The 108,422-nt window shown below is 38.0% G+C and overlaps 1 protein-coding gene across 3 annotated transcripts; it reads left to right on the plus strand.

Annotated features, from left to right (window-relative positions):
- The first annotated feature begins 13,483 nt into the window (after positions 1-13,483).
- On the plus strand, positions 13,484-96,596 carry MBP (myelin basic protein). Of its 3 annotated transcripts, none has more exons than XM_053468304.1 (9): positions 13,492-13,707; positions 26,026-26,102; positions 47,549-47,636; positions 72,305-72,729; positions 85,620-85,751; positions 86,026-86,061; positions 87,033-87,062; positions 89,817-89,945; positions 95,185-96,596. In XM_053468304.1, exons 2-9 carry the CDS (start codon positions 26,052-26,054, stop codon positions 95,227-95,229), a joined length of 936 nt encoding a protein of 311 aa, XP_053324279.1. In that variant the 5' UTR covers positions 13,492-13,707; positions 26,026-26,051; the 3' UTR covers positions 95,230-96,596. The 3 variants fall into 3 exon arrangements, with proteins under 3 accessions (XP_053324281.1, XP_053324279.1, XP_053324280.1); XM_053468305.1 differs by having other exon boundaries at positions 72,308-72,729; XM_053468306.1 differs by lacking the exon at positions 87,033-87,062 and having other exon boundaries at positions 13,484-13,707.
- The last annotated feature ends 11,826 nt before the right edge of the window (positions 96,597-108,422 follow it).

A 108,422-nucleotide genomic window follows, 5' to 3' on the forward strand; every position in this document is an offset into this window, starting at 1 on the left:
TATGTGCTCATCCGCATTTATCAGACCCTACGTTGCATGGAGTATTAATGTCCAAGCAGTGAACAGAAGCCGAGGTGTCAGTCTAATATACAATTATGTCTATGTAAAAGCATATAATGCGATGGGTCAGCGGTGCACTTCTATTTTATCACACATTTAATCCAATTTTGTTAGTGCTTTTTTTATGGTATTTGCATGCAATTTAAACATTTGATAGTGTGAAACCAGTGAATTTATAAACAACATTACAGTAACTTAACACTTCCCCTAGAATAAATCTGATACATTACTTAATTGAACTATTGTAAAAGGAGTAGTTAATTGGTAGGGGGTAGGTACATCTATTTATATAATGCTCTGTAATGCCCAAAAAGAGGGTTATCATAGATTACATTTTTTATGGAATATAACAATTAGTTTACAGGCAATTTATATGTCAAGAGTATAAGTGAAAGACGCAGAAAATGAAGTAGAAATATATACACAAAGACAATGGGCTAGATTATAATATGTATTTTAAGATAAGTGACTACCGGTAATCTTAAAATGGATCTCATCTCAATTAAGCTGATTTCCATGAAAGCCTTTTATATGGTACATGTCATGAAAGCCTACTATAGTTCAGAACAAGGTTATGCCACTTAACATGAATTACAATTGTCTAAAGTAACATAACTTTTAGCTTCTGTGTCGATCCCAGAATAGTGTCCTAGGTCATACTGAACTGTCATGAATATCACACAAAAAAGCTGAAAAGTCACTCACTCGTTACATTAAGCTAAAAAGAAAAATATGTTTGTTTGCTGTTTTGTTTTGTTTTGTTTATGTTTGATACAGCATGTGACCCAGCTGGGCCTCTGCAACAAGATGTAACCAGGTCTCCAAATAATATTTTTGTAAAGGTGCTATTTAGACAAAACAGCAACTGTGCATTTTGGGGGCATGCTAAGCAAAAAAAAACCTTAGCAGACCTGCCATTTTATTATGTCCTCCAAAAACAGCAAAAACCAATGGTAATGATTTGAGTCGTGTGACAATAAGGTATTCTTGTCAAATATTATGAATGATACAACTTTTTAAATGATTAAATAATTATTTCTGTGAAGAGTTTGGGGCTAGCAACAGTACTGGGAGCTATGTGTCTAATGTTCATTTTTATAATAGTAACCTTTAATATTATGACTATTCTGAGTATGCTTCTCATCCAGCCTCTAGCTATTATTGTAAAGTGTGTGAAACTGTCAAATAGTTCAATAGTTATGCGTGCCATCCCAACTGAACAATGCCAATCTACAGCTGCCCTTGCAAGTTGCTCTCCACAAAAACATCAGAACAAGCAGAACACATTTTATACAGTATTTGGGAGGGTGTAATTATGGCTGTAGTCTGGATGCCGTCAGGTGGCAAGGAGTACGGATACTGACAGCAGACTGGAGACTGGCAGTCGGCAGGAGTCTGGGTACTGGCAGACCACAGCACTCTGGCTACTGGCAAATGTAAACAAGGTCAGGCTAGCAGAGGTCATACATAACAAAGTGCAGTGCCCAGACTGCATGAGACAGATGCTCTCTCTGCTGTTCGTTACAGGAGGGAAGAAAAGGAAAGCCAAGAGTTAGCGCTACTATGGGTGAATACACGCCGCTCGGGACCCCAAGTAAATGTTTATTACATAAAATAAAAGTAATAAAAGTACATTACTACAAACTAATACATCTTAGGTATAATAATATTCAAATAGCAATTAACCATTTCAATGCCTATTAGGAAAGCTTTACCTCTACAGACACGCAAGGATTATAATATAAGGACAGCTTCTATCACAGGCATTGTGTATACTACACCCCCCCTTCCCTGTAATTTTATCTGGAGATTTATGAGGGGTCTTAACCTGGCATCTTTCTTTTTACCAGAAATAAAGGAGCAAATATAGGAATCTAATTATCTAAACAATAGCTGAATAGATTATAATTCTCAATCCTCTATGTTCATCAATTTGCTGCCACTCTAGTAAAAAGTGAAGAGGATGAGGAGGACTTTCCTGAATCAGACAATTGTAATACCTATACAATTCTCTGTCTGGTGCTTTAATTAATTTTTGTTGAGGAATAGTGCACGTTAAAGTACTTACAGAGTACTAATTAATGTTCGAATGTTCAAATTGAGCCCAATAAAGGTAAATATATGTTGTTGTTTTTTTAATTCATCCCATGTTTATGTTTTATTTAGATCAAATGATTGATTACATATACACATATAGTATGAAGACCTACTCCTGTTTGTCCTGAAGCCTTGAAGAACATGCATCACAGTACCAGGAATTAGAAAGCCGCAAGTTATACTTGAACAAGATCATGGAAAACATGCCAGAAAAAGTCTTTGGGTACAAAATAGTTATGGAAGACCTGGTCATGATGAGAATAAATTACCTCAGTAACTATTATCTAAGTAAAGCAAAATGGTTTAATGACTCAGAAATCACTTTATTCCAGTCTGGGCACAATTATTGGCTGATGATTTCTAGTTGGAGAGACAGAGAGAGAGATAAGCAATTCAAAGTAACTGATTAAAGTCTAATTATTTTCCAGTCCATCCAGTAGGCCTCATTTAAAACATTTAAAAACATCATGTACCTGACATAATACAATTCCATAATGCTGCCAAAATCCCCATTTTTTGTAAAATGCATTATACTAACAATTATTGTTCTATGCATTTGTCTTTGAAAATGAAAAAAAACTGTAAAATTAAATAACACATTTTCCTAACTTTGATCTATTTTTTTTAAGTACAAAGCAGACATTTTTTTAAATGACATACAAACTAGTTTGAGAACAACTCAACCTAAAATAGATATGTGTTTAATGGCCTGTCCTAGAGTGCATTCCCACCTCGGAGCATCTCAAGTTTTAGCTCACATGTGCCATTGCATAGAGAATGTACATTTCAGCCTTTATGAGCCTTCTCAATGGATTGTAAGTGAAATCACATACAAGAAAGTTTGAGAACAATTCAAGAACAGAAAGATGGGAGCATCTTAAATTTTAGCTCACTTGTGTCATTATAAGAAAAATCTTAGAGAACATACACTGTATGACCAAAAGTATGTCGACACCCTTTCTAATTACCAAGTTTAGGTGTCTCAAGCACATAGGCATGCCATCTTCATAGACAAACATCAGCAGTAGAATGGGTCATACTATAGAGCTCAGTGACACTTGTGGCACTGGGCATAGGATGCCACATTTACCTCAAGTAAGTTTATGAAATGTCTGCCCTGGTCCACTGTTATTCATAATTATTGTGAAGTGGAAGTGTGTAGGAGTAACAACAGCTCAGCTATGAACAAGAAGACCACAACCACTCACAGAGTAGGGCTGTTGAGGGCTGACGCATTTAAAAATCACCTGTCCTCTGTAGCCAGACATAATACATAGTTCCAAACTGCCTCTGGAAGCAACATCAGCACAAACACTGTGCGTCAGGATATCAATGGCTGAGTAGTTAAATCAAAGCGCAAGATCACTATACACAATGACATAGTTTGGCTGGAGTGGTGTAAAGCACACAGTCACTGAACTCTGGAGCTGTGAAAATGTGTTCCCTGGAGTGCTAAATCAGGCTACCTGAAAGTATAATGGACAAACCAAACTATGCTACCTACTGGAATGCGTAGTGCCTACTGTAAAGTTTAGTGGAGGAGGGACAAAGGTCTGGGCTGTTTTTCAGGATTTGAGGTGTAGACCCCTTAGTTTCAGTGAAAGGCAATGTTAATGCTGGCCAATGTTATGTTGGTAATGTTAATGAATGAGCAAAAAAATTCATGTCCATAAGTTTTTATGATGGTCTGGTGTCCATATACTTTTGGTCATATAGTGTATCAGTCTAAAACCAGGTCATTATTGTCATCAATAACATTGTCAATCGCCATATCCTTTTCCAGTTGGGCACAAGATAGAGTAAGGCCCACTTCCCCTGCAAGAGTAGACCTTTCCTCTTCTTCCTCACTATCTTCTAGGCCAACAATAGATCTGCTGCTATCACCTGAAAGTGCCTGCCTATCTTTGCTCTGGAGAGTGCTGGCAGTTGTGGTGCCACTGGCAGTGGTTTCATTAGGTGCCTCACCAGCTTACAAGCAATCTTTGTCCTGGATCCCATCAAGGCACCTGCACTTGAACCCTTTTTTGCACAAATATTTATCAACAAATTATTGTTTTGTGTTGTCCACCAACTAGATGTTTTGCAGGTTTTGCTTTACTCAGGAAAAATACACTGTGTGTAAGCACAATCAAATACCTAATTGTCACCACTATTTATCAAAGATTAATTGTTTTGTGTTATCTGCAAACTAGAGGTTTTGCCTAAATTTATTTTTAAAGTGAAAAAACAGCCCTTAAATAAATAAATTATTATATAAAAATATCTGCTGCAGTCCTTGTATATCAATAATGAACTAATATACACTACAGAGTCTCCATTCCAACCCACCCTAGTAAATATTTTGCCCTACACTATTGCAATGACATTTGCAGTATGGTACACAAGCATCAGTCTTAGTCTCAACACTGAACTATAACTAATATAAAAAAATCAAATAATTAACAATAAGTGTAAAGTAAAGTGCAACTTATAACACACCTCGTGAAAAAACCACTTTAAATTTCCACTAAAATAATACAAATAACAATATATATATATATATATATATATATATATATATATATATATATATATACTTGCATAAAATGTGGTTTAGACCTCTCTTTTATCCCTGTAAATTGAGACACAGAGAGGGTTACATTATACTCAGTCTGTTATACAAGATTACTATATGGATGCAACACATATTTTATCAATTCGTATATATATATATATATATATATATATATATATATATATATATATATATATATAGTTTTGGATTTGGAAGCATAGTATTGGCCAAAATGTCTTGTTATGTCCCCTTCAGCATACCAAGAAATTTTGGACAAAGCAAATGGTGCAAGCTCCTGTGCTACTGCAGGGGGTTCACAAGTCGCATTACATGGCCCAGCTTAGCCCTGCATCCAGGCTGGTCTAAACTGGACCTCAGGCCAGTCCTGTCTAGCTAGCCTACACCTGAGGACTGTACAAGAAGCTTTAAAATAATATTAATACAGTTATATGCTTTAATCTGTCCACATTTGTACATCCAGTTTAGTTAAACTGACACATAATAGGATTTTTATTGCTCACCAGTATGTATAACTGAGTAACTGGTTCCTTCTCATGAGTTTATACCTCTGCTGATCAACAATGTGTAAAAATGATATGTGTCCTGGAAACTATGGCTGATTTGGTCACCAAGCTATCCATACTTGCTGGAAACAACCCATCATATATATGTAAACCGCATAAAATTGTATTCCGCTGCTCCAGTTTTAAACATTTTGCTTTGGAAAGACATTAGAGCATGAAATGTTAATACGCGTGGAAGAGTATCATAGATTGAAAGAATCAAATATTATTTTATGTATATTTTAGAGTTATAAACTGAATGGTAAATTAAGTCCTTTTTGGTTTATTGTACATCATTTAATTGATAAAGATCTGTCACTGCTTTGTCTAAATGTTGTCTCATCATGTTCCTAAGTCATTTCGTTTTATAGATATTTTGCAGGAGCAAGAGATCAATTGAAAAATAGAAACATGTTCATATTAATTTGCAAAGAATGAAAAGGTGAGGCTCATATGTCTTATTATTATATAAAAAAAATTCACATAAAAACTCTTGTTGATGGAGCACTTCTGCTGATCTATGTCAGACATTTTTAACATTAGCAAATATAGTTGCATAAAGGGAATACTACACTTTTTAACACTCCAGCCTTGCATGCACTTAAATGCACATGATAGCTGAAAGTTCTTTTTACATTTCCATGGCTTCTCCCTTGCAAGTGCATGGGGATTCTGCAAAATGATCCCATATGCATTTTCTCTTCCTAATCCAGCTATTTCTTATGCAGGAGAACACATCTCATATAACACATGCATGTTATATACTCACCATTGGTAAGCTCTGGTACTGACTCAACGGTAACTGAAGGCTGTGGTCTAATGAGAAAGAATATGATGGTGCTTTAAAAATCAAGACTGATCATAAGATGACCCCCCCCAAAATTTTTATATTACTTTAGAAAAAAAGAAAAGCCTAAATATAAGACTACCCTATAAGAAAACGTTTCATTAATAAATATTAATTCACATGTAAACTGTTTTTTTTAATGTTTAATAAAAACTATGATTGCCAACCTGCCCTCAGTTATGCACATCTGCCCCATGGCTTGCTACTCTGCCCCCCCCAGATATGCCACTCTGCCCCCCCTGATATGCCTTATATCCCTATATGCCACTCTGCTCCCCCTGATATGTCACTCTCCCCCCAGATATACCGTATACCTCCTATATGCCATTCTGCTCCCCTGATATGCCTTATAGCCCCTATTTGCCACTCTGCCTCCCTAATATGCCTTATACCCCTATTTACCACTCTGCCCCCCCCGATATGCCTTATACCCCCTATATGCCCCCCCAGCTTACAGATACATTCCTAGACTTCTCCCTCTGTGCTCCAGACTCCCTGTTGTCAAGTGGGGGCAGCCAGTGGAAGTCTGCGCAATGCACGCACAAACCTCCACTATTCCCTGGGACTTCTGCAGGGACTTCTATGATGGAGCACTGGTGTCACATGACCTACAGGTGCTTCACCATAACAGCCCCGGCGAAAGTGTGGGGTAGCAGCGGAGTTGTCTGCGCGATTCACGTAGACAACCTCCGCTGCTGCCGGTACTTCCGCTGGAGCTTATATGGTGGAGCACCTGAAGGTCATGTGACACCGGTGCTCCATCATAGAAGCCCAGGCAGAAGTGCAGGCAGCAGCAGAGGTAGTCTGCCCGCATTGTGCAGACATCCACTGGCTACCAGACAGGAGGATCCAGGTCCCCTGCAGCACTGCGAGGGGTATGGATCTTAGTCTTGTAGTCAGACCTATATTTGAGGTCTGATAAGAAGACGACCTTTAATATAAAATGATGGGTATTTTTCTGGTAAAAAATCTCGTCTTATAATTAAGCAAATGCGGTAATTATAACCCCATGCTCCTACTGTTTGGCAGCTTCTAGCAGTTTGTGAGAGTCCAGAGTATAACATTGCTTCAGTTCATTGAGGTTTGAGGCATTTGTATATGCACAGCTCTCTTAAGGGCCCGCCACAGTATTTCAATCGGGTTGATGTCTGGACTTTTGACAGGGTCATTGCAACACCTTGATTCATTTCTTTTCCAGCCATCTGTTGTAGAATGCTCCCAGCCAGCTGCTGAAACTTTGGCTTTTATAGAGATGGTCAGACTTACTTGCTGATCTACACCTTACTAATTATAATCAGTAAGGGTGTACAGTGTACTTAGTTTTTGGGTTATTTTTTTGTTGAATAAATCATGACACAGTATTTACCTTGTATTTACCTAACTTTTAGACATGTTAAGGAACAGATGATTGTTATTATGCTCTGATAAGTAAAAACATAGAATTCAAATATATATATATATACATATAATTATATTATTATTATCATTATTATTATTAAGAATGCATATTAAAGTACTCATCTACATTGATCTTTAGTGGGCTGTAAACTGTCCCTTTAATGGTGGTTTATCCTCAAACTAAAGTTTCCTTTAACACATAACCTAAATCTAGGCAAGTTTGCACACTAGTGAAAAAAATCTAACTATGATAAACAATTATAATAATAATAGATCATGCTTTACTTAGAATAAAACACTTCAAATCACAAACACTAGTCTTTACCCCTAAATTACCAGGTACTTATTAGGTAATTGTATAAACAGGAATAACAGAGTAATTTGGTAAATAGGACCGCAAGAAAGGAGTCATGACAACAATGTTATGAAGTTCAAACTCATTGACTAGAATGAAAATTGAAATAAATTATCCAGCTTGATCAGGCATTCAGGGCTATAACTTCAATTTGTATAAGCAGCACAGAATATTAAACAGTTAATCAACGTGCATGGAAAACAAATACTGTATCATGGTAAATTACAAATGGAAGTATGAGTTTCTATAACAAATCCTTCTGCCATTAGGACATAGAGCAGGAACTTGATGCCATTACTTATACATGTATAGGCATAAATTATCTGGCTGAATACAGTGGCTTGTGTGATGCACGGGTCCTTGCTGTAACCAGTGGAATAATGTTCAACTCTTTACAATGCTGATAAGTCTCCAAAGTTATGGACAGAAATTGACATGCGCAGTAATTATATGCTGCATTCTGCGTAAATAACAAAAACAGTCAATCTTAAATTGACTATAACAGTACCTATGTACATTTTGTATATTCTAACATATTTCACCTCAACACAAAGCATCAAATCTCCATTTATTGAAATTCCGCTAACATCTGAAACAGCCTAGGGGTTGAAATGTAACACTCTATTTCACCCATCTGACACAGTCATATTTGAGTTTCTGTTCTTTTGGCTCCACTCATGCTGCACCATTATCCCTCTAGACTGACAGCTACAGCACACGGTTTGACAGTTATTATGAAAAGTAATATTAACTACAGTCATATGAAGCAAACTTGGCTCTCTCTCCGAGCCTGAGGACAAACAGTTAACAATAAACTCTTCACTGCATATATTGCATATAAGAAAGCACAGCAATTTATAAACGTGTATAATTAGGTGTTATAGAAAGAGCAATTCTGATGGAAGATGGTGCTGCCAACATGGAAAATAATTAGCTATTTCAGCAAATTGGTCCACTTTTTCCCAAACCATATAAGGGCCTCGAAGACAAAATCTTGATAGCTGGCAATTATGATCCAAGTACCAAAGATAAAATGTCCATCCAAAATACAGAGGTATGTCAACACATGAAATGTTAAAATGGTGCTATTATGATGTAGTTCACATGTATGTGTACATTTATGTAGTGCATTAGTCTTAGCACCAGCTGGACCCCTACCTGATATTACATAACTTCCATTAGAGTGACTCAATTGTTTATGTAAATACATTCTATAAAAAGAATGGGGATACTTGTGCTTTGTCCTCACCTCCCACTCCCTGCTGATTTTTACCGTATTTAAAAAAGTGAGTTATAGAGGCAAGATCACATTTTCTGTACAATATGTGAACAGTGACCTTTATTTAAAAAGCCCTTATAAAAGATCTATCCACTTGTGTAATGGTTTTATTATAGATCTAGGAAATAACTTACCTAAGCACAGATATGCTATCTCCACTGATGGAAGCTCCATCTTTATAGAGTATAACTTCAATTTGCTGCCTTTTTACAAAAAATACATATAACAGGTTTCTGGGGTAAAATGAAAGAATATTTCTAAAGTTTATTATTAAATTTCATATGTGTATGTACCATACAAAATAGATACTCTGTTTCTATATACTTGATGATTAAAGTAGATGTCACATTTCACAAACCTGTTGTTTTAGAGGTTTAAAACAATTTGAATTATATGGTTTTACCATATAATAATTTATCAGGAGATAACAATCATCTGTTCCGTAGCAGAGCTTAAAATTAGTTAAATACAACTTCAGATGAACGACAACACATGCCATATTACACTGTGTCAAGGTTTAGTCAACAAAAATAAAGACAAAATGGAGAAGCCATGTGTGAAAAAGTAAGTACACCCTTAATTAAAAGGGCTGGGGAGGCTCGCTACAGGAGCTATGGGGTACATTATATATGCTGAGGGGAACAAAGGGGATGTCTATATAATGGTTCTACTTCCAGACAAGAATGGTTCTGTTAAAGTAACACTAAAGGCAAACTTGTTGTATAGTATAAATTTTACAAGGTTGGACCCGCAGTCAACAAATCAGTAACTCAGATAAGCACCTCCCATAGCTGAAAGATGGTTTTTTTTCATTCCATTGCCAGGGAATAAAGCACTAGTTTCAGTAGCGTACCTGGGGGGGGGGGCGAGGGGTCAGTCTGTGTGGCTTAAGAGAACAAGCTGTTGGCTGTAAAACACATCTGGCTAGGTTAACCTTTCCAATGCTAAACCCCTACGTCAGCCCAACACAGGCTCTGTATGACAGGGTCCTTATGAGACACACACCCAGGCACAGAAAGAACTCCTCATACACTCTCCAGAGAGGAAATACCAATTAAAGATAAGACTTGGGCAAGGGAGCAGTTGGAGCTTATTCTCTTCAGTCTTACTTGAATTTCCCAGTGATGCCTTCCTCTAATCACAGCCAGGAAACTGAAAGACAATTAGTGGGGAAACGGGTTGCTGTGTAACAGCCAATGAGGATGTTTGGATCCTGGCCAGTTGATGAATGAACTGTTTAAAAACCTATGTATACCAGCATACCTGGGAATTCTCCAGGTTTGTTTAGTAGTCAGCAGAAAAAGTGCTTAAATGGCTGCTTAGATTGTGTATTTACAAAATAAACTCTGAATTAGAAATGCACCCCTAAATTCTTAGAGTTTAAATGGTTTAATAACAGCTGTTATAAAATCTTTTGCTAAAAATGGTTTGACAATTGCAAGGAGACAACATGCAAATTGTAACTGTTTATATTTTGTAGCTAACATTTATACATGTATTAATAATTTTCTGATTGTAAAATCATTTATGAGAAAAGCAAAATGTATCTTCCAGTAATTGATCGTCTTTCCAACAGCCTTACACCAGACAGCACATCAAGGACATGCGTGCATGCTTACATGGGTGCACATGCTTTGGAAGTGTTCATATATCCCAAAGCATTTTCGCATAGTGGCTTGACACATGATTGGACCCTATGGTGTGCTATCCTTGTCATATGGAAAGGGAGTTGGCTAGGCTGCCCCATTGAATTTTACATACAAAACTTCACTGAAACTGATTTAAACGTTGATTTAAATCAGGGCTTATTTTAGAAGTTGTTTTTGTATAAGAGATGTTCTGGGATCTGAAGAACCAAAATATCAAGCAAATGTTCTACCTTTAAAACCAATGCTGAATAATTAACCTTACCATCTCAGCCAGCTTGATCTTTAATGAACTAAATCTCATATTTTTTATATTTTCCTGTGTGGAGTGAACCAAAATCTTCTGGATACGAAGCTGAACTTTTGGAGAAGAACATAAGAGTTTATGTATGAAAAGTGATTCTGGTTTCAAATGTCAGCCTTTCACTATACCAACCAAACGAAAATATTAAACAAATTTTCAACATCCATGAGTAATGATAAAAAATCATGGACTGTGGGTCCTATCTTTTTATTTTAACTGCGTAAAGGAGCTTAATCATTGCTGCGGACCCATGAACAAAGAAACTTTAGCTATGCACAACCAACACTTGGCACTAAAATACCAATTCACCACACCTCCTATTCAGACCCAAAGGGCAAGACAAAATATTTCTTGTGGTATAAACAAAATAATAAGATAAGGATGATTTCAGCATTCTTTGACCGGGCAAATTTAAAAAATAACAAAAAAACAAAAACTATAACAAAATGATATTTGTTCATTATACTTTATTTTGCATATCATGGATGCGTGACACTTAGACGATGTCTAACCTCCTATAGGGATTGTGGCACAGCTATGAGAGTTTGATCTACATCACTTTCCATGGTTTGCTGGACCTCTTCTCCTGTGAATTAGAGTTCTTGTGTATTTTCTCCGGTGCACATGAGTATGCATGTCATTTATGCATGTATTTCCTGGCTCTTTGCCTGCTGTCACAGTCTAATGAACCATACTGTTCAAGCAAGGAGTTCCTTCTCACTCTGGGTTTCCTGATTCCTGACCATTGTGTATAGACTATGCTATTCCTAGACTACAAGCTTTGCTTTATCCCATGAACCACACTTTGGCTTTGATTACCATTAACCTGACCACTGCTTGTATAGTATAGTAGTAGTATAGAATAGTATAGTAGGTAGAAAAAAAGACTTCAGTACATCAAGTTCAACCTTTTACACATACCTACCTCTAAAGTTCTAAAGTTGATTGAAAATATTGCAAAAAAAACACTACTTGAGGCAGTTACCAATTGTGCCACAATAGGGTAAAAAATTCCTTCCTAATTCAAAAATATTGTGTTTTTCCTAAAATATTTAATACTTGTCTTGTACGTCTGCTTGTCTGACGATCTACTGTCGCTGACTCTGCTTTGCTCTTTACCTTGTCTGCAAAGAGGTCCAGTCCATGACATATAGTACGGTTACAGATGAAAACTCATGTAATTATTGGTAATCGTTTTTTCGCTTGGTAACCAAGTATCCCTTAATTGAGACCCTGGCACTGATAAGCAAAAATTATGCCCCAACCACTTTTGCCATTGGTAATTATTTTACAGTCCTGCAAAGCATGCCCTGGGCCTGGAATAGTAGACATAACTACTGATGTTATATAGTTAAAAGTCATATAAAGCTATATTTATGGGATTCACTACTTCACCCACAGAACAATACATTTCCTACAAAGATTCTTGAAAATGTTTCTCATAAAATATATTCTTAGGTCTCGTGTTCTCAAACTCCGTTTGGAATATAGGATCGCAGAAGCAGGCCAATCGTTAATTTTTATTGCGGGTTATATTAACTATATACTAAAGTGCTCATAAATAATAATAATACCTCATAAATAGTTGCCTTGTCCCTTGATCCAGCACCCAATTTAAATGATATTCAAAGCACTAATATCCGCCTATGCTACTGTAACACTATAGAATATTGTTGCCTAGTTTTTATCTGTACCATCATATGACCTCAGACTGTTCAGCCACCATTGATGAATTGGCAAGTCTTCCTTACGATATTTTTTTGTATCAGGGCTATAGTTTAAATAATTAAAAATAGATCTAATTTGAAAAACATTGACGATATGTCACAGGTATACGTATGTCAAAAAAAGCTCATGAAAATGTGTTTTTACACCACAAACAACATAAAAATGAAATAGCCCTGATTTATTTAAAAAAATGTATAAAACACAAATGAATTATACACAATTTTTCATTTAGAGAAGAATTAGGTTTACCATTTAAAACCATAGCCAACATTAAGCAGCTTATTATCATATATTTTCTGAACTAGCTCTATTCTCTCTCTCTTTCTCTCTCCATATATATATATAGGAGGATTCTTATACTAACAGGATAGATAGATAGATAGATAGATAGATAGATAGATAGATAGATAGATAGATAGATAGATAGATAGTATAAGTATCTTCATCATCAGTAATGCACGCTCATACACACAGTACTGAGAATTAACAGCAGGTGGCGTGCTAAACCCCTCCATGCTTATTAGAAATCAGCACTCAGACGGAAGGAAAGCAATCTCGCCTGGTTCTGCACCTCTGCTGAGCAGGAAGGAGCCCCAGCAGCCACATCCCCATACTAACCTGTGCACACAGCTGGAGGTGGGACAGCCTCGGCTGAGGGAGGAGTCTGCACCTTGCAACCGTAAAGACATTTCCAACAGACAAGAAGATTTGGGTCTCCTGTCCAGTTCCATTTAACCTCTTATCTGCTAAATCGGTACAGCCCTCACCTCTGAGATCAGCTGGTGTCATCACATAGTGTCCCCCCCTCCCCTCCACATTACCAATCGCTGCTGTTTCCAACCTTTGGACCCACGGAGGCGACTTTATGTGTAAACGGTGGGTGCATCTACATCCCTTCCCTTCTTAACTGGTATGAGTGTTTAAGGGTTGTGTGTGTGTGGGTGTGGTGGGTGGCAAGGTGGTGTAAAGGGGGCTGGTGGTGAGTATATGGGCTAGGAGGCAGGTAGGTGGGGCAATGCTCATACAGATCAGTAGCCTTCAATCTACATGGTGTACCTTGTCATGCTTTAATCCCACTGTGTGGGGAGGAGGACTAAGCAGGGATAGGTTGGCAATAACATGATGTGGGTGGCATGTTTTTTTTTGCAGAGAGCACCCACGATTCAGTGTGCTGTCAATGCTGACATTAATCAGAGTCGCAGCATGCACCCCTCACACTATATTATTTAAACACGACAAGTACAAAGATTACCTCTGGGATTCTGCGATCGCTCAGTGATATTCACAATTCATAGATTTAAAAAAAAAATAAACCCTTAATGCATCGTGAGTGCCCGATATCATTGGAAGGAAAGCAGACACAATGACCGCGATTTATGCTGTGACATTGAAAGGGTTAACGAAAGTCCACGCAAATACAACATCTGCAATGAGCAGCACGCGTGGCATTTGCAAAACCTACAGGGGGAACAAAACAACTTAATACATCTGGAGCCTGCTTGGTTACTGAAGCTTCCGGTTTGAAATCATGGCGTGGCTATATGCTGTTTAAAAAAAAAAAAAAGAAAACAAAAAAAAAATACTTCTTCATTTCCACGCCCACGGTACAGGAAGCAAGGCTGTCAGTGTAGGAGACCGCAGGCTATTCGTGTTTTTTCTGTTGTTTTTCACACCTGTGATCTATAGCCAGAAGCAGTCAAAGAGTTAACCCCCCCATAAACATTCAGCTTGTATTTGTCAACAAAAGCATTTATTCATTTATTTTCCAAGCTTTATTATAAAACATAAGTATTATTGAATTTGTCATATGATCTGGAGGGAAACCACAAGGTCTTGAGACATGGAAGATATTCCATTGTGACATGAAGGCTTGGCATTTACCCCAGAATGACATCTCACTATGCTGTGCTAGAGTGCATATAGGAAGTATGTATAGAGTGCTGACTTGGGTGTTGGATGCATTACTTGGTTATGATTGTTACTGTAGTCCGGCTATACTTAATATATATTATATTTAAGAACACACTTTTTCAGGTTCTCACCCTGTTGAGAGTGTGCCTTGACGTGGCGGGTGAGCTTAATTATGCTTTGGCCAATTCATATAACCAAAACCTCTCATTTATATTATGTTTATATATTTGTTGCCAACTTTATTAGGGTGAGAAGCACAGACAGTTTTTGTTTCTTGTACACTTTTTCAGCTGCCTAATGTGTGTGCCACAGAGGACAATATTGTTTGTTGCTGAAGTACCCTTGACGGTGCCTTTGCTCCATTGAATGGATCTTTAAGTTAAGGTTTCGAGGACATCTTATATATTAATATATTAATTTCTGTTAATATATTCCACGAGTTGCTACATAGAATCTGTATGACTGGCCATTAAAAGGTTAATATTTAAAGAGGCTCAGGGTCAGGTTATTTAGAAAGTTCCCAAGTAGGAGGATGATGTTAAAAAAATATATTCTGTACTGATATTGCTGTTAAAAGGAAGGTTTATTAAAAATGTATTTTTATTAGTGTAAATGGCTTTTAGTAAACTAAAATAAAAAGTTAATTATCTATTTATTCTCAAGATTTCACAAATTCCTGCGATCTAAGCAGAATTTCCAGGAGAGTCGGAAGAGTGTCTTCATTGTTATCCTGCTTTTATTCAAACAATGGAATTTTAAGTGAAAATGATCCTGCGCCATACCTCCCAATGCTTTAAGCGGAGGAGGGACTATTATTTAATGAAACCATTAATCAAGAGTTTTCCTGTTACTTGTTGGTAGCTATTTATTTAGTTATGACATTTAGAAGAAGACTTATTTATTTTTATGCAATTAAACTATTAAACACATTTTAGGGGGCTGTTTGTGACTGTATTATGACTTTTAGGCACGTGGAACACTTAAATACCTTATTCTTACCAAATATTGTGTATTTATAGAAAAGTGGTACAGAAAAATGTGGGTGTCCCGGAGGGAGACATATTACTAGTTCTACAGATTTAATTTGTGGATATTATGATTTGATTATACCATACTTGCATAAATGTGTAAGGATCCTGGGAGAGAGGCTAACATTAGCCTTTTTTTCATTTAAAAAAATCGCTGCTGTTGTTGACTACTCTTCCAATGATGCTCAGCCAGCATTATGGTGGACACCTGGCTGGCTGAGAATCATGGGAATTTTAGTTCACAGCATCTGCATCTAGCATCTGCAGCTTTACTGTTGCTGCGCTTCCTATGACGCTCAGCCAGCATCATGGAAGTAGTATGTCTGGCTGAGCCTCATGGGAATTCAATTCAAGGTGTTGGTTATTTTTAATATGCATGACTGTGCTGACAAAAACGAAGTGTGTGTTAAGTTGCGATGCAAGCGCTACATTGTAAAGTGCAATTGCTTGTATCGGTTCCGCAAGATTTAAAAAAATAGTGTCCCTCTTTCACATTTTTAAATGTTGGGGGGTATGCATTCTGCATTTCTGATTGTACCTTAAGTATTTCCGTCTCCAGTAACACTTCCCCTCCCCTCCCCTCTCAGTCCGGGTTCTCCAAGGCTCAGTTCTAGGACCCCTTCTGTCCTCTCTTTACACTAGCTCACTTGGCAAACTAATCTCATCCTTTATCTTTCAATACCACCTGTGTCTGATGACACCCAGATCTACCTATCTTCTCCTGATCTCTCTCTTTTTGTCTTAGATCGTGTAACTAACTGCCTCGCATCTGTCTCTACCTGGATGTCTGCGCAAGTTTCCTAAAACTCAATCTCCTTGACTTTTGCAACCCTCTCTTAGCTGGTCTTCCTCTTAACTGTCTCGCTCCTCTACAATCCACCATGAACACTGCTGCAAGACTTATCTTCTTCTCCCATTGCTTTAATAACACCTCTCCTCTCTCAGTCTCTTCATTGGCTGCCTGTGCGCTTCAGGATTCATTTCAAAATCCTAACACTAACTTTCAAAGCTATTCATAGCGTCTCCCCTACTTACATCTCATCACTCATCTCTAAATACACTCCTAACCGGTCTTTTTGCTTATCCAATGATCTCCTTCTGTCCTCTGATTTCTAGCTCTCATGCACGCTTGCAAGATTTCTTAAGGGCTGCCGCTATCCTCTGGAATGCTCTCCCCTGGCCTTTCCGTCTTCCCCCACTTCTTTAAGGACGCCTACAACATAGCACATTAACGCCCTCCCATATTCCTTTAGCTCACCTTTCCTAGTCCCTCTCCTGCAATACTTTTACTAGTGTGGCTGGTCTATCATTAACAACGGCACTTTTACCTTTTACCTATTGTATAATGCACCCTAACTCCAGAGTGTAAGCTCATTTGAGCAGGGCCCTCCTCACCTGTTGTTCTGTAAGTCAAATTATTATGTTCTATAGTACTTGGTATGTCCTGTCTATCCAATGGACAGCACTATGGAATATGATGGCTTTACATAAAACAATTAATACTAATAATAATCACCCTGCAGCCACTCTGGCTTTTCCACCAGACCACATCTGTTTAAGCCCTTTGCGTGAGAAACACATAACGTGTGAGCTGGTTTTGTCCTGTATTTGTGTCTTTTGAACAATCCTACAGGAAAAGTCTACCACAGGTTGTTCTGGAAATTGTGCAGTATATCTCACAATATTTTCTATTCTAGTCTGAGATCTGAGTGTTGTTTTTACATTATTCTGTGTATGAGCACAAATACCCTTTTCTTTTGAAGATGTGTAACGTTTCAGTTGGTGAAATACAGGGAGTAGTATTTGAAGGGAGTGGATAGGTTGCAGACTGTTATACTTCATGGCCTATTGTGGTTTATCTAATTAGGTAAGTCAGGTGGAGCAAGAACCATACAATTACGTATGACAAGGATTCTATACAATTTCAAAGGCAACCAATGAAACGTTGCAGTTAACAGGACCATTGCATTAAATGCAATTTTTCATACTTTCATCACTTTTAACCCCTTAAAGTATTTTATTTGTGTAAGAATATTTATTCCTAGTACTTTTTTGTTGCTGTAGAGGGTTGTGATGCACTCATACAAGCGGCACATTTAGAACTTTAAGAGGGGTACCAGTGTAGGAATGAGGTATATAAGATCAACCATCATTCAGGAGGATGTACTCATGTTAGGTATGTATGTGTGTTATGAATGTATGCTTACAGTACCATTCACTTAAAGGCTAATATGGAATTAGATGACACAGTGTTTTTAACATAGTCGAAAGTAACATGCAGCTTAATACCTTTCTTTACATAATTTGACTGAATGTGAATAATTGCAATTGCTTCTCATTTCCTTGTAAGTAAACAGAAATAATTGGTTGTTCTTAATAGTGAAAAGTATGGGTCTCTGGGGAATGTGGATTTAATGGAATTAAAAAGCTTGATCTAAGTCTCTGTGTTTCAGAGTAACTGACTAAAAATATATCCTTATTAAAACACAGATAATAATATTGATTGGATAGGTGACATTAGACATAGGAAATATCTGATTTACTGAAAAAAGTCCCGGATCACCATAGGGACAACAAATTGCTTCATGGACCCTAGGGGTTAAAACTGCCAGAATTACCTTGTATTCTGTATACAGGGCATGCTCCAGGGCCTGGCATTGTGTAGGATCTCTCCCCTAAATATCTGAGAGGACAAATGCTGAGGGAGTCAGGTAAGTTGACTTCACATGGTCATACACTAGTACAGCTGGAGCTTTCACTAGGTGCAAGAGGGTGTTGAGTCAATTGTGTAATCAGTCTTTGATAACCTACATTAAAGCACATTGTTCTCTTTTGCTTCTTCTAATTGTCCCAATTAATAGAAGAGAAAATGGGGTATTTATGATAAAAGTACAAGTATTGGCTCTATATACATACCATCATTGGATATACCATAGATAACATCAGAATGGACTGTAGTAGAAAACCAAGGAGACTAGATTATATGCCATATTCAAAAAATATGAATAATAGACTTCTGCAAATGGACCAAAAACGATTTGGGCAAATTTTTAGTGTCTGCATGGACTTACTTCTGTGTCCACAGGGATTCCTAAGTTGTCAGTCTCCTTCTTTGGCGTTGGGGACAATATTTATCAGTAGCAGAAGCCTCCTGCTCTGGATCCGGGATACGTGTTTGTCGAGAGAATATGAATTATGTTATTTGGCAAGTGTACTAGACATTGGATTTTGGTTACAACTTTGATTTGTGGCTTCATTATTCTGTTTATTTTCTCTAATTAGGTAGCTTTACACGAGGCCGGTTGTGATATGGTGGCTTTCAGAAGCAAAGCTTAGTTGCTGTGAGTCTGTAAATTGATATTCAGTAATCTGAATTACTGAAGCAGTGTAATCTAAATGATTAATGCTGGACTATAGGACCCTGCTTTCTTTATATATATACTAAAAACTTAGAGACACTTCAGACAGTGTATGCACTTTTCTTTTTCATGGTGTTGGTTTTGTCAATGATTAGGGGGGTACTGTAGAATCACTCTTCTTCTCCCCACTCCCAGTTACTTTGTGTTCAGGAGATCTACCTGCATATGATGTACTTACTGCCAATCAGCTCCAGCGCCGGCTTGGTGAATGTTGGGTATTAAGGGTCTATTTAAACTCCCATGCTTGGCATTGAAGTTTTACAGCAGCGTTTATTCTGTGGTCAGGGAGTAGAGTCTGATTGCTAGTCTGATTGCTTTCTGAATTATGTAAGAATCATTTTTATTAAGATATTTACCACCCATGTTTAATAAAAATATATCTTTTGTATCCTTGGAGAACCCAAATGACTGAAAGCCTTCACAGCAATCACTAACGACCTACTCACTGCTAAATCCAAGGGCCACTACTATATGCTAATCCTACTGGACCTGCTGCTTTCGACACTGTGGACCACCCTCTTCTCTTTTAAAACCCCAATGCTGCAACTTACCCGGCACATCCCACTGGTCTCCCTCCCTGTTCAATTAGTTAGTATGCGCCGGGTTAAATGTCCGTACGAGCGACCAATAAAGTCGCTCGTACGGACATTTAACTAATTGAACAGGGAGGAAGACCAGTGGCATCGGCAGGGTAAGTTGCAGCATTGGGGTTTTAAAACCCCAATGCTGCAACTTACCCTGCAGATGCCACTGGTCTCCCTCCCTGTTCAATTAGTTAAAGACCAGTGGCATCTGCAGGGCAAGTTGCAGCATTGGGGTTTTAAAACCTCAATGCTGCAACTTACCCTGCCGATGCCACTGATCTCCCTCCCTGTTCAATTAGTTAAATGTCCGTACGAGCGACTTTATTGGTCGCTCGTACGGACATTTAACCCGGCGCATACTAACTAATTGAACAGGGAGGGAGACCAGTGGCATCGGCAGGGTAAGTTGCAGCATTGGGGTTTTAAAACCCCAATGCTGCAACTTACCCTGCCGATGCCACTGATCTCCCTCCCTGTTCAATTAGTTAAATGTCCGTACGAGCGACTTTATTGGTCGCTCGTACGGACATTTAACCCGGCGCATACTAACTAATTGAACAGGGAGGGAGACCAGTGGGATCTGCCGGGTAAGTTGCAGCATTGGGGTTTTAAAACTCCAATGCTGCAACTTACCCTGCAGATGCCACTGGTCTCCCTCCCTGTTCAATTAGTTAAAGAGCAGTGGCATCTGCAGGGCAAGTTGCAGCATTGGGATTTTAAAACCTCAATGCTGCAACTTACCCTGCCGATGCCACTGGTCTCCCTCCCTGTTCAATTAGTTACATGTCCATACGAGCGACTTTATTGTTCGCTCGTACGGACATTTAATTAATTGAACAGGGAGGGAGACCAGTGGGATGTGCCGGGTAAGTTGCAGCATTGGGGTTTTAAAAGTCTGCACGAGCGACCAATAGAGTCGCTCGTGCAGACTTTTAAAACCCCAATGCTGCAACTTACCCGGCACATCCCACTGGTCTCCCTGTTCTATCAGTTAAATGTCCGTACGAACGACTTTATTGGTTGCTCGTACGGACATTTAACTGATAGAACAGGGAGACCAGTGGGATGTGCCGGGTAAGTTACAGCACCAGGAGCCTAAATGCTGCAACTTACCCGGCAGATCCCACTGGTCTCCCTGTTCTATCAGTTAATAAATGATAGAACAGGGAGACCAGCGGGATCTGCCGGACAATTACGGCACCAGGAGTTTAACAGTCTGTACGAGCGACCCTATTGGTCGCCAGCAGGGCCTGCTGACGACCAATAGAGTTGCTCATACGGACATTTAAACTCCTGGCGCCAGAGCGGCTTTAACCCCGTTTTAACCCCTTAACCGAGGAAAACGAAGAAAACCCGAACACTAAGAATGTCCGCGAATATTCGCCCGAAGAGAAGACAGGACGAGGCGAATATTCGCGGAATACGAAGTTTTTTTTTTTGCCGAAGACGAACACGAAGAGCCCCCTGGTGCCCAAGTCTACTTCCTAACTTGGCAAACTAATCTCATCCTTTGTCTTTCAATACCACCTGTGTCTGATGACACCCAGATCTACTTATCCTCTCCTGATCTCTCCTCCCATGTCTCAGAGGAGTCTCCTCTTGTAACTAATTGTCTACACTTATGAATTTAAATGAATATTTTTATATTCTATTTTTTTAGTGGCATCTACTCCATAAACATTTTTTACCTAATTTCCACCCATTCCTGTCATGCTTAAGAATATAACTGAATAATGACATTGTTTTAACCTTTTAGGCAGTTTATCTAGCAATAATACTTTTCAATTTCCTTGGTGTCTAGGGTCTAACACTGGGAAATTCGAATCAGCAATAATATACATAATTAAACAATCTATGCTACTGACTTTTACAGGACAAGCCTATAGCCCCATACCATTATGCACCCACATGTCTCCTTAAATTTGCTTTAGAAATGTATTTTGTTTCCCAACTTTAGAGCTCCAAGGTGTTTATCAGACAGAGGTAGGTTTCTGATCGCCCCGAATAACCAGCTACATTGTTCCTCTGAAGAGCGTCTAAGAGACGAAGCTTTTATTAGAGCATGAGCAAATTATGGCTGACAAGCCATTTGTGGTACAAAGTGGTTTGCCAGTCTCCCCTACTGGGAAAAAACATTAATGCTGTGTCCATAGTAACAGTCAATATGAATTGATCTTTCCAGGCTGCCATGGAAACAGCCTGTTTTATCCTGAAGCCTGAGGGTATGTCCGTCATACACATTTGTCATTCATTGTGTCACCACAAGATTTACCACGTATAGCCTGCTTTAGAAGAAGGCCAGTGTTTTACCAGCCACGTGTCTCTCTTGATTTAAAAAGAACAGAACATAAACTTTTCTAACTATTTGTTTCCTGGGGACGATTTATGATGTTTTAGCCAATCTGTTTATTCGGCAAATAATTCAATCATTCTGTTAATTCTATTCTGCCATGCATTGAATAGAAGAGCACAATAGACCCTATATTATATATTAAATAATAAAAAAAATAAGATGTCCTGTCTGAATAAAGCAAGCTAAAGTATCCCATATAGATTTTCATGGATTGTCGTACGAGATAAAGGGATTTGTGGGTCTGGAGCTGAATGTTTTGATGGCACCAAAAAAAAGAGGATGGTGGGTATCTTATATAAAAAAAAAGGTGGACAAGGGCATAAAACAATTATGAATTGAATGGCTCACACATTGAATTATGCATTATAAAGGGCCAGTTCAGCCCTTCACGCTGTGTAAGCTATATTTAATTGAACACTAGGCAGTCCTGTACATTAAACATATATGTAGTTCTGTGAAAAAAATATTTTCACCCTTCCTGATAAGTTTTTACTTATTTGTCGCATTCAAATATTTCAGATTTTACCACTAATTATAAGACATAGAACACGTGCGCTAACACAAAATGCAGCTTTTAAATGCTGATTTCCTTTATTGAAGGTAAAGAGTTAATGAAACCACATATTTGAAAAATGTAATTGCCCCCTAAACCTAATAACTGGTTGTGTACCCTTGGAGGCAACAACTGCAATCAAACGTTTGTGATAACTGGCAATTGAAATGGCTGTGGAGGAATGTTGGCCAGCTCTTTCTTGGCAGGATTGTTTTAATGCAGCCACATTGGAGGGTTTTCGTGCATAAACTACCTTTCTAAGATCATGTTACAGCATCTCAATCTATTTTAAGTCGGGACTTTGACTTGGGCATTCCAAAACCTTCATTTTGTTTCTTTTGAGCCATTCAGAGATGGACTTCCTTGTGTGCTTTGGTTGATTATCATAGATAGCTTATTTCCTTATATACATAAAGTCATCATTTAGTGTTTACTCTGGTTATCTTTGTCTAATGTTAAAATCAGTTCGATGAAAAAATATGCAAAATAGATGACATCGGGAAGGGGCAAATACTTTTTTCACAGCACTGTATAAGCAGGTGTGATGCCTTTTTGGAAGCTGTAACCCTCATGAATGTTGTTTGGATTATGGCTGACGTTCATGTGAGTTGTAGTTCATAGGAAGCTGCCTTTTAGCTACCCTGCTCCATAAAACTGAACATTTCTGGCACACTGCTTTATGTCTGTGCAACCTGAACTGTTAAGGGGACATACCAAGTCATTTTGAACATTGTTACGCTTTCAAATTTGTGGAAACAGTTTGGGGAAGGCCCTTTTCTATTCCAGCATAACTGTACCCCAGTGCACGAAGCAAAGTCCATAAAGACACGGTTGGATGAGTTTGGTGCGGCCCGCACCCAAAAAAAATTGCCCCGGGCCCCCAACTTGTGCCACACAACTGGTCTGTGCCCCCTTCCAACATACAATATATTTAAACACACACAAATTACAAACACTTACTCATACTCACTAACACACACTCCCTCTCACGCCACTTACACAATTACACACCCATGCTCACACACATAAGTGCACATGCATGCTCACACACACACACACAGGTACACATGAATGCTCACACACACACAAGTACACATGCATGCTCACATGTACACAAGTACACATGCAGGCTCTCTCACACACAAGCACACATGCATGCTCACACACACAAGTAGACATGCATGGTCACACATACAAGTACACTTGCATGCTCCCACACACTCAAGTACACTTGCATGCTCACACACACACACACACAAGTATATATATATATATATATATATATTCATACATACATACATACATATATCCAACCTCCCGCCCACAAGTACAAGTACACATGCATGCTCTCACACACACACAAGCAAATGAGCACTGGCAAATAAAAAAAAATGTTTTAAAAAGAGAAACAATAGGCTATTCTTATAAACAACTTTAAATTAAATTGAACAAAATGTCCACTGGAGCCTGCAGCTGGGAAGATAACCTGAACTCAGGGAACAAGTTTGTGGACTTGTGCCTTTTGTGCATTCTTTAGAGTCTATAATTACTTGTACTGAGTAATGTAACCTAAATTTGAGAACAGAAAAAATCATAATATCCTTAATTTCAACTCCCTTCACTTGAGGACTGATATTAGGAAAGAAACTGGAACGCATATTACTATTGTGCAGTTATGTTATAAATCATGTAATTTGTCCTAAAAAGGAGGAAATAAGATTAAATCCTGACATGCCTCCTATGCATTGCACTCATAAGTGTGTTTTAGCAGTTCACAAGTTAATTTAGCAGTTGTTATGGTAGTTACTGGTGTGGAAAGAACTGGATCTCAGCCAAAATGTCATCAGTTAGGGATTAGCATTTAACAATCTGAAATAACTTGGAAATGACATTGACAATTATGTCATCAAGCAAGTCATTTCTGGAACAAAACAAATGACTTCTTGCTGGAGCAGCCACCACTATTACTGCATTACAAAACATGGTGCAAAAGAATAGAATTGTAGTTATAATACATATAAGTAAAAGACAATCCATGCTTATGTGATTTTTATGCAACTACAGCATCAAGATAACTGAACACATCTTTGTTTTTTTGGCTTACATCAAGTGAGCACCTGTAAGAGAGGGAAAGCTTGGTCCTCGGGCCTTAAGCCCCGTAGGTCTTGGAGCCAGAGGTCCTCTTGGACCCTTCTGGTTTGGTCTAGCAGGGAGCTCAGCACATGGATGTTTGTTGTGCAGGGACACTATTACACTTTCACTGCTGGGCTGGAAGAACACTTAGAAGTACCTTGGACTCTCCTATGTTTCTTTTATTTTTATCCATCAGTTAAAAATGTTGTAGCCTATGGCTGGTGGGTGAAGAGAATTTTTTTTATATCATAAAATTATGGGCCAGTATGCATGTTTTGGGTTGGAATTTTATAATTTATTTGTACATTTTTTTAGGGATTGACATTTTCAGGAGGGGGGGTTGTGACTTTTAGCCACCACCCCTCCTTCATGGGACTTTAGTGGGGCTGCTGTAGAAGATGCAGCCTTCTTTAGACTTCAGCCAAGGTGGGAATGAAGGGGCCGTGTATCCCCACATGGGGATTGCAGCCCCAGAAGAGGAATAATAGGGATCTGGCCTCTACTATGACTCTACCACTTTTAGAGCACATTTTTCACACGGTACCTTGGACTTCTCAGGTTAAAAAGCAAGATTACTGTGCCTGACAAAAGCTACAAAGTGTTTACTGCTTGAGAGCAAAACTGATGTGAGTGACCACTATGAGTGACAAAAAGAGAGGTTTGCTGGAGGCAGATTTCTCATTTCATCCTAATGTTATATATTTAGTAAAGTGGGAGGAGAGAGTACACCATTTTTTGTGCAATGAATAACAGAATGACCAATATTTAGAAATACAATGGGTGTTCGTGATGTTTAATGTCATACATTATTTTACTGGCAGATTATTTTTTTGTAACGATCAAAGGATTAACTCCACAGCAGAATCCTGGTATAATCCAAATTGTTACATTTGTTTGAAGCGGACAATCTGTCAAATTGGTTTCCAGTGTTCATCTTTTAGGGTAATATTGTTACTGTTTTGTAGCATGGGAATCAAAATATAGGCTAGGGAGACCAGGAGAACTGTGAGAAAATGCATGCTGCATTCTAGTCGCTGTCTAAATTGGAAGACGCAGTTTGAAAAGTCCTTGCTGAATGGAACCATCAAGTTACCCAGTTTGAAGCTGCATACCTTTGGCGATCTTGATATACCTATTCTTAGTAAAAGCATATGATGTTTATAGGATGATGTAGTGATGGTACTTATATTGTTTGCTGTTTTGCTTTGTTTAGGTTTTGAATTTTGTTGCTCGAGCACCATGGGGAACCATGTTGGCAAGAAAGAAAATTCTAATGAGAATTCCGCAAAGGTAAGCAATAATGCAAGTTCTACATAGATTGTTGTAGGCTTGCTCTCTGTTTGAATGCCCATTTTTTGCATATTAGCTTATATTAAAGTGAATAATGTGAATTCATAGAAATGAATAAGGTTTTATGTAACCACAAACTGAAGGGGAATATGAGTATCAGTTGATGTATATCAACTGGAACAAAAAGAACCAATATATATATATATGTTTAACAAGCATTAACAATGTTGTATATAGTAGGAAAAGCATACTACTAAATGCCTTTAGCCTCATCCATATAATTATGATGCGAACAAATGTATGTACGTATGGGTTGCTTAAATCTAGCTCTGGTACATTTTGGAAGTTTCTATAAAGTAAACTTGTTGGAGGATTGGTTTGGAACCTACTCATTACATTCAGTTCTCCTAAAATACAACAGGTCTTTTTCCATAAAAGAAAATTGCAGTTACATATTTCATTTTGATGTGACAGCTGTTATTTAACACTGTGTTGCCTGTATGCATGAAGGTGATGGACCAGTAATGAATAGATGTTACTAGACATGCTGTCGGTCTGCTTCTGGAATTCTTTGAGTTCAGAGAAGGACATCCTTAAGCAAGAATGTTCCTCTCACCTAAATAATAACCAAAGCAGCAACAAATAGTCACCTCACACCTGCCTGGCTTTGTCGCTTACCATTTTCTCTATTGTACAAGCCTCCTCTGCGCAAATCTTAGCCCGCAGCACAGACACAATCCTAGAACTGCTCCACACTATATCAGTAGCTTGTTATGTCTCCATTTTTCTATCACTGGAGCCAACACAAAGTCAGATAACAATGTGCTCTCTGTTATCACATTTAATTTTAAGAGAATGAGCTCAGAACTATTTTGTAGTATCATCATTTATAACCATTTCAGAATTACAGCCACCCTAGTGCTATAATCATCTTACAAGACAAGTAACACAAAAAGTACAAATAAAGAATAGGAATCAGATTATTCAAGTTGTGTGCAGAAATAAAGATGCCTTGCAATAGGTTACTGCAGGTTCCGCTCCTCTTTAAGTGCTTAAAAAGCCATGACAAAACATGAGTTTGCAGGGGAATTGAGATGTGAGGGATGGTTTCAGATCACTGACTACGCCATGGATTATGAAGGGCAACCTAAGTGAGCTTCTTCTGCAAGAAATTAATCATGCATAATGCATATTTAAATTAAGGAGGCATATTGAACATCGTCTCACCACCTTGAATGTACATTGAATTTGTCCTTAAGTAGTCTAAGCTGTTGCTATACTGCAATATTTGTAAGGCGATCTGCAATTGCACATGCTGGGGCTGATGCTTTGTGCCTGTGACACTTTCAATCTGATGTATAAGCTAATGTTAGATTTATATTAGACAATGCTCTCCCAAATAAGACTGTATTATTAGCCAAGGACTTCTAACACTTGGCACTAGTAATCTCTTTTTTTTCTTTGAGATTACTGGTAGTGGGTGTGAAATTACTGTTTTCACACACATTGGTTGTATCTTGCATTACCTAGTCCTAGTACATCAAAAATAGGCACCATGATCAGTTTCAGTAACATTTATTACGTAAAAGAACAAATAACACCAGGCAGAGGCATTTGTAAAATCTGGCATATCATTGCCTATCGAGGAACAAGATGTTTTATATCTTAGTACTTTCTGTATGTTTTTCACTTTCTATAAAGCAAGCAATCGTATTCTCAGTTGCTGTGTTAGCCCACTTGACCAGGGGCTGTAAGTAGATAACTAGATATTACAAATAGTATTTATTCTACCTATCTAGAAGCAGCAATATATATTAGAATGAGTTCATGGTGATGTGGCTGATTTCGCTAAACTCTTTTCATGTTGTTCTTCTTAGCTCTGAATCAGGCCCAAAACATTCGTCATTGGTTTATGTTGATTTGAAACGTTCTAAAAGGGTTGACACTCGATGTGTGCATTTGCATTCATCCGAATTTTAATTTTAACAACATTTGCTAATTTCAGCAATTCGTACAAATGTCTGAAAACGAGGAGGCACCCCAACTCTTTTGTGGTTAGCAGCATGTATCACATTAATGTTTTTCTAATTTTGACAATATGCATTTTTTTGTCTAAATTGGGTTTTTATATATTTTAAGTAGTTATAACTTCTATTATTCAGGTGCCGATTTGGTTAATTCCAAGAGCGTGCACTAAAAATGCTTTGAGTCCCACTGGGCACTATATGAATAATAGTTATTATTTTTACAGGGTGTAACTGAATCCTCATGAAGTATTTGTAATCCCTAAACAGAACATAGAGGGGGCAATGAGTAACTTTTCAGATCGTGGGGTGAATATGCCTGTGTTAAAGTGCAGTTGCCCTGGGCCCTGCAGGGAGAATAACTAGTGAGCCAGAGGGTCGGTTTTCTGTAAATCCTTCCATGCCTACTCCCCCAACATCACAGTAGGGGTAGCTGATGATAGCCATTCTTCTGTGACATGGTTGTTGAGGGGGTCCAAGAAACAGCTGCTGTGGACCCTGAAGGTAAGCCTGGGCCCATGACAGCCGTCCCCTTTGCACCACATTAAAAAAGGCCATGAAACTAAGGAATTAAGCACATCCATTTTGTTTTAGCTTTTTAATGTCATATACATTTTAGAGAGTCTCCCTGCAGCCACGAATGTTTGGTGCTCCCGTTGATTTCAATGGACGCTCAGTGATTTGCTGCTAAGAAGCCCTGGTTTCATGGTCCAGTCTTTCAGTTCTATATTCTCATTATTGTATTATGCACTTTTTGATTATTCAACTAACTTCTGTACTTCTGTACATTCTTTGAGAATTCAGAGTTGCAGTGGGGACATAATCCTTGCTGATCCCAGAAAACTGTCACCAGCTCCTGTCAGTGGTGTCATTGGAGTATGCAAACCTGACAAGAAGCTAAAAAGAGAATAAATATTAAGTTGTACATAGTGTACCTCATATTTATTTATATGTACTATTTTTGCAACAGTATACAGTGTACTCTTTCATTTGTTTAACGTAAGCCTGCATAGCAGCTGGCAGCGCATGCGGCCCACTGCTGTACGCTCTGAATGAGCACTACTGAGCTGGCAGTCATTTGATTTGCCGGATATTCAAATGGCAGTGGACGTAGCCCTAACAGGGTTAAACTTTAACTTTTTAGGTAAATCACTCCACTTACCCCATTGAACTTCCCCTTGCTACATTTCATCCTCAGGATCTCTGACCTCTGCTTTTTCTGTGTGGAAGGCCAGGGTAGTAGTAGAGTAGTAGTGCCTAGTGTAGGAACTGAGTAAACAGAAAGGAGGGTCTACATATACGGTACTTATATAAAATCTTATGTTGAATGCTCTGATTTTTAATTATGTTGGGAACCCGGTATTATGCTCATGTACCAGGAGCATAACTAGAAACCACAGATCTTCACCAAGCAACATGTCCCACAGTACCATCTTTGTCCCCAAACAGCTTATCAGTGCCATATGTGTCCTCAAACAACTTGTCTGTTCCTTCGTTGCCCCAAACAGCTTGTCTGTTCCATCTTTGCCCCCCAAAAGCTTGTCTGTGCCACCTTTGCTCCAAACAGCTTGTCAGTGCCCCCAAACAGCTGGTGTGTGCTATATTTGCCCCCACACAGCCTACATGTGCCTGGTGTGTCTCTCTTCCTCAGTGCTGTGTGCAAACTGATCCAGCATGCAGGAAGTGAATGTGATGTAACTTCCTGCACACTGGATCAATCAGACACAGCGTGTAGGGAGAGACTGTTAGAGATTATGGGGTCGGATGATCTCTACACTGTCCCTGCCACTAGCTGCGGGTATAACCTGCACCTAGTGGCTCGTAAGGGGGTAGACAAGTGATTGCAGTCACGACCCCTGTGACTACAATTGTTACACCATTGTCATAAATAATATGTGTATCAACTTGGAGTATAAGTTCTATTTGCTTATTATACTTAGCCTTTGATCAAAAGGTTGACAATGAAAACATAATCATCCTACCACCATTAGCCTTAGGGTAAAATGCACGTTTCTGAATTTGTGCAGGCCTGGAATGACAGGTAATGACGTTAACAGTATTTTCAAATTTCATTTGTGACCAATTATTTTTATGATCGTATACAACCATTCAATGGCTTTTGCAACCACACAAACAGGTTTTTATATATACATATGTGCAGTGTTACACATAACGCATAGGGATACTTATGTATACATAACCATAAATGTGGGTGACTTTTTTACTCCTGTGTTACAGGTCACGGAATAATACACCTTAACATAAAATAAGTAAACTGTGTTCAAAAAAAACTATTCCTGTGCTAATTTATTTGACTGTTGAGTCATACTGGCCCAGATGAAAACAACATTCTTAGCCATTTTTCTGATGTTGTTATTGCCTCATTACATTGAAATGTCCAAAACACACACGTCTGTACTCGATTTAAAGAGTTTCTCTTCTTCAAACAGCCACAACAGGGCCATTGCATACTTTGGTATTCTTAACAAGATCGGCCACAGTAGTTCAGGGAGTTTCAGTGTGCCCCCAAGGGCACAAACCTTTAAATGGCGCTGGTCTGGACACATTTTCCCCGTGGGAGGCCAGATACATTTTTGTAGTGGGTATGATGACTTATAAAGGTTGGACAGTTTTGGTGTTAAAGGTGCTGTTCCAGACCACGTTAAATATCGAGCAAACATCACTATGATTTTCTTCCTGTTGTCAAGAAGCAATTTTATTTAGGCTGGGTTTTTTGCCTTGTTTTTTAATAAACTCCCTTTGGTGAACACATAAGTCAATCGAAATGCTCAATAAAAAAATATATGAAATATATTAATGAAATGGTATTCCTTCAAAATATACCTTAATTTGAATCATAATTATTAATAGCAGAATAATGTTTATAATTTTCATGGTGTCTTGAAACTGTAGCTGATTTTTGTACACATCTTAAAAAAATGTTACTTATAATGTAACTGACATCACAATAATTAATGATATCTAATTTGCATATGGGAACTGACATCATATATCAGGCAAAGTAGTTTAATTTTATCGTAATGATATTCATGCTGTGCATAATTTAATTACTTTAACAAAGCTTTATCATATACAGCAATGGAAAATTTAAGGTGCTTATAGGGTGTAAAACTTAATTTCAGGCCCACAATGGGTTTCCCTTCAACTCTCTGATTTAGTAGCTGTGTTTTTAGAGGTTCCATAGGGGGTTGCATGTACGTCTTTAATTACATTATAATGTTTCCAAAGAAAATAAATAATTATAGTAGATGGGATCTCCTTTACATTTATTTGCAAAAACATTGTGTACACTGTAAATTAATTATAGAAAGGTTATTATTAGTCAAAATTACATTTGGCGAGCAGATTAGCAATTAAATGGATAAATGATCCAGAGGACAGCAGTTTTGGAAGAAAGTTGCGGGTTTTTTTAAAAATGTTTTGGATGTTCGCTTTGCAACCAATACAACAAAATATAATTTTTCAGTAAATATATTTGACTATTGGGTTTTATAACTGGGTTAAATTGGATCTGCCAAAATGAACAGCATAAAGGTTATAATGCACCATAAATCCATGCAATGAAATTGATGGATTAACATAATAGACACAAAATTGAGTCTGCTAGCCTTCAATATATATCGGAAACTCACCTTTATGTATACTATGGAAGATACAACCTTGGTATCCTGTTATTTAAATGATTATACTTGCCAAGTTATTGTAACGTTATTGGGATGATCTCGCCATAATATGCACTTTAATGCATATGATAGATATGTGGTCCCTTAAATTTTTATGTGGCCAATTTTGCAGAATCCCCACAAATGCATTTGCCTCCTTCCATACATTTCAGCTAAATGCTGTGCAGGAGAATGTGTTCGGCCAAACTCACCTCCAGTCAGCTCCAGTGTTGTGTTGGGGAAAGCTGGGGCAGGGGTCTGTTCGGACCCCATTGCACATCTGTGGAAAGTGTTGCCGTTAATTTCAATGGGAGCAGATTCCTGCCACTGATTGGCTGCATCAAGAAACCAATCAGTGGCACGAATAGTCAGACCATGGAGGAGGAGGGCAGCTCCTGCAGCAGGACAGCCTTTTCTGTGTCAGTGCTTTTTTTTTATTATTGTATTTTTGTTTTGGAAAATGCATATTAAGTACCCACAGAGTACTTTGATATGTCATGAACATCATACTGTCCCTTTCTCCATTTCTCCATTTACTACTACAGAAATAGATTTGTCTGTGTACATATACAAGCTGATGGAAATTGTGCCCCCCCCCCAAAAGATGTTATTTACTTCTATTAAACAGGTGTAGTCCTTCCTGGCAGGGTTTATTTTGTACGTCGTTGTAGTTGTCTTACATAAAATGTAAACATAACCAAGATAATTTAACTTAAACCAACAATCTTACTTCTGCAATGGACTCTGTATTAGTAGTGGTAATTGTAACATGATTCATGATGGACGACAGTATGATGTAATATGTTTTTTGTACAACTGAGTGCAAGCGGTGGAATAAATTTGTGGGGGGGGGCGGTTGTGCAAAAGTTGAGATTGATCCCCCAATTTGGAATCAAGAGACAGTACGTGGTCCGTAACATTTTGTGTTCCAGTTGCTTGCATAGGATTGTCTCATTCTATTTCCTTCGCTGTATGCTATGAAATAGATTTCTTCAGTAACCCTGGTTTATTTTGACAGCACTGATACTCTCAATAGTTAGGAAGCAAAGACAAATAATGTCCTCTTGGTACAGCAAGAACTGGGCAATTCTTTCTTTTTGGAATACTTCCAATGTAGACCATCGTGTTATGTAAAATCCACTTGTTATATTGACAGAATCTGACTCCAGAACCAGGATATTGCATATTTCTTTCAGCAATGTTATGGTCCAATACCCATCATGGGAGCAGATCTGTTTTATTTTATGTAAAGCAGTTTGTGTTAGTCACCAGAGATGTTAGGCGTATTTATAGCCACACATCCCCTGTATGAGCTCAATAAATTAGTGTGCAGTTAAAAGATGCATCATAGGTAAATGGCCTATAAATATTTACATCACTTGTTGTGGAGCCATCACTGTCATTGCAGCTATGACCTCGAGCAATGAGTAAACGCCGCTTTCATGAACGTCTAGGTTTGTGAGCAGTGAGATCCACCACGGCAGACAGGAGTAAGTGACATGGATCTGTATTCATCTGTGCTGGAGCTTCAGCTAATATTAGAAAATGCCCATGGACTTGTTCCATATTATTGTGTGGTTGCTTGAAAGGGGAGTACAGGGATTTTGGCCAGGGTGGTGGGACTGTAGATGCAAGAGTGATTATGCCGTTAACCACTACTTTTGTGGTTGTCCTTTCTACTTTCTGAGTCTTCTAGAACATGGTTTTGCAGGCAGAGCTTGCCGTATGGCTATTACCACTAACTTGCGCATTCATCCCAGGACTTTCAAGGACTTTGACCCTAATTTTGTATAAAAGACCACATGTGTAAAGTTGTACTGTGAGATAATAGCATGACGCTCTTGTTCAACTGTGAGGTTTTATAGGTGCTATAGATATAATTCATATGTTTTTTTCTTGTTGACTTAACCGTGAAGTGTACAATTTTTCATGTGTCAAGAGTGGTGATGATATTTTGCTCTCAATTTAATAAACCTCTACAGTTTTTAAACTGTTGGATGCCAATCCACACACACGTTGAATGAACTCCAAAAAAAATGGAACACCCACACGTTTTACACAATTATTACAAAATTTATAAGACACACAGATAGATATTTCAGTCTGTCAATGTATATTCATAAAATAATACACATGTACTGCCTCCGAGGGTTAATGGCAGGATGTTTGTGCTTTCCACTGTAGAAGATAATCACAGAATCACGGATCCTTAGCTGTAGCGACAGGCTTAAGCTGTAGCAGCCTGGCTTAGCAGGGCAGACGTTAAGCAGTAATACACATCTCTCATCCACGGTCTGTCTTTCATCCCAAAATCACAATATTATATCAGGGTATGAGAAAGAGAGAGAGGTCAGCTGGGGCCTCTCAGGATTTCATTTCGTTAACTGCAATCTCAGTATATACCTCCATATTCAGATATTCTGTCTCATAACAACTCATATTATGCTGCGTTATCTACAGCATTAAGATGGAACAACATACAATATAACATTTTCTATATGGTCCTAATTTATTTAATATGTTATGGAATACCAACCCGACCAGCAACTTGTGACAATCATACGTATCTAGTTTTGCGTAACCCATAACAAAGAGCTTTAATAAATGGGCTGTTTTTATTTGTTTCTTTATTTATTTTAGTCTCGCGGTAAATGCTTATGTTTTGCCCTGAAGCAAAATGATTCGATTTCTCAAGGTGCTATGTGAAGAAAGACTAATGCTGTCAGTACTCAGCGTCCTTTAGACAGGAGAAGCAAGTGACACAGTGTATGAACAAAGCATCTTCTTGCTCTCGATGGAGTACACAAGTTTTTTTTTAATCTTGATTATCTGCCGAATCCTGTCAAGCACCTTGCCAATATGGTCTTAGCAATCCTGACTTGAGCATTCTCTGTCTACTTTTCTTCCAGACATTGACTTGACAGTTGACATAAAAACAATGGTTTCACGGAATTGTTTCTCTTTACTTTTATAAAAGTGGTACATTGTGCTCAAAGGAGTGTATCACAACATAAATATCCGCACAGACGTACCGTCTGAACAACCTCCAGTGTGTATATATATATATATACCGTATTTGCTCGATTATAAGACGACCCCGATTATAAGACGACCCCCCAAAATCAAAATATTAATTTAGGAAAAAAACAAAAAGCCTGAATATAAGACGACCCTATAGGAAAAAAAGTTTTACCAGTAAATATTAATTCATGTAAATATATTTTTTTAAATTTCCTTTTATTTGCCAACCTGCCCCCCCCAGTTATGCCACTCTGCCCCCAGAAATGCTTTATACCCCCCCTATTTGCCACTCTGCCCCATGATATGCCTTATACCCCTATATGCCACTCTGGCATATAGGGGGTTAAAAGGCATTTCATGGGGCATAGTGGCATATAGGGGGTTAAAATGCATTTCTGGAGGTATATATGCATATCATGGGGCTGAGTGGCATATAGGGGGTTAAAATGCATTTCTGGAGGTCCAGAAATGCATTTTAACCCCCTATATGCCACTCAGCCCCATGATATGCCTTTTAACCCAGCATGTACTGGCTGCCTTGGCTTGATAGGAGTGTGATTGCTGCTAACAGCAATCACACTCCTATCAAGCCAAGGCAGCCAGTACATGCTGGAACCTGGGGATGATAGTAGTGGGATTACAGCCTCCCTATGCCATGCTACAACCCCCACCCCCCTTACACATCCATGCTATCACACACAAACACACATTCACAAACATTTAAATACTCATTCATTCCATTAATCACACATACTTCACACATTAATCACACATACTTACCCAAAAACCTTCCCCCACCCCCTTACCTGAACTGCAGATCTCTCACTCGAAGACTTCTGCAGGGGACCGGCTGTACCAGCAACTTCTCTGGCCCCGCCCCCAGAGGAGGGAGGGGGAGATAGAGTTCTGTGAGGAAGCTACAAGCTTCCTGTCCTCCTGCTTCTAACAGAAGAGACGCTGCTCGCGACCGGTAAGCAGCATGGCCCCAGCCATTTTTTTGGGGTCTGATTAGAAGACGACCCCGATTATAAGACGAGGGGTATTTTTCAGAGCATTTGCTCTGGAAAAAACCTCGTCTTATAATCGAGCAAATACGGTATATATATATATATATATATATAGTATATATATTTAATATATATTGTTAATATATAGGAAATCTCTGCATAAAAAGTCCTTCTGAGAACATTGGTATGATATCATATCTCTCCCAAAAAAGTTCTTGATGCCGTATGTTGGCTCTTCCTGTTTTGCAGCATACAGACGTACAAAGGAATGATGATAGCGCCCTATTAGGCAATAATTACAGTATTAAAAATACATGACCCATTAATTAGTGCCATAAGAAATCTTAATCCGATTGTCCTAAAAAATATACAATCCCGAAATATTTTCTTAAAATGAAAACCTAAATCTACTGTTTCAATATCTATAGTTTATTTCCCCTAGCATTCATACAATCACCTTTCAAACCATGGCACGTTTCAGCATTATAGTACATATACCGTATTGGCTCGGATATAGGCCGCCCCCGTATATAGGCCGCACCCTAAAAGTTTGGTGCTTTTTTAAAGAAAAAGTTTTTTTCTTTAAAAAAGCACCAAAAAACATGCTGCCACTCTGTCCTCTCCCCCCCCGAGATATGCTGCCACTCTGTCCTCCCTCTCCGAGATATGCTGCCACTCTGTCCTCTCCCCCTCCCCGAGATATGCTGCCACTCTGTCCTCCCCCCCCTCGAGATACGCTGCCACTCTGTCCTCCCCCCCCTCGAGATACGCTGCCACTCTGTCCTCCCCCCCCTCGAGATACGCTGCCACTCTGTCCTCCCCCCCCCCCGACTTACCAGAGCAGACTCCCGGGTGTCTTACGGGGCCGGAGGGGGACATCTATGCACATCGTGTATACAACTCCCGGTGCCGGCACTCAGCGGAAGTGCCGGCACCGGAAGTTGTATACGCGTATTGTGTAGATGTCTTCCGCCTGCCCTGCAAGACACCCGGGAGTCTGCCCTGGTAAGTCGGGGGGGTTAGAATGCATCGTGCGCACGTTCACCGGCAACGGCGCATCGCCGCTGCCGGTGAACGTCCGTGCGATGCGCTTAGACAACCTCCCGTGCCGGTACTCCCCCCCGTGGGAAGTGCTGGCACGGGAGGCTGTCTGAGCGTATCAGAGAGTAGGATACAGGTCCCCTGCACCGCTGCGGGGGATCTGTATCCTAACCCCGCTGCCTGCCCGGCGCCCGGGCGCTAGACCGCGAATATAGGCCGCACCCCCACTTTAAAGACTTAAAGTGGGGGAAAAAAGTGCAGCCTATATTCGGGCCAATACGGTATGTTTTATTGTCAGCTTCACTGTATACAGATAAGTTTGCACGATAAGTATACATATTTTGAACGCATAAAAATAATTGTGGTTCATTCTGTTGTCCAGCAACAGTGTCAACATTTTTATTGTTCCCTTGATTAACTCTTGGCATTATGACATTATTACATTTTATTTATAGAGCACCAGAAAATTCCATAGTGCTGTAGCTAAGAGAGATTTGAAGTATAGCAACTGAAAAGAGGTTGCGTGTGTAGCATGTTATGTCAATATCCATATTGTTCTTTTTTTTTTTTTAAATAAAAATGATCCAGCACGCTGCTTTGTTTGAAATAAAGATGTTTGAAATAACAGACACTGTACCCTTTCATCTCCTGAGCTTTGTATAGGTCAGAATTCATCAGCCTCTCCTAAACCTCCCCGTGCCGTGTTTAAATGTGATGTGCTCCACGTTGATCATCAAGGCAGCTCATGTTGTCACTAAGCAAGCACTGCATGGGTGCTGAAGGTTACTTTGCTGGGCAGATGCCGCATGACATCACAAGCCTTTCTACATCCATAAACAAGACAGGTCTAAGACGGTATAAGCTGCAAGGCATTGAGAACTTAAGTGTATTGTGAACCTGCAGTAGACACACAGGGTAGAGCTAACTTGCCTTTAGGCAGGATTAAAACGGCCCCTTCCCTAAGGTTGTAAAGAGCAACATCTAAAGAGAAAAGCATTGAGGGGAAACATTGAGCCAAACATTTTCAGTGTTGATTAAAGGAAAACAAGTTATGCGAGAAGTTTAAATTCAGTAGGTGTTGAGAATTGCTTCTCTTCTTTCCGTTACATAGATGCCATTTAGGAAAGAGGCATGGAGTGGTAATATTGTGCCTCTAGTACAAAAATAGAAGATTAAAAGATTACATGAAATGGTATGTCTTTCTTTTAAATAAATAGTAATTTAACTAAGGGTATTTTAATCCAGTGCCATTAAAAAGCACTTAGCGGTTGCTTGGTGACAACAGGATCTGCCATGATGATCTGCGCGGAGCACATCACATTAGCTTAATTTATGTGTACAATATAAAGTCACTTTATGCATTTAAGAGGGCCGTTTTCGCAGAATGTTAGAATACAGTTACTGCTAGTGTAAAATAAAAGCCCCTGTGGAAAATATTCTACAGGGTGTCAACGTGGTGTAATATTTTGGTAGAAGGCTCCCATGGCCAATTGACTCCAAATGTTATTCAGTAAAGGGGAGAATCCATTCAGAGTAACGTGAAATTGCACTCTTAATTCTTGTTGCATCCACATGCGGAGGACACAGTGGTCCCCACTGGCAGAACAGCGTTTTCCGCTCAAATGGCGTCTCTTGAGTTTCACAGAAGCATCTCTTGAGTTTGCGTATTTGATCATAAAAAAACTTGCCTTGTTGTCCCTTAAATAGTTTTTTTTTCTGTCATGGTCGTAAAAGCTTCAGTGATATAACTAACATTTTAAATAGTGAATACTAATGTTGTTAAACGAATATTATTGAAAATTAAATCTAAGTTTCAATGATCACGGGGGGCGTGGCCGGACTCCAACCAGCATAGACGTGTGAGTGTTGAGCTCCTGAGCACCCTGCCCGAAATAAGCTTCGGTACTGCTGCAAACCGCCGACATGGGCAAACACAATAAGGTTCCTGCTACCCCTAAAGCTGCGGGTTCGAAAGAAAAGACCCTTACCTCGGTCCGAGCGTTTTTTCAGCCATCTTCGGACCAGGACTCCCGCGACTCCTTTCCTAGGCCTGCCTCTGCTCCGGCCAGTCCGGGTAGTGATGTGACAGGAGAACTCCCTTTGGTCTCGACTGACTCTGACCCGGTGCCTTCGAGTCACGTGTGACAGTCGAAATTGGAGTCCTTACCTACAAAGAAAGACATTTCTGCCATTATCGAGCGTGCTACACACGGCATTCGTGCGACCCTCTCGGCTATTCAGGTGGACATCCGCCATATTGGCGACCGCGTGGCTGCCCTGGAGGACGAGCAACCGAAAATTTGCCAATCTGTGGATGCTCTTACGGCTCAATTGCGTGACCACTCGACTATTATCACCCATCTCTCACGGAAACTGGAAGATCTCGATAATAGGGGCAGACGAAACAACTTACGGATCCGAGGCCTTCCGGAGTCCGTTTCCCATGCGGATCTTGTGCCGGTTCTGCGAGAAATTTTTAACAACCTCCTACAGCGGCCGGTGGACTCTGCTGTCGAATTTGACAGGGCCCATAGGGCCTTACGTCAGAAGCCGTCGGGTACTGCTCCGCCACGGGATGTGGTGTGCTGTCTGAGGAGCTACCCCTTGAAGGAGGAGATCATCAGGCGCGCCAGGGATGCTTCGGCGCTCCGTTGGGATACCCATACCCTCGCTATCTACCAGGATCTCTCCCCTGCGACCTTGCGGGCTCGGCGCTTTTTACGGCCGGTTACACAGGCACTCCGCGACGCCAACATCCCATATCAATGGGGCTTTCCGTTCGCGCTCATAGTGCGACGGGGCCCGGACTCTTTTGTGATTCGGCACCCCGGAGATGTGCGGCCCTTTGTGGATGCCTTGGGCCTCCCGTCCTGCGAGGTAGATGATTGGGAACCATCTTTCCTGGTGCCTCCTTCAGTGGCTGAATCCTCGGATGACTGGTCGTCGAAGACGCGACGGAGGAAGAGACATCGTCCGGTGGAGGACACTCGCACTTGAACTTGTCCGGCCCTCGGGAACAGTCCGTCAGCCTTATGATTTCGACGCGTTCGTTTTTGTTTTGCATCCGTACGTATCCTTATCTGCGACGTTTTGATTTACTTTTGTTCGTTTCCGTCCGGCGATTTTATTTTTGTTGTCAGACTTTTCACCATGGCTGGACAGTTCGAGCTGCTTTCATCGGAGGCGTATCACGATGGGGCTGGAGCGGGTGGATGGTTTTTTGCCACTTCGCTGAGTATCTGCCATCGGTCATTTCTATCCCGCGCATGGCATTATTTTTACATGTGGTCCATGTATCGTCCACTTACCTGCTGCTTCATGGTCCTACGACCGCTTACTGTTTAGATGGCGCAGATCTCTGTATGTTCTGTTTTTTTTTTATTATTTTGCTCGCTGCTCGCCGTATGGGGTCTGTGTTGTGCGGTGTGGGGCGCTGTCCCTGCTTTATTGTGCCTGGGTAGGGTGCGGAGACCTTCCTCGCTCGCTCTCCAGGTTGATTCTCTACAACATATACATTCCTGCATAATGGAGTGCTGCAGCAGTTTTCGACCTCTCCTGAGGTCTTTGGCTCAATATTTGATGCCATGGCATCCAGAGTCTTTACTTTTGTTTTGTTTCTATGTTTACGACTCTATTCATGGTTCTTTGGTTTTGTTACTTTGTTTTATACTCTGATGCTCCAAGACTGTCCATTCAGCTATGGGTTTCCCCAGATGTCCACTAAATGGTGCCTGATCTGATCCGTGTCACTTCCCTGAACGTCAGGGGTTTAAACAAGCCTCAACAACGGTCCAAATTATTACACGTACTGAAGTCTTCTAAAACACATATAGCGTTTTTACAAGAAACGCATTTTAAATTGTCCAAAGAATTCAAACTCACAGACAAGCACTTCACGCTTGCGTACCTTTCTAGTTCCGCGGTTTCTAAGACCAAGGGAGTCGCCATTCTCCTTCATAAATCCTTACCTTTTCGGCCTCTGGACATCTGGAGGGACTCAGAGGGCAGAGCAATTTTTTTGAAGGGTTGGATAGGCAACCATAAGGTCACCCTTGGTAACGTGTATACTCCTAATATAAACCAGCCTTCCTTCCTCAGTTCCATGTTGTCGAAATTGAGTGACTTCCGTGACGGCATTACTATCTTTGGGGGGGATCTCAACATAATGCTTGATCCGGTTAGGGACTCCTCAGCACGTAATTCTCACATACCTTTCTCCAAAATTCGGAAAGTTAAGAAGTGGTTGCATCTCAACCAGCTGGTAGATGTCTGGCGGTCCCAACACCCCACATCCCGTGATTATACTTTCTACTCTCACCCGCATGATAGGTATACTAGAATTGACGCTCTGTTCCTCTCCCACCAACATTTACTTCAGCTCCACACGTCCTCGATTGGTATCCAGTCGCTAAGTGACCATGCCCCCGTACATTTTACCTTGAAACTTACCTCCTCTCCTTCGCGGCCGTGGTCTTGGAGGCTTAACGAGAATATTCTTAATGACCCTACCTTCTTGTCGGACCTCTCTTCGCATATTCGTAATTACTTTTTGGAGAATTCCTCGGACTCCGTGTCCTTCCCGGTGGTTTGGGAAGCACATAAGGCGGTCCTTAGGGGACACCTAATCACAATCGGTACCCACCTTAAACGCTTGAAAAGGGCACACGCCCTCTCTTTGACGACTCAGATTTATAATTTGGAACAATCCCACAAGTCCACTTTGGACCCCAATGTGCTCCTGCAATTGCAAGCCCTGCGGGAGCAACTCGCCTCCCTTTTAGATACCACGACCAAACGTAATTTTCTGCGGACCAGGTCGCTATTTTATGAACTGGGTGACAAACCCGGAAAACTTCTGGCGCGGGCACTAAGGGCTAAAAGAGCTTCCACTTTTATTTCTAAAATTAAGGACCAGAAGGGGGCTACTCATTTGAATCGAATAAGATAGCTGAGTGTTTCCATTCTTATTATAAGTCCCTCTATAGTTTACCTTCGTTGGCGAGTTCGGATCCCACTTACCTTGACTCCATTGATGCGTATCTAGCCAAGAATTTGCCGTGCCGTCTCCCGGCGGCGGCCACGGAATCTCTTAATGCCCCGGTAACAGAGGGGGAGGTAGCGGCAGCCTTAAAGTTGACTCCTAATGGCAAATCCCCGGGCCCGGATGGTTTCACCGTGTGCTATTATAAACGCTTTGCTTCCCTATTGGGCCCCCAGTTGGCGACTCTGTTTAACACCTTAGCTTCCAATGCTGCTCTGGACCCGCAAACTAACTTGGCGTACATCTCTGTCATCCCCAAGCCGGGTAAAGATCCAGAGCAATGCCCGAGCTACCGTCCCATTTCATTGATCAACACGGACATCAAATTGTTAGCTAAGGTCATGGCCATGCGCCTGCAAACTTACATCCCCTTGTTGATACACAAAGATCAGGTGGGCTTTGTCCCGGGGAGGGAGGCTAGGGACAACACAATTCGGCTGCTTAATTTATTAGCATACGCACAGGGGCGCAAGCTCCCTTTGGCTCTCGTCTCCATGGACGCCGAAAAGGCGTTCGATAGAGTGGCTTGGCCTTTTCTGTTTAGGGTCCTGGAGACTGTTGGTATTTCGGGCCATTTCTTGAATCAGGTGAAAGCCTTGTACGCCACCCCTTCTGCCCAAATTAGGGTTAATGGGGTACTCTCGCGTCAATTCCGGCTTGAAAACGGCACTAGACAGGGGTGCCCGCTGTCCCCCCTCCTTTTTATCCTGGCGATGGAGCCCCTGGCGCATGCGATCCGCTCTAATAAGGACGTTGTTGGGTGTGAGGTGTCTAAAGTCACTCATAAATTGGCCATTTATGCGGATGATTTATTATGCATAACCCGCAATCCTCTTCATTCCCTTAAGTATATTACTGCGGAACTGTCTGCATTTGGTGCGTTGTCCAATTTTAAAATTAATTTGCAGAAGTCGGAGATCCTGGGGGTTAATATTTCGGACACTATGAGGGCTGCGATAACTAGGGCCTTTCCGTTTCGTTGGCAAGTTATGGCGATCAAGTATCTGGGTCTGTGGATTCCCGCGGATCTCTCCAAACTTGCCCCCCTTAACTATGGCTCGTTGTTACAGTCGGTGACTGGCGATCTGCGCCGTTGGTCAGTCCCCCATGTCTCTTGGTTTGGCCGTGTAGGTGTTTTGAAGATGAACGTCCTCCCGAGATTCTTGTACCTATTTCAATCCCTGCCGATCTTTTTGCCGCGGTCTTACTTCGCATCCTGTCGTAGGCTTTTCTTGAAATATGTTTGGGGTTCACGGGCTCCGAGGCTTGCCTACCAGCATCTCATCAGACATAAGTCCAGGGGCGGTTTGGGACTACCCTGTTTGGAGAGCTACTGGATGGCTTCTCACCTGCGTAGGGTAGTTGAGTGGTCCTTAGGGGCACCTAAGCAGTGGATCTCGCTGGAGAGCTTCTTCCTGGGGTGTCATGTTTCGGCGGCGCCTTGGCTCCCGGCCAGTTATGGTACGCCTCTGTTGCGATGCCACCCCACAATATCCCCGACCCTCAAGGTCCTTCGACGATTAGCCGCCAAGCAGGTGCTGACCTCGATCCCGGGCCCTTTGTTCCCTCTTACGCATAATCCCGTCCTATCTCTTCACGTCAGTCAGGATCTCTTACTTTCGCTAGTGCCCAAACGCTTGAAATGTCTTCGGGTATGTCAGATCCTACAGGGTGATTCCTTTCGACCCCTGGGTAATCTAGTCCCTCAGGACTCGCATCCCTTTTGTTTGACTTTCCTTTATCACCGATTAAAACATTATGTGCAGACGTTGTTGCCGAATCCTCAGCTCAGTCGGGATCTGACTGAGTTTGAACGATTCTGTATAGTGGATACTGAGCCTTCGCACCTCCTCTCTAGACTATATACACTCTTATTGAACATCCAGGGGTCTACGAAACCGTTCTTTCTTAGCCTATGGGAGAGAGATCTCCGATCCTCTATTGCTGAGTCTGATTGGGACACAATGATAGGCCTGGTTCATAAAGGTTCGGTCTCAACCAGAATGCAGGAATGCTCTTATAAATATGGAGGTGTGGGCTGGCGGAGGGCTCTTACACTCATTTATGGTGGGACTGTGCTGATATCCGCAGTTTTTGGCACATGGTGGTCCGGGTGATAAGGGAGGTTTCGGATCCTGGCTTCGTGGCATCTCCGGGTGCCCTATTATTGCATCAGGTTCAACCCTCTCCTGGTGTTTACAGGAAGTCGTTGACGATCCATCTCGTCCAGGCGGCGAAGGCAATTATCCCTCGGTTTTGGAAGGTGGCGGGCCCCCCTCCTATCAGTGCGTGGGTGTCTCGGGTCAATTGCGTTGCGCAACTGGAGGATATGGTGGCCTCCTCCACAGGTCAGGAATACCATAACACCCTCAAATGGCTCCCGTGGCATTTATGGGTTGCCTCACCAGGCTTTATTGCTGTATGTCCGTAGGGCGGAGGGGGGTCATTGGTACAGTTATGGGGCCTCTCTTTGTCCTCCCTGACGTTTCCTAGGGTTATTTCCTTAGCTGCATATGTGCTTTTGCTAACGGCATCGGTCAGCATGTCTTTCACATGACTTTAGCGTGGACATCTTGGAGTATCTCTTGTTTCTGTTCTTGGTTTGTTGCTTTTGGGTGTCGCCTGCCGTGCTGTGCGTTCTGCTCGACGGCATTGTACGGGCATACTCTCCGTCTCTGTTATTACACAATGTTTCTTCTTTCTGTTGGAGTCTCTCGGACCCTGGTATGCTTATTGTATAAGGTTGTGTCTGATTACCTTCTGTATTATTGTATTATCAGGGATGACTCTGCCTATTTACATGCATGTAAGATATGTGATGTTTTTCTTATTATGCTTTTCCTGAATAAACGGAGATTTGAAGTAAGTTTCAATGATCACAACTGAACCTTTAAGTAGACACAATAAAACCTCTAATTTTTACAATCCGGATGTTTAGAAAACAATGATTCTATCCAACACAAAGCTGCTCACCCAAGCAGGAGCATGGCAGTAACAATATCAGTGTGATATAAGCCAACAACAGAATTCTGAATTCCACAGCCGATTATGGCTACCTTAAAAGTCTGGTGTAATATGCCTATATGAAATTATAAAAACAGCTCTCTAGATTAATTGTATTTTGTTAAAAATGCAGTTAAAAAGAAGAACAAAAGTAGATGGGTTTTCATGGAAAGGTTTTTTTCACCAGTTGCGGCATCATTCAGTGGCCAAAGACCAAGAGCTTTATGTAGGGACTATATAATGAATACAAACCTCGTTCACGTACACGTATATACCTTTAAGTGTAAGGCGAAGTAGTACTAAATCTAGGTAGCTGGAAATCTTTTTATTTAGTATATTATAAACACCGTGTAGTTGTATAGTCCAGTGCAAAGAACGGAAGTGTGACTCCCCCATTCACTGATGGTATTTCCAGTAGAAACATGATTGTGTCACTCATATCTACTGCCCAAAGCCTAAGGAACAGGAAAGGGAGGAAGAAAACAGTTAATCCAAAAAAAACTGGCAGCACTACAAATGTGCTGCCCGATTTCCACCTATTCCCTCCCTATAACTCAATAGTAGTTTAGGAATGCGATGTAGAGTTGAAGTTATTTAAAAGCCATTTATTCATGATCACAATGGATCGTGGAGCAGGTCGGGACATACAAGGTGTTAGTGGAGGGGAGTGATTGAAGGAAAGCAAATACCAATAACAAAAGTTATGGTGGGTTAAAGGTGACCCTTCCGCTTAAAATTCAAGTGGATATAGAGGCAAAAGATGATCATTGTTGACCTTATTTGCATGCGCCTACCCAGAATCCCTTGTGGTTGTGGCAGCACCATGAGATTTTTGAAGGAATAAACAAGCCTTCTGGCTTGTCTGGTAGATGTAGATGAGTGTTTAATAATGTTTCTGCTATGTAATTGTATAGTTATACATATTTGAAACACCTTTACAACTGGTAATTTTGTATATGATTTTGTTACTAGTCAGTGTATGGAAATGTCTGGAATGGTTGGTTAGACAAAGTAATCACATAAAAAGATTGAGATTTGTGGTTATCCGGAATTCTATGAAAACAGTGGCAAAATATATCATAGTTAACTTGTGTTTCGCTTATTTTTAAGAGTTGCTAGTAAGAGAATGTGTGTATATTTTTTACTTGTCAGATAACATGCATTTGTTATGAAATGGCCTATTTGGATCTGTTATGTGCAATGGGACAGTGGCCTGTAATTAAAAACTGCAACACAGAATCTTCATTGCAATCCCCTTGGTTATTGTATTCCAGCTTTGCGTCAGTTGGTTTTACCAGTGGAGACGCACCAGCGCCTCCTTGTGGTGACTGGAGTGTGTCTATATACATGCCAAGTGGCATCCTAAAAGTATTAGACAACTGTAGTGCTTGACTAATAACACCCCAAGTAAGTCACTGGCGTTTTTTAGCCATTATATTCTACTCTCAGTTTACAGAATAAACATAACATTTCACTTCAATGTATACTCGTTAAAAAAAAAGGTGGCCCTAATCATAATAGTAAATGACTTTTTCATTGAAAATGCTGTGGTTGTTTTTATTAATGCAGTGTACAGCTGAAGGAGAATTATCTTATTTCTTATTTTTATTGAAGGTTCAGGCCAGTGGATTTAATTAAAGCAAAGCTTTTTTTTTTACAGTTTCCCATAAATCTTATTTAGTGTACTGGGGGGGGGGTAGACTCAAAGAGAGCAGGCTTGGTATGTCTAGCATGCCAAAGGGCTCACTTCTTGCCATTTGTAACATGTGCAGTCCCTTGGTATGTACTCCTTGTCCAAGCCTATTAATTGAAGGTGCATTTTTCCTAGGCTTCAGAAATGTTTCCCACATAGCAAGTGAAATAGGTGGACCTTCAAGGTCTACTCTCAGTTATGTCCTCGAGGAAATTGTTGGTAACAAATGCACTAGAGACATTATTATAGTGTGAACCTGAAAACTGTCTCTTTAAGTACTACTTTTGCCACTCTTCACCAGAAATCAACATAAATGTGAACAGCTCATTATAGGAAAGTGTTCATGGTCTAGCATGATGGAATTTTATTTGTTTTTGTTGTGAAGCTCAATCAAAATTTTGAATTGAACCTGAATTGAGCACCATGATTGATTCTTAATTATTGTTAAGCTATATTTTTCCTTTCTTATTTTGCGCTTGGACTAAAATTTAGACCACAAGGTTTGTGTATAGCATAAGAAATATGTTTCATTGAGACAGGTCACATACCTCCCTAGTGTTCCTTATTCAGGAGGGAGAGTCCTTGTTTGAGACTCATATACCTTTTTCCTGCTTTGCATTTATGATTCCCCTATGGAAGATCAGTATGGTTGGTAGGTATGAGCCTTATTTAAAAAATAATTTAATAAATTAAATTAAGCTAATAGGTTTCTTGAAACTACCTTCCATAATTACATTAATAGCTCAGTAAAGCCTTATCCCTTCTACTCATTAATCTAGCCACATATATGTCCCATTGTAAATTCAAAATCACCACTTCTGTCATCTGAAAAAACAGGCATTTACCATTTTACAAACATAAAAAAAATAAGAGAAAAAACCTCATCAACATAGGTACGCACAGTGTGATTAACAGTGATTTGATTTGTTTCAGGATACAGAGAATGTTGTTGTGGAAGAAGAGAAGACTGTGAGTCAGGTGGTAGAGGCAGTCCAGGAATCCGATGATAATGAAGTGTTTGGTATGTATCACTCCCAAACAAGAAGTGACTTGCATGTTACAGAGACGTGGAGCTAAGAGATAAAATACTATGCTGCAAATGTTAGTGGGTGGGATAACTTTTCTGCACCGCTGTGACTTATCGTTTTAAAACTTGCTTCTATGCAGGGGCTAAGGAGTGGATGAGAAACATGGATACACGGATAAGGGAAATACCATAGTTCACAAGCAGACCCTTATTCTTACCAGATATGGAGCAAGAGAAGGGTACTGTTATTAGTGTAGGAAGGAACTGATACCATCACACAACCATTTTTACCCATTTTCAACCATCTCCCTGTAGAACTTAACGTTAGCTCATCATATCTGGCAAAGTTGCTTTTCCTGGTCAATGTATTGTTTTATATACATGAGCAGAAGTGTTCATGCAGTTGTGAGTTACAAGTTACATTTTCATGACTAATCATATAAACATTTTAATGTTTGTAAAATGTCTAAGGTACAACGGTGTAGGCAGTAATATTTGCTACAGTATTGCATCACCATACATAATATCCCAGGTGTCCAGAACCTGCATTCCTTCTGGCTATAGTCACCAAAAGCTTATCAAGAAATCCAAACTTTCACTTAAATTCTCCTTCTGTCTGTTACTTTTAAAGAGGATCTGTTACTTGTTGATAACTAAGTGGTTTTATTAAAGTAACCTATGACCACTAGGGGCTGCCTATAACTTTTATTTTTCATTTGTAATCACTGCATGTCTCCCGTTGTTGTGGGCAGTGGGGAGCATGGGCTGTTTCAGGAAATCCTCTGACCCTAATCCTTCCCTGACCAACCCAGGAAGGTAAAAAATAATTTTTTTTACACATCCACCCAAGGGACATCAGATGAGGAAAGAGGGACAGTCCCTCCTAAAAAGAGACACTTTTTGTTGTATATAACCAAAGAACACAGGATCTTAGAAAGCTGCTTTTCACATTTTATGAGCGTGAAATGTCTTTTGATGATCTGTCAATGTGTATGTTTGTTCCTCAAGGTCCTCACAACGGTTTTCGTGCTACAAGAATGTTAAGATTTACAAATGAAGTGTTAAATATTTACAGATAATAACCCTCTCTATACGTCACTTTCATAATGGTCTCTGAGATGCAGGTAAACCATTTAAAGAATAAAGGGCACTATACCATAGGTCATCAGTAGTTTTGTTATGTATTTGCGTTATTTAATCTCTGTGTTTTAATCTTGATTGTAAGTTCCTGTGACGTGTTTGTGATTAATGCTGATTCATAGCCCTACAGTATTTGTCTGACTTTCAGGTATGTTTTATAGCCACACCTGTTCTTTTTATTTAATATTTTTTTTATTTTTATTTGAATGAGTAATATTCTTGCGCACATACATCAGATGAGTGTAAATGAGACATTCTTTCTTGTTTCTTTCTCCAAACAAGTCAAAAAAGTCAGGTGTGGTGTTCATGTGACTTATAGGTCTCGGTAGGCTGCCCCAAATAATTATCCTATTCAATACATAAAGCAGGGTAGATGTTTTTCATATCATATTTTCTATGGTAATGGTCTGGCAGCTTGCCATTAAACTGGATTCATGAGGGAGACACACTTTCTAGCATGCGTGTACAAAGGAGTGGCCATTACTAAATCAACTAAATGCATTAGGCAGCGCATGTTGTTTTCTGAATTTCTACAGCTGTGTTAGTCGTGGCAGAGTTCATGCACTGCGAGTGTTCCAAAGACCTCCTTTCTAAGTAAATAAAAGGTTTGTTAAAGATAACAAAAAAAGAATTATCTAGTTTATGTCCAAACATACCATGCAAGGCCACCCAGAGTCAGCCCCCCCCCATTATTGTACTTAATTGCAATTAATTTTGTATGTTACGAGGTGCTGTTAGCCTATTAGCTTGCAGAATAAAATGTAATAGTGGATAACAAAAATTTGGCCTGTGAATTCCACCGTATTAGGTGTGTTGCTTTATCCAGTGTTTCAGATAATCCTTAATTACCTTAATTTTGTCTGGAAGGCTATTGCATGTATCCAGGATTATTTTTATCAAACTACAGTTTGGTATATTAACATGACAATCTAGTTGTATTTATTATAACATGTTCTAGAACCTCCCCTGTGCTTCCTAAGCCCTTTATGCGTCTGTGTGTTTCTGACGAATGCCCTTTCTTTTGGTTTTCCTTCAAGCTCTACACTGTTGTGACGTGAGAGTCCTGATTTTTACTGTTACTTACTCTATAGTTTAAACATTTAAGCATATATTACTAAATGTTTGTTCAAGTTTCCAGATATGTTTTTCTACTAATCTTCTAGTGTCACTTTCCGTCAATTTGTACACTACATATTCACTAGAGGGAGCACACGTCTTGTTCCATAGACATTTATAGGCCCTGGATTTGGGTTTGCAAAGGCTATCTATTACTGTTTGCTTTGCAGGGCGCTTATTCTAAAGATTGCCGAAACCTTTATCGCCCACTATTAAAAGTGATTGTTCTGGGATATCAATAACAAAAAGTTGTATCGTTTCCTTTATACAATTGAACTGAAAATGTAAAGATCCCTGTTCTGGACAAACCGGCCAATGTGTGGTTTCAATGAAGAAAGAGCCTAGGCTCTGGTGGAAAGTGTGTTGGATGTGCACCATCCGTTGTATATGACAGATATCAGCCATTGGGTGAATGAACAAGCAGCATTTATAGCAGAACAGTTTCATTTGCTTATCCTCTAGAAAAAAGGATGTGTTATTGCCCATTTTTATAGCAGGAACAAATAAATGGGTTAAATGTTCTTCTGTCCTTCAGAATCTGCGTTCTTTATGTGAGTCAACTATATTTCCCGTAGTAATTTGGTGTTATGCCTGTTCACATATAAAATGTCAAAAGGTTCACTTGTATACAGAACCTGCAGTGTTTAAACGGTCATTTTTCCAGGAAAATACAAACTAGTAGCTGTTGTTAGCATGTTAACTCATTTTTTTTTTTTTTTTACGATCCCACAATTTAAGTACTATGTTGCATATGTACAAGTTGAAAGTAGATTGTTGAATAGTACCGTGTTTCCCCGAAAGTAAGACAGTGTCTTACTTTCTTTTTATCCCTAAAAGCCCCACTATGTCTTACTTTCGGGGTATGTCTTATATTGGGAAAAAATTGAGAGTGATGGGAGTTATGATGTACTTTTAGAGCATAATTAGATCATGAAAAAGACATTGGAAATGGTACAGCATAACACCCATCACTCTCACACACTTACCAATCAACACACCTACCAATCCACACGTATACCAATCCACACACATATACACCAATCCACACGTATACACAAATCCACACACATATACACTAATCCACACACATATACCAATCCACACACATATACACCAATCCACTCTCACTTAATGCTTTCCTACCTTTCCTTTCTTCTTTCAGCTTCTTTTCCTCCTCTTCGCTCCTCTTCTTCAGTTCTTGTCTCCTTCCGGGTCAGAGGGCACGGACAGCGGTGGGCGCGGCTTCAGTGTTGTGCGCCGGGATCTGACAAGAAACCCCGGCGCACAACAGCTGTTGCCGCGCAGATCACAAGGGAGCGGTATCGGAGGTCATTAACAGACCTCCGGCTCCCTTGAGTGATTTTAAGCCGGGTTGAACCCGGCTTAAAATCACTCAAGGGAGCCGGAGGTCTGTTAAAGACCTCCGATACCGCTCCCTTGCGAGCCTGCTCCTCCAGCGGCGGACATTACTGTCCGTCTCTGGAGGGGTGCCGGGTGCTGCAGGTTGGCACCCCCTGGAGTGTGGCGCCCTGTGCGGTCGCACACCCCAAAGGTCGGCCCTGCTCTAAGGGGCCGGCCTTAGGGGTCTGCGGCCGCACAGGGTTTAAATAAAAACATCGGGGGTTTTTTTCAACTTTATTTAACATCCTCCATGTTAAATAAAGTTAAAAAAACTTTATTTAACATCCTCCATGTTAAATAAAGTTTTTTTTAACTTTATTTAACATGGAGGATGTTAAATAAAGTTAAAAAAAAACCCCGATGTTTTAATTTAAATCCTGTGCGGCCGCAGACACGTAAGGCCGGCCTTGGTGGGGACTTCCCGGCCCCTTAGAGTGGCGGACCCGGCAAATCCCCCGTGTTTCCCCGAAAGTAAGACATATGTCTTACTTTCGGGGTACGGCTTATATTAGCTGACCCCTCTGAAACTCCCGATACGTCTTACAATCGGGGGTGTCTTACTATCGGGGAAACACGGTATAACTAGCATTGTGCCTTTTAATTTTTTACTTTTGGTAATTACATGCATTTATGATATGCTTTTACCAAGCATTTTTATGGTATTGGAAACATACTGCCATAGTCTAGAAGAGATGTAAAAATATAAAGAAGAGAACTTCATGTGGCATTGTAGGTAGAAAGCATTACCTAGTCATCGCAATATGTATATGTTATAAAGTATGTCACGGAAGACTACTCATACTAGGAACTGGCTAATATTAAATTATTAATGTATATCTATGATGTAGTAAATAGACTGCTAATGTAAACATCCAATGTGCATGTACTATCCATAGGAGAGATATACTAATGGTATATTTACCAAGAGGACCACAAATGCTACGTTATGCATATATGTAGCATATGCTACGAGTATGCATTACTGGTGGTATATAGTATCAGGGCACTGTGACATTAATTTATCCAGAAGTTATTATTAACAACTCTGCCAACAAAAGTGCTGTATGAAACCCCTGGGCATTAATGATTTACATAAGATTGATAGTCTTCCTAGCACACTTATATGTTAATTTACCGATGCAACCAACAAAACCATATATATATGTACGACCTTCTTTTAATTTTCATATTCCACTGCTTGAAATTTCTGTAACTATGTCAATGTATTTTCAGAGCAAGTGAAAGTTTAATTTCACCTGTCTTCCTAGTAAAATCTCCTCTTAACCATTCTCAATAAGCATACTTGAATCAGAAGGTTTCACTCCTCCATGTTCTTTTGACAGATGCTCTTTCTTTTTGAAGAATACAGGGAGATTTCCTCCAATTTCCAAAAAGCCTGATGAGTAATTTCAGAATGATACTTAATGTAGATATGTCCTTTTTTTCGAAAGTATGACCTATACATTCAATCTTCTAAGCCTTTCCATCTTTTTTCAAAGAGAATTACATAAGATACTTTTTTTTTCTGAAACATAACAGGGAGAAATATCTCATCTCTCCAGATATAAAGGTCTCCATCTAGTTCATTTTCTCACCTGTCACAAAGGACCTTCAGCTTGCAGTGTACAGGTCAGGCACCAATGTATACGTATATACAAAGTTGTACGTTTCCTATAGTATTATGCTTTTCCACTTACATAAACAATCTTTTTATGTATATATAACTTATACCCTGTTTATAATAAGGCAGTTAGGATATATCCCCTAAGCACACCAATGAAGAGGCACACCAGTCTAAAAGATAGAAACTCATTGATGGCCTTGTTCTCATGTGAGAAGATCCAGAGGGCAGGTTGAGAAACTGTAGCCTATAGATTCACACCAGCCCTCTTCTCACACTTGCAGCTGCATATAGATTTGTAACCATACACTTAATGGCCGGTGAAACCTAAAGTAACTGAACCATACATAGATATTCTGAAAAAGAATGACAGGTTAGCTATAGCTTCTAAAACAATATTTTAGAAATTGCACACCAAACTCTAAACACACCAAATTCTAAAACACATATATACAACATATTTATAATGGTTCGTTATTTCTTTTGGATTGAAAAATAGCACAATATCTCTGTTGTCTGGTGTCCTTACAGTTAGAAAACCTTCCTTGCCACTCCGCAGACCCCATAGAGATATAAACAATCTCTAGCACTAGAAGCTCATACCTACTTAGATAAAAGAATGAGGATGAGCGCATGAATGGTGTGACAACATCCTACAGGGGATAATGGAGTGATTACAAAGCAGAGCCCACCTATAGATTGAGAGAAATAATGTAAACTGCCTTTAAAGTACATTTAGTGGTGGAATAATATGAAAAACTTGAAATAAAAACAAAAACTTGAATAAAACGAAAAAATAGATGCATGGGTTTCAGTGTTTGATTAAATAATGATTCTTTAAAGCTCCTCTTCAACCTTACCATGTGGTATTCTTTTGGATGCTGGCTTAAAACAAGTATGGCTCTTTTTGTAATCTTTCCTTGAAATGATTAACCGCTTTTTGAACAGCACCGCTGTATCCCAACAACTCCAATGTATTAAAGACATGCCTAAAGCTTACAAAAAGCAGCGATCCTGTGGGTGGTGTGAAGCACTGAATACTTCACTGATTTTCCTGTTTTTAAAAGCTAACATCTTGATTGGAAACTGGCAGTCAATTAAATGCTCAGTAGACTTTTACAAACAGGTCCCTTTTTGGATAGAGTTTTATATAACCCAGGGTTAAGCCCAAACGATGCTGAAACAACCGTTCAAACACAAATGTCCTCAATGTTTTTTGTTCATTTTATAGTTCCTCTGTAATTGATTTTAGAATATAATTATTTACATTTAAATATTATGTTTGTTGCACTAATAAAGAAATTCAGTAAAATTACGTAAAGAAAGGAACAGAGTAAATTGGCCAAATGGTTCTTATCTACCATCATATTCTGTTTCTGAAAATTCATTATTGTCTCTTTCTCAATACAGCCCATTACTATATATATATATATACCGTATTGGCTCGGATATAGGCCGCCCCCGTATATAGGCCGCACCCTAAAAGTTTGGTGCTTTTTTAAAGAAAAAGTTTTTTTCTTTAAAAAAGCACCAAAAAAAAACATGCTGCCACTCTGTCCCCCCCCCGAGATATGCTGCCACTGACCCCCCTCCCCGAGATATGCTACCACTGCCCCCCCGAGATATGCTGCCACTGTCCTCCCCCCCCGAAATATGCTGCCACTGTCCCCCCCCGAGATATGCTGCCACTGGAAGTTGTATACGCGTATTGCGTAGATGTCCCCCGCCGGCCCCGCAAGACACCTGGGAGTCTGCTCCGGTAAGTCAACCTCCCGTGCTGGCAGCCCCCCCCGTGGGAAGTGCTGGCAGGGGAGGCTGTCTGAGCGTATCGGGGAGTAGGATGCAGGTCCCCTGCACCGCTGCAGGGGATCTGTATCCTAACCCCGCTGCCTGCCCGGCAGTCCCGGGCGTCGGGCGCTAGACCCGGAATATAGGCCGCACCTCCACTTTAAAGACTTAAAGTGGGGGAAAAAAGTGCGGCCTATATTCGAGCCAATACGGTATGTATATATATATATATATATATATATACATACCGTATTGGCTCGAATATAGGCCGCACTTTATTTTTGTATATTCGAGCCAATACGGTATGTATATATATATATATATATATATATATATATACATACCGTATTGGCTCGAATATAGGCCGCACTTTTTTCCGGCCTATATTCGGGGTCTAGCGCCCGACGCTATATATATATATATATATATATATATATGACATGTGTATATATATATATATATATATATATATATATATATAACATGTGTATATATATAACATGTTTTTTGTATCGAATGAATCTGCCAATACATTTTAGTTTGGCAATGAAAGATATTTACTAAGAAGTCGAGTCCCTGCAACTTGAAGGTTTACAAGTTACAGATGAGGGCATACAAATGCATATGGGTGTTTGAAGTCAAAACAGTCTACTGTATTTTTGTATTGTTTGTTAAGGTCTTGAACAAACACAATTTCAGGACATGAAAAACGTGCTTCGCAAGATCCTTAAATACATATCCTGCACCAATGCTTTGTTGATCATGTTAGTATTTTTTTGGCAATTGATTAAAATATTACATTAAATACTGGAGATGAGCATACTAAACTTTTTTGTAAATAAACAGAACTCATTTTAAACATTAAATATTGTAACCAAACAAAATGACAATGCAATCTACATTGTTCAAAGTTAATTGAACAAATAGATCATAGCTATGCATATCCTAAAAAGATTATTTTACCCGTGGGCCTTTTACTTTAACTGTCATTCAAGCCTTCATTAAAGAAAGGAAGAGATGAATACAGTAAAAATATGCAACTATATTTCATATGTAAAAATATTTAGGACATAAAATTTGATGGCAAATAAAAAAAAAGCATTCAGCCCATCTAGTCTGCCCGTTATTCTTCTCAGACCTTTGTAACCTCTACCACTTCTTCTGAGAGATTTTCCTACCTTATTATCACACTTACAAAACTTCTTTACATTACATCTAAGCCTCTGACACTCTAGTTTTAGATTATGACCTCTTGTTCCAACATTTCTCCTCTCTTGAAATAATTTCCTCCTGTACTTTGTGAAATCACATGCCCTCTCTTCTCCCCTCCAAGCTATACATTGCTGCGCTTAGTCTTTTCCTGATAATTTTAATCCTGCGAAAGTTTCATTCACTAATTAAAGTAAAACTAGGGCATTTATTTGTATGCAAAAAACTAATCTATCATATTCATTTAAATTCATACAATGGCTGGAGTGTGCCTTTATTTCCTACCGAGGCAGCAATATTTCATTCTTTAATCACTAGATCCTACACATACCGCAGCATTCAATCCTTTGTTTCAAACTGGAACAAACCAATTTATATTGTGCTAGGATTATCAAAAACAAATTATTGATTGGTATTTTATTATCCAACATAACATAATGTTGAATTCTAAATAATCTATACGTTTCTATGTATACAGTATCATGTATTGCTTAACCAGTTGTATGCTAGAGTGCTCTATCTAATGCACTCAGAAAGTTAATGACCCGGAGTTCACCACATATGCTGCATTAGTGAAATTGCTTATGGATGGTGATGTAGCTTGGAGCTGTCGTTTTCTTGTCTATTGCTCTGAACCAAAATGTATCTATTTGTTCATTCACATTGATGCAGAAAAATATATGACATGTAGGCAATTTAAAAAGGCTTTTATACATGGGGCAGGAATGCTTTTTTTTACTTCACTGGGTATCCAATGGTAAGCTAATTCCAAGGAGTTTATTGTAGGTTCATACAGAGTGGGTTGAGTATTATACATGTAGTTAAACATTTGATAGGGCAGTGCAGAATTCACAAATACAAATGTGATCATAAATTAAAGAACAAAGGGAAGAAAAAATCGTATTTGTGATTTAGCAAATCCCAGCAGTGAAAAAAACTAGTATTTTCTGGATTACACTGTTGCTTGTTCAGAAGCATCCTGGTACCGACAAGACTGCTGGTTTTGCAATCCTTACAGCAGAGGCATAACAATGCTACCCATTATATCAGAGAACTGTTCAAACAGGATCAATCCAGCACTTTCTCTTGGTTATGTGCCCACCTACATCTTATCAGACCACAGTACAATGCCTGTGGTCAGGAGCAAAAGTACAAAAGGTCATGAACGCTCTTAGTTTTTAATACTATATCTGTAACCTTGCATGAGTACAACCAAGTGATTCCTCCCACAGTGTTTCTTTTGCCAAATGTCTTTAATGAGCATGCCTCTAATTTTACAACCACGTTTTGATGTACTCACAAAAAAAACACGGGTCAATTTAATGTTGAGGCATGTGTTAAATATTTTATATTCAGGTTTTTGCATGACAATCCCTCTCGGAGCTCAGAATGTGCCACTGGTGTGAGTGTATTACTCGCCTGGGGTCTATTCGGTAAAAGCAGAGTTGTCAGGAGAGCTGTGGTTTGTAATCATTGCTTTTATTATATTGTAAGAAGGTCCAACCCCATGGAACGTCTGCTGCGTGTAGAGCTTAGCTGTCCCTGTATAATTTTTAGTTAAATCAGCAAGACATTGGATGATGCATTATACAGGATCAGGTTAGCCCTCCAGAAGATTGCCCATGTTGGTCCAAAATAATGAATAGTGAGCTGAGTTAAACCCACAATTTTCCATTCAACTGTCCCTTTAGTGAATAAACACAATAACATTTTTAAAAATAAAATACAATATTCTAAATTCCTTATCCAATTACATGAATAGCATGGTAAAGACCCTTCCCTATAACACACATCTAATGTCACACTCTACAAAGTGTCCATGTTTGGCCAATTTGAATAGATATGATGATAGACTATATCAGGTAGAAGCTGAAAGCTCTTTAGGTCTTTGGCCTGTGTTATGAACTGTCCTGTCTTTAATTATCTTTCATGGTTCTTAGCCCATGTCATACATAACAACCCTCCAGTATGACACACACGTGAGTTGTGTACAGCAAGCGATTCTGGTGCAAAGTTTGAAAAGTAGTCATATTAGCATATAATTTAGTGGAATGAACCAGTCACCGAAAACATTCCAATGGTTGGTAAGGTAATAAGACCCCGTGTCAGATTAAGACCCTGAGAGTACCTAGATGCAAACACAAGGTGTGTCTCATGTTCTGTTCTCACACAGTGAGAGCTTACACACTTGTGTTGCTGGTCACGTAATATGACCCATGCTACTGCTATGTGGCTGGTGGCTATAGGTCAGCTGGTTATCTATTAGAAAGCTAGTGTGTGTAGTGAATAATCTTCCACTGATAAGACCACTTTTTAAACTTTTGCATCAGAATCATAAACCCATAAACTGCTTGCCATATTGGGCCCTAGGAATGTGTTTTTTTCCTAAAGGGAGAGAAAGAAGAGGAGGAATTCCAGGGCCTGCTTATGAATGCAGTGATTGTTTTTGAGGTTTCTTAAACCGATGATCTCTGTGGCTCAAGTTACCAAAACACCTTATTTAAAAAAAAAATAGGTTGCAATCTATATAATTTCATTCAATGAACTGAAAGCCGTAATATGATTGCTAATTTTGCTGCACTTTATGACATTTGCATATCTTTAAATGTAAAATTGCGGCAACCTTTCATGCATTGTAGTGTTATTTGTGCAATTATCTGAGTATAGCAATCTCCAGTGTGAGTATAGTTTAGTGTGATAATCTGAGATACACACATCATTTAGCTTGCTAGATGGTGTTTTTACGTTCATCATCAGTCTGTACACTTTCTGCTTTTCCCGGAAAAAATTATATCGCTGCTCTATGACCTGTTATTACATTCCTAGAACAGGGTAATTATCAGCAAGGAGAAATGTCAGTGACACTCATGCTTGATACTTCCAGAGACCTGCCTAGGAAACTTGTGCAAACATTTTTATATCTTTTAGAATATGCCTCCATCTAGCCTAATAACGTTCTTTGCATAATGAAGTTGGTATTTACCCAACCACATTACAACCTTGTCTGAGTAATCTATGGCTCAGTTGCTAAGTAATAAAACTCTTTTCATTTGAACTAGCTTCTTTCCTGTACAATAAAGTACCGCAAAGGGCAACGATCTGTTTTTTTGGGGTTTTTTTATCTTTTTAGCTATAAGTAATAATGTTAATATGCTAACTTAAATACGTACTAGCCTCTTTATTTGTATTAAGTATTTATTAAGTATTTATAAGTAATGATATCCTAAAAAATAACATAAAAAAATAGCAAGAGACATGCGAACCAAGGATGCTTTCCTTGAACGGAGATATTGTACACAAACTTAAGTGCCCCTTTGTCCTCCCCTGATGTCCCTCTTTTATAGGAGCTTAGGATGCTTGCTGGGTATGAGTCTACTTCAGCCCTACAAATCACAGGATTGTGTACAAAGTCCATAAAATGTCTTGACAAAACAGATACCCATAATCACACGCTGAAACAGAAACAGGAACACCTCTTTAACTATTTCAAAATGTTCCCTAAGCAGTTTTGCTTAAAACCGCTTCTCCAATTCTTCAGGTCAACACCGGAATCCTCCAGGTTGCGGGGTCTTGACACGTACTCGTCCCCGCCCATTTCTCTCTTAAATGGGGAGGTGCCCTGCGATGTCAGCAGGAACGCACACTGACATCAGCGAGAACGCCCACTGACATCAGCAGGAACACCTTCAACATAAGTGGGAACGCCACCCAATGTCAACGGGACAGAATGATACTCTCAAACCCACCAAATTACCAAACCAAGAAAAGTGGGCCATCAGGGGAGGAATGAGGAAATTGTGTCCTAAAGAGGGATATTTATATCCTGAAGTCAGTTATTCAGGCCTATCATCCCTGTCTTCTGGTATAAGTTGTATGTGATAAGATGGATGTCTCATGTGCACTAAAGTCTGATAGACACTAATGGGCCCACACAGACCTTGCATGGTGTGACATATACATGACCAAGTGTCACACAGTATCTGCCACAACATAATGTTCTTTTTGTGGCAGATTGGACTACTGTGAAAATGGCATTGAAGATCATAGCAGAACATAATTTCGCATGACATTATGCAAAGTTTGTTGTATTTTGCAAATTTTGTTTATATCTAGATGTTTTTTGACATACAGGTCTAAATGATTTTCTGCCAGTGAATGAGTAGCATGTGTGTGCACACAGAGTGTATTATCTACAACTTTAAAACACAAAAGGGATGTACAGCTAGAGAAGGAAACTTTTGATTGACAGTATATGTTTGCTGGCAGCTTGGTTGATATTGAAGAAAAACATACTTTAGAAATGACTTGAGGAATGCACATTACTGTCCCTACTTCAGCATTTTGCTATAGCATGTAAAATTTTATAATAGTGAACATTAAAGAAATGGAATTATTTTTGTCTGTTGTGGTAGCAAACACTGGCTGGTACAACAACTTGTCCGGCACAGAAGAATAGCTTTTCTGAAAAAGATATTGTGTAGAAACCCATCGATCACTGCTGCTTTTATATACAGTTTGTCACCATTGTTCCTCGTGTAGGATTGAACCACATTCACAGTGAAACATTGCAAGTATTCATGGAAAAGACAACGGCTTAAAGTAAACCATTGTTACATAAGAATGTACTTATATACTATGCTGATATCATTTGCTATTTGTTCAGAGTTGTATTCTTCAATTCAGAAGCTGCAGGCTTGGATGCTGTTACGCTGATGCCTGTTGGTTTCATTCTTTGTGGCACCTGTTCATAGGTTCTGCTATCCAGTGGGCAATAAAGAGTGTTTGACCAATACTCTCTCTAGGCACATGAGGTTCTCTGCCATTTTCTAAACACATTAGAGTAGAGAAATGGGTGGAGGCCATGGGCAACTATAAGTTTTTTTTTTATATATATAAGTAGGCCTTAATGAAGCCATAGAACTGTACCCCTGGAAAGATCTCAGGTAGATGTTTCATAGGTGTCTAATTTTCGATTAAAATTTTATTTATCATTAGTGTTCCCTATTTTTCTGGAAAGCTGATATATTTATATTAGTATGGTTCCATTAAACTTCACGTGTGCATTTTGCTGTTGGCAGATGAATTCTTCTCTGCAGTATGTGTTCCAGAATACTTTAGTTTCTTGACACATCTCATTTAGGTTTCCGTTACTACGATATGTCCTTGTTCTCTGGTGTAAGGACAATTCATCAAAACATGCAAGTAATGTAAAATGCGCTCTAGTTTGTTAAGCTGGGACTCCTTGGGGTCATTTCTTACCAAGCCCCACATCATTCTACGATTTGAAAAAGTGCAGTTTTATCTTTCGTACGTTATTATGCTTTTAATGTGTTTGTGGTTCTATTAGCGATGAAACAAAAAGGCAGAATATGTTTTATGCTGTCGCAATCATCCATTATCAGAATAATTATGTGCTAATCCACAATATCTGATTTCATGCCTAGTATACATAAGAGAGACATAAAAAGAAATGCATTACAGGTTGTGTATAAAAATAAAAGAGGTTAAAAGGGGTCCATTGAAATGAGACACACGCTTGTCGTCTCTGATTAGACCATATACCGTATTTGCTCGACGACCCTGATTATAAGACGACCCCCCAAAATCTGAATATTAATTTAGGGAAAAAAGAAAAAGCCTGAATATAAGACTACCCTATAGGAAAAAGGTTTACTTGTAAATATGAATTCATGTAAACAATTTTTTCATATTTAATAAAAGCTATGATTGAGAAAAATAATCTTTTTGTTTTTATTTCCTTTTATTTGCCAACCTGCCCCCCCCCCCGTTATACACATCTGCCCCCAGGCTTGCTACTCCCTTATAGAAAACCCCCTAAATGCTGCTTTGCCTCCCTGATATATCTTATACCCTCCTATATGCCACTCTGCCCCATGATATGCATTTTAACCCCTATGGGGGCTACTAATGTCAATGTTAGATCTTTAAGTAGCAAAATACAGGTTCTGGATTTCAAGCAATGCATGCTTGTATGTTAAGGCTTTATATTTTCTGGAAGTGCTAGTAATAAAACGAATGGGTTGAAAATAAGGTTAAGATCTTATTTATATTGCGTCCATTTAAGTTAAAAGAAGCACATTAGCACCTATGTCCGCACAGACCATTCTAAGTGGTTGCCTTGATTGGGTGCCCTTATGTCACCTTTCACGGTCCAGGTACTTATTTTATTTAAACCCTCTATGGATGAACTCTAATAGAGGACAAACTCTGATCTGGTGCGTCTGGGAGTTGTTTTTTTTTTTTAAAGAAAAAAGTTTCTAGCTTTGCTGCCATGGTTTTTGAGCATGTTTTATGGGTCAGGTAATTCCAGCAATACATAGCATTGACGTATATGTTCTTTGAATCTTTAAAGAGCAATAATACTTATATTGTAGCAAGAACAAGCTACATCCCTACAGGTGGCCAAAGCAATTCTGGAAAATTATTTGTTTTGCCTGTAATTCATGCCACTCTGCTTTGGACAAAATGAAAGTCTATAGATCAAACATATGTCTAGTACAATCCACTTCATATTGCATGATTGCGTTCATATACAGAATTATGTCAATTATGATCATATAGAGATTTTTCTATACATAGTATTCACTCCAAAGAATAACAATTGCTTGCAAGCTGTTGTATATGCTTTCAGATGCAAATGTAGATAAATATATGTGATCGAAAAAGCTATTATCTGTTTCTAACACAAAATATTGTTATTGATGATACCGAGATGGGAAAAAAAACTTTATTCAATAATCCTGACTGGTATTGTGTATCTTGCATACAATATCAGCAAATAACTAGGACTGCAGGTTTATCTGGAATGCTTTTTATGTTTTGTGATTTTTTTTCCTTAAAAATAAAGGTGTTTCAAGAATAGACGGGATGCAAAAATTACAGTTTTATTCATGGGGCAGTTAATAATAATAATAATAATCAAGGGATCACACAACCAGGAAAAGGTGAATAAAAGGTCTCTCCTCCAAGGATCCCAGCTCCATTTACTAGTCAACTTTTGTAGGCTATGGTCGTATTATATACCCGATTGAGATTTAGCCTACAGAGTTAGCCATGTAGTGGTGCAATCAATTTGGAGCTAAATTAAGAATAGTTGGCAGATGTATTGGGTTCAATTCAACATTGGGTTTTATTCAATGAGAGAAAAATGGACAAATGCTAAAACCATACAATAGTATGCTATTCAACTATCAGGGCAAATAGCCATGTAACATGTTCTATGTGCTCAACCACACATACAACCACACATGCATAACACCTGACCGTTACACCAACCGGGACTTTTATGACATTGCATTCTAAATACATAGACATGAATATGTAGTTACGGTTTGTCCATATATTGTACATATTTACTGCATGTAACTTTGAAACTATAAAATAATTCTATTTTTTAATTTAAAATCAAGTAGGCAAAGCAAGCCTCTAGACAGTCAATTGAGATTAAAGTAGTGGAACAATTAGGTTCAATTAAGCTAAATCAGCCATAAAAAATGTCCAGGCCTCTTAGATACAAACTGAAGCTGATGCAAAAACAACCTTTATATATAAACATTTGTAAATTCTACATCATATTTATGTACCTACGGTTTTGCATGCATGCATGAGTAGCAATTATATATATGTATGTAAATAATATGTACAGTTGAATGTAATAACATACATTTTATTATAATAATAATGACTGCAAAAAAAGATAAAAAGATTGTCAGAATTCAGTTGATGTGTATCCCAGATGACATAACTGATTTCCTACTCGACTTTGCAACATTGTAACAAGTTGAGCCATAAAAGTATGTGGTTTTTACCGATACAAATTGACAGAATTCTGCTGGCATGAATCCCAGAAAACAATTACAAAAACTATTACAATGTTGGTGCAGAATTAAAAAGTACTGTATTAATAACTAGTGGTTTGCAGAGGAGGTAGGGAAACATTTAGAGAGCGTGAGAGAGTGATTGAGAGTGTCATGGGGAGTCTGGGCTCTCATTTGTGGCTTCGTAAGAATTGTAGAATTTAACAGAATTTGGTAAATGTGCTATTCGTATGAATCTGAATGCACAAGTCTAATGTTGAGTATTACTTTTATCATTTAGCAGTGTGTTAAATGAGTTTAAACCTATCTACAATTTCTAGATTTTGTTTTGATCGGCTATTTGTTCTTTCATTTGTCTGGACAGCGTGAGATGACGTGTACCCTGCAGTCCTTCACTAATAGTTATTAATATATAACGTTATATTCAAACTAAAAGCATTCCAGAGTATTCTAAATGGTTTGCTTTGTGCCTGGGGCAAAACACTTTCTGATTTGGAGAAATGCAGGTTGGATTGCAGCAAAGAATCAGTCTCTTGTAACACACCATGGGCCATGTAGTCCAAATGGTGCTTAGTTAGATTGAACAAAGCAACTTTAGGCGACACTAGAAATACAGCTCCTTAAAGCCTACCACTGCCCTAACCAAATTCACCTAAGACCTTAAAGTCTGTTCCCTAGTTCCGATCCTAGGTGTTTATTTAGTGCAAATCGACAAATAAATATGGTGCAAACTTGAGAAGAGGCACTAGAGCCCTGCGGTTGAGATACTGATCTTGAATGCACTACACTTTGAAACATGAGGACAAGCTTCCATAGTAAGGAGTTGCACATATCCAGTAAGCCAAAACATAACAAATTACGTGTGATTGGGTTCACAGTACATGGTTATATATGGTCTGCAGTTCTTGTTGGGGTTTTGCATTCCGCATTGACACTAAATCCTCACTATTATTCTTAACTCAGCTCGTTTCCAATTGGTTGATGCCAGAGGAGCTCCCTGCCGGTGACCAATAGAGTCACTCGTACATACCTTTAACTCCTGGAGAGGGGAGGCCAATGGTCTCCCCAGGCCAAGTTCCGCGTCAGGAGTTAAAGGTCTGTACGAGTGACCAATAGAGTTGCTCATACGGACCTTTAAAATCCTGGTGCCAAAGCTGCTGTGTAGTGCGTACCGTGTTAACTCGGTATTAACCCCTTCTAAAAAAAAAATGGCAAAAAACAAAGACGAATATTTTTTTCCCCACGAAGACGAACACGAAGAGTTGGCCCGGCGCCCAAGTCTAGTAACAGAAGTCACCCTATCTTAGAAAACCAAAAAAGTTGCTTTGAGAAAATGATTTAATAAAGCTGTACATAAATTGTGTCTCAGTGTGAGACTGTAATGTCATTTAAAGGTCAAGAAATTCTCAAATTCCCAGGCGCAAAACTTCATGAAGTGGTATATGTTACAACAACAAGGTCATCAAAAATCTAAAGTGTGTTTTAGAATTACAACTTAGTACATCTTGCTTTTCTGGTGGTTTTCCATTTCTGACTGACCTCTCTGTGTATTATATTTTGTGTCCCGGGAAAAATATATGCTTTTGGAACACAAAAGAGACATTATGATTGTGGCTCGGTGGGCTGATAGAATCCATTAATTTAACAATTGGGAAAAGAAGATCTGCAGGCTGTTTTGGACAAAGGCCACATTCCTTTCATAGCTTTAGAATTTTTGTCATAGCAAATCCCACCAGTTGTAAACCATAGCCCTTTATGTTTTTCGGCTTCATTCTAGGCAGATCCAAACACAGCTAGAAGTGTACTAAAAAGTAAGGGCGATTTACTTCAGGTTTTGGACCCACGCTGTTTTCATGGAGAGCTATGTGGGCTGCACCCTTGGTAAATAGCGCTGACAGCCAACCCATCCAGTGTTGAAATTTAAGTGAGTTAAAATTCTGTCAAGATCCAGAACAGGTCACTGACATTATATTATAAATATTATAAATTATAGTATCCATGCCCTAAACCAAAAAGTTTTAATTAGAGACACTTCTGAGTTTGCACTTATACCCAAGTTAAACAGACACTTAAACCTATTATATATTCTGCTTACACATGATATGATACTGTTTTGTTTTGATAGATGCTGTTTAATTGGATAGTGTTATGATGACATCCATTTTAACCTGTGGATGACCTGTACTTTAATATGCATCCTTTAAAAACAAAAAAAATGAAAAGAATCACAAAGTAGAAGCTGTAGGTCTCTGCACTCTCTGTGATCAGTTGATTCTAACTATTGACTGGCTGCTTCAAGCAGCCAATCATTGGCAGGAAGGCACTCCAACGGAAATTAATTGGTGCATTTGAGCACTATCCTTGCATGCACCAAAGGGAGCTCATTAGGCCCCCTGCGCACGATATTTGCACTGGCGATAAGTAGACCAGGTGGCTGAACCCCTCTCTTGCACCGAAAATGGCTAGGGGTGGGCAAAAGGGAAACAATTTCAAATCTAAATAAACCCTGAGCTATATTGTGCATTAAAGTGCATTTGATGGCTGTAGTGTCCCGTTAACATCTTATGTATTAACAGCTATGAAACAGTTTTATTTTTTATTTAAAAAAAATGTTTGGCCTAAATGAATATATATATATATATATATATATATAACAAAAGCAAAGCAAAATCACTGATGGTTACCAGAGTAACATTCAATGTGTAATCCCTCTGAAATCAAGGGGTTAATAGCACATGCTTCTTAAAGATCCCGGGTGGCTTTTATGTTAGTCCTACTTTTTCAAAAAAGCTGTGGAATACATTTTCAGTTGGTTTAGTTGTAAAAGTGTTTGGAGCCATCAAAAGAAAATCACAAGAGCACCAGCACTGAAGGTGCCAAAACACTTTTATTTCTGTTTCCAAAATAATGGGCTTTAAAATATAGCAACCTTTTAGCAAACACATTGACATTTATACTGGAAGCTGTGACCTTTTATGAGTGTCAGGAAAAAAATGGGGGGCTGAGATGATTCAAGCCTGTCAGTGACACTATAAAAATATTTGGTAGCTGCTAAATCAGTATAGATTGTCACGGATATATATTGCTGGTGGTTACTCTTACATCACCAAGCCAAGCTGAAAGCTTTGATGGCAGGGATATACATGGAGCAGGGAAGAACAGCAACTAGGCAAAAAGGCCAGGGAGCAGAGACCAGTTCCAAGTCTGTAGCAACATAGGATGAGTGAGGGTAGGGGAGAATCCTGAGCTTGATCTCGGGAAGGGCTCTCACTCTAACAGACACACCCAGACAATCACACTAACACACAAGCACAGACACTTACACTAACACACACAGGCACCCATACTAACATACACATCCAGCCACTAACACAACTATTTACATTAACACAACCAGACGCACACACAGAGACTCTTAAACTAGCACACCCAGATGCACTGAACACTAGCACACATGCACATTCACTAACATACACACACTGATATACTCAGACACTCACACTAACACAATTAGACATTCAAAAGTAACCCAGGCACCGCAGACACTTGCATTATCAAGCCTAGATATTCACACTAACATACACATCCAGACTCTAACACACCCAGACACACTAGTACGCAGACATTTAACTCTAAGACACATGCTCATACACTAACATACACACTTGACAAAATTAACAACCCAATAAAATACTGCCTACTTGGCAACCCTATATATATATATAAAAGGCGAGTTACCTATTGTAAAAATGTTACTTCTCTTTATCTTATTAATATTATATTCCCTGGGAATATAGTAACATTCAATACTTTGAACCATTTTTCCATGATCCCCTGTTGTGCCCCAGGGGTCACTGTAACATGAGGGGGCAATTAGGTGAAATTCATCTTTGGATTTACTAGACCTCAATATGTGATAAATATCTTATCATTAACTGGGAAGTAAAACTCACATTTAGGATGACACTAAGACAGTCATTAGTGGCTCATCGTGTTGCTTATTAAAGCTGTTGCAAGTAAGAATGCATCAAAAGGGCACAGTGTGATGGAGGAACGTTAAGAGATTTCTTTCCCTATCCGTGGGGAGCGACTCAGTCCTTCAAAGGGTAGCTGAAGACAAATTACATTAATGTGAAGGGCTCCAGCTGGGAGAATGAAGTCATTCCATTTTTCATTATTACATAACTAAACTCTGAGATAGATTCATATAGAAGTTTGTTATAATAAGAAAATATGAACCATTTTCCGGTATCAGCCACAGAAAAGAATAATGCCGTTTAGGACACAAAGGCACATCGCCATTAACTACGGCATTATTAACTAAATGTATAATAGCAATAACTTACATTAGATTGGATTTATCTCAGATTTAATACACATAATGTAATGCCTTGTTTTCTTAAAGGGGACCTGTCACTTTTCCAAGTTCCTAACTTTTACAGTTCAGCACATCAAATTTACTGATGTTATACTGTTTGCCAATATAAACAATATGTAGGTATTAGAAGTGGCTCATATTGATACACCGAGTGTCTACTTGACATTTGAGTTGCATGATTATACACTTTTATTACACACATTTCTCTCTTTGTTCGTGAAAGCTGGGTGATTCAGCAAGCTTTAGAACAGGGGTAGAGAAGAAAGACGAAAAGACGGGAAACCCCAGCAAAGGAAAATGTTAAAGTTAGACCTGTAACCAAAACATGTTTACACTTTGAGAAGATATTTAACCCCTTAATGACAAAGCCCGTACATGTACGGGCTCAAAATGCATTGTTTTCGATGGGTTTAGGGACCGTCCATTGTCCTTAAAGGGGTTAATAGTTGAACTTAGATTTCATGCTATAATAGCTTAGTTATGCAGTTGCCACCACGCTGCAATGTTATGATGCCTGGGAACTCTCTGGTTTTGACCAGCAGTCCCCTGGTCTCCGAGTCACTTTTCTCTTTTTCCCTGCCCATTCCCCTTCCTAATCATTTAAAGCTGTCTGACAATAGCCTGGTTAGCCCCACGAATCACAAAGCCAGTACCCTGGAAGCAGAAGAACTCCAGGTAGCCTAACCTGGGAAGTTCCTAGAAATGAATCTTATCATATAACCTTGCTTTGGTAATGGTGTGTAATGTTTATGTTTTATTATTATGTCATCACGATGTCTCATCTGCTCTGCTTGAATGCTGAAAAGACATTACCTGGACATATTAATAAACTGGGATTTACCAGAACACTGCTCAAATTAACCGGGCACGTTGCAGGAGTGAGATAGGTAAAGGGCTTATTTATCATTATTGCTTCGCAGATCCACTTCCTGCCCACATTTACCCGTGCATATTAAATTATGCAGTTTTGTCTTGACACATCCAAACCGATTTCCTCTTATTAATTCTACATTAAAAAAAAAAATTCTACGGGTAGTATCATTACAAAGGAAATGGAGTATGTCTTTTGGGTTGCTGGAAACCCTAAATTAGATCAATAACATCCTGTTAGCTGCAGTGACACCATGGGCATGTGCCTTTTACAATACTTATAAACATGCACAGAATAAAATGATCCACTTTGAATATTCAGCGCTTATGTTGGGGTCTGTTGAGAGTTTCCAGGACAGTTGCAGAATAATTTTTAAGGGGCAATCCCCAATGAAGTTGCCATATAAAAAGGACTGGCCTGGTCCTATCTATATAGTCATATTTGTGAACCTTCAGACATAACCTCACAGATTAGACTATGAATGGCCAGCTCACTCCATCCTGCACTAAACACACAATAACCTTTAAAACTGGCATTAAACTGAGTCTGTTAACGTATGGACATACTTCATTGAAATAAATTGGCATAGCAGAGATATGTCTTTTGGAAAAGAATCAGGGTTCGGATCTAAGCTTAATGATCTATCATTGTTCTAGGTTTCCATGAGAAAACAATACTGGAATGATCGTGCGCCACTGTCAAAACTCAAGCTACAGCAAAGTTCTAGAAAGATTTTAGGGCTATATCATTTTAATGTGATTGTGTTGAGACCGAGCGCTTTTTAAGACATATTTCAGTGCGAAAGACTATCCTTTTACAGATATCAAATAAACTTCTGTTGTGACATAAATATTCTTTGTGTGATAACACAAATCTATTTTTGTCCAACAAAGAAGAACTGTTGGGATGTATTAGTATGCAAGATGCCACATTATGCCTAATGCAGGCAAGAAAAAATACAATCGTCTAATTGTCTGTTCTGGTCAAATGTTTCTTATGGTTGTTAGCGTGAAACAGAATGCCACTACTCTGCATTACCCTTTGTGTACCAGGGCATTGCCATCAGTTACTTTGCTGTAAATTAATCCTTTCCAGCACCTAAGGGGTTAATGTATGTCTTGAAACCAAATCGCCAGTTTTCTGACCTAAAATTCTGATTGAACATGTAAATCTGATAAATACAGCAATATTTGGGATATCAAAGTATATCTCAAAATTACACGGCTTTAAGAGGTCACTTGAGAAACATTCTTTCTGTAGGGTTATTATCTGCTTTAACAAGGAAAGTTCTTTTCCAGCCAATTATCGCTTCTAATAGGATAATTGGCAACAGCCATTTTGCGTCTTGTTTTATCAGTCGTACATCATTTTGGCTGATGGATGCTGTTCCCAGTGAGCTCTTTACTAAATCGTGATGCGGCGTGTCTTTGTGTGCTCGTGCTCTCAGTTTATGTGTTTCCTCGCAGATGCCGTAATGTCTGCAAACTCAGTAGCAACATATATTCTTCTTTTTACATGTTAGTTTGTTTATTTCAGTTCAAGTTCAATTGCGAATTAAGAATAAAAAAACAGCCATGGAAAAAAAATGAGCACCAGTCCCAAATGTCTGTGCTATTGTTGTGTGGCGTATATTTGTGGGGGTCCTACCGCTGTAAATGTTTTTTTTTTTATGTTCAGCTGCCTCCTCTTAATAAATATCTCACCACTATCACCATGCCCCTACCATGCATTCCTATTCAACATGCTTATCCCTCTATCAGTTAGCATTTTAAGGGCTCGTACCCCTTCCCAACTAGACACTTACAAATTAGATAATGGCCCTAGGGGCCTGTAATCTATCCTCTATACACACTCTGCAACAGCTGCTGTATAGCCCCCTACTTAATATATGTGGTAAAAGTTTCATAGATACTGTCAATTACTAATTTATGGGTAATTTAAGTTTTTGTAAAGGGGTTAAATAATCACACCCCTCATCTTAAAACACCTTCTCTACTCCCGCCTTCCTTCCAAGGGGAGTAAAGCAGTGGTACCACAGGGCTGCCTGCTACTTCGATAGACCCCTGGAAAGTTGCTGTAATGCTCTACTTTTTAGCTTTGACCAGATCTTAGTGGTTGGAGCTACATGCAGCTACAGCCCCTGTAATCCTTTTTTACTGGTAGTTTTTCAGGACTGTATGGATATTTGTGCCTCTGATCTCTCTTCCACTACCTCCTCTTGGTCTGTGGGTTGCCGTGACATAACCTGATGTTCCTAGACCGTACATCATGCACAGAATGGCAGATTAACACGGGAAGAGCCAGTGCAGACCTGCTCCTGTGCTACACCACCAGGGTCACCCGCATCATGGTACACACACACACACATACAAGAAAGACATTGATAATGGGGGATTGGATCTTTGGGACATCTTTCCCCATGCACCTTAGATACACCATTGTACTAAATCATTTTTTGTAAAAGTGGTGAATCCAGCCTTTTTACATCTTCTGGAAGTTGTAACTGTGTTATGAATCCCAGTTGCACGTCTCTTGACTCTGTTCTGTCTAAGTTGTCAACAATAAAATCAAGAAATATGTTCTGCATTCTGTTTTGATGACAATGCTTCACAGCAGCTGAATAACAAGAACAATTTATCTGTTTTTATTCTCCCGGTTCCTGCAGACTTATTTGTTCTTTATTCCCATGGTTTGTGCTCCGGTGTGACTATATTGCATACATTATTGCTTTTGTAAGAAATTTCTCATTCTATAATACATTTCCGTACAATGTTTTTCAGAACATGCAGATTATTCCCCAGGCCATCTACAAAGAGACTGCTTAATTCCTCAGTAATTTAAATTGTAATTGCCTTTATACTAGTGATGATTCAGACACCCACAGACCTTTGCCCTACAAGGCGTCTGTATTTTTTTGTTTTACAGTTAATCTTACCAGTTTGAGGAACATGAGGTGCTTTCCAGATAGAATGTATATCAACAATAGTGGTAGTAACTTTATGGTATGCGGAAAGGAATTCATGTACATAATCAAACTGTTGGAACATAACATTCATCATCTTATTATACGAATATTTTCCTTAACTGGATACCTTAATTACACATTATTATTTAACTAAATTCACTTTTATAGGAATAAAACAAATATTTTCCTAAACCTATGCTTTCCATAGAACCTCTGCTGAAATGAGCATATTCCGCACACTCTGCATAAAGTGGCTCACTGAAGATAGGGAGATGAAGGCATCATTGTTTTCTTTTCACAGCCCTGCATTCACATCTCACACTTATTATTTGCAGCAGATGTGAACCAGAACAATGGCACGTCCTCGAAGGGCACAGCGGTGACTGACTCCACAAGCACAGCAGACCCCGAGAATGATTGGAAGAAAGCCAACCCAGCTGACTCTGCCTCTCGCCCTCACTTGGTCCGCCTTTTTTCCCGAGATGCACCAGGAAGGGAGGACAACACCTTCAAAGATCGGCCAAGTGAGTCAGATGAGCTTCAAACCATCCAGGAGGACAGTGGAACAGCTTCGGAAGACTCGGATTTGATGGCATCACAGAAACTGTCTCGTGGGCACGGATCGAAGCAAATGGCTTCAGCTAGCACCTCAGACCACTATAAGCATGGCCATGGAAGACACAGGGACTCAGGTCTTCTTGATTCACTGGGCAGGTTCTTTGGAGGTGACAGAGATGTCCGTAGAAAGGGATCAGGAAAGGTGAGCTCTGAGGAATAGGAAAGAAACTAACCACAGTGAAATGTAAAGGGGAAGCTGACAAAATATGTATATTAGGTGGTGTATCTCTGAGATGTGTTAAAACCGCAGTTGTTAAGTCTTAAGGCCTCATTCATTAAACACTGGTCTCATGTCCACCATTTGAATCATTGATCAAAAAAGCAACTGCTGTTTCGTGAATAAGGCTCAGAACGTTTTGTCTTGCAGAATTAATTAGCAATGTACAGTTAGTATGTATTGTTTTAATGCAATATAAGTACAGTTAGGCCGTCTCCGCTAGATGTGGCTATGGCAATATTCGTCCTAAACTGGCATAATTATGAAAAATACGAATGTGATTTTTACTGACATGCTTTCTGCATTGTATGTTATATAAAGCATTTGACATTGCTTAATCAGAATGCTTTGATATATATAAAAATATATAAAAACTTTCTGTTAGTCCAGAGTCGTGCAGTGCCTTATATTATGAGGAATTACTAATTTGTGTTTAACAGGTTTGAGTCAAACAGTTCTTGTATCAAAAATTTTATATGTATAAATCGGTGAGCAAGAGAATGGCAACATCTTAACCCAAACTGGTAACCAAATTGTACTTTGAATACTTTTTTACGAACAATTACAAGGTTTGCTATATTGTTTTACATTTTCGGTTGTTTTTGTATTGCCAAAAACCATAAAAAGCTGGCAAAATATTAGTAACTACAGTGAATAGTACTTTCAAAGTAGGTTTGCTATAATCTCTTCCACTGGCAAAAATGACAGAAGTGAAAATGTAGCAATATACTATATAGTGAAATTATAATGTGCTATATTTACAAACCTAATAAATCAGTTGACCTCTTCTGGAATACATATAACAAGAAATACTAAATACTTGAGTTTGCCAGCAGGGAGGTGGAATCATTTTGATGTTTACCACATTTTGCCAAAAAAGTACATTTTGGTTTTAACCAGTTTAGTGAACAAAGTTGAACTGATATCATAATGTGTAGGTGCGCAATAGGTGCTCAAAGATGGGGTAATGGATGGTCAACATTGGGAAGACTAATGCTTTTAAGAGCTTGGTTACGATAACAATGCTTATTCTACATCTCCAGCGGTTAGTACACTTGATGAAATGGTGCTGTCCATTTTTTTTAGAATTACATGGGTACATCTCTTTTCCTTCTGTATATCTGTTGTAGTCTACAGACATTAAAATGTGATCTGACCTGTAACTGGACCTGTTGAGTGGACATATGGTATAACTAGGTTATGTCAATGTGTTTACATAGTACTGTAGCCAATATTAGAACCTTAGTTTGCCAGATCTGTTTTGGAGCCAGGATGAGATGCATCCGTAGACAACTGTATATGATGGCAAAGAATTAGGAGCCATGGCAAATCTGTCTCTGGTTATATTTCTCTAATATTGGTCACCGGTCCTACTATATTGTGGCATGTGGACCTTAATGATTCAATATTTCCAGGTTACCCAGAATTCCTATTTCCTAACTCTAGCACTTGTTCACTATACGCACTATAATGCACTCCTTGTCCTACAACCACCTAGTCTCCATATTACCAGTGGAGCCCTAAACATTCCAAGAGATGTAATAGATTCTAGTTTATAAAATCCACACACCCACAGCAAAAAAAAGTAAATCAAAAGCATTATGTGAACAGAGGCTTTGGGATGAATACATTGCTTATTACAAATTAGAATTGACATTCACTTACATGAATAGGTATTTATAACTCTTAAAGCTTTTTTAGTAGCTTTATCCTCAAGTGATCATCAGAGTTACAATGTGTTCTTTTTGTGTAGGAAAGAATACCGTATGAGTAGTGCCTGAGAGCTTTCATATACCTAGATAATAGTATAGTTATTTCTTAAAAGACAGCTCAACATTTCTGCCCTTGACATAGTCATTAATGTAGCTGAAAAGTTTGGGCCAGGAATCAAGTACTATTCAATAACATTTCATTACATTAAAATGTTGTTTAATCACTTAAAGCGAAAAAGATACATAGTTTTTTTTTTGTTTTTTTTTTCACTAAAGTGCAAAATATGCAAGTGGTCAACTTTTAGGTCTATCCAATCCCCAGCATTCTCCTAATCTGAGACAAGATTGACAGAGTTTCCAATACAATTAGGTGAATGGGACTCCATTTATTCAATAATTACTGCAGGAAAACTCTTAATGGTTGTTCTATTAAATGTTTAGATAAAATCTGTTACACGGCTATCGAATGTTATTTTCATTAGACCTTTGGTATTTGTAGTCTTATTCCAATCTGTTTTAATGAAATAAAAATACATTTTCTTTTTTCAATAAAAATTACTGCTAAATGCAACATACATATATACGGGTACTTGTCTCGGCTAAACTCTCTGCTTTACTAAGGACTAGATAACTGTATCTTTTCTTTATTACAGTTCTTCCTGAACTATAACTTACTAAATTTAGCAGTCATATTACAGTGTTACTTTTTTATTTGTTAAATTCTACTTTAATATTTGTGAGATAAATGTCTAATGTTTTGTAGAGACAAAAAATATGGAACGTGTTTATTCTTACAGATTTATAATCTTGATGGTTCCTGTATGAATATATTAATTTACAGTGCAACACCATTTCATACCTATGATTTGCGTACATTCTATTAAAGCTAGACCTTGTATTTGTTTCATATGATTTACATGGCACGAATCTAATACACAAATATATAGTGCTGAATAGGTTTTTTTCTCTTAAACATTGTCCATCTATAAAATAATATTTTCACATAAATAATATAGAAATCTACTCACCCAATGCCAACAAGGTGTTATACATTTCTGTAGCCTTGCCTTTATTTAAAAATAAATAAATCTACTACTAGTTAATTTTGGAATAGGCTTCTCCTATACTCCACTGTAATAACTGTTCAAGTTATCTTTAAGATGACTATTTGGTACAAACATAGTAAAACTTTTTTTTTTTTTTAAACATAGAAAGTTATTAATAGTTAATGGGGTCGATTCACGAAAGAGTTTGGGCAAGTTGTGGTTGCAACTCCCTCACTTCACTATTCATGATGAAGGTCCAATCCCAGTGAACTTTTGCTGCAGAAAGAGGTTGACTTACCCCGTATAATGCATAGTTAATTTAGTGAGATTGTTTCAATGTCTACTCACTTATTAAATTGTGTATTAAACAAGGCCTCCTTAGCCTTTCTAGCTGGAGGAACCTGCCAGAATGCTGGCCCTTCAGAATGAATAGTGATGTGAGTGACTTGAAACCACCATTCTCCTGCAAGCTCTCCCCTTAGCTAATTGATCTCAGTGTCTGTCAATGCCTTCTGCTTTGTGTATGTCAAGCTCAAATGTATGAGTGATTTACTGTCACGTATTAATAACAACCTATATTTCTTAACTGGTACTTTTTCAAGTCAAATACGGTACTTTTTTAATCCTACGTAAATGTCCGTGTTCCAGATTTAGTGTTACATCAAGCATTGATATTATTTTATTTAAGTAAATTTATAAAAGTGTGTTAATATTTTTTATCTGTAAGCCCATCACAGCCTATACTTAGTATAAGATGTATCTGAGAACAGCTGAACACAAACTGACAGTATTTACTCAGGAAATTGAAGCCTGTTTGTGATTATCTTAAAGCAATTTCTGTATTTATGTCTGATCTCAGGGCACTTAACTAAATTAATTCATGAATTTAAACAAAAGTACACTATACTGTACACATGCATAGACGAAAGAATTTACACAAGTGCCTGATGGAAAAAATATCCACAATGCCTTTTTTTGTGTAGATTCTCTAGAGTCACTGTTGCATTGCTGGACTCTTTTAAATGCTTGGTACCATACGTTACACTGCTATAGAATAATTGCTTATCCTTGCACAGATATATTTAGTCGTTTTTTCTCAGCAAGGGTTAATAGGTTGTTCTGTAGTGTACAGTAAATACAGCTTCTTGCTTTAACAAGATGTCCAATAGTTATTTCTTTCCATTTATATCACAGTTGGAACACTCTTAAAACTTATCTTAAAATCATTAATAGGACCTTCTCATGGAGGTAGTGTATAAACTCTTGGTTTTCGTTACACTTCTAAACTACCCATTAAATATTTTTACTGTCCCATTCGCATTTGGCAAGAAAGTGAATGAATGAATAAAACTCTGCATTTGTCTTCGGAATAGTATGTTCATGTTTTATGTTTCATTTGATCCCACTGGCTGTTTTACTTACCCTTAGATTGAATTTACTACTGCTAACCTAACATTATATACATTAAAATAATGACTTTATGCCAACTGCCACTCCTATATGCTTAATGTGTATAGAAATGTATGTATAAGATATGTGGTATTGTATGATTTAACAAGATTGTTTGTGTTTTATTTTTGGCTTTGTATGTATTACTACAATAAACTTTAACTGTTTAACTCTGCAAAAATATGTGTACTAATTGGATCATACCATTTCAATTAATTATACTTTTTATAATTTGAAACCCTCACTCAGCTCCGTGTGTTTGCTGTCTTTAACGAAAACTGATATTTAAAACCTCAGACCAAATGCTCAGATTTTATACTATGAAAGTATGAAAAACCTCTCCATAAAAGAAAAAAATAACTGTGGGTCTATATCAAATCGAAATAGAGAATAAACATCATCCATCATGGTGCTGTCAGCGAAAATAAAGCAAAAACGTCCATGGGTGATAAAAGCATAATGCCTCTTAAAAGAAATGAATATGTTCTATATAGATAGCATTAATGTGTTCGGTGTATGACAGATTAGTTTGGGGGCTGACAAACAAATATACAAATAAATCAAAATGTCTTTGTACTTTAAATGTTGCTCACTGCGCTGTAAAGAGTAAAAGTAATCTGATTATCTATATTCCCACTGCCAGTTTGAGTTAGAAGGATTTTTTGTTTATTTTTCTTTGAACTATTCTTATAGAATACAAAATAGCTTTGATGTTTATACATTAGCCCTTTTTTTTGGCCTTTTTTTTCATTTCAAAGTGTTACTAATTCTAATTTTATATTGATGGAAACAGGATTCTACCGTATACATAAGTATGCAGATTCACAGAATTTTCTTTACTCTTGGTGCCCGCAACAGTTTATTATATACAAAGCCATATATATTTGTTGCAGTTATTGATACCATGGTTACAAAGTAATTGCACTGAATTAGAACAGGTAGGGTCTGCCAAGAAAGACATCTTGAAACAGACGTTACTCTAACAAGAATAAGTTTACCTACATGACACTTTGTATATGGCAAAATGTGTGCAGAAAGTGGATCCAGTTAATGTTGCTTATTCTTTATCATTTATTATTCAAGATATGTATAAACTATATCTTTGAATAATGAAATCTACAAATGTAATGTGTACAACTTACTGTGTTTATACTGATATACCCTAAGCTGAACAGAAAATGGTTGAATACTGTGGGGGTGAAGTCTAAGAACATGAGTAGGTCAGTTAACCTACTAATCTACCATCCTTCGGATATACTTAATATTATACTTCAGATCATTAATATATGCCCTTCAGCTTTAAGCATTGTATTAGTACATTAGAAAAATCCAACTGCACAGCACTACTTAAGACCTTGACACAATCTAAATCAATCATAATAAGCAAGAACTTGTGACTCAGAATCACTTAGAAATACATTACATTAATAGGTTTCACCATCAATATTACTATTGCCTGCTTTATCCAAATCTTGTCCACCAACAAGTTTTCAAAAAATCCATAAAACAACTTTACTTTAAACACTTAATCATGTTTAAATATATATTTTTTTATGTTTTATGGCTCAAACTACCTTGTACTGTGAAGTAACAGATAAGAAAATGCATTTTGGCTGCTCAGTTTTTTCATCATCTTTATAGACTTCAGAAAACGTCAATTTGCTATCCCTTCCCACCCATAGAGCCATCACGGAGGCTAGTTTACAACCTACAGTCCTGTCTCAAACACATGTTAGGCAAAAGATTAATGATGTTTTTATTGGTGGATAACCAGGCCTCTCCAGTATATGAAACTCTGGCATTCTTCTAAAAAAAATAGTTATTGTAGTAGTTTTACTGAGTCTTAACATCTCTTGGTGGCCATTGTGATATTTTTTATTATGTCCAGTGGTGCCGTGTCCATTCTCCATGGAGCAATGTGTTTTATTTATTTGGTGAATGGAATTCTATTTTATGACCTGCTGCATGTTAGGTCTCTTGGGTTCTAGGACTTGCCAGCCCGAGTTTGTCTGAAATGTGATTGATTACTCTCGCCTTTACTTTATAAATATTCTCAGATCTCCCTTGGATGCTCTTTACATCTGTTGTTGAGTTTGTTAATTGAAAAACTTAAAAAAAATAATGAATTAATACAAAACTGCAATTTGCATTAAGCCTGAACTGCTCATTTCCAAGTTCCAGATCAAAGAAGATAAATTACGGTAAGAAACTCAAAGCAAGCTTGAAGGAAATCATAGATATCTTCTTGCATCTGAAAGTGTATGTGAATATACATTTTTTTTCTATGTTAGCCCAATAAAAGGTATTAACGTCAATAAAAAGATTATTCAGCTCATAAGGCAATATCCATTTGTCTTGACATGACTGAAAGGGCTGATCAAGGTGTGTCAAGTAGCACTTATACCACTAAGCCTATTTGCATTCATAGTTCTGCAGTACAAGTGAGGGCATCAAGATGTGAGGCATTATTATGTCATCAGACGTCTAGGAGATGGGTGCAGAATTACCATGGCCCTTTGCAATCACTGCCTTTATGCCACCACATGCCAAACAATATTTATTTCTATGGGTCTAACTTTTTATCTTCCTTCAAATAATGCTTGCTGCATGAAGGCAATATAACATGGTTCTTTTTTTCTGGTAAATATGGTGTTTTTTTATAATGCTGCTTCCTACATTTGCAGATAGCGTAGCTTGTAGGATTTATTAATTAATATTCAGGGAAGGTAATGGCCCTTTGTGACCTTCACATTGATACGGAGACTCTATGCAATTAAGTAGAGAGCCTTTTTAACCTTTCTCACATTGTACAAGTAAATTAGAGCATAATTATTTTATTATCTTGATAAAGGCTAAGTTATACTGCACATAATAAAGCTAAATGAAAGCTTTAAACAGCTCATCTTAGAAAGAGAGATGTTATCTCACGTAATCACAGAATTATATTGTGATTATACCTTCCTGTGCCTACTGAATAGACAGTTTCAGGAGTTATTTGCCAGCACTGTTCATCAGAGCTATATTTAAATCTGAATACAAAGGTGAGTTTCCTTTCAGCGATATAGGAAAGAAGTTCCACGAATATATCTGATCCCCTTCCAAAATCTGGATGCCAACATTTAAAGCATTTGCTCCAGTGGCTCATCTAAATTTGAATTTCTGCAAATGCGGGTTGAAAATGCATGGTTGCCATTTCCTTCCCTGACAAAACCCAAGATTGTAATTATGGATCTCCGAAAAACAACTAGAATATATTAGCACATATTATCATCAACATGGTTTGACTTAATACATTTTTTCTATGTACAATGCAGGCCACAGAAGAACTTGTTATGACAAGAATTCTTATGATATGTCTATAGAAATTTAACAATGGTAGAAAGCAGAAAAAAACATGCACAGATGGTAAATAAAATGTATACGAGTGACAGTGCCAACATATGGACCGTAACATAAACAAGAAACAACTAACCTACTGATTTCTTAAGTGATATGCCACTGAATGATTAGTTACCTAGACTACTGTGTTTATTACTACACAGGTAAAATGTTCTCAAAGGAAAAATCATCATCAAACTATTTGCTACACCACATTGCTGTAATGAGCTTCTGTTGTGGCAACATAACATAGTCTCTTATGAAACTATGAGTTATATATGTATAACATGTCATATGCAGTTTCAACAAAAGTCTAGATTTCAGACTGCTCATTGAATTTCTTATTATTATTTCTTGCATTGGTAAAAAGCATTTATTTTTCTAATCTGCTATTTTATTTCTTGTCTCTTAAGCAACGTGTGAGGTTTGCCCACCTAGTCCAGCCGGTCTGGAGTCTAAACTACTAAAATATGATATGGCTACTACTAAGATGAACATGTGTAGATGTAGATTAACTGGGTTTGTTGACTAGGAGGTTCTTTGCTTGTGCCATTAAATGATGAGGAGTTACATAACTAAATTAATTTTAACCACTTGCACAATTCCTTGCAGGGAACAGAAAGTTTAGAGTCTCGGATGACGCATATGTCTCTTATTCCTCTCCCTGCCTGTCCAGTTTATGGTGACTCACCAGTAAGGGGCTACAGTATTTGTGCCAATAAAGGAACTTACTTGTACATCCAGTAGACCACCATGGGCTTCTGGTCCTGCATACAACCCTGAAATCCTTTTGAGATGAGATGTTCAAACTGCAGATGCACTAATTATAATTGTGTCACAATGTGTGGCAAAGCTAGGTAACATTGGTCTAGATTCTGTTAATCAAACCCACCATTAACGTTTGGGGGCAGAATACACTGACAAGAGAACAATCAGAAAAATATAAAGGCATTTGTGCAATGAAAGCTCCAGTCATGTTATTTCTTATAATGCCATACAAGGAACATTTCCAGAATGTTTTCTTTAAATCAGTATTTAATTGGTATTCATGTTAAATGAGGTACAAATGATATACTGCAGCCATTAATTGAGTTTAGACACATCTACAGATTTCTAGATGTCCAGAAAAGTGCGTTTCATTGTAGTTTTTTTATTATCACTCCTTACCACAACTGAGATTTTGATTTTAGACGGGTCTTTGAATTGCGTTGCATTTTTAACCTCTGTTAAAAAAAAAACAATTATGGTTTACATGACAATGTATGGTACAAAAATAATTCCTTCTATTTCCAACAGAGCAAAATGCCATTTTTTTAATAAATAAAATCTCAAGAAAACTTCAGCAGAATGTACATTCAGGAAACAATATGCTACTGACGGTAAAATATCCGATTTAAAAAGCAAGGAAATATGATTTATTCTTTGTTCCAGTTATGAGTTAAGGAGATTCACCTCCAGGGTGGCCTTTAAAGTAGGTGATGATAATTCTTATTAACATAGGTCTTGCTCTCTTTGAACCAGTCCAAGCCTTTTATCTCTGTAACTCACATCTCAGTTACAAAAGGTGACATTATAACAGCATTCAAAGGGCAGATCTGGCTCAGATACTTCATTCTGCCACTGCAATTTTAATGTTATATGACAATTATGTAAATGTCAGAAATCGGATGCCTTGGTTGAGTTGAAATAGAACATATTACAATACGTGTGAATTGAATTATAATCATTTTGAAATCTACATAACTTTAAACTACATAATGAAACCACATTTATTAGAAGAAAGGAACACTTGGCATACTGTGCTCCACAACCGGTTTTAGTTTCCATCTTTTTCAGCCTTAGGCTTATTTGAGTGGACACTTAATGGCCTAATAATCAGGGTTATTCACTAAAGGAGGGAGTTGTAATAAGAGTTTGCAGTTTCATCTCAATGACTTCCCTTAAGGTTGTGAAGGACCACCCTCAGTGAGCTGCTCCAAGAAAAACTTTGATGGTCCTGTATAAATCATAATTTAATTAGTGAACTCTCTCAAAGGTTACATCACTAATTGAACTACGCCTTATACAGGGTCGGCACAGCCATTTTTGTGTAGACATTGGCCAGGGATGGCTCTTTAAAAACCATAGCGAATTCGTGTAGTTGAAACCACAGTTCTCCTGCAAACTCACAGTTTAGGCAATACATCCCAGAAGGCTAATAATCATCATATCCATTAACGATATCCAGGTATTAACATCTGCTAATGTACAGCCCTAGTGGGATCAACATTCCAAACCTTGCTGGATCCCTTAAAATCCCTGGCCTTACAAAGTTTATAGGGAAGCTAACAACATTTCTGTAATTACAAGTATCAGATAAAAAATCATTTTCAAAAATAAAGTACTGTTTCCTTACAGTTTTAGCTATAAAATACATATGTTTTTAGAAAGTTGCACATTAGGCATTTCTGTGTGACTATCATTGCTGCCTGTGGTAAACAATAGAATGACTCAGTATTAATCATCCAACCTAATACTCTGACTAATCAAAGTATTTTATTGTACAATCAAGACTTCATTAGCATTGCCATAAAGCATTAGTGAGATGTTTGAGCAGGGAAACTGTTCCAAAATATCAGCTGACAATGACAGCATCTAGGTGTGCAGATAAAAGAAGTTTATTGAAGCAAAATTACATAAAACCACGTATTTTTTAGGAAAACACCAGTTTACACACATAGAAATGAACAATTTGAAGACAGATGATGTCTAAATAGTCTGCCCTAAAAATTCAAACTCTTGTCAGTCCAATGGCTTCCTATATGCCTATCCCATGCATGTTTGAATTCCCTCACTTATTTAATAAACTCTAATATGCATAATCACTTTCAATACTAAATTCAGGAACTACTTCCTTTTCCAATATTTTTAACATTTATTTCATGGAACAGGGCAAGAAATTTGTGATGATAAAATCTAAACTGATATCTTAAATTATAGCTGTTACGACATAGTTGTTACTAATTATTCAGATATCAGACCCCATGCACTGGCTGTACAGCTGATGGATAAACATTTTCCCATTTAGTCTTTAAGAGGGTTTTTTTATTGCCAGTGGGTATCTCACAAGTATCAACAAACAACGTAGGAGTTCACCCCTTCCATAACCATAAATATACTAGCAAGTTAGCTACATGCCCCCCCCCAGTGACAGCTGCACTTAACATCATTTGATCTTATTCCAGAGATATTTCAAAAAACACCAATAACTTTTGTTCTGATTAATGCTGCTTTACGCTGCATTGAAAGAACACCTGATTGAAAGCAGATATACCAACATCACCAGGTCATATTGATGAGCCCATTTTTTTTTTTACTATTAAAAACCACTGTATGAATTGCCAGGTGAAGCTACAATGATTTATTGAGTTATGTTACATTAAGTAACTTGTTTTGCTATGTCCTTATTTGATCTTTAAGACACATTAATTCTATGAACAGTCCCACTTGTCATGCATGGAGCTTTTCTGACAGCCCCATGATTATGAATTCGCAGCAAAACCATCTGGAATCAGCTTTTGTCGTGAACACAGCGCTGTTAATGTATATTGATGGCTTATAATAAAGCAAAGTGAACTGATGAATTTCTTTAAAAAAAAAAAAGGACAAAGCAGTAAAAATTATCTAGCACATTAATCTCAATGGACTACAGCGCCTACACAAGAGCATTCTGGGACTGTAGTGTAAAGCAACAGATGCATTAGAAATTTTAGACCACTGACTATACTGTGATGCTGCGCAAAAACTGAGAACAAATTAATTTTACTTAAATTATTTTTTGCAGATTTGTATTTTATGTTTACAGAAATATAGTTTCACATTCACTTTTTTTTCCAAAAAAATGCAAGGTAAGGTGAGGTTATGATAATTGTGCAAAAAATGCATTTTATGGAAATTGACACCTATATGATACAGATAATGTGATAATATCTAATATGGTAACTTAAGGGTTGATGATCTGCCTATGGAGGACCACAATGACCTGAGACCATCCTCATTATTCTTGGTTCATTAATTCAACCTGGATATCATTTTTATTTAAAGCAGTCTGCAATAAGGTCCCTCAGGAAGTGGGACTAGACCTACTGCAGTTAAAGATACATAGAATGTTGCCTTCAACAACTTAATTTAGGAGAAACTCTTGGCATACTTAGCTGCAGGATGCCCACCAAGTCCAGTCTTCGTTTTGGATTCAATAGACAATATGGATTATGTTGTTGAGCAAATGCTTGCTTCCAAATCTCACTGTTTTCAGTTAATACTCACTTGTTAAACTCTTAGAATGAAATATTTAGAGACAAAAACAAAAAAAAGAAAAGGCCATCTAGAGCAAGGAAAATTATATTCAACCTAAACAAAGAAAACAAGAACAACTTAACCCTGCTAAAAGTTAAATTGCATTAATATATTTTAAAATGCTAACAATTGTCAGTGTCAAAAGCCTCTCAACACTATGGTGAATAAAAATAACAAAGTAGAGAGGGAAAAGCACAAATAAGTTCTACAAACTATTGGCAAAAAACCCCCAATGACTAAAACCACATCGAGTTCAGTTGACATCATTAGCAAGCTGATAGGTGGCCTCTTACAGTATTGTCATCTGGTACCATTCCCCTTTGATTTTTGTCTTCACATTGAATCACTGAACGGTACCAATGATCAGTGTCGGACTGGCGATGGTTATGTGGCCCTGGTATTTTAATGTAGTGGCCATCTGATGACTTCAGTGCATCCGACAGCTGCACATGTGCTGACACATGCTACTTGTTTCTACTAAAGTAGCAGGGGACAGGCATATTCAGCTGCTGACAGCATGTTGTAGCACACGGTCTGCTGTTGGAGTGGCAGATCTGGTGAGTATTTGGTGGTGTTGGCCAGCAGCCCATCTGGCAATTGCCTAATGTGCCAAATGGCCAGTTCGAGCTAGCCTAGCACACATACAATTCTTTACAACATGGGAAAGAGTGGGCAAGAGCAACAATAAATGAGGTAAAGTGGACTCCTGCTCTTAGGTTTACAATCTAGAGGATTATAAACCAAATAAACACAACGTTTACATTCACATCTCAGCAGTTATTATATGATACACTTTTTTTATAGCCTCCTACACGCAATTTTTCATTGATTTCTCTTTTCCTAGTATTCCCTAGACTTTTTGTCAAAAAAACAGATTATTGTCTTTTTTTTATAGGAGGTGCACGTTTCCAGAGCAGGATACTTATCATCCTCTCCTCAGAGGTCTCCCCAGCGGTCTTCTTCTTACCATGGCCATCATGGCAGATATACCGATGACAACCCAGTTGTCCACTTCTTCAAGAATATAGTAAGTTTTTAGATGATTGACTAAGGCTAAATGCTTCCTAGAATCCATCCAAACAACATATATGGACTAACTCTAGGACTTAGACATTTACTCCCATAAAATGAGTGGGACCCATGGATAGGTTAACTGTCCATACCCAAACACCAATATATGTGACAAGCCCTGTAAAATTCATCAATGCAGTAAAGCATATTAATGCCTACTCCTGGTGCGGCATCAATTAATATATTGCTAAATTCTTTATAGTTCATAAAATATTTTTACTTTATTTTAGGTGTCACCCAGGACACCACCTCCAGCTCAACCAAAGGTAAATATCTGTAACCAAAAACATTGCTTGTGATTTTTGATGCCTGTAGATTTACATAAACACACATATACCTAGGAACTGTCCAGGGCTGGCATCCATGAGCTATCCCTCCCTTCCAGTAGGCATAGAGGAGATATGTCCTAATTAAGAAGACAGCACCAACCGTATTAATAGATCTAGAGATCATTACTGGAGGGGCATTGTCTTTTAACCCACCTGAGCCATTTGTCTGTTTATTGTTTTTTATGTCCTTCTGGTTATCTCCAACCTATAGTTTTGATTTTGGTCAAAGATGTGGATAATCAGAAATATACCCTGCAAGCATCTATAATATCTTATATAATTAATGATTATTTGTTTGTAATATCATTTGTAATCTAAATTTTGTCCAAAAAAAAAAAGAAGACAGCACCAAATATCACTCTACTACAGAAATTAGACAATTTTATCTGGAAGCTTGGTAATCAGCTCCGACTTCTAGAGCCTCATGTGAAAGCTGGTAAAAGTCCCGAGGTTCCCAGGTATGTGTGTATGGCTAGTCCTAGACAGATGGACAGATATAGATGTGTCTAAATGTTGACATTTATATGTATGTATTGTATTTTGTTAAAATACCACTGTCTGGTACACATTTCATTGCATTATAATTTCAGAATGACTCCTGTATTGATAATCATCTAATATATCATAAAGAATGAATTAAGGATCAAAGGTTGTGACCTCACCCTAGAGGGTTTAAGGGATCAAGTGCGTTAATGAGACATGGCCCTCCTGGTTCATGTTTATACTGCACCTACAAAGATTTTTTTTAAAATTAGAATTGTATTAGAGAGTATGTGTATTTTTTGTTTTAAATCTTGGTGCATTTGAACGGTAAGTCCAGTTCTGTAGGTTGATCAAATTAAAATGTGACCTCCTCCACCCATATTGATGTATCAGTGTGTTAATATTTCTGTCTTTTCCATGTGCAGAGAGGATTATCCCTCGCCAGATTTAGCTGGGTAGGTCACCTGAACCGCACCACTGTCAGTCTCTTCTGAGCTGCTGCTGATTTTTATATTCTTTATATTTTCTTCTGCATTCAACCTTTTTTTCCTGATTCCTTTTCTTCCTCACAGTAATTTGGCTTGCAGATGTAATTTGGATTGCTATAAAAGCTCTCACACCATTTGCTTTTTAGACTTACAGTCATTAAAAGATCTTCACTTATGCAAATAAATAACGGATAAGACAGTTACTTCTTTAGTATTTGATAATTGTCTTAAAATATATTGTTTAACATTTCGCATGGTAGGCTCTGTTTCTTCTCGGACTCAAAGGGGCCCAGAACAGAAATATATTGTGATTCCCTCTGCATGGCTTTTCTATCACTAAGCAGATGTACTTTGCATGGCTAAATCTATCCTTTAAGTTCTCGTAAAGGTTCAGCTGTTTTTTTCTCCTGATTTTCTTCGGCTTAAATATTGACCCTGATAATTACTGGCATGCAGAAAATGAATTTCTTTAAGTCTTGTATAGTTTTTTCTTTGCGCTTGAAAAGGGAGGGTAATTATATTTTGTTTAGCAGAATAATATGCTACGGGAGTATCTGCTGAGAGTTAAAGGTGATAAAGTAAAATTTCCAAACATAAATTTCATATTTTACAGCATTACTTTCTTGAAACTTGCCTATAGCTTATATACGATTATCTGGGGTTGTATACGGCTAATGTATACCACCATCATTCATAATCACTTCTGCCCTTCCTTATGAATTGCGTCTCATACTTTAGTTAACTCCCAAACAACTATTTATGTTGTGTGCAAATGGGACCAGCTGAATTGAAAATGGCACAAAATATAACAGATGCTGAATGGCAACTCCCCATTGGAGTCTTAATCTTTTTTACCCTTCTGTGTTCATCACAAGGCTAAAATCTTAGACATCCCTGATGGGTATGGTAGTTTAGTGAATTATTAGGGGCTCTCCTGTAGTGTTGGAAAACAAAGTTATAATTTCAGCATGACATTATAATTGCACCTGTCGGAGAATTTCCGAGTACTTCTATACCTTGGGGTTCCAGAATATCTTTATCAAGCCGCTTGAGAGAAATCAGACACACAGACAGGCGTGTATGTATAATACTATCTCTGATTTTATTGCGTACAAGCATATATATTTATACCCACCTAAACAGGGGTTGAGGCATAGCAAACATTCCTTAACATTCAGCAGTTTTTATGATTATATGGGCGTATTTGGCATATCCTTTACTTAAGCATAATCAGGTTAAATCATGAGTTCTGTCTTAGATCATGGGTTCCTGTTTTGCTACTTGAAACTCAGACATAGACAGCTTCTGATTCATTTTTAACCATCTGTGGATTCTCTAGTGCTGAGGAACTTGGCCAATGTTTTTATAACTGTGCCTATGCTCTGATTTCCTGATCTGCCCCTATGGCCAATGCAAGACTTTATTGTGTGTCTGCCTGGTACACGTCTACAAAAATGTAGCAAGTATTCTCATGTATTTAGCAAATACATCCCTGTGATTTATCGCCACTGGCCTTAGAATGCCAAAGCTAATTTACTCATAGTCCAGTCCTAAAATGAAATTAACAATGAGAATACAGCAAGTAAATGCACCGAGACCGGTCTCACCCATGCCGTTCTTATAACATTTTCAGTGGCAGCATTTCACCATTGGCTTCACGCTGCTTACATATGCTGTGTCTGTTCACAGATTAATCAAGAGGAAGATGATGAAATATTTGAACAGCTTGTGCTCAATATGCTGATTATTTGCATAAACATACACGTTTCTTGTAAATAAGGGTTGTTTGAAAGCATAACATTTGGAATACGTACAGGTTTAAGTCTTGGCGCTCCCCTAAATTCAGGTGCCTGATTATCAGTGAGAAAGCAGTGTAATGCTTAACTTTTTAAAATCCATCATACATTTCTATAGAAACATAGAATTCAACCATTCAGCCCATCCAGTCTGCCATTTTTTCCCTATAGCACTAAAGAAAGGTTTCCCATCCCCTGTCATTTAGTAATTATTTTTTAAATATTTTTAACACTTTTTATTGTGCCAACATTGTGAAATATGTAGCCAGCTAAGCTTTAGGCACCTGTCTTTTCTTCCATTCTTCCTGAAATCTTATTTGATTTTCTACATATTTTTCTATGTTAGGCCAATAAAGGGTATCAACTTCACTTTATTCAAGACACCTTTTCTTGGACCAGTTCAGTTATATACATTTTTCTTAGCTATATGGGCTTGAATGACAAATGAGCCAAAATAACTCTTTCTCTTTCTGCGAGAGGCCAAGAAACTGCTTTAACCTTCACCCTCTGAGAGGACAAATTGTACTACATAAAACTTTGATTTTCTGCCCTTTACACATTTATATCGCAGCAATAACCCAAATCATGTTAAGTGCAACAGCGTTTTCTTGTATCACTCTTATAGCTATCCTGGTTTTATTTCCATTTCTTTTTTAGATTTTATAAATTGCAGATATAGCATTATTGAAGAGAGGGAGCCTACTACATATAAATATTTCAGGCTCTGCAGGAACTGGCTGATGCTACTAATTCTTTATTTTTATCTTAGAGGTTTGCAGTCCTTTATTCTCTCGGTTTTATTGTTAATTTGTTTACAGGGTGCTATTATAAAATACAGATTTTTTCCCCCCTTTTGGTCAGGTTTGGTAAGGCCTTTTTGATTGCATTGATGAAAATTCTAACATATCTACTTAATCCCCTGCAGGGAGGTGAAGGGCAGAAGCCATGTTATGGATCCGGTGCCAGGTATTTCGAGCACCACAAATCATCCTACAAGGGATACAAGGATGCTCATAGAGATGGCCAAGGAACGCTGTCCAGGATCTTTAAACTGGTAATAATATACTGCAATATAGTGATTGACTCCACAACTATATACGTTATAAATAATTGAACAGTACAGAACAAACTCTTTGATGGTACTTATTTAGTAGACTTCAATCAACGGCAGAACAAAGGCCTGGCAAAAGAAAGTGGTTAGCTTTTACTGAAAGGTCTCAGATATTGGATACATGTTTTACAGACTGAGAAGTTGTGTTGTATGTATGTTACTCTGGACATAAAAGTCTACAGAGAGAGTTTGATTAATTCCACGGCACATGGGAATGGGAAATTACCCACTGCCATCTTGTATTTGTATTCTTAATTCACAGTAAAGGAAGCTGCCGTGAGAATACATGGTGCTTACTGGGAAACATAGAACTTTTTCCCTCTTGCTTCTAGTTCTAGGTAATAATAAAATGACAGAGTATAAATAGTTAAATGAATGACTAATGTTTAAAACATTGACTTAACAATTAAATGTAGATTTAGTATTTATTATCACATTATCAACAAAACCACATTCCACAATGCAGACATTTAAAAAAAAATACAGATTCGTCTGATAAACCCAAACAGAAAGAAACTATCTGAAACAGCAAACCGAACCTTACATTTGTTGAAATGTGTCCACATTATAGCATATAAGTAAACAAACTAAAAAAATGTTACTTTACTAGTGAAACAAGCAATTGTGATTACAATTAAGTGATACTAAAATAATAAACCTCTGTTGCTCTGTTACAATATAATGCTGGCTATGAATTTAGCAATCTGGAAAGTGTATAAATATAATGCAGATTAAAGAGGACCATTTGGCATTTCTCTGAGCCAATTGCAATTTATTTAGTTACAATTAAAAAAATCAAATATGAGTAAAAAAGCTCCGTAGGATAGCCCTTCAATCTTTTTATTTTTTGTCCCTTGTGCTCCAAGGGGCTGGCAGCTATAAATGAGTGTCTTGCATTAGGGATTAAGAGTGGATCAGCAGGGTACTTAATCTAACTCTTTCCCTAAAACTAGCCTCATCTGTGGATAATTCAGTTGCTCAGCTAGATATGCAAATCTTCAGCAAGGTTCAACTTGTTCATTTTTTTTCAAGTAATCTTCAAAGTCTAAATAGCATAGCCGAGGCAGAAGATCACCTTGTTTTTTTTATTATTCATATTGTACTCTTCCTTGCTCTTCAGAATTATTTTTTTGTTCCTTTTAATCTTTTTTTGTGCTGGCTTTTGGATGCATGCAGGGATGATGGTGGCTTTTATCCATTCTATATTGTTATCCCACATGGCTATAGGTTTGTTCTTGTACCTGTTGTTATTCTGTACAGTTGCATGTTACTCCATACAATCGGAAACAAAAAAGGAGTGTCACTAGCTTATAAACCTAAACAATATAAAAGCACAAACCTGTAACAAAGACATTTGTTTATAAACCAGTTAGTGACATGCAGAATCAAATGTGTTTTTCATTGGAAAACACAGCTTTAAATTCATTGTCCATGGGTGGTGATCTGGCTTCTGCACCCCTGGCCCAGTCTTTGTTTAAAAGCTGTCTAACACAGGAGATATGAGCTCCAGGGGATCCATGTATAAAGTGAATTTAGAGGCAAAAATAGGTGTTTTTTTTACAATGATTTGCATATTCCTACACAGAATTCCTTGCACTGTCTAATCCCATGACATCAGTGCATGTGTCATATCACACACAGCGATATAATAAACGGCCAGGAGTGTGGCATCAATGGGCATTTCTCACAGTCAAGATAAGAGCCCCTATATATGAGAACTAGAATGAAATTCTAGTGCATATTTTTTAAAGTTATATTTATTGATCATTATATTATTTATATACCGGTAATATGACCTGATGTTGTAATGTATTGTCTAGAAAGCCAGGAAACAATCCTTATCAACAGTATTGATGATAATCCCAGAAAACCTCCTTCTTTTAAGAAACACATCTCTCCTCTCTGTGTTCCATGAGATTATCATGTATTAGAAATACCGCTAGCTCCTAGATTTTGAAAATTGATTTACCAAGACCAATTATGTAACACTAAGATAGGTAAAAAAAAAACAACAATGTCTTACCAATAAGGTGTCAAAGGAAACATACTTTGACATTGCTTTTGATTGACACCAAATTAATATCAGTTGGATCTTTCAGGGACAATTTACATTTGAAATGTGAAAACTAGAAATTAACTATTAAAGTAACTAAATATTGTTTTAAATATTTTATCAGACTACGCAGATTATGTTTTCAATATGTAACAAGTACAGATGGTGCTTAGTAACATTAGACGGATATGCCATGGTCTGTTCTTGGCAGGGTCTTTAAAGTCTGCCTGTCCAAAGGAATCAGGTGGTGGTAAATCCTCAGAATTTTGCAGAATTTGGAACATAATAAACCAGAAAGAGGATACTTGGAAAGCAGATGTGAGAACAGCTGTAAACATCTGGAATTAGCCAACACTAAATGGAAATGCAAATCTAAAATTAATGTAAATGTGAAATAAGCACGGTACACAAATACAATGTGGCAGTAAAAAAAAAAAAAGAAAAAAGAAACTTTGTTTATGTAAATTTCATTTCAATTTAATTTGTAAAAAAATAGCTTTCTCAGACATTTTTTAAAAAAGTTTATTTTAATTAGCAAAATGTCCATTTATTTTTCTTTAATTTGTGTATAACTTAACACCCATACTAATTATGGTATTTTATATTACAATCACGAACCAGGTTTTTTTCCCGACAAAATGAAACCTCTACCTGCAAAAACATAAATCATATTGACATTAAAGCTTTTCTGAATCTTTAGAAAAACACATTATAAAGTAGGCTATTTGTATAAACTTTTCTAGAGAGCTTCAGTCAAAACATCATCAATGGATTGAAAAAAAAACGTACTCTTTCCTAAGCAAATTGTGGAGCTGTGTATCTAAATGTGACATTGCTTCAAAATCGGGCAGAGGTGACTGTTCTGATAATTGTACAATTCTGCACATAATTGATTTTCTTCTGCATCAAAGTTTAATGATGTATATTAAATTCAAGTTAAATGTATTGGAAATCTTACAAATGGGTCCAATGACCTAAAATTTGTTTTTTTTTAAAATGATTACCGGAATGCATTTTTTTCCTTTAATAAATTAGGTACGTCTTTTAAAGTCTCCTCTTAGATCAACATTATGGAAAAAAATTAGACCTAGATCTTAACGTATTCAGGTTGATTTCATTATATTCTCCAAAAAAAAAATAGAGATGGATACTCTTTTTTATATATATATATAACTGCCCTAATAATTTAAATGGTAATAACATTATACTGTATGTTCTTTTGAGCGCCTTAAGTCTTCTGGGGTTCTCATTTTTTTTTTGTTTCTTTTTAATTAACCTTTCAATTTCTCCAGAAATCTCCATTGGCAAATTACTAGAGAGTACCGATTACCACAGTTTTCTGTATTTTATTTGTTTCTCTGCAACTAATGGTATATTAAAACGCTGCAACAAATAAGCTCCCCACTTGTAGCTTTCCTCTTGAGGCAGACAGCTTAAGCATTATTTTAATGTTAGTGTTTTTGTTACTTTCACACCTGCTTTTAGTATTACTTTTAGTTAACTAAAATGTTATATGTTATTTTTTAAATAATCCCTTGCAGACTCGCTATGCTCTGTGCAGTGTTTCTTGGTAATACCAAGTCTTCCCATGTGCTAGTTGGTTCCATTCCATCTTTTAAAGACATGTGTTCAGTGTAGAACCACCAACTGTGTAATGAAGGGAATACTATTGGTAGGATGTGTATTGGCAGCATGTGTATTGGTAGCATGTGTAACGATGCTTCTACTGTCTGCATACATCACCTAAAAAACTCAGCTCCTAACCATGCAAGGTGATTCAAAGAAAACCTTAACATGTTTGGACCTCAGAGGCTTCTTGAAAAACCTTGAAGACAGAATTTAACCCACATGCTTGATAATGGAGAGCTTACTTTAAAAGTTACATGTACATAAGGACATGACTTATCCTGCAATTTTCTGCAGTGCAGAAGAATGTTGATTTAATCAGCTGTGTTAATAAATGAGTGAAAAAACAAACATGAATGCAAGTAATTTTCTTGCCATTGTTCTTCATAGAGCCAAACAGCTGCCTGTATTAGGAAGCTGTTTAGAACATTATTTAATACAGAAAATGCGTTATGGAAATAATTAAGCTATCTTACGCCAAACTTGATTCGTGTCCGGAAATCCTTTAGAACTTGCGATTGCCAGTAGTTCCATCTGGGATAATGTATCTTTTAATATCTGGGGGTTTTGAGAGCATAAATTACTTTCTTGGCAGCCTGAAAGTGGCTGAATTAATTCCCACTGAGTTCGCCTCTGACACCTCACACATTTCAAGAAAAAAGTTTTGGCAGCCATCTCGGGATGAATGCAAAAGCTAGGAGTGCCACCAGAACGTAATTTAGGCCACCCAGGCAAATGGTCACTGACCACAGGGTCTGTGATACAAATTAATATACTGTATTTTATAAATCAAAGAGTAATAAAAAGAAAACACCATTCACATTAGCTTCCACTTCCAGTACGTGAACAAAACTGTTACAGAAATGTCTGTTTCACTCTTGAAAAGACAGACATATCCAATGGTTTGCTGCAGTTGGTTTTTGAACATTATTAATTCCATTTGTACTGGACTTGGCCCTTTTTAGGGATAGTAGACTTTATACTAAAGCAGGGGTTCACAAGGCTAGTCCTCGAGGGCCACAAACAGGAAAGAAATTTTACCTGTGCTCAAGTTGAGATATCTATCATATTACTTTGTTTTTTTGTGACATTCACCAAAGCTTAATGACAAAAACTATAGTAGCCTGTAAGGGACATTCCTTTTAATGTGACATTGCATACACTTTAACTTGGAAGGCACCAAAACCATAACTGGTTGTGGTTATAGTAACTGTATATTGCAGGGCTCCAATACAATGAGAGCTTCCATGCAGGATATGTTCTTTTACGCATCCCAATTTAAAGGAGTCATCTGATCGCCATAACTAAAGAGTTATATTTTTGTGAGATATTAGGACTAATGACCAGTTTTTTTTTCTTTTAAAGGGTCTAATGCTTTTCTACTTTCCTCTCTGTATTAAGCATGTGCAACTCATTCTTTATTATGAAAACGTATACAAAAGGGGTCTCAGGTGTACTATGCTATTTCCGTGTAATTCTCACTTCTCGATCTTTTCCTTGCAGGGAGGAAGGGACAGCAGATCATCTTCCCCCATGGCAAGACGCTGAAGTTCTAAAGATGTCTTTACATTTGATGGGACCCACTCTGTAACCTGAAGTGCCATTACAAATAATACTACTAGTATTTATAACAATGACCTAGATAGAAACACAATCTACTTATCTGTGCATGAGCTGTGCGTGAAAATAGGTTGTAGCAAATCCTATTGGCAGTACCAAATATACGACTGATAAAAGGGAAGAAAGGACATGGTGGTTTAGCTTGCTGTCTATATTAAATAAAAACAATTAATCAAGATTAAACATGTTGCCATCCTCAATGTTTACTTATTCAAATATTAGCACCACTGTATTCTACAATGCATTACTATCTTATAGCATATGCAATATGTAGGATATTGAGAGCTGTAGCCAGAAAACAGCTGGTAGGCTTTTTTTTTTTAGCCACTCACACTGATTTTTTTTATTCCCGTGGCTTTGGGTTTTATATGTTAAGCTTTTTGCATTTTATTTTTGATAACATCCACTCTCTCTCACATGCATGTTTTTCTTTCATATTAGTTAGAGACAGCTTTTGAATAGAGGCTTTGGGTTTTTAAGTATGTGAAAAGGGGTTCCATGTAACTATAGTCATTCTGACGCCGGACTATTGGGCACAAAGGGTTTACACACCAGAGTATATAGCACGGTCCTAACCAGACTATGGGAGGAGAGAAATAGTGAGAGAGACTGGGTATTTGAGGAAGTCTATAACCTGAATACATTGCACACATGCACTCCTGGGTACTCTGCACAGAGAACACGCTAACTGCATAGCTTTATACACGGGCTAGGGAGTTTGCCCATTATCCATGTCTTATTCACATTACTGAAACACATAAAAAAAGACCAAGTGATAGATAAACGTACGATGATTAAACCATAGTAGTATTAATTAGATTTGTATTAACTTTTAACTGTTATTTACAAATTGAAAAACATTAAGGTCACTGAAAAATACAGGTGCACCAAAAGGCTCTTCTGAATTGCACTGCTTATTTCTTTTCATTACCAAAAAATGTATATTATAATTCCCATTATTTAATTTTTCCCGCTCTTTATTTTTGTGATTTCCACAGCGTTCTTCTTTGGGTGATAGCATAGCCATGTTTCCAAATAAAGAAGTTGCTATTAATACAGCATATACTTTTTAATGTCATTTAAAATATGTATTTTATATTTAAACACTAATAACATGCAGTGAGCTTCAAAGTACATCTGAGTGCAGAACTTATATAAAATGTAGAAGCTACATTACCACATGATTAGTGGGGCAAGATATTTTCTCTGCTTAAGTCTATGCAACAGAAATAGTGAACAATATTCATTCTTTGGTGTTATTAAATGTATTCAAATAAAATAATCGAATAAATGAATGAAGTTGTTTGGTCCTTTTTTTCTTCTAAACTGTACACACACAAATTGTGATCACTATATACAAATATAAATCAAGATGATCCTGGATGGGAATTCTCAATGGCAGGGATGGATTGGAGATGACTAGGACAGCTGCATGGTACATTTTTATATTCTCATAGTGTGCACCTGCATATAGCCAGCTGCCAAAAGCCTACAGGATCCGATATGCTGCTAGAAAGGCACCATCGGTACGTATGTAGCCCTACCAGCCCATCGGCCCGTCCAGTCCTCCCCAGTGCATTTCTTCAAAACTACAAGCAGACATTTAGTATGCATCCTATACTTTGAAAAGTTAACTTAGTTCTAAAATAAAATACTCCCTGCTTTTAAAACAACTATTAAAAAAGCATTGAATATGCATTGTATGAAGTACATTTAATGATTTATGGTGCGTAGGGCCACATAAAAATGGTTTCTCCTTAAGCAGAGTAATGGTTACATTCTGTGTGGTGAAGCAATGGTCAAATATTGGGGTACATAGCTTATTTCTTAGGCTTCCCTTTATTTTTTCTGGAGCAGTACTTCTGAAGAGGTCAGGTTATTCCATTAAAAATTATGGGATTTGACGGGTTCTAAACATAAAATCCAGATAAGCGAAAATACATTAATAATATACACTCAACCGCTGCTTAAGTAATGGTACAATATACACAGGTTTATTATTCACTGATATAAAGCTGTTTTCAGATGGCGGATACCAAAGGGAATTCCTCTTATCCCATATGTGGCAAAACTAATGTACTGGAGACCTCATCTCCATAATGCTATAAAGATTCTAGAGAGAGTTCAGATGACGGCGAGTGGTTTGCAGGATAAAAGGTATCAGGGGAGAAAGGGATTTCAACATGTAAAGCTCGGAGGAGAGGAGAGAGTGGGATGTGGCAGAAACATTTAAATACTCAAAAGAATTTAACAAAGTACAGGAAGGAAGTTTATTTCAAAAGAGAAGAAAAGTTAGAATAAGAGGTCATTATCTAAAACTAGAGGGTCAGAGGCTGAGATGTAATGTAAGGAAGTTTTACGCTTTAAAGTGAAGGGCTGATTAAAGATTAACTCTTTATAGCAGGAATAATTGGCAGTAGATGGGCCCAACAGTTCTTATCTGCCTTCAAGTTCTAGATTTCTGTGTCAATTGGGTGCTTTCAGCTGACCTTTCTGGGTTCACATCATTGGCATTTGAAATGTATATAACTAAAACATATTCAGCCTTACTATGTAACCATGTTTTCTTTTCCCTGTGGAAACAAAGGCAGAAAACCAGGGATGTATAGAGTTAGGTTACTTTTCGGATGTATGTACATTTCTTCCTTTTTACTTTGTTATTGCATAATGTAATAAAATAAAACAAAACTACCTGTATTTCCCCAAGTATAAGACCCTCCCATGTATAAGACTTAATTTTGGGGGCCGAAATGTAAAAAAAATATATTACATAAATTTATTGTACTGGCTGTCTGGGCATGATATGAGTGTGATTGATGTTAGCTGCTAGCAAGTGTTAGCAATCGCACTCCTGTCATGCTCGGGCAGCCAGTACATGCACATCACTTTCAGCCTCCCTGTGCCCCCTACACATGGATCCATGCTATCACACACACACAGGTAAGCAGCAGGTCCCCTTTCCAGTAAAAAAAAAAAAAATTCATAAAAAAAATTACATTTTATGTTTTATGTGCAAGTAACAAATGCAAGCAAATCAACCCCTCATTTGAATTCATTTTGTCCTTGACATAAAACATTATTAGAAACACTTTTGTTTAATATTTATTCACATTCAGAGTTCATGCACATTCAAAATTTATAAATTGTGTCCATTTGTCAAAGTTTATTTTGTCCTAGTAACCCCAGATTATATATATTCCACTGCTTATCCATTTAGTTAAGCATTGAGTAAAGTGTGGGTGCTATATAAATAAAAGATAATAATAATTTTGTTTTTAATCTGTTATATTTGTATCATCTATTGTTTAGAGCATGTTTAGGTAGACAATTAGGAACAGTTGCCTTATTATTATTATTATTATTATTATTATTACTATTATGTATTTCTGTGTAGGGAATAGAAGCATCATGTTCTCATCTCATCTTTGTCACCCAGACAAAGCTTGACACCAGACAGGAACAGGAAAAGCCAATTATTTTCATAATGGAACAGTTTAGATGGAGTAAGCTCGATGACTGGTAATCAGGGATTCTCATACAGTGACTATAAAAAGTCTACACACCCCTGTTAAAATGCCAGGTTCTTGTGATGTTAACAAATGAGACAAAGATAAATCATGTCAGACCTTTTTACACCTTTAATGTGACCTATAACGTGAACAATTCAATTGGAAAACAAGCTGAAATGTTGGAGGGGGAATTTGTTTTAAAAAAAAAAAAAAACTCACAATAACCTGGTTGCATAAGTGTGCACACCCTTAAACTAATATTTTGTTGAAGCACCTTTTGATTTTAGAACAACAATCAGTCTTTTTGGGTAGGAGTCTATTAGCGTGGCACATCTTGACGTGGCAATATATGCCCACTCTTCTTTGCAAAAGCTCACAAAATCTGTCAGATTGTGAGGACATCTCCTGTGCACAGCCCTCTTCAGATCTCTCCACAGATGTTCAATTGGATTCAGGTCTAGGCTCTGGCTGGGCCATTCCAAAACGTTAATCTTCTTCTGGTGAAGCCATGCCTTTGTAGATTTCGATGTGTGCTTTGGGTCATTGTCGCTCTGAAAGGTGAACTTCCTCTTCATCTTCCTAACGGACGCCTGAAGGTTTTGTGCCAAAATTGCCTGGTATTTGGAACTGTTCATAATTCCCTCCACCCTGACTAAGGCCGCGGTTCCAGCTGAAGAAAAACAGCCACAAAGCATGATGCTGCCACCACCATGCTTCACTGTGGGTATGGTGTTTTTTAGGTGATGAGCAGTGTTGTTTTTTCACCAAACATACCTTCTGGAATTATGGCCAAAAAGTTCAACCTTAGTTTCATCAGACCATAACACATTTTCCCACGTGCTTTTGGGAGACTTGATGTTTGTTTTTGCAAACTTCAGTCGGGCTTGGATGTTTTTCTTTGTAAGAGAAGGCTTCCGTCTTGCCACCCTACCCCATAGCCCATTCATATGAAGAATACAGAAGATTGTTGTAAATTCTACTAGAACAGCTGAACTTTATTTGTGATTAATCTTTTTAAATGATGGCAGGTGTGTTATGACATGACTTTGAATGTGATTGGTTCACTCTGAACACATTCCCAGTTGTAAGAGGGTGTGCACACTTATGCAACCAGGTGATTGTGAGTTTTCTTTTCCCCCTCAAAGATTTCTGCTTGTTTTGCTATTGGATTGTTCACATTATAGGTCACATTAGCAGTGGAAAAAGTTCTGACATGATTTATCTTTGTCTAATTCTTTCAAATTACAAGAACCTGGCATTTTAACAGGGGTGTGTATCCACTGTAACTGCACAGCAACTATGTCACTGACCTAAGTTCCCTAAGTACCCGAAGGTGAATCCCATTTGGTCCAGGAGCTTTATTGACCTTCAGAGCATGTAATCGCTCTTGTATTATGGCCTGTGTCAGCCATAAATATGAGGTAGGAGACACTTATTACTCGGGGGAATAAAATGAAGAGAAAATGGAATTGAGGGCCTCTGCTTTCATCTTATCTTCTGTAGCCTATGTGCTTCCTTTGGTTTTCAGTTTTCCTACATTTTATTTCATGCTTTTGCTGTTAATACACTTGAAAAATGTTTTGGGATTTTTTTTTCGATCATTTTTTCAGTCCCCATTTTAGCTGACTTGATTGCTTTTTAAAAATTCTGACATTTTCTTTGTATTTTAGAAATGATTCCTCTTTCTTCAAGACTTTGCTTTGTTTTTACATTGTTTCTTACCGCTCTGTTAAACCACATTGGTTTATTCATTTTGTACTTATCTGTTGCCTCTTGCAATAATGCTTTAAGGATGGTCCATTTTTCTTCTGTACTTTTATCTGAAAATACCTGATCCTGGTTATTTGAGTGGAGACCCACAGAGACTAAAATTAGCCTTATTGAAATGAAAAAATGTTGTTCTTCCCCTAGAACACTTTAACCAAGTGCATTTCAAAACATTTGATCATATTGTTGTGGTCGCTGTTCCTCTCACTGGATATCATTTCTACACGGTTTGTGATCACCAATGATTCATTTCTGGTAGGCTCTTCCACTAATTGAGTCAATCAGTTATCTTTCTTTATACCCAAAACTCCCTTCCCTTTGGAGGAACTGCTGGATCCATTTTTTCAACTTGTTTCTGGATAAAATCTCTATCATAAGTATACCGTATTTGCTGGATTATAAAACGACCCTGATTATAAGATGACCCCCCAAAATCTGAATATTAATTTAGGAAAAAAAGAAAAAGCCTGATTATAAGACGACTCTATAGGAAAAAAGTTTTACTAGTAAATAATTCATGTAAACTATTTTTTTTTTGTTTTTAATTTCCTTTTATTTACCAACCTGCCCCCAGTTATGCTCATCTGCCACCAGTTATGCACATCTGCCCCCAGGCATGCCTTATACCCTCCTATATGCCACTCTGCCCCATGTTATGCCTTTTAACCCCCTATATGCCACTCTGGCAGGAAGGTACGCGCGTATGCAACCTTGGCTGCTGCCGGCACTTTCGCCGGCGCTCGGTGATAGACGCCGGCAGCAGCTGAGGTTACCATACAGGAGGATCCAGGTCCCCTGCAGCGATGCGGGGGATCTGGATCTTAGTCTAATAGTCAGACCTCATTTGAGGTCTGATTAGAAGACGACCCCGATTACAAGACGAGGGGTATTTTTCAGAGCATTTGCTCTGAAAAAAACCTTGTCTTATAATCAAGCAAATACGGTAGTTCTTCCTAGTTGAGAAGCATTTTGTATTTGCATTAACAACTTAATTATGTTATAACACATACAACATATACAATTATAGTTAATGTTATTATTACATATTACACATAAAAACAACTATACGTAGAAAGATATTATTCTGGTACAATATCCCCTGTTTGTGTATGTAAAAGAAATAGCAGTTGCCTGGTCTTGCAACGTGAGCCAACAGTTAAGTGACCTAGTAATAAAGGACAAACTGAAACAGATTTGGAAGTTAGTGTAAGCTCAATTATCTAAATAATCAGCAATAATTGTTATGCTTTCTGATCCTGATTGTAAGTCTTAAAGTATACATTATTTTGCACATTTTATAAAATGGTTGGTGAACGCAAAGTACACAGAGTCAGCCAAGCAATAAATTCTGCTATTTTTTAAGCATAGCTATGTGTTAGTAATACCACTTCAGCAATAATCCATGGTCACTAGGGCTTTTAAAGCATTTGCCTCCGCTTAAGTTTTAGTAAAACCTAGAGCTGTCGGACTAAGTCGAATGTAAACTTTCTTTATATGGGATAGCTAATTAGCGGCATGTTGGCTCCAGGTATAATCTAGCAGTTAAATCCTTAGTTAATTCCACCTTGGCTATGCCCTACGGATAGTGAAGTATATCTGATGTAATCTGAAAGAATCTCATAGCCAGCATCCTAAAACCATACTGCTTTTTCTCCACGGATTATGAAAAGAAATAAGTCTCCTCCAGCCTGTCGATTTTCGCAGTAGTTTTGCACATATCCCTTCTGCTCCCTAAATTAATGTATGCCCCATAGTTTTAGTTCCAATTTTTTTAAAAAAATTCTATATTCCATTATACCATTTATCTATTACCTTCTTATTCACTTTGCTCAGATCTACAGGCTGTAGCTAACAATGCAGCCAACATGGCATCTAAAAAATAAACGCTATTTATATTTCCCTATCAAAAGTGGGGGGAAAAAACTAAATTAGAGAGAAGTAGCAAAATAAAAGGAATATATTTTTTACTTGAAAACATTTTTTGTTTAAAAAAAACCAAAAAAACTTGCATTTGGTAACAGTAATGTAATATTGATGTTTAAGCGATGTGGAGTGTGTTATGCTATATAAATCAATACATAACAATACTGAATAAAACAATATCTTAACTACCTTCTATACTCTTGATTATGTTCTATTTTTCAGTACTGACATTAGTGTCAAGAAATAAGCTAAATGATCATCAGTTTTTATGCAAGTAGAAGAGATGAATTTAAACATCATTTATAAGAATATGAAGTTATCAAATTCTCTGATTCACTTTTGTGTAGCTTTGTCCTCAGAACAGGGTTTAAATGGAAACCTGAGATTACAGTTCCACTCTGAGCTGGAGTAACTGATATTTTACCGCCAAACTCCATCTATAGGTCTCTTTTTAATGCATTGTAATAGAATCATTGGATCTTCTATGTTTAAAACCCTTTTTGCATTTTATAAACATGACCTATGATGACTTTCAAGATGATGTTCCTTCTGGCTCCAGTGAGCTATATATTTTAAACCTCAAAGTGTTGACTCTATCTATTACAACATATTTAAAGACAATATACAAAAACTAAAATCGTGTAACTATACCCACATTACTAAATCTAGAAAGTGTGAGTCCCTAGGAAAGAAACGTCAAAAATTAAGACCCCAGACACAAAGTCATCTCATAAGGGTAGAAAGCACACAATTTCAGCACATGAAATATATTATTTCCCAAGATGGCAAAAAAGATATTGAAGAGCGAAGAAAATCGTCAGAAGCGGCAAGCTTAAAAAAGGAAGAAATATCACACAGATTGTTTTTTTTTAACTCTTTCATGAGACAAAGACAGTATAACATGTCTTCTCTGCGACATGGCAGTACAGGCAGTGAATGCGTTTATTGCTTACCTTAACCACGATGACTTAGGAAATTGTATAGATCAAGGCAGTTATTCATTCGCAGTTTCTGCAGGACATCTGTGGATTGTCATACACTCATCATGGTGCAACTTATTTCGATCAGCCACCACCAAGGTAGTCTTAAGAGTTATTTTGTTTTGAAATACATCTTATTCATTTGTGACCTCAACTCCTTTCAATTTCTATTTATTTCAAAACCTAAAATGCTGCCCACAGTAGGAAAATTACTAGACTTGGGCGCCAGCAAAGTCTTTGTGTTTGTCTTCTGGGGGAAAAAAATCTTCAAATTCTACGAATATTGGCCCATTCCTGTATTCATTTTGGCCAAATATACATATACGTTCTTCGTATTTCTATTTGTTCTCTGACGGTTTTCTAGCAGGGGTTAATACGGGGTAAACACTGTAACAGTTAGCAGCAGCTTTGGCGCAAGGATTCAAAAGATCCTTAAGAGTGACTCTTTTGGTCGCTGGCAGGTCCTGGTGCGATACTACAGATACTCGTTAACCCCTGCTATACTACAAAGAATTAATGCTAGAGACAGAGACTTATATGGGGGGGCAGGGAGATTAGCTAGGAGATATTTACTAAGACGAACACGAAGAAACAAAGATTCTTCGTGTTGTGCGTCTTCCTGTACATTTATCCGCCGCCATATTCGTTTATTCACTATTCAGTTTGAACAATGAAAACACAGCATTCGTGTCTGTTTTAATGTTTTTCCGAATACGAATGCCCAAAAATTACTGAGGTTTCAGAAAAACTATCACCGGGAGAAATAATTTATTAAAACATGGATGTCCTATGAGTAATATATAAATGTTCTACACAGCCTATTTCACATTTGGGTTTCTGCTTCAAAGACCACTTTTATTTGATGCTCTGTTCCAGCATTAAGTAATGAACTGTCAGTATTAATAATCTTCCACTGTAAACCTGCAGCTCTTTCAATAGGATCATTGCAAAGCTATTGCCTTTTATTATTAAAAGAGCTAATTAAGTACTACCACCTTCTTTGCCAAGCATCTGCAACCTAGTATTGCATGTTTTTAATTGACATATGCTCCTGAGTGAATGTTCCTTTGAACATGTTAATGTATCAGCCTCAGTTGATTTCTCTCTTCATTTAATCCTACAAAGACTCGATGATGTTGAGATCTGTGCTCTGTGGACGCCATGCCATCAGTTTTAGGACTTCTTATTCTTCTTTATGTTGAAAACAGTTCTTAATTACCTCGACTATATGTTTGGGGTCGTTTTAACTGCAAATATATGCACCAGAATGCAGAAATCGAAGCCCCACCTCGCAACTTACAGGACTTAGAGGATCTGCTGCTAACATATTGGTGCCAGATACCACAGCACACCTTCAGAGGTCTAGTGGAGCCCATGCCTCAACAGGTCAGGGCTGTTTTGGTGGCAAACGGGGCACATATGCAATATTAGGCAGGTGGTCATAATGCTATGGCTATTTCACTATGGCTATTTCACTAACATAATAAATGACAAAATATATAAAATACAAAATTACTTGATGTCTGAACCAGTTTTTGCTAAAAGTACACCTAGTCTTTTTATAGAGGTAAACACAAGAAAGACAAATACACCTTCTTTGTGCAAACACCCAACAATTATTTTTTAAAACTGCTTAAATCCTAGTTTTATTCCAACAATGTCTAGTTGCAGGTAAAAAAAAAAAAAAAAAGGCAGCCTTAGGTGAATATGCATGTACTGTATCTCCAGTAATCACTTCATACGCATGCTTGAATACCCAAATCCCCTGCTAGTAAAGCCAGGAGGACGCAGATCAAAGATATTGTTATTACTTTGAATATGAGACTTGGTAGCATGTAATTTAATGAGGAACTGTCACCCCTGAGATTAAACCACATGCAACTTGTGGTTTGCACCCAAATTAAATTCATTGGAGTATGAAGTAGCAAGCTCTGTCCAGCCTGCCAAAGATGCACATCAAATCCGACAGTGACATAGAAAGTGCCCAACCTCTGAATACTTTAGTTAGTCTCTGGCCTTATGTTGTATCTAGCTTAGCCTTATGCCTACACCATGCTTGCATAAACACCTTGACTCTATGAACACTTCTGTTGGAAGGCTATTTAATGCATAAGTAATATTCCTTGATTAAGAATATATTCTCTTGATAAGGTATTATTTCTTCATTAAAACGAGCTCCCCTTCCTTCATCAGGTTGATTCCCTTTAAGTATTTAAAAGTTTCTATCATATCCCCCTGTCACGTCATCCAGTAGGGAGGAGTCTGGCAACTAAGGTATGTCTTTTTGCTGACGACACAAAGATTAGCAACAGGGTTGATGTTCCTGGAGGGATGGCAAAAAGATTCAGGTAAATAGGAAAAACGGTCAGGGCTGTGTTGCTAATCTTTGTGTGATCAGCAAAAAGACATACCTTTCCATCAAGACTTTCTGCAATTTCACTAATAAAAATATTAATGAGAATGGGTCCAAGTACAGATCCCTGAGGTACTCCACTGGTAACAAGACCTTGCTCAGAATATAATCCATTGACTACAACCCCCTGTTGTCTGTCACTCAGCCACGGTCTAATCCATTCAACAATATTGGGATCCAAACTCAAAGATGGCAGTTTAAGTCTTCTATGTGAGTTGCAAAAGCCTTACTGAAATCTAGATACGCAATGTCTACTGCACCACATCGATCAATTATTTGAGTCACCCAATTAAAAATAATCAATAAGATTGATGTTTTTGATCTTGATTTGATGTTCAACAATCCTATCATATAAGGCTCACAGGCCCGTAGTTGTCAGACTCTCCCTACTACCCATCAACAATGATTCGTTACATAAATCCATTAACTGTTTTGCTGGTACACCACTGAGCTCTTAATAACTTGGGGCGTATAAGGTTGCATCATTAGACAGCTGAAGTAGAACATATTCCTCCATTAACTTACATGTATCAAATGACTCCCCCCCTAACTGTGGTTCCTTTCCTTCATTTTCATCTGTAAAAACAAAAAAATATTAATCTATGCGATCTGCTAGATCTTTATCCTCTTCTACATACCTTCCTTTTTTTTAATGATTGGGCACCTTTCTCTGTGTGTGATTTGGCAGCTCTTATAACTTGCTTTGCATCTTTCTACCTAATCTTATAGATCTGTCTCTCTTTCTCACTTTGGGTTTTTCTGTTTTACTAAATGCTAACGTTTTGCCAGAATAGTAAAAACTACAGTGATTTCTTTAATTTTCTGTTGCCTTCGATAATTCCACTTTTAAATAACCGCATTTCTCTTGGACTCCATTTAAATGGCCCAGTCTCATAATGACTCCTTTACACATATTTAACACATTTTTTTTATGTGGTATGACTCACTGTTTGTATATTAAACCACACAGACAATATCAAATCTCTATTTGTGAAGGCTAAATCTAATATGGCCTCCTTACGAGTTGGCTCCTCAACTACTTTAGAATTTACGTACTCCTGACACAACTAGCTACCTTGGTTTTTCCAGTTCACATCAGGAAGATTAAAAAGTTGCCCATGAGTATAACTTCCCATTCAATGTCATTTTAGCTATTTCCTCAATTAATAGATTATGTATCTCTTTAACTTGTCCACGCTTCACTATGTAGCTCTTCTACTTGTTTTTTCGGGATCTAAAAATTCAGTACTGGCTTCCCTCTTCCCTTCTCCCCTGCAACCACGTCTTACTGTCACACAACTATGCACCCCTTAGACTGATCTCCTCCCTCACTGCTAGGAGCCCCATCCAAACTCTGCTCAGTGTTTTTTCTTCTTCCATTATTTTCCACTTTATTTTCCTGACCTGATCAAATACAGGATAAAAAATCTTTGCAGACCAAAAGGGAATTCATATAAATTTTTAACAATAAAACCAAAAAAAACCCAAAAACTTACCTTAGGGAGAAGCTTAAACCCCGTAGGGGGTGGGAAGCTACAGAATTAGTTGCAAGGATTTGCTCCCCAATGCTGTTTTTTGCCAAGCCAGGGCTGGAGCTGAGTAGTGGTATTTCATGTGCTGGGGAATATGTTCTGCTGAACATTTCTCCTGCTGAACATTTCTCCTGCACAGAAAACAACATTTGCAAGCGGGATACCATGCAACTTTACAGGAATCTCTCAGCTATCATATGCATTAAAGTGCATATGATGGTTGGAGTGTCCCTTCAATTGAACAATACTGAAACAGTGCTTGTCAAAGGGTATCACAAGACCCGTAGAGAGAAATTTCACGCTATTACAGAAATCGCTTATAGTATACGAGAAATTCTGGGTTTCCACACTCCACAGCCATGCTACAAATGGATGAGATCTTTACCACTTTGTTTTAAATAATAATGGCCTAGGTTCCATATTATTTTACCTTCTTTTCCTGCATTCTTACCTACATCATAATATTCAAGTGGTTGTTTCCTGATATTTAAGTCTCACTTTAAATCCTTCCATCTGCTTCATGTATTTAAAGTTCACAGAATCAATGACTAAAACTATCAGCCTCTAGAAATACAAACTATTATTTTGGACAAATAAAGCCACTTACAGAGATCCAAAACAGTTTAGATAGTTTAGAGAAATGCTTCTAAAAATAAACAAAACATATATATATATATATATATATATATATATATATATATATATGTAACTGTAGAGATTTGTTATTTACAAGAAGCCAAAAAAAAATTGCTTATTTGCTGATTCTGACCATGAGTGAAAAATAATCGACAGGCTCTCTAGCATTCACACATTCACACTATATACATTCAGTAAGCTTTTATAATTTTGTCTCATTTGTGCAATCAATACAGTCATTTAGTACACTCAAAAAAGTCAAAAAAGAGACAAAAAAGTAAACCACTGGATGTTTTTATATATGTTTAATAAAATAAAGACTGTTCTCCGCAATGCTGCTTAAATTTACAAATGTTGCTGG

The sequence above is a fragment of the Spea bombifrons genome, chromosome 5 (genome assembly GCF_027358695.1).
Source record: "Spea bombifrons isolate aSpeBom1 chromosome 5, aSpeBom1.2.pri, whole genome shotgun sequence".
Taxonomy (NCBI): domain Eukaryota; kingdom Metazoa; phylum Chordata; class Amphibia; order Anura; family Pelobatidae; genus Spea; species Spea bombifrons.

What these genes read in the sequence shown, in the direction of transcription:
- MBP (XM_053468304.1), top strand. Translation starts at nt 26,052, where the DNA reads ATGGGGAACCATGTTGGCAAGAAAGAAAATTCTAATGAGAATTCCGCA. An exon ending in CGATGATAATGAAGTGTTTG is followed by an intron (nt 47,637 to 72,304) that starts GTATGTATCACT and finishes TATTATTTGCAG; the next exon opens with CAGATGTGAACCAGAACAAT. An exon ending in CACCTCCAGCTCAACCAAAG is followed by an intron (nt 86,062 to 87,032) that starts GTAAATATCTGT and finishes TTCCATGTGCAG; the next exon opens with AGAGGATTATCCCTCGCCAG.